The sequence below is a fragment of the Typopeltis vanoorti genome, chromosome 11, assembly GCF_054136105.1.
Source record: "Typopeltis vanoorti isolate ZY-2024b chromosome 11, IOZ_Tvanoo_1.0, whole genome shotgun sequence".
In the NCBI taxonomy this organism is placed as follows: domain Eukaryota; kingdom Metazoa; phylum Arthropoda; class Arachnida; order Uropygi; family Thelyphonidae; genus Typopeltis; species Typopeltis vanoorti.
This window is the reverse complement of record NC_143559.1, coordinates 111,403,885-111,548,063: the sequence shown is the minus strand read 5'-3', so window position 1 is coordinate 111,548,063 and position 144,179 is coordinate 111,403,885. Positions and strand designations below refer to the sequence as shown.

The following is a 144,179-nucleotide window of genomic DNA, read 5'->3' as shown; positions in this document are numbered from 1 at the left end:
CACACACACACACACACACACACACACACACACACACACACACACACACACACACACAAATCTAGTTTAGAAGAACACATGAACAACGACTTTTTGATTGAAAGCGAGTTAGCAGGTCTAATATGGATTGTGGTGGGGGGAAGGGGGGGGTTTCAGCTCAGAAACCAGCCAAAAGGATACATACAATTAACTGACATAATACACTTTAATCACATCCTTAGTTTAGTAATTCTAAATAACCCACGACTACAATGGCTTTCATGATTCAAATGCCTTTGTTTTTATTAGCCTTCTTCTAGGCAATTGACATCCATCATTCCTATACTTTGCACTGTCAAAACAAGATCAACGACTAGTCAACATTCCATCACAGTGTAGTTCAAACCCACTAAGCTTTCTTCCCTTCTGCCTCTTTCATTCCTTTCTTTACCACTTCCCTGGAACAACCATCCACGCGAAGTATTCTCCAGCCCTTTCAAGAAAAATATCAATAGATTCATTGTCTTGACTCTTGTCTATACACGGCACTAATGTGCTAAATGTTCTGTCACCTCTTGTGTGTATGATATTGGTATAAAAAGGCAATAATCTTATTCATATATCTTTATAAAATCTAAAACTTCGGATATCAGCTATTCCACCAACGCCTTTTATTCCCCAAAACGACTAGGCCCAGTATGTTTAACCCTAACTAACTTTGGGAAACAGAGTAAGGCAATTCCACTCTTAGACAAATACTATGAATAATTTTAATCGGCATCTGGGGAAGAGAGAGTAAGGCAGACAACTGTCACCATCTTTTGGTCCCTAACCCTAACTCTGTAATGATTATCGGATATTACTTCTACGGTCTATTATCTTGTGCTGAGGGATTAAAAATTTGGGTTTGATATGAGGACACTCCACAAAAGTTTGCTACTACTCCTAGCTTATCAGAATACATATAATGTACCTTCTTATAAACGGACTAGTGTGTGTGGTGGGGTCTGATAATACCGATTGTACAGTAATTCCTTATTATGTATTTAAGAAGAAATTCAGCATTACTTGTTTCCCATTTTAATTCTGCTGCATTATGATAAATTCTCTCAAAGTGCATAAATATGCATAGTAGGGTTGTACCTTGTCAAACATATCAACATAACAATGAACTTGCGTCTGTGTCCGTCACCTAGCAATTGCTTCGCTAATTAACAGTCAAGATCGCTGATTTCACATTATTCCATTTCGGAACTATGAGATATCGTCCATTATTTATGAAATTCGTGCATACGAGGATCTATAGTATCTATATTATAATTATAGTATCTATAGTATAATTATATCGTATTTAGCATACGATATAATTCCTCACCCTGCACTACTCGCAAGTTAAATATACGAGATCGTATAACAAGAACTGATTTTTTTAAAAATTTTCATGTCACACATATCAACACCGCCCTGATCAGTAGAGAAGTTGTTTTGATGTTGGCCTGCTGCTGAGTGTTTAGTGTAACCACTCTCCAACCAAGAGGCTGCGGGTTCGAATCCTGCAGTGAACATGGATATTTATTATTGTCTTTAAATGGGAGATGATTTTAATCTCCGGTGAGACCATTTCCAAGCTTATTTGAAGTCTGAAATGACTTGAAAAAAAGTTCCATATTTAGTCTCAAGGAAGCATGATTTTCAGACTGTGTAATAATGTAAAACTGATAAATGTAGGGGAAAAAAATTTAGCCTGCCCAAGGTACTATGAAAATTCATAGTACTATGAATTTACATTTATATATAAATAATAATAATAATAACGCATTGCTTTTATTCGGTCGGTCAATTTAGTTTTTTTTTTTTTGTAAATTATGGACAAAGAAATTAGAACATGATTCCAGTGGATTATATCTGTTAATTTCGTGTGTTCTATGGCCGATTTACCTGTCTGTGGGATGAAAACTTCAATTTCCAGGAAAAAAAACATGCACTGATTGCAGAAATGTACATCTGGACAGACTGTACATTGGAAGGTAGAGCAAACATAAGGCTGAAATCTAAGGTCTTTGGAAGAGGGATAAAAGTGAATCTGTAAGAGAGGGACCATTCATTAGCCGATTGCCCTCTTCTGGATGGCATCGACGAATTTTAGAAAGGATTTTGGTGGGCCATAATTGGGCGTGGTGTACCATATTCCATGGCTGGCATGGCCGTATTTATGCACAGGCGTACGAGGCTCTGGATAGGGGGGGGGCTTGATAAAGCAGGACCAATTTAAAGGCTCCAAACAATGAGATTTAAAACTAAGGAATTAAAAGTTTAAATAATTGAAATTGAACATTAAAAATTATAATTGTTTTCTGTTAAATTTCCTGTATTATTATACTATAATATACGAGGGGAGGGGGTCTGAAAAGTTGTGATAAACACCTAGAACAAAAATTATATTAAAGCAACTGATATAATCACAAGAAAGAACATACTAATAGCAGAGTTCTGGAGGTAACGTATGCTCTTATATTCTTATATCTTCATACGTTCTTTCTTTTGGTTATATTTTAGCTTTTATCACAACTTTCCAGAACCTCGTCGTATATATGTATATAGTTCAGAAGAAAAAGTGTCATTGCTTCAAGTCAATATCTAAATAGATGTCATGCCCTTAAAAATAAGAAAGAATGCAAATACTATTTATATTTATTTATTTAAAAATTTATATCATTTATTTATTTATTTAGATACCATATCAAGGCCCTAATCTATTCATTTATTTAAAGCTTAATTTAACTTGATTTGTATGTACCGTATTTAAAGGAAACCTAGATCGTTTGGAATTTATTTTTTGCGAAATCTTAAATTGTTCAGAAACATTGAGAATATCTTTCTTTAAATGTCTAAGGAATTACTATATTGCCCTGATTATGGTTTTGATTTATGTTATATATAATATTTAGAATTTATATTACCCTCATGTACTGTAAATCTCATTGAAACTTCGGGGCCCGAGGAGCGCCTCGGACCCCACAAAGTATAAATACGGCCTTGATCGTTGGGCTGATTTGGGATTTATATACAGTTGTCATTCACGATTCTTTGACGAAGAGCCTGTGTAGCATTAACATCGGCCTTCAGTTGTCTCCATAGAAAGAAATCCAGTACATCGGGAGATGTAGTGGCCCACATCTACTATCCAATGGCCAGGATGGACGATCGAGATGCTCCAGCGAGCGGTTCATGCATGCGTGTTACCAATGACACGTCCTTGAACAACGCTAGTGGTACCTCCCAGAAGTGCTTGTATCTCTGGCTGTTGAGCGTCGGTGACAAGAAAAACTGAACGATGTGGTGGTTTCCACTGATGCCGGTTGAAATAGTCCAACCGAATCCTTAATGGTGCCGGGTCCGTCTGATTTGATGCGGTTGACTTGCGATGCATTTTGCATTTAGTGAAAGTTTACTATACCGTCATTAATAGATTAAAATTACAACCTTACAGAAGCTATTGAGTAAAGCTGATTCAAGGCTGCAAATCAGCCTCGAATGTGATGCGGCCACCTCTGCGTCGATAACTCCGAAAACATGCTGTATCTTCGTAGGAAAGCACCCTTATGCTTATATGACCTTTTGTCATCAGAATCGACGGTAGAACAAGTACCATTGTTTGGCCAAACATTTGAGAAACACCTTTTATATATTAGCGCAATCTTTTCAGTACAATATTATAAGAGAGGGATAACAAATGCTGGCCCATCATTTGAAGATCTCTTCAAAAAAAAATAAAATAAAATCATTCTTTGGTCCTCTTTAGATTCAGAAAAGCAAAAGACAAATTTTCCCAATCAACTCGCTAAGGTGTTAAAAAAAAAAAAACAACGATAAAAACTGTGTATATATATTAAGGATACCAAGTAATTTTATAAACTTGGTTATTTTACTCCTAATCCCAAGTAAGCAAAACAGTTAAGTTGGCACCTGAACGTAGTTCAAGTCTAAAGGTAGTGTGCAACACCAGGGCAACTCGTTGTAAATATGAGTAAAGCTCTGATCACTATTCTTAGTATTTCCCATAATGTAAAACACATCTCACTAAGAGATGTATACTGTAATACATTATGGGTGGGGGGGGGGTTACTACCCAGACCAGTTTCAACCTTTTTTGAGGTCTCCTCAGTGAGTAGCTAGACCCTGAAATACCAAGGTTCTTTATAATCCTTATAAGGACTGGCTTAAAGGGGCGAAGCAAGAATGCTTTTCATCTTCCCAGGTTATCTGTAGAGGACAGTGTAGGGATAAGGTATTATTGAGCTATTAAAGCTCTGATCATGGCAGGAGGGTATCATGGCAAGAGGGTAACAGCAATAGCCGAGCTTCAGTTAGAACTTCACTGGCTACAACATTGCCATCCATTACCTTCCAAGGGTATTAATACCAAGGTTTTAGTAATACAAAGCCTTATCAACTTTACCTATACAAGGTGCTTTTACTTTGAATAAGAAACTCTGGATGAGATAAAGATTTTTTACCTTGGAGATAATATATATTAAGGATACCGAGTAATTTTATAAACTTGGTTTTTTTACTCCTAGTTTGCGCCTGAACGTAGTTCAAGTCTAAAGGTAGTGCAACACCAGGGCAACTCGTTGTAAAGGTAGGTAAAGCTCTGATCACTATTCTTAGTATTTCTATCTATATATATATATATATATATATATATACCAAGCATTTTTATAAGCTAGGTTTTTAATCCTTTTTTCCCAAGTAAGTAAGCAGACAAGTAAGTCAAGTTTGTGGCTGCAAGTAGAGCAATACTAGGCAACTCGTTGTAAAGGTGGAGCAAGGTCTGATCACTTTCATTAGAATTTTCCCTAATGCAAAGCACATTTCCTTGTGGAGATGTTATGATGTTATCGCTATGAGCTTAACGCTTAACGAATCAATTGTTTCAATCTCTAAATAACATTTGTTGGCTAAAATGCAATGTTTTTTTGTTTTGTTTTTAATTAGATTGGAATTTGTATACAGATCATAGACTTTAGTTACTTCTGGAAGCGAAATAATTTGAAATAGGCACAACATTTCACTAACACCACCAAATAACTAAAATATGTTAAATGGATAATGAGGATCTAAGGAACACAACGGCGGCAAGGTTTGAGAGTTTTTGGAGGAACCAATCGACCGTGAGATGCGGTGATTGATTTTATATGAGATGCCCATATAGGGTAACGGATGGCAATGCTGAACCAATGAAGTTTAACTGAGGTTCGGCTGTGCTGTTATCCTGGGTTAATGAGTTCGCTCTCTTAGGTTTTGCCCTAAGGGAGCACTTTGAGTTTCCGGGGAAAGTGTTCTCCGGCACGGCCCGCTGAGGGGTACTTGCCGGTGAATTATATTTTCCTCGGAATATGAGCGGTTCTGCTCAGTGGTCGGGGAGCCGGTCACTGAGTGGAACCAACGCTGAGATTAGGACGGTCTTTCGCCCACTATGGAGTGGCTTAGAGATCGTCCGTATTTTTGAGATTTCACCTTTACTTACATAGTCGGTGATTGATTCATACCCTTGGAGGGTAATGGATGGCAATGTTGTACCAATGAAGTTTAACTGAGGTTCGGCTGTTGCTGTTACCCCCTTGGGGGATGAGTTTCGAGAGTTTTTGAGTTCGCTCTCTTAAGGTTGAGTCTCCGGGGAAAATGTTCTCCGGCACGGCCCGCTGAGGGGCTTTGTCGGTGAATTATTTTCTTCGGAATTTGAGCGGTTCTGCTCGGTGGTCGGGGAGCCCGTCACTGAGTGGAACCAACGCTGAGATTAGGACGGTCTTTCGCCCACTATGGAGTGGCCTAGAGATCGTCCGTATTTTTGAGATTTCACCTTTACTTACATAGTCGGTGATTGATTCATACCCTTGGAGGGTAATGGATGGCAATGTTGTACCAATGAAGTTTAACTGAGGTTCGGCTGTTGCTGTTACCCCCTTGGGGGATGAGTTTCGAGAGTTTTTGAGTTCGCTCTCTTAAGGTTGAGTCTCCGGGGAAAATGTTCTCCGGCACGGCCCGCTGAGGGGCTTTGTCGGTGAATTATTTTCTTCGGAATTTGAGCGGTTCTGCTCGGTGGTTGGGGAGCCCGTCACTGAGTGGAACCAACGCTGAGATATGGACGGTCTTTCGCCCACTATGGAGTGGCCTAGAGATCGTCCGTATTTTTGAGATTTCACCTTTACTTACATAGTCGGTGATTGATTCATACCCTTGGAGGGTAATGGATGGCAATGTTGTACCAATGAAGTTTAACTGAGGTTCGGCTGTTGCTGTTACCCCCTTGGGGGATGAGTTTCGAGAGTTTTTGAGTTCGCTCTCTTAAGGTTGAGTCTCCGGGGAAAATGTTCTCCGGCACGGCCCGCTGAGGGGCTTTGTCGGTGAATTATTTTCTTCGGAATTTGAGCGGTTCTGCTCGGTGGTCGGGGAGCCCGTCACTGAGTGGAACCAACGCTGAGATTAGGACGGTCTTTCGCCCACTATGGAGTGGCCTAGAGATCGTCCGTATTTTTGAGATTTCACCTTTACTTACATAGTCGGTGATTGATTCATACCCTTGGAGGGTAATGGATGGCAATGTTGTACCAATGAAGTTTAACTGAGGTTCGGCTGTTGCTGTTACCCCCTTGGGGGATGAGTTTCGAGAGTTTTTGAGTTCGCTCTCTTAAGGTTGAGTCTCCGGGGAAAATGTTCTCCGGCACGGCCCGCTGAGGGGCTTTGTCGGTGAATTATTTTCTTCGGAATTTGAGCGGTTCTGATCGGTGGTTGGGGAGCCCGTCACTGAGTGGAACCAACGCTGAGATATGGACGGTCTTTCGCCCACTATGGAGTGGCCTAGAGATCGTCCGTATTTTTGAGATTTCACCTTTACTTACATAGTCGGTGATTGATTCATACCCTTGGAGGGTAATGGATGGCAATGTTGTACCAATGAAGTTTAACTGAGGTTCGGCTGTTGCTGTTACCCCCTTGGGGGATGAGTTTCGAGAGTTTTTGAGTTCGCTCTCTTAAGGTTGAGTCTCCGGGGAAAATGTTCTCCGGCACGGCCCGCTGAGGGGCTTTGTCGGTGAATTATTTTCTTCGGAATTTGAGCGGTTCTGCTCGGTGGTTGGGGAGCCCGTCACTGAGTGGAACCAACGCTGAGATATGGACGGTCTTTCGCCCACTATGGAGTGGCCTAGAGATTGTCCGATTTTTTGAGATTTCACCTTTACTTAAATAGTCGGTGATTGATTCAGTCAATCCAATACCCTTGGAGGGTAATGGATGGCAATGCTGTAGCCAATGAAGTTTTAACTGAGGCCCGGCTATTGCTGTTACCCTCCCCATGATCAGGGCTTTAATTGCTCAATAACACCTTATCTCTACAGATAACGGGGGAAGATGAAAAGCATTCTTGTTTCTCCCCTTTAAGCCAGTCTTTATAAGGACAACGGCGGCAAATTTTGAGATAGTGTTAATAACACAATATTAAATATTATATCTTGACAGAGAGAGAATCAGAATTACACGAACAAGGTAAGTTTCTTCTTTTTTTTTTTTTTTTTTTTTTTTTGCCATCGCTGGTATATAGATAGAAGGCTATGTTTATTTAAAAAAAGTATTGAAATGTTTACAATAAGTGGAAGGAAATAGATATCCGATTTTTATTAGAAAATATCGAAGCATTTATAAACACATAAATGCATTTATGATCTACTGCTATAATCAAATTTCTTGACACACGTTTATTGCTTTTATTTGTTAAAATTATGGCGATAACAGCTTACCTTTTTCAATTATTTATCTTTAAAGTTATGTTTTCAGCAATGCCAATATCCAAACATTGAGGTGGTCTTTCTTTGGGCCTTCAGCATATAAAACTTAACCAGGTGTTTCTTCTCAAATTCCATTGATCAAGGTGGATGAAATGTGAAGGTATGTGCTGTTCGTGAAAGAAGTCATGAAAATCGCTCACCAGAATACCACATAATTATGTCAGCTCCCAACTTCGTAACTCAATCTATAAACTCATCTAAGTTTCTTTTTTATCCAGCTATTTTCACTCTTGTATCTCTTGGCACTACAATCGTGCCAAGCAGGATAACTTTTATGATTCCTGTTTCAGGTTTTGTGAGGTTAAACTCTTCATCCTCCGTATGAGGCTGGCTAAGTCGCTTTCAGTTGAAATGCCCTGATAAAGGTTTTTGATGTTTCATTTAGAATGCAAAGACCTTTATCAGGACATTTCACTGAAAATGACTTGGTCAGCCTCATCAGAAGTTGGAGGGATTAACCTAGCAAAACAAGCAAACCAACTAGAAGAACACACTCAATTAATAGACAAAATATACTGACCTCATAGACTTAGTTACTTCTGATAATGCCAAATAAACCAATGATTTCTGCTCTCCTAATCCATACACGTGCTGTCATTCTACACACACACACACACACACACACACACACACACACACACACACACACACACACACACACACACACACACACACACACACACACACACACACACACACTTCCAGATGGATGCCAGTCTTATTCTTGGATGATGTTGCAATTGCAACATCGCAAGGAAAAAACTAATACCACCTAACATCCTTTTATTTTTCTGACAAAGGCAGATCGTCTCAAACTATACCAATAACAGCTCACTGCATGCCTCATCTAATCTTTTACCAGAAAGATAAAAGACATCAAAGAAATCCTCAATAGCTTGCATTCCAGCAAGCCTTCCGATTATGATGGTATGTAGATACTCGAACTTTGTGCAACTGAATTAGCACTCATTATATATGTATGTTGACTTTAGAATGAATCTGTTATGCTTGTCTACCATCTATCTATTATCCCTTAATCAGCCAATCCTCCCCCCTCCCCCCCAAAAAAGAGGAAAATCACGATATCTTCCCATTGCACATTATTAAAATCTTCTCAAAGTCGATATGTAAGGTGATCAGTATTCACCTCTTTACTCCTTGTTTAGCCACCAATAATTAGTAATCACCAATATGAATTCACTGTTCGATCCACAGCATATGTCTAAGCCAGGCATGTCAAACAAGCGGCCGGCGGGACGTATGAGGCCCGCCGACAAGTAACATGCGGCCCATAACCAATATGGTTATTTAATTTTTGACAACACCGAATTAAATAAACATATTTTAAAAAAAGTAACATTTCCACCTAAGATTATTTTATACGCCAAACTACTCTGCAATTTCTAAAGGAAATAATATTCTATTTGTCATTTCAAAAAATCTTTGTTACATCCCTGTATAAATATCGAATTTTACCGAATTTTAACGAGCAAGTCTACGTACGTGGCTACATCCGCTGACAACAGCAATCGGAGGCTAGCCGTTAGCAATTTTCAAGTCGTAAGAAAGTGTTGTGTTTTCTTTATAATTTATAAAGAATTTATAAAAATAATGTCAAACCTTCAACCAGTATGAGTAGAAAACGATTACTTGAAAAAGAACATCGTAGTTTTCAAGAAAAATGAAAGTTACAATATTTTTGTATTCAAGGAAAAAAAAAATTATGCCTGATATGTAGAAAGTCTATTGCAGTTTGCAAAGAATATAATATTAGAAGGCACTACGATACAAATCATAAAGAAAACTGACAAATATGTTGCGAAACTTCCTGAAGAATACTGTATATTGTCCGAAATAAAGTTGACACTTCAAAATCAACAAAGTGCATTTACCTATTGAAGATAATACAGATATGATGAAAACCAGTTATTTGTTATCACATTTAATTGCAAGCAAGTCGAAACCATTCACTGAAGGGGAATTTATTCGCGAATGTACTATTAAAGCAGTTGAAGTGTTGTGTCCTGATCAATTAAAGAAATTTAAAAATATAAGCTTATCTCGAAATCTCATTGCTAGCAGAATTGATGATATAGCCGGGAACTTAAGGAAACAACTAAAATCGATAATTCCAACATTTCAGTCCTATTCCCTTGCAATTGACGAAAGTACAGATGTACGAGATATTGCTCAGCTGGCTGTTTTTATTCGTGGATGTGATATGAACTTAAAAGTAAGTGAAGAACTTCTAGAAATTATTCCTATGCACGATACAACCACTGGAGTTGATATTTTTGACCCCCTTATGGAAGTTTTCAATTAATACAATTTACTGTTAAAAAAAGCTAGTTTATCTTGCAACTGATGGTGCTCCTGCCATCACTGGTGTTGTTAAAGGAGTTACACATTTCAAAGAAAAAATGCAAAGAACAAGGTAATAATAATTTTCAACATTTTCATTGCATTATTCATCACCGGACACTATTCTCCAAAGTTTTAAATATCGGACATGTCCTAAAAAATGTCACTAAAATTGCAAATTATATTCGTGCACGTGGGCTTAATCATCGCCAATTTAGTAACTTTCTAGAAGATATAGAAAATGAATATAGCGATCTACCTTATTATACAGAAATTAGATGGCTTTCCAGTAATCAAGTTTTAAAGCAATTCTTTATCGGTCGATCGATACCCCAATGTTAACGTGCAATTAGGCGTATTTTATCTATGTTCGGTAGCACATATTTATGCGAACAACTATTTTCAACTTTAAAAAAATAATAAAACTGCGGAAAGATCAAGATTAACAGACCAACATGTGCAAGCAATATTGAAAATAACTACCTTATATATACTAATGTTAAGATTAAAAAATCTGTTTCCTCTTTATTTCGAGATTTTTTATTTTTTCTGTTGCGGCCCGCGGCTTGATGTGTAATTCTTAATTTGGCCCTTGGAGGTAAATGAGTTTGACATGCCTGGTCTAAGCCAACATTATCAACCTCCGGACATAGCCCATGGAAAGGTGTAGAAAAGTTCTCTTTAGGCCTTATGGAGTCTCTTTCATATCTCAGTCGGTATAGACGAAGTCCTTTAGACTTCGAATTTAAATTGAAGGAGAATTAGCCCTTCTCACACGAAGGTGACAGGAATATTTTATCCCTCAAAACAGGCTAATTGACCAGAAAACCACAATATGTATTTTATGGATATTTTCATGAGCATTGTTATGCTAAACTGGCATCATCGTTTCTCCATTTTCATGTAAAAGTAAAATCACCAACATTTATAGGTCAATTTCAGCTTGAAATTTAACGATTAGTTTCTCGCGAAATATTTTTATTATTATTCCTCCCTAGATATCCTCTTTTCATAATCCTGGTTGTATAGTTTGGTGTGGTGAACCATGTTTGTATTGTTTATCTAGAAGCAAGAACAATTCGTAGTAGTTTTTGTCGTAGCAATCAAGTTTAACTAGCAAAATGTAAAAGAAAATAAACGATTTTGAAAATTTTGCAGAAAAACCGAATATCGAAGATTGAAAAATATATGTATTTTTAATATAAGTATAAATAAAAGGTGTCCTTAAAAAATTTCGAAATTTAAATAACATTTTAAATTTTCTTAAAAAATAATGTTATATTTAAATTTTATATTTATGTATAAATTTTATTCTAGCATAAATATTTTAGTAAAACAGTTTAAAACCGCTACATTAGAATAGCTCAAATTATACCCACACCATGGTGGCGCTAGTGGTACAGAGCTAACTAAAGATAGTATTTGCCTTTGACATAAAATTGGCATAATATCATAAGAAGAAAATACGTTTTCCTAGTTTTGAAGGGAATTAATTTTTGTTTGTCAAATTAAGAGATCCAATTAGTCTTACCAGGAAATGCAAGGAGATGAAGGCGAAATGATAACCTCAATAATGCTTCTGTTGGAGCGAACCAGTTCAAGTAAATATTTCCGTATGAAAGCTTGTACAGATAATATGATGAAGTAATTACTCAGTGGAGTGAGGCCAAGAAACATACAAGTAGTTATTTTCGACAGAATTACCATTAGATAAAAATGTATTAGAAGGACGTAAACTCACTCCTATTTGAATTCGCTTTTCCTTTTTGTGCAAGAAATTATGATATACGTTTTATAACGTTAATTCATTATAATTTTTATTCATTCAAATTCAATTAATGTTTTGTATATTACACTACTTGCAGTCCTAAAAAAATACTAATTTAATAAACACTAGCTTGAAAAGGCCCAAAACTAGGAAAAAGAAAACATCAAATTACGAATTATAACAATTTAGTAATAATTAATATGAATGATTGGCAATTAAAACTTCATAGAAATAATTATTAAAGTTAAAATGTAGTCTATGAGCTTTGTAAAGAATTTTTATTGTCATGATTATTATACGGGAACAACGTAGGCGTTAGCTGATTTTTTTTTTTTTTTTTTGATTATTATCGATATAAACATTTAAACTCAAGTTGTATAAATTACTCTCTTTGTTTTTTTTTTTCTATGAAGTCGCTGCTGGTAACTTTGATAAATTATCAGTTTTATTTCATTTCGTTTTTATTCTAAAAAAATGCGTTGTTTATTTGGCCGTTAACAAAATATATTCTCGATATCCTAATTTCATTGACGTTGCTGACCACCCAGATGTTTTCTGAGAGGCCTAAACAAGTGATAATCATTAGGGGCAAGGTCTAGAATGTAAAGAGGAGGGGTTCTAACATTGCAGAATGTGCTGGCGTTAGTGTGCACTATTCTTTTCAGTTCTTTCATCATAGATTTCTCTACATCGTCTTTTAACTTCAGTAACCCAATGGCCTCCATTTTAAGTTATTTTTTCCCACGTATTGCTAAGCCTAATTATGTTTAAATAAGCAGTTAAAAATACGTCATATTTTGCTTGTCTTCAGTTTACGATTTGTGGTACGTGTTATTTTTTAACACTTTCATTGCCAAGCTGAAAATTGGAATTTCGTGCGGTAGCCAAATTTTTTTTTATTTTTTTATTTAGTTAGCGATAACGCGTGATCGGCCGCTCGGTGAGAACTCGCATCGCGCGATATCGCGTGATTGGCAATGAACGTGTTAAATCAGAGGGAGGTAAAAGGGATGTTTCGATATTTTAGACACCCATGCTATAAGGAAAGAATGAAAGCGCAACCATTAAAAAAAAAAAAAAATTAAGTGAAGCCAACACCTATCATATCAATGAAAACAAAGCCATGGGATACTAGATCTGATAACAGTATCAGCATAACAATTATTTAGACGAATAATTTTTTGCTTTGTTGTGGAAGAATTAAAAAAGAATAAAATTATTATTTTAAGCTTATAATGTTCTTCTCCCATCTACTGCCAAATAGGATTTTTTTCAAGAAATCAATCGTTTTATTTATGTTAAAAGTTGTTGAGGTGGTGGTGGTGGTGGTGGTAATGTCCTCATGACGTCATAACAAGCCTGACTCTTCGCTATTTTTGAGTGACAGCTGTGTTGCATTAACCCTCTCCATTGAATTCGAATATCACTCAGATTCATTGTCCATAAAAATAAAAAATAAAAAAACTTTGAGAAAAAAAATCATATCACCAAAACGGACATTCTTCATCCTTTATCTGTTGCATCACTATTTTTTTTTTTTTCAAAAAAGAAAAGAAAGGCAGAAGAAGAAGAAAATGACAAGATAATTTTATAAAGATGATCAAAATTTTTACTTTAGGGGAAAAAAATAGTCGCGGAGAAATAACGAGGAAACAGTTATGGGCAATAAATTCTGGTTCGCCTTGATATCAATTGCATGTTCAGATTTGTCTTGTGGTGTCAAAAATAAGTTGATATCACTCCAATAAGATATTTTAAACAGACTAGGAATCTCGTGGACGAGTTCCTTGATCTCATTCAGTCGGATCAAGATCATCATCATGGCCATCAGTGAATTCCATTCCTAGTCAATGTTTGCCATCATCAGCAGATGTCACTCCACTTTTGAATCTGTAAAAACAATCAAAAATTTAAGTTTTATTCATAATTTCCTCTCAGTAAGAACATTTTAACATCTTAAAGACTCCTGCTATATATTTTTTCTCAATTCCATAGAGAATTTGATGCAAAAGAAGTATTTTTGAAGATTGCTGATTTCTGATGTAGTAAAAATTGCAAAGGGCACAAAAATCACATTTCACACAATAATGCAATCAACAACTATAAAATAAAAGGTTAATGGTTTGAAGATTCTATTCTACCCCTAGCGGGATAGTTTTGAACTAACTACAGTAGTGTCATCTGTGGTCAGTTTGGAAAGATTTTCATTTTCATCGTATACAGAAATGTGTTATAACTTTTTTTTTTAAATGAAAATTGCTAAAGAAAACTGAAGATTCTCATAAAACAGAAATTGGTACATGTGAGATGTGTACAGCGTAACATTAAAACTGTAAGAAGAAAGGAAATTAGGACTTTTTTTTTTTTCGTTGTAGCATATTTCTAATGGCCTTCCACAGTCACAGTGTTTTCCGATTAAAATAGAATTTACTATTTATATTTATATTTATAATTTATATTTATAAAGTGTGCAACAGCTAGTTCCTAAAACTTGTTAGCAGCCATGAGAGCTTCTAAATCAAGGACCACTGATTTGGGGAAGTTGGTCATTCTGATAACCCCGATTATATCAGTTGTTTGTGACAGTGGTCAAGGTATACCAAACAGCAAGAATAAGTCCAAGGGAAAACGGAAGGAGTGTATGAGGGGGGGGGGGAGAAGAAGAGAGCATGTTCTGATTTACAGTAATTTTTCAAGCAGCGAGTCCAGATGTTAAAAGATAAGCTGGGTTAGCACTACGGAAACCACATAGTTTAATGAGCACTTGGGAGAGATAATTTTGGTTGTAGTACACACAGTAATTCTTAGATACACTTTCTCTAACCATAGCACGAATTGGGGTGGGATAATAGGTTTGACACAAGGGGGCGTTTCCTCGATCTCTTTTCTCACAATATAACCGGGAAAGTGAGAAAATATTTCCTCCCTATGCTCACCAGGAAGACATTAAGAGGTGACATCGAGGTCGCTTGGCATAATTCCCACTTAAGGGAAACTACATCCCCTCGTACGAACCTCCGCCACCCATCCAAAAGACCCTTCACTAGATAAATAACGACGTACACCAACAGACAGTTTGTCAGAAAGTTATTTCAGTTTTACCGCCTCCCTGGGTTTACATGGGACTTTTTGTACAGCTTTAGCAATGAGATTCCAAAAGGCCTTTTACAGCTTCCAGGGTTTCCTTAATGTCACTTTTCTAAGTAATGTGTCTAATGAAATCACCACACGTCTAACCAACAGCTTTACGATAGCACAAAAAAAAAAGGTAGATGGGAAACGGGGGGGGGGACAGGAGTGGAGCGAACGAACGCCGACCTCTACATAAAAAGTCTATAAAACAGATCACTTGTGTCTGCATAAGATTTTTCGAGGAAAGGGTGAAATGAATTAGTCATTTAGGTGTTCATTTCTTGGGTCAATGACACAAGAGGTCTTTATCCTTTTTGCTAACAATTGCTGAAGAATTTAGAGAATCTAAATTAATCGGGAGTTTTTAGCATCTTAACAAACTTCGATCTAATTTCTTTATCTACCGAGGTTATTATTAGGTGGTGCATATTGGAATAATCTCAAGTTATATCCTCTGTATTATTTGGTCGCTTTATTTCTTCCCTCATCCATATGTTTGCAAGTATACATTTAAAATCGCCTGAATGGATTGTCTTCTGAAAATTTGCACATGAGATCTATAATAGCATTTAAGCAAACTCAGTTTAATCAAAGCCATTTCAATAAATAAAATGTTACTAACTAAACGGCAGGGCTAAAGATTGTTTTTCAGTCATGAAGCATTTTCATTACCATTATTTTAATAAATAATAAGTTGCATATGGCTTAAACAAATTGCATATAACATAAACTTTTATTAGAATATTTATAAAATATTTAATTATTTTTATTTTTAAACATTTCTTTTAGATTTTGATTTGTAGTTATTTTTTATTTATAATTTAAGATTTTAATTGCTTGTATTTTTATTTAGCAGCAGCGATTTTTTTAAATGTCACATCAAGTGTATTGAGAACCACCTAATGCGACATAAATTTGTTAAAATTTAAATATTTATATTTAATATGTAACTTGTTTTAATATTTTACACACCCTATATAGTTCTGTGCAGATTTAATGGTTTTTATTTTCGCTTTAGTGTGAACTCTTCTTTCTGATTATATATGCTGTAGAAGAAGGTAACTGTATGAAAGGAATTGTAGCTAAAACAGATACAGAACATCACAACCGAAATAGACTTCGTACATGCAAGTAGGATGTTCCGCGTGGTCACAGAGTGTTATTGTTAATAGGCTCCTTTATAATTTGTCATTTATAAATAGATTCATGTTTGTTTTATTTAGTGCTGAGACTTACAAATAATGACTGATTCTTGGTTCTCAAAATCTTTTTCGCTCATTTAGGGAGATAATGTGTAATTAGAAAAAAAAACATGATAGGCTATTCAAGAAGAAAAATTCTTCATTTATTGCCCACTTGTTGCTCCTGGCATATGTCATTCACTGGTATATTTGAAGCATGACGTCATGTCCGTCTCATTCGACAACACAAAAAAACTGTTTTGTTACATAGAGAAATGGGATTTTTTGGTAGTATTTAAAAAAAGGTGATCATGTAAATCTGTATATATATATAGCGTAACCTGGAAAGGCATTTTAATGCACTGTCCTGCACTTACCCATAATTTATTGCATTCACTTAACAATCAAGGAAACATTATTTTCCTTAAAAAAAAAAAAAAATTAAATTGAAAAAAAAAAAATCCTAAAGAGGGAGAATCATTTTATAGAGGGATTTTTTGAAAAAAAAAAAAAAAAAATAGTTTACCAAAAATATGAACGATACGAAAGCTATCTTTGCCAAGGTCATAAGTGAGTTATCATAACCTCACAAAAGTAGTCGTCTCGTATTTTTATATTATTCCTTATGTTTAAAATAAATAAAATATCTGAACATATTCATAGAAGACCGTAGCTTCTTAAATGTAATATAAGGGGGGGGGGGATTGTAAACGTACAGATCCATTAGTACCATGAATGGGTTAAAGGTTACATAATCTAGGAACTGCTTTAAAGACCAAATATGGAAACTTTTCCAAGCCACGTAAGGCCTCCAATAAAGAAGGTGAGGGTAGTGATCTTACACCAGGTTATGAATTTACCCCTAAAGACATTCACAAACTTCCATGCCCATGGTGGAGATTCCGACCTGCAGCATTGAGAGAAGAGATGCTAACCACTTGGTCAATCAGGTCGCCATCAACAGGAAGTGATTTCGAATCCTATTTGAAGAAATGAGGTGGAATCAATAAAGACTAAAATCCTACGAGGAACGCCCTCTATGGTTGCTGTTGGCTAGTCTTAGATATTGAGCGAGAGGCCTAAGAATTAGAGTTTAATGCAAACATATTTATTAAGATTAGATGGAGTTTTTAAGTCTGCTGCAGATTCTGAAAAGAGTCTTTCAAGTTTGTATTTACTGAGATGGAGCATGGTGGTTTTCTTCCATCTGATTCTGTGTAAGGTATCCAAGCCATGGTCTGCTAGACCTGAATGACCATAGTTTTGGCAGCTGATATACTTTTTGTGCTTCTAGGCGGATGTTAGCAGATCTCTCACTCTAATCATAATATGATAATTTGCAAGAACAAGAACACCGAACCTTGTAAACACCTAGTATAGAGAGATATTTTACATTTTATTTTAAATCTAGAAATCTCACATCCCCTCAACATAAAAAACTACAGTAATGCCATTATTATTCCCTATATCCGGGGCACTTCAGAAAAAATAGTGAGAACTTTAAAGAAATATAATCTTTGCACTGCTTTCAAACCTCATTTGAAGCTGGCTTCACTTCTCTGCTCTCCTAAAAATCCGCTTCCCCCCCCCCATCTCTTTCTCTATTCCAGGTGTTTGCAAGTTTCCTTGTTTTTGCAAACTTCGGAAATTTTGGGAAACATTAATTCTTAGGCCTCCCGCCCAACATCTAAGGCACCCATAGAGGGCGCTCCTCATAGCATTTCAGTCTTTATTTATTCTATCTCATTTCTTTCACTTTTGTGTTTCTAGTGTTTTTTTTTTTTGTGTGTGTGTGTGTGTTATTTACAATTTGAATATCATATTCCTGATGATATCTCAGTGACTGACACGAAATATTGAAATCGATTAAACCCTCTGTATATTAATTATTTCGTTTTGTGCTGTAGATCATTCCAATAAAGTGCAACATGATTAATTTCTATAGTGGGTCCAGTTATCCAGTCCATAGCTCACACGATTTATAGTGTTATAGGTTGACAACCTTTTGTGAATGGATTCACATAAAAATTAAATAAACATTCCTTCAAAACCTTCCTCCTTTACTTATATTAAATTGTGATTAATATTTAGTTTAATTATTAAAAAATTATTTCAAAATGTGTATTGTTAATGTGTCCATTTAATTCAATGCGTGGCGCTGTGATTAGATCATATCACAGCGCCACACATTGGACTGCTGTTTTCACAAGAGATCACCAAAGATCTCTTATGTTGATAAAATCCGATAAGATAAACATGTAAAAAGATTTCAACAGGGCGTTTGATTTTTATGTTTTCACCACCCATTTGATAGCATAAAATGAGTGTGTTCCAAGTACACGATTAAAAACCTATTTAAATAAAGAAAAATATTAATTTCAAGAAAATAATTACTTTTTTTAATTAGTATTATTGGTTAAAAACAATTTTAAAGGAGATATCGTACATACTTTTTATTTTTTTTATTTTAGAGCATTCATAAATTTTTTTATTTTTATTACAAATAATAATGCAACTTATATTTCAATTTAAATTTTTAAAATTCATTTAAAAAAGAATTAAAATTTAAAAAAAAATTAAATATATAGTACAAACCTTTAATTATTTTATATTATCAAATTACAATTAATTTTTTAAAAAAATTAATCAAGGAATTCGAAATCAACCAAAAAGAACTTCGGACTACCGCCATCTCACCAGACTTATGGATGAACTGAAAGTCCCATATCACACATTTCAGCTAAGGAGTGAAAAAAATCTAAAAGTGGTCATCAGAGGTCTGGCTGAAACCATACCAGCTGAAGAAATAGCTATTGACCTCAGATCACAAAGCCTAGAGCGAATTAAGATATCGCGCATGTACTGAGCAGACAAGCGCCCCATGCCTCTGGTCTTGGTCAACAGTAAAGACCATAGAGAAATTTACGACCTTAAAATAGTCTGCAGCTTAGTCATCAAGACCGAAACTCTTAGAAGAAAGGCTTCAGCTGGTCAATGCCATCGCTTCCAAAAGTATGGGCATGCACAAAAACTATGTAAAGTGGATTACAAGTGCGGTGACAACCATCCTTCGCACACTTGCGTCAAACCACGAACCACACTCGCTAAGTGTGCGAACTGTGGCGGCCCACACCCAGCCAACTACAAGGGATGTTCACTCCACCCATTCAACCTGCAGAAGGCTAGAGAGGCACTACCCCTGCCCAATCAGAAGCGAACTACATCAGAAATCAGAACGCGGGCTATTTCTCTCCCGAGAAGTCATACGCATCTGCAGTCTCTGCTAGTAACAAACCGGGATCTAGCAACCAAACCTCTGCAGTAATTCTAACTGCTAATATAGGGGAGATGTTAACGGCCTTTAGCAAAACAAATCCTAATCAGGCCGACACTAATAAATTCCTCAAAAAGACACACGTCATCTTCTCCATGATTAATGGATAACACAGTTACCATAGCTAACTCAATACAGATTGCTTACTGGAATGCTAACGGACTAAACAACAACAACAACCTCCTAGAACTAAAACAATTTGCTGAAAGATATAAGATAGACATCATTTTAGTCAACGAGACTCATCTTCGGCCTAGCAACATCCCCAAAATAAGATGCTACACACTACTTAGGACAGATAGACTCAATGCCAGAGGGGGGAAGAACAGCTATATTTGTTAATAAAAAGCATAACATACAATGAGATCAAGAAAACAACAACTATAAACCTGGAAGAAATTGGAATTGAAATACATACCAACAATACAGGTAGTCTAAAACTATATTCAGTCTACAACCCTCCAGACAAACCACTCCTAGCCTCAGACCTCTCCCAGCTCCTTGATACAAACGAAGCAACAATAGTGGCAGGAGACCTAAACGCAAAACATCCTGAATGGAACAGTAGAAACACCAATAATAATGGGAAGAGCCCACTCAAATTTTCTATGACAAGAAACATCACCATAGCAGGTCCTGTTGAACCAACACACTACGGACCACTAGTCAAACCTGACGTGCTGGATATCGCCATTTTCAGGAACACCCCACACCAATTCCAGTTACAGGTTATTAATGATCTCAGCTCCGACCACAATCCAGTTCTGCTTAGCCTAGGCGGAGAAGCAGAAACCATCTCCGGACAATCCTACACAAATTTCAAGAAGCTCAGCACAACTCTCTGCAACATCATAGGCCCTGTCCCAACCATCTCCTCACCCAAAGAAGTAGACACAGCGACAATCCAAACTGGTTGCAACAGCCTCCATCGTTACCGCACCAGCTCAAACTAACCTGCTCCCAGAAGAGATTCTAAAGCTTATCCGCAACAAAAACAGGATTAGACGTCGCTACCATGCAACGTTATCACCCCAGGATAAACAAAGAGCTTAACGGGGCAACAAACCTAGTCCGATACGCAATCAAAGACCATATGAATCAACTATGGGAGAGGAAACTAAGCTCCTTAAACACTATAGATAACTCATTATGGAAAATGACTAAAGCCCTTTGCAGCGATCACCCCAACATACAACCAATCCATGGAGAAAGAGGTATAGTCTACCGAGATGATGAAAAAACAGAAGCTTTTGCAGACACTCTGGAGCTTCAATTTCAACCAAACTACACTCATGCGGACTTGCGTTTCATTGAAAAAATCCACAGGCAAGTACGCTATGCACTTCATCATACCACCACCATCCGTGACAACACAAGCTATACTACACCAAACGAAATATACCAAATCATCAAGAACCTCAATAACAGAAAAGCACCAGGTCCTGATCAGATTTCAAACAAAATTATAAAAGCACTCCCTCACAAAACAATAATGCATCTAGTGGCTATCATTAATGCGATGCTAAGACTCAACTACTTCCCCACTCGCTGGAAGCAGGCAGATATAATACTCATCCACAAATCGGGGAAAGCACCTCAGTTCCCCTAGAATTACAGACCTATCAGCCTCTTGTCAGGCCTTGGGAAAATAGCTGAAAAAGTAATACTAAAATGCCTACAAAACGATATGGACAATCTAGACCTAATCCCAAAAGAACAATTTGGTTTTCGAACTGGTCACTGCACAACTCAACAAATCAATAGACATAGAATACATAACTATCGGATTTAATTGGAAACAACATACAGGTGCAATCTTCCTGAATGTGGCAAAAGCCTTCGATAAAATATGGCACAAAAGCCTCATCCACAAATTATAACTGCAAAATACTCACTAAACCTCATCAAATCATAGATTCTTACCTGAAAGACCGAAAATTTCAAGTGAAACTCCGTGGGCTCAGATCCACTACAAGAAGTATCACAGCAGGCGTCCCGCAAGGCTCCCTATTATCACCGCTACTTTTCAACATTTTTATCTCAGACGTCCCAAGCACAGCATCAACAACCATGGCTTTCTATGCAGATGACATGGCGATACTGACCAGATCGCTCAGACCATACCTAACCACACAACGACTACAAAACGCAGCAACGAATCTTGAAAAATGGTTTCGGAAATGAAGAATTGATGTCAATGCAGACAAAAGAAGCACGGCCATACTATTTACAAGGAAGAAAGCAGACCATCATGGAGCAGTCACGATGTTCAATACTGATATCCCATGGCAAAAAGAAGTAAAATACCTGGGAATCAAACTAGATAACCATCTCAGCTTCAACTCCCACATCTCTCATGCTTGCAACAAAGCAAACTCAGCAATAGCTCAACTCTACCCTCTACTCAACCGTAGAAGCAAAGTCAGTCCAGAAAACAAATTCAGAATATACAAAGCAATCATCAGACCCATACTAACTTATGGTTCACCAGCGTGGAGCCACACCTCCCCTAGCAACATCAAAAGATTACAAACAATCCAAACCAAATGTCTCCGAATGATCTTGGATGCCGCGTGGTTCGTAAGAAACACTATTCTCCACCAAGACGGAAACCTGCCGGACATACCTACGTTTCTCCTCTAGATAGCAACCAAGTACTTTACTCAGGCATCACTCCATCCCAACCTACTCATTCGTGAGTCATCAGATTACAATGAAAAAGAGAGATGGAAACATAAATGCCCAAAGGCGGCCCTGATCACAGATTGAAATATTTCTACACAGCCCTAATTAGGACGAGCCAAGTGCTCAAAAACTTTCTTTCTTTAAACAATTAAAAAAAAATACCGATTACGGGATAAAAATCCAAGGGGTTGATGTCCATCCAGCCATAGAAGTTAGAAGTTGATTTTTTTTAAAACTCGCCATTTTAATGCAATAATTAATTGGAGTTGTTAGCGAGATAGTGAAGTAATGGTGATCAGAGTCGATTCTGAGTGGTCATAAATTGTGATGATTTGGAGTGACCGGCAAGTGATATTTGTTGTAAATGTGTCCTGAACACCACGTCATTATGTCCTGAATACCACGCCATTATATATCAGTGTTCCTACCCAAAAAATTCAGAGTCCTGCATAAATGCCGGTAAGGCTTCAACTGCACGGTAAGCATTTTTTTCTTTTTCTTTTTTTTTTTTTTCCCCTTCAACTTTAGATAGTTCACACTGATAGTCATGGAAAAACATGAGACAATAAATAAGACAATATTCGAGGAGGTTTATAGAGAATTTATAAGACAAGGTGAACTACTTAACATCAACTAACCTGGAAAAGTGAAACTTTACGACACGTTTCCTCCGGAAAGTGTCACAGACGTTGTCGCAGAAGATCAGTTAGAATCGGTGCCTTCTACTCCTTAAGACTTTGTAGAAGTGCGCGCACGCAAAAAGCGAAGAACAACAGAAGAACGGCACAAAGATAATGAAACAGGATGCTCAGGATTCGGACGCCGCTATTTCTCCCAAAGAAAAGGTGCCTCCGATCATCCTTAGAGAAAAGCATAAGTGGGCAGCTTTAAGATCCAATGTCCAATTTGCATATTGGCTTCATTAAGGCCAAAAACATGGAGGAAGGCATAAAGATCCAGCCAGCATCAGTGACAGACTATAGAAGGTTGACCAAAGAACTGGACGATAGAGGCATCCAGTATCACACCTTTGCGCTCAGCTCGAAAAAAAACTTAAAAGTGGTCCTTGGTGGTTTCTGTGAAGACATTGACACTGCAGAAATAGCTGCTGACCTTAATTCTCAGGACCTGCCTCTGTCGAGGTCAGCAGAATGTACAGAGCAGACAAGACTCCCGTGCCATTAGTTCTAGTAGAGATTCATAAAATTTACAAAAATATCTACAACTTAAAAACAGTCTATGGTATCATCGTCACACTAGAACCACTCCGTAAAAGATCATCTTCTGGGCGGTGCCACAGGTGCCAGAAGTTTGGCCATGCCCAGAATCTATGTAGAGCGGAATACGGATGTTTGAAATGTGGGGACAGCCACCCAACCAATACCTGCACAAAGCCGAGGACCACCTCGGCCAAATGTGCCAACTGCAGTGGCCATCATCCTGCGAACTACAAAGGATGTACTCAGCACCCAAAGAACAGACGGATGGAGGCAATCAAACAGCACTCCTCCTACAGTACAAGAACACCAGAGGCCCAGGCATCAAAACCAGAGACTCAGCGGCCACAGTCGGAGACCTCCATTAATAGAGACACCCAAAAGCAAACAAGAAGTTATGCCGAGGTGACCCGTACAAATAGACCAATACCAGAACAAAATCAACCAATAACACCTAAATCTCTAATAGCTGTTATTACGGCCTCACTAGCAAACATGCTACATGATTTCAGCCTGTCAAACCCTACTGCAACCGCCACTAAAAGATTTCTTCGTGAAACGCAGGTCATCCTCACAACTCTCATAAATGAATAGTAACAAACTCATTTCAGCATCTCTTCAGATCGTTGCTTGGAATGCAAGTGGCCTCAAAAACAAAATTCTGGAACTCCGAGACTTCACATATAGGTATCAACCAGATGTTATTTTAATCAGTGAAACTCATTTAAGACCCTCAGACAATACTACAATAAGGGGTTATCGCCTATACAGAAATGATAGATTAATCTACAGAGGCGGTGGCACTGCCATCTTCATTATAAATTACATTAAGCACCACTCTGTGAGCAACCCTTAATCCGCTAACCTTGAGATCACAGGCGTGCAAGTAGTCACCAGCTCCGCTGGCAGATTGAAAATCTACTCAGCTTACAACCCTCCCCCAAAATCTCTACTACACACTGACCTAAATGCCATCTTATGCGTCAGAGAGCCCACCATTATAGCCGGGAATCTGAACTCCAAGCACCCTGCATGGAATTGCACAACCACCAACAAGAATGGTTGCATTCTTTCCAATTACTTAGGATCAAGCAATGCTTGATCCTAAGTAATCCAGCACTGACCATATTGCACCAACATCACCCGCTGAGATATATGACATTATTAAAAAATTAAAGAACAAAAAAGCTCCTGGGCCAGACAGCATTACTAATCGAATGATCAAACTTCTGTCCAGAAAAGCAGTAGTGCACCTGACCATAATTATAAATGCAATCCTAAGTCTTCACTATTTTCCTTCCACCTGGAAACTGGCCGATGTAATTCCTATACATAAGCCACGCAAGGATCCTCACCTGCCTCAAAATTATCGTCCGATCAGTCTCATCTCCAACCTAGGCAAGATTGCGGAGAAGGTCATCCTCGCACGTCTTCAAGCCTCAATAAATGAACTAGGCATCCTTCCTAAAGAGCAGTTTAGCTTTCGGCAATACCACAGTACTACTCACCAAATCCACAGAATTGTGGAATACATTACTATCAGCTGCAACTGGCATCAATACACGGGAGCTGTTTTCCTTGACCTATCCAAAGCATTTGACAGAATATGGCACTTTGGATTGCTACATAAATTTATCTCGACTGGTATCTCAATAAAACTGACACATTTAGTTAGTTCATATCTGCAAAACAGGACCATGCAAGTCAAGATTAACGGCACTACCTCAATCTCAGCGACCCATCTTGGCTGGAGTGTCAGAGGGATCACTACTGGCTCCATTGCTGTTCTCTGTGTACATGTCTGATATCCCGCACAACCCAATGACACCCATCATGTCCCTGTATGCAGATGACACAGCATTATTAGTCAGATCTCTCCGACCACATTTCGTTACTAGAAAACTTCAAGAAAACCTTCTAAAATTAGAAAGATGGTTCTCCAAATGGAGACTGGAAATAAATCCCCTAAAAAGTTCAGCTATTCTCTTCACAAAAAGATCGATATCTCCTGTAGGAGACATCTTATTATTCAACACCAAAATTCCCTGGCAGACGGAAACAAATTACTTAGGTGTCGTCCTCGACAAAAAATTAACTTTTAACCAACACATCAAGGCTACATGTACAAAAGCATCTAAAGCCATCGCTCAGATCTACCCCCTAATAAACAGAAGCAGCAAGTTAAACATCAGAATCAAACTGCTTTTATACCGGCTGACGATTCGTCCTATAGTTCCTTATGCTTCTCCAGCCTGGAGCCACGCCTCCACTACAAATATTATCAAATTGCAACGGGTTAAGAACAAATGCTTGAGAATGATCCTAAACGCCCCATGGTTCGTCAGAAATCATCAGCTTCACCGAGATTCCTTATATCTTCTCTTTCCTACAAACTTTAGCTGCAAAGTTCTTCCTAAAGACGTCCACTCATCCCAATGATCTAGTTCAGCAAGCTGTAGCCTATGAGTCTACGGATACATTCAAACACAAAAGACCAAAAGCCATTTTAACTTCCTTCAGTGATGTATAATCTCCATGTCCATTCTGGGCGAGCAAACTGCTTATAATATTTTCCCTCACTGTGACCGTAACAGACAACAGGGAATATGAAAAACTTTTCGCTTCACCCCTTAAGTCATAAATGTCAATTGTCAATTGTCAATTGATCTTGTTTAGGATTGTACATAATACTGTATGTTTAGGGTTGAAAACAATTTCCATGTTTCTGAATTCAATTTTCTCATCATTGGCTTATTGTTATTTATCAAAAACCATGTGAAGAAACATGTAAGCCATCATTAGCATACCACAGCTTTCCAGAAACCTAGTAATAAATGTGGTTCCTCTTTCCAACAAGTCAAATAAATGAAGGTTATTGGTATTTACTATTACGAAGTTCATATTTATATTTCATTAATGAAACAGAAATAAAGGACTTTTTGAACATAAACAGAAAGATTTTCATAAAGAACTTAACAATGATCTCAATTCTTACTTTTATTGTCAAAGGCTACGACTTATTAAACTTCAAGTGAAGCGTTTTGACATTTATAGCATCAGCTTAGTTCTGCTCTCTGTGGTATAATCAAAGTCTGTCTTAAGATCCTTCATGGTAAAGGTTCAACACACAGTTGAAAAAGTTATTGAAAATGAAAACGAAAATGAAAATGAAAATCTCCTTCCATCTTGACTTTAAAGGAACTTTAAAATTCAGACAGAAAGACATGCGAAACATAATATGCTAAAAATCACTGTTGTATATGAACAAGAACATGTTTGGTTTTTTTGACGTGGTAATATCAGGGGACAGCAGAGGAGAAGTAAACGTGCATGAAAAATTGATGAAACATTTGGAAAATCTGACCCTCTCAGACATAAGTCAACTACAGATATTGGAATTATTAGGGACATCTCAGATTTCAGGACTCTAGTCGATCAGTAGGCCTTTGGATAAGAGCCGAATAGGACTCTTCTGCCAGTCAATGATTTGATTATGTCGTTACATGTTTTTTTGTTACTCTTTGACTGTGAACTCTGTTAATTAAATATAGAAATAATAACAACAAGAAGCATAAAATGAGCAAAGCTAGGTACTTCTATAGATACAACAATCAGGTGCAGATGGATTCGGACTCGATATAAGTTCATTCCTTTAGATAGAATGGCTGATTATCTTTGATGAATAATAACAGGGATGAAATCCGAACAGACAATAATGAATATGGAATTATTCTGAAAAAAAATATATATATAAATTTATATATATACAAATATATATATATATATATATATATACACATATATATAATTATATGTATTTGTATATATAAAATATACAAATACATATAATTAAAATTTATTTAAATTGTAATTCTTTATATTTATCAAATTTTATTTTATATATATTTTAATTTTTTCACATGATATTTAAATTTTAATTATATATATATATATATTTCAGTATACATACAAATACTTTTCATAATGCGTCGTTTTTAGTTCCTTTCAGATAAATTGCAAACGAATATTTTATTGCCTCTTATCTCTGACTGTAGCAAACGCACTCCTAACAATCCAACCACTGAGAGGTCAACGCTTTCTCCTATTGCATTTCCTTGAGAGTTTTGTCTCCGTTTGTTACATTACAGCAGACATTTTGGAGGGGAAAAAAATCATTTTATTCATTTTCGTTTTGATTTTATAGTCCGCCCTTTTTTTTTCTGAGAAAAAAAAATTGCTGTTTTAATTTTCAAATTGTCGCACTTTAAATGGGAAAATAAAGTGATGGTAAGTATGTCGATTTATTTATTCTTTTATTCTTTTTTATTTTTTGGTATTTGTATTTTTATTTTATTTGAGTTTTTGTATTAGAACAGCCATCTTCTTCTTCCTTGGATTGGGGGGGGGGGAAAGAAGTGAAAAAAAAAAGAAAGAAGTTAAACAAGTTTGTGCTCTCTTGACAATTCTGTCTATCCTCGACAGTGTAAGGTTCCTGTAATGATTAGAAGCAAGCTGTTTAAGACTGTATACAATTGCTATATTGTTTTAGGCTTAAGCGATATGTTCTTCGATTTTAAGTAATGTAAAAATTCCAAAGAAGCACTCTATAAATGAAGTATGAGCGAGCACACATACATTTCAACGCATCTTTTATTTCGTTAGGAGGAGAAGGCTTTTAACTGTTGAATGTTACATATGATTAGGAGGAAGCCAGCGTAGTTTACGGAGAGAGCGATCAAGAGAGAGAGAGAGATGAAGTAGAAAGCAAATTCCCTTGTCAGACCCAAGTATACGGAAACAAAATGAATACCATCACATGGCCATTGCATCCTGTTCAATGTCTCTCCTTACTGATGGCATGTTGGAAGGGGAAAACAAGGGATGGGGGGGGTGTACAAAAGGCAACACCCTGCCCCGGGACGCTGTTAGATAGACACAAACAACTGGGCCGGGACGCTAGAATCGCTCGTATTCAGACGGGGGTCTTAGCGTCAGTGATCTGGCCAATAGCAACAGTGGGGAGTTTGTGCTGACTGACCAGAGTGGGCCAAAAGAAAACGACTTGATTGGCCGCTAGTCCGGGTATTCAGTCGCCGGCTGACACTCGAAAACACTACTAGCCCCTTCGCGTTTTAATCGAACGCAACTCTGCACCCTTATCTGTTGAACTCGCATCATTGACTGAGGTAAGAAATGCATCCTTGATAAGTTCGTAATTTAGATTTCTCCACTGTCAAAATGTTAAAACTTTATTCTGTTATGCAAGATCTAATAATGAATATCCTTATATATCTACTAATCTTTTTAATATGTCTTTGTATTAATTTTTAAACTATTTAATCAAACAGAGCAGTGGACGATCTACACTGTCCATTACATATTTGATGCAATGTTGAAACGGTGGTATGAACTTGATCATATAATGCATATTAGGAGTGCATGGTGATACAGAGACGTTGAAACGGCTTATCCATTAGTATTTTATAAACACTGTCTACCGCCCGCCCCCCCCACACCCACTCACAAATACATGTGGTAGACAGTAGTGAATCCAGACTTTTCGTTTGGAGAGAAAAAACGATTGGGAATTATTTGTTGTTTTAGTTTTAAGCTTTTTCTGTGTAAGTTACATTTATTAGCTTACAATAACTTTCAACAAATTTATATTGATATGGAAAGTTAATATTGTTTTTTCAAACTGTATTTAACCGAAATTCCCAATAATTTTTGGCTCTAATTTCTTGGAGAATGAAGGACGATCATTCCTGAACATGACTGTAGATGAAACAGAACTCAGTTTTAATGCAATTAAAGCTATGAGGCCAGTTTATGATTGTTTTAGAGGATGAAAAACCCTATTTTCTGGGAGGAAAATCCTACCATCTCCGCATGAGACCGAATAACTTAGCTTCAATGGAAAAACTCCCTTAAAGTTCGTGTCCTAAACCGGATTCGAAACTCAGAATTATCGAAATTTTGCAGATTTATGCGCACATGTAATTAGAATAAGGCAATATTAATTCAAATCCTACAAAATATTCCCAGTAACAGTATAAACTTAGTGCTGAAACTGTTCAAAACAAATAAATATCTAGTCTGGTAGAGTCCAAAATAGTTATTTATTTGAAGAGATACACTTTTGATTTTTTTTTTTTTTTAAACGTATTAGTTGGTCTTGATGTGCTATCACATGTCTGAATAATAACAATAATACCGTTGTAATCAGTGAAATTTATAATATATAGTTGTGCATCGCGTATTAATAATTGTGCAATGATTAATATTTTTAATGCAACCAGCCAAATCTTTAGAACCTAATTGTATAATTTCAAAATAATTAATTATTTTCCTAGAGAAAATTCAGGGATTATGTCAAACTGAGCTCCCTTCAAGCGCGAAAAATTAACGAAATAATTATTTGGTAAATTTGAATTATTTAATTCACAAGAGAAAACATGTTCATCTGCGAAAAATATTCAGACAACGGGAAGGAAGCAAGACCGATTCACATAATACTTGTTATAAAAAAGACAGTATTCTTTTAAACTATAGAAGGAGGGGAACACCCCCCCCACACACACCTCTTGCATCCCACAATAACTGCATTCATTTGAATTATAAGAAGTTCGCCGTCATGCAAAGTATCATTTCTATATTACTTTATTTAGACAGCAAGGAGGGAGTTCTTTGAAAAAAGTACTAACCTGGCGTTTACAAATTTTTATGAAAAAAAAAAAAAGATCATATCAGACCCATGAAAATACTAACTGTGAATAGAAAAACATGTGTTTTCTTAAAACGATAACACGCCACCCGCCACTTAAGAAAGTTCGTTAATATTACCTACTAACCCGTATCCGGATGAGTTTCCGTTCACCGTAGCCATCCCTTAACTGCTTCCTCCGAGTGTTCTTTTTTTAAAACAAGGATATTACTTCATGCACGACAGACTTCTGTGGCACCGTAACGTCTCCTTCGCTAGCTATCTACCCTTTCCTATACTCCCCCCCTTGTGGTTGGTAAAGCTGTTCTGTCATCTGTCAGCGAGATCGTCACATGTCCTTCCCCTGGATGAGAACAAGAAGAATACCACCCCCTAAATAATGATAGCTATCCGCAGAGCTAGTGGTAGAAACACATGGGAGGGGGGGGGGGAAGTGGGAAGGTTTCTTTTGATTTCCTTCACACGGTTTCACGTCCTGCTCGCCGTCATTTTGTATATTAGGGTGGGGAAGCTTTCGGCTACCCCTGAGTGACTCTCCCATGTAACAGCAAGCACTTCTTCGAAGTAGGACTTGTATCATTAATAATTAATCCATCAATAAATTAATAAATTGTAATCAGTGTGAACGTCAGAAACATACGAAAATCAAATTTCCAGTAGGAGTGATTTGTAGCTTTCCATTAGGCGAATGTTATCATCTAATAAATTACTATAATTAATTTACAACATTCATCGAGAATTATCCTATTGTCTCTCTCCAGGTATTCCGAAATGATATTACTCTGGTGTTTAGGAAAATTAAAATTACCACTTTCATGTAATTTTTTTAATATTATAGTAAATAAAAAATACAATTCCTTGCCAAGTTAACTCAGTATTACTATTCATATAAAAACCTATCTGATATTGGTAAATTCCATAGTTTAACTAGAATAAACTAAAACATTATTTTATATGAGAATTCTATAAATAAACGGTTTTAGAAATCAGGGAAATTGGAGAAAAACCCATCCTGGGAGGATAATGGATGGCAATGCTGTAGCCAATGAAGTTCTAACTGAGGCTCGGCTATTGCTGTTACCCTCCTGCCATGATCAGAGCTTTATAGCTCACTGTCCGCGCGGTTAGCCTAGTGGCTATGCGCTTCGCAACGATATGTTTGGGGAAGGAGTGTCCTGGGTTCGATTCCCGGCGACGACGCGAGGAGCTTAAGGATCTTTCTTAGCCATAGCCAAGTTAGCCGGTCTTGGGTGTGGACAGCAGGGTTTTTTCCACCAGTTTATTCTGGAGTTTTTCATCCCGCAAACAGGCAAACCGGTCCAGTGAACACACATGGATTACAGTCAGGAATACTGACCCAGCCATGTCTGATTCGTCAGCTATGCCGGTTCCGGAGACCGGATAAAATTTGGGGGGGGGGGGAATGGGATGGTGCCGTACCTCTCCTTAAAGGGGAGTCACGGCCGTGTATCATCATGCGATTATTATTATAGCTCGATAACACCTTATCCCTACATTGTCCTCTACAGATAACGGGGAATATGAAAAGCATTCTTGCTTCGCCCCTTTAAGCCAATCCTTTTAAGGACTTAAGTGTATGCTTTGCCATGCGGTTACATCAGTGTGAAAAGAAAAAAAATAATAATAATCTCATCGGCGTACTGTGGATCTGACTGGATCAAAATCTTTTCTACTTGTAGTTTAAATGATTTAAAGAACTTGGTGCAGGTTTTGTGTATCGTTATTAAAAGTGATGTTCCAAGTATGCTTTATTTATACTTTTTTTTTTCATGATATATAAGGTTTCCAAATAATCATGAGATTATTTATGAGACGTCATCTTGAATCGGTAAACAGGTTTTTGGGAGACATTTCTGAGATCATTTATGACTTCTCCGAATCTATTAAATCCTTTTAATAATTTTATTAGCTCATTTGAACATTTCTTTTCTTGGAGAACGGTTACTGGTTTTTTCCCTTTCAGTCGTTTCCGACCGTGGGTGACTTTGTAGGCATTGCCTACAAAGTATTCCTGGTGAGATTTTTACAGGGTAGTTCACTATTGCCATCTGCAATCCCCCAGTTTTATCCCGGCTCGGGACAGGCATATGGCTGGGATGTATTCATGTGTGTGTGTTCACGGAGGCGGTTTATCTCTTCTGGGGAACGAAAACCCCGAGTTTCTGGGTGAAAAAAAAAAAAACCTACCTCCCTATGACTGGCTAACTCACCTTTAGTCGAAAGAGACCAGATATAGGTTCCTCAGGCTACTGAGGGGAATCGAACCCAGATCTTTCTGACCAAAGGGCTTCGTCTATACTAACTGAACTACGGAGGCTTTTAGAGAATGGTGTGGCCGCTATTTTAGTAGCTTCATAACTGCCTAGGTTGGACAGTGTCATCGCTCTTCAACCAACAGCTTAGGGATGATTCGTATCTCTCAATGAAAGTTGATGTTTTGTGAATATCTTTGAATGGCGAACGATTTTCGCCACTCGGTCTGATTTTTTTCGTTTATTGACGGCCTGAGTGAACTTGAAAAACATATTTAGCATTCAGAGCGACATTATTTAACCACTCACTTTTACTAAATGGGCTATCGGTTGCTTATTTTTAGTATTCAGGTGTGATTGACAGAAGAAATTACTTTTTTTTCCCTTTTTTTTTTAAGCAAGAATTCTACAACACAATCTCTCATTGTTATAATTAAAATCCTCCCATGGTTTGAGATGATATCAAGTATTGCTTTTGCTGTTCTTTTAGCATGGAGGGCTTAATGCTGAGATCATTATAAGGCAAGATCTCTGATCCAGCTTTTGGTTCATCATTCTGTTATATCATTTCCATATTTGTTTGGGGTAATTAAGATTCTGGACATTGGAATGCTAAGTGTAGAAATGTGCACACAGAGAATTTACTGTTTCGATACGAGGAAAAAGTGACAAATTGAAATGCAAAGGAATAGTTCTAGAAATGTCAATATCATCATCATTATCATCTTGGTAAGGTGATGATGATGATGATATTGACAGAAAGATTGAGAACACAAATGGAAGTATACCTTGCAGACGAGCAAGCAGGATTTAGGAAAGGTAGAAGCGCAATTCAACAGATTTTGACAATGCTGTTAATAGCAGAAAAAGCTAGGATAAAAACAAAAACACGTATACTTGCTTTGTTGATTTTCAGAAGGCATTTGACAGTATTGACCAGAAAGTGACATTGGTAATGCTAGAATCTTAAGGAATTGACAGAAAACTATAACTATATTAAAAGATGTTTATAAGAATATAGTTGCAGCAATTAGAATAGGTGATGATTTGGGAAAATGGTTTAGAACAAGCAGAGGTAGAAGACAGGGGGACCCAACATCATCAATCATTTTCATCGCACATTTAGAAAGTGCAATGGATAAAATGAAGGAAGATGTAAAAGGAATATCAGTGCATGGGATGAGAATTAACAATCTGACATTTGCAGATGGTATTGAAGAAAACGAAAGAGAACTACAAAAAAACATTGAAACTGTTAAATGAGGAAGGAAAGATAGTTGGACTTGTTATGAACTTGGAAAAAACAAAGACAATGGTATTTGGTGAGAAGAACATGAAGCAAAAGATACAAGTGGATGGAACTGATATAGAAAATGTAGAACAGTTCACATATTTGGGAAGTAAAATGACGCATGATTTGGACTGTGAAAAAGAAATAAAGATCAGGATTGCAAAGGGAAGAACAAATCTGAAGGCCATGGATAACATCTGGAGAAGTAAAGTGATCAACCTGCAAACAAAACTAAGAGGGCTGGAAACATGCATCTTTAATGGTGTACTGTATGGATCTGAAATGTTGGTAATAATTAAAAAATCAAGAAAAAGAATTTTGGCATTTGAAAGAACTTGTTACACCAAGATTCTAAGAATAGGATGGGTACAGAAAGTTACAAACGAAGAGCTCTATCGGAAGATACAAAGGAGAATGTAATGCAGAAGATTATATAATATAATATATAAATATATATATACTAGGGGGCTATTCCCCCAACGACGCATAAGGCTCCTCCCCCGAGTTCTCTGGTAGGCCGGTTCTCCTTGAATTTTGATGACTCGAATTTTGAAAACTCGACACTCAGGGTAGCCCCTGAGTTTCAAAACGTTTCAAATAACTTGACAAAAAAAAACGTGACACAAAAACGTTACATAAAAACGTTTCATAAAAAGGCTTATCGTTTTATATTATAGAGTAGATATAAATATATATATCCCCCCATTCACTTCAGATGAAATAAAACAAGCATTAAAACAAATGAAAAATGGATAATGTCTTGGTGAAGACCTAATTCACATAGAAATAATTAAATGGGGAGGAAACAATATAATTCACCATGTCACAAACTTGCTAAATCTACGCCTAGAAGAGGGGAAGATACCAGAATGGAAAAATGCTACTCTGGTACTGTTACTTAAAAATGGGGACAAAGAAGAAGTAAAGAACTGTAGACCAATTAGTATTATCTCTAATCTGTACAAAATGCTCACAAAAGTAATAACAAACAGGTTAAGACCTCTTCGAGACTCAAATCAACCAGTAGAACAAGCAAGATTCCTTAAAGACTTTAACACAATTGATCATATTCATCCAGTAAAAAAAAAAAAAAAAATAGAAAAAGCAGAAGAAAACCAATTGCCTCTCTGTTTAGCCTTCATTATGAAAAACATTTGATTCCATCAAAACTAATGCAAAAATCAAAGCACTCCAGAATCAGGGAGTTCCTGGAGAATATATGGACCTCCTCTAGGCAATACACCTCACTGCAACAGCAACAATCCAACTTCACACGAGTAGCAATAAAATATCAATTGAAAAAGGTGTCCGACAAGGAGACTCTCTATCACCCAAATTCTTTACTGCAGTCCTTCAAGAAATATTTAATAATATAAACTGGACAAACCTTGGTATAATAATTAATAACAGAAACTTAACACACCTAAGATATGCAGATGATATGATAATTTTTGCAAACACTCCAGAAGACTCTAATATAATGATAGAACACCTATATCATGAAAGCAGGAGAAATTGATCTAAACTGTGGAGTCCAAAATGAAATAAATAGGAGAGTTCAACTTGCCTGGAGTGCATTCAGAAAATTGAAAAGCATTTTTCAAAACAATGATGTCCTACTCTGTTTAAAAAGGAAGATATTTAACCAGTGTATACTTCCAGTCATCTCATATGGTTATGAAACTTGGTCGCTAACAAAAGCACTGGCAAATAAATTAACAACTCAAAGAAAAATGGAGGGGTTGATGCTAGGCATCACATTAAAAGATAAGAAGCGAAATACCTGGATAAGAAGCGAGACTCGCATCACTGACATCATTCTTCATCACAAGCGACTAAAATGGAAATGGACCGGACATCTATCCAGAAGAGAACATGAGCGATGGACCACCACACTAACGAACTGGATTTCTAAAGAAGGGAAAAGAGGCCGAGAACGTTCTAAAAGAAGGTGGAGTGATGAACTGTTAAATTTTGTTGGGGAAAATTGAACATTCGAACAGCAGTGGACAGAAAATGGCTGAAAAGAAGAAGAATATATATATATATATATGTAAATTTTATACACAAAGACCACTGAATCTCTAGCACACTAGTACTGTTAATGAAGTAAGAAATTCGCATGTGTTTTATGTGACCCCACACACACGGGACGTTGTAAATCTGTACATTCATCACCTGGGTGGGTGTACTAAGGATATTTTCCATTTTTATTAATTTTATTTATTCATTTTTTGCATAGTCTGGAAAAAACCCTACTTTAAGCCACTTTACGCCTCCAGTAGGCAGCGCGGTAGTCTCGCACCAATTGATGAAGCTGATCTATCGCTTAAAAACCTTGCAGACATGCCAGCAGCGCTATTCAAGCCCACAGCCTAGTAAGTTGGAGAACGGTAATCTTAATTATTCGATCAACCAGACAGGCCGTGTGCATTAGTCATAAAGAGGAAAAGCCGGAATTATAAAAGAAACAAAGAAATAAAAACAGGCTTGTCACTCAAATAAGATCGAATAACTCAGAAATAGTCTGGAAACTGATGAGATTCAAACTCAAAATTTCCCGTCGAGAAGCATGAATGATAAATCACGCTAAAGCATACATTATATCATACTTATATCGGCTAGGAAGTGACTGAAGAGGAATTATTTATTACACACACACTACTAGAGAAGGAGGTGGAGGTTTTATTCTATCCATTAGCATTATCAGTATATTAAGGTTGCAGTCTTGAGACTTGACTATTGGGAGTGTGTAAAGGCTCAGAGGTGTTTAGGTTACAGAAAGTTGTTAAATGGGTGTGGCCCATATTTCATATAAACAGTATTGTTTTTTTAAAAAAAGTCCATTGATGATGGCACTAATCCTGTCTTTCAACACTAATATGCATACGAATTGTTCTGAGGTTAGTCTCTCTCTCTCGGATATATGCAAAATATAATTCATGCAAGAAACAATCATGTCGCATTCTGTGCTTCCCCCCCCCCTCTCCAGCACAACCAATTACAATTATTGCTTCAATGATTCATGTATGCAAAATGTCTACCGAAACCTCTACTGATGTCGTAATATTAGCTCAGTCGATGCATATAATTTCTCAACAACACAGAAACTTTGGACACGCAAAAATAATATAAAGCACACATTTATTCTCTCCACAGCAACCACACATTTAATACTTCAGCGCAATAAGCGATTTAAAAAAAAAAAGAAAAGAAAAAAAGAAGAACCTATGTACATAACCAGATATTATAACAATAAAAAGTACTGCTTGCGCTATTCTGCACCCTTTGCGAGATATCTAGAGTTTAATAATTTAATAATTTATTTATTTTAATTATTATTAAAATTATAATAATTTTATTACTATAATTTTAATAATTTATAGTTTCATAATTTAATAATCTAATCTAATCTAATCTAATCTTAATCTAATCTAATAATCTAATTTTCGATTAAATGTCTTATTTATTACAATCATATAAATTAAATATTTTAGAACTTTATATTGTTCCTGCAAATTATTTATTGTTATTTTCTTTTAACATCTTTTAACTTCCTCGATATTTCGCTCACCTTTTTTTTTAATATATATATATATAACGGTTTTTAAAGTTTTTTTTTTTTTTTTTTTTTTTTTGCACTATGGTAACGTGTTTTGTCTAAATAAGATTTATTATTATTATTATTATTCCTGACACCTCCAAGGAGTCCGAAGACTCATCGCGGGAGGACACCTACTATACAACTGTCTCTACCACTACACCGAACCTCCATTACCAATCATCTCCATCAATGCCATCTACCTCCCACCATCACAACTAATATTTTTTGTCTGAAATTGCGTGTGTTCCGAAGGGCCGATTTGTCTGTATGCGGGATGAAAAACCCGAGTTTCCGGGAGAAAAAACCCTGCTACCTCCGTATTAAATCGGCTAACTTTTATTTACGTTAAATATGGATAAAATGCAATTTAACTCATAATTGTATTTATCGAAGTTAAATATCCAAATGATTCACCTAATAATCGAATTTACCCAAGTTAAATATCAATAATATTTAGTCTAACTTACAATCGGATTTACACCAAGTCGAATGTTATTAGCTCTACTAGTTCTGGCAATACGACTAGTCCATAAATAGCTACAATGCTTTGATTTGGGAAATTCCAGCGACTCTTAGTTATGATTTGGTTAACTTACAAGGTGTAGACCACATCTTTAAAATCTTAGAAGATATTTTAAAAAATACCTCAGTAATAATATATAATTCTCAATAGAAATATAAGTCACAACATTATTTTCAAAAGAAACAAATTTTACTGATAAATGGTATAAAAAGTCCCACCCATGGCAATACATTCATTTCACACTTGTTTTTATATACAATAGTTTCAGTTTTACATGTTATTAATTATTCAATAATTAGTAATGAGAATTTCAATTCAACATTTTGCACTAAAATATTATTAATTTTTAATACATAAAAGTTAATGCACTATTCGAGTTGAAAAATATTGGAACTATTATAAGTAGAGCATTATTAAATGATTTTGAGCATTATTTTTACTCGTTATTATTATTATTATTATTATATTAAATATGACAGCAATAGAATTAAAACTCAGATTAAAAATAAATTAAAAGATGCCACAATAACTCAGCTAAATGTTCAGTCAAAATTAATATTTATGTATATGTGTTCACTTTTACTGTGAAATGTAACTAGCGTTGTAACTGGAATTTTTGCTTCCGGAATGAGCTACTTATGCGCCCCCTACTAACGAAGAACCTTCCTCAAGCTTTACATTTAAATTTTGTGAAATTAAATAATAAATAGAAATTAAATTAAATTAAATTCATGAAAATATAATTTAATTTTAAAAAATAATTTTAATTTTAAATAATAGAAAATAATAAAAATATTAAAATCTTCAAGGTTTAAAATATTATTAAGAGATCGGATTTCAAACGTACATTAATAAATGTTATTATGTAAAATACTAATAACAAAAAAAAGAACTTTTATATATATATATAAAATGTTGAACCTTGATTTTTACTGCCCTAACAGCTCTTTCCCCACTCGTTTCGTCCTACTTTCAGTAATGATTGTACTACTTCAACATTTGCCTACGATGTACTACATATTTTACTTTTCAAAGATCACGAGGCTTTTGGTTGTTTCTTCTCATGACATGCCCTTGCATATATTTTAAGAAATATGAGGAGAGAGTTAACGGTGTCAAGTGGGTAGAAAAGAGAGGGAAAAGAAAATTGGTCAAGGGGTCAGTGGGGACGCTTGACGAAATGTCGTCTGTTACATTTTATTTCTTTCTGGAATGATGAAAAGATGACGTGTCCTGTTTTTATTAAATGTTTAATTAAGTGGAACACAAATTAGCTGAGAGTGGTATCACTCTTAACCTACTATGCTATTTTAATATACCAGTGACTAATAGGTCTAAGCTGATGATTCCGGGGAGAACACACAGAAATAGAGAACGTCACCAATTATTAGTTGTGCTATGTATTTAGTTGTATAAATACATAGCACAACATATCAAAGTTTGAAAGGGAATCTTCAGACATTATGTCATGCAACAATGATTCTCAGTGCACATTTGAATGCCCTTATGCGAAACTGGTTCATGATTTTATCATCAATTCTCTACGTGACACTAGATGGCTCTTCAGTTCATTCTTTACGTATTACCATTTCACTTTGTAAATATACATTTTTCTTTGTAATTTAAGCCATTGTGCACATTAAATTTATGAAGAAAATTAAAAAAAAAAAAACTGAGAAAGATAGACATCAAAAAATGCCTCAAAAGTCCCTAACGGTCATTTTTTACCTCAAATTCCACTTTAAGGTTTGCTATTATCATGTCTGGAGAAAAAAAAAAAAAAACTGGCATCTTGATGGTTGTTCTAAAGCGAATGCTCTAAGAGATAATTCTTATCTAAAATCAGTTGCTTTCCCCTCCTCCCACAGATCATACATCATCATCGCGTTACAAGAGTGCTTATAAATTATAATTTTAAGATGTTCGCAAGGGTTGGTAGATTCAGCATCTTCAATTAATCAAGTGGAGAAATACATAACACGATGACCTATAGTCCTTTGAACTTTACGTGCACATGTTCTTTAGGTTTTTATTCATTTAACTCAGTCCATGGATAAAATATTTGCCAGCTTCCATGGAAATGGGTTCTGTTATGGTACTAAAACATCAGAAGGAAAGGAGTGTATACAGTCGGCGTTATGTGAATTCTGTTTTGCTAAAATTAATGGGTTTCATCCACGTGCAGACAGGCTAATTCCCGGTGATTTGGTATAATATAATTAAAGACAAATCAAGCTTCAATAATGGAGTAAGATTCAAATGAACGTTTCCTATAGTAATTCTTTTATGTAGACGTCAAAAACTGCATAGCAACTCCCATGAGGAAAATGTTAAGCTAAGAATTTTAATTGGAGATACTTTTCAAGTTGAATATTCCAGCAGTATTTAGGAGACTATCATTTAGTCATGCTTTTATTATACTACTTTTCGTATGCTTTATTTGTTATTTTTTATATCGTTTTGATATTTTAATAGAAGGAAGAGTCATTCGACTATTTTAATTGACTGCAAACTATGTATGGTAGGAAAAAAATTGAAAGGCAGCAATATCTTATATGGAAGTCTATCAACAGCATTCTTTTTCTTTCTAAATGTCTTTGAAGAAAACCTGTTCACTGAATTAACCTGTAAAGAGTTTTAAAATTGCTTTTAATTTTTTTTTTGTTATTCTTGTTTATTTTTATTTTTCTCAATTTTTTTTCTTAATATTTTTTTATGTTTTCCCCTAACAGTTAAAAGGTATAACATCAATGATGTTCACTATTTCAGGATTTGATTATAATACTTTATAATTCCATTTAAATTAAGGGGATATTAAATCCCACTTTGTTTCAAAGTGAAGCCGAAGTGAAGCCTATTAGCTCTTTATATTTAAGTAACTTTATAATTCTGAATTTTAAGCGTGTATGTTTATAATATGAATCATTTGATTTTTATTTTTGATTTTTAATATTTTAGCTTTTTATTCTACGATAGCTCTGGGAAAAATGCAAACTCGATGCTGCTCTAAAATAAATTAATTGGTGTATAATTCAAATTTAGCATTGCCAATTGAGAAGCTCTCTCTCTTCTTTTCTCAACTCAATCATACTAATTCCAAAACGAATGTAGAAAACCGGGTTCAATATTAAGTAATTAAATTAAATATATCAAAATATATAAATTGATATATAAACGTTTAAACGCAATTATAGAAAAGAATTGGAAGTTCCTTGTCAAGATCGAGTCCGGTAGGATCGCAAAAGAGAGGAAATAAAGAAGAAATCATTCTCAGGAGTGCTAGTCAAGGTATGGAAGAAATCGATCAAGAGCAAAATTCGGAAACGGGTTTAGCAGCTTGGTTTTATGAAGGGTAAATTTCTCCCTTTTAAATAATAAAGTAACAACTGAGTTGGATAAAAAGGAACGGCTATGATAGTGTTGGAGTTTGCAAAAGCATTTAACGGGACTGCAAAAGGAACTCTGTTGCATGCATTAGAGCAAATAGGTTTCGATATGAAGCTGGTGACGTGGATAAGAGGGAGACTAATTCGTTAGACATCAGAGAATTGATTATGTTGGAGTATAGTCCAAACGTTGTGACTAGTTATGTGCCACAGGGATCTGTATTCAGGCCATTGCTATTTAACTTATACATTAATGATATAATGCAAGAAATGATCTACGAGAAAACATTCAGTTGTTTGCTGGTGATGCAAAACTGGGGTGAGATCATGAATTTTGAGATGAAAAGGTTACCAGCTGTGTACTACAATGATTGAACTGAGATTAAGAAATTAAGGAGGCTTGGGATTTGAGAATGCTAGTGGATGCTAAGTTAAAAGTTCAGATATCATCTTGCAAAAGTGGCTAAATTAACTCATAGAATTACTAGGTTATTTAAGAACACACTTGCAAGCGGAGATAAGGAAGTTATTATAATTCGTTGATACGTCCGCATTTGGACAATTGTGCACTGATATGGTTACCTGGGATCTTGGGGATGAGATGGCTGGTGGCTGGTCTATGGGATGTTAAAAATTAGTTGATAGGCGAAAATAGGGATATGACAGAACCAAAAGTTACTTAAAGGGTTTTGGAGGAAATTTTTCGGTATATAACTTGCGTGAGTAACACTAGAGTTATCCTTGGAAATTAAGTAAGAATATAGTCAGCAACCTCCTGAGAACTAGATTTTTTTCTTGGAGAGTGATGAATGAGTGGAATGGGTTGCCAGAGTTAATTGTCAGTGCTTTTTTTTTTTGGTGAATAAGATCGAAGCATAATGTGACAGGTATATGATGGTCTTGCTTGGTGGAATGTTAGTGGGCTTCCCGCGATGAGTCTACCTACCTACGGACTTCATAGAGGTGCTCACACAATAATAATAATAATAATAATAATAATAATAATAATAATAATAATAATTATTATTATTATTATTATTATTATAAACAGATATGTGGATGTAAGCATTAACGATTATAATTAAGAACAATGACACAGACAGCTGCATGCGAGAAGCAACGTCCAAACTGAAACGTAATCTGAATTGATATTCTGTACGATAAAGTATCAGAATCTGTTGAATTTATGGATTGTATTATTCGCATAAGTAATTATTATTATTATTATTATTATTATTATTATTATTATTTGACACCTCCAGGGAGTCCAAAGACTCATCGAGGGAGAGTGTGCCAACAGCATCGAACGATTGGTCCCTTTTATGGCACACACACACACACACACACACACACACACACACACACACACACACACACACACACACACACACACACACACACACACACACACACACACACACACACACACACACACACACACACACACAAAAAAAAAAAGCCGCTTTTCTCAAGCTTTCACTTACCGCCTTGTTGTTACGTGCATTAAAAAATTATTTGAGTTATGTTTTAAGAAACATATCTTTATGAAGTCTAATTCGCACTTAAGTATTTATTAAGTTTCTTTATAAAATTTCACGCCGCTTCCTTGGAGGGTAAAAGTTTATAACCCATACTTGACCAACTACCTAGAATTATATCATCACTATGTATAGCGCATTCTTTTGCTTCACAATGCCGTCAGTGTTCTAATCGAGATTGATATCTTTACAGAGTTGAAAACAGGGTTAGTTTCACGATCTGGGTCAAGAGACTGGCTACCTCACGCTTAAATTCAAGGAGGGAAAGAAGAATGTCGTTACTATAGAGAGCGTGAGGAGAGTGTGTGTATATTAGCAGAGTGGCGTAAAATCATTAAGGCAGCGGTTTGCACTGACTTGTTTAAATTACGCTGCACGTGTTTTTAAAAGCTTTCGATTGCTAGCTGCTCCTGCAGAGGAATGCATAAATACATTGGTCACTGGCTATGTGACTAAAAATGCAGTGCATTTCACTTCCAAACAAAAAGCAAGACCTTGATAAACATGACATTTCTCTAATGCTTTGTATCGTGTTGCCGCTATTCTTGCACCCTCTACCGGAGATAATTCAGTAACATGTTTGTACTCGTAAATAAATATAAAATCTCTTATATTTTACATTTTATATAAATATAAATATAAAATATATATTTTATATAAATATGGGGTTATATAAATCTCTTATATTTATATAAAAACAAATTTATATAATAACACATTATGAATATTACAAATTAACATTTGTAATATTCATATGTATAATATTATTATCTGAATGTGATGTTTTTGTTTGTAATATATTGCGCTTTTGAACTGTAATAATAATAAATTTCCTAAATTATTTTTAATTGTTATTAATGTAAAATTGATAAGTTGAGATACTTCCGATTTTTTTTTCTTTATTAATAAATTTCAAGAAAGTTTAATTACTATCTTGGTATTCAAAGCACATAAAAGCAGATGAATGAAAGCCCTGTTTGATTTTTTATTTTATTTTATTTTTTTAATGCACAACCTTTTCCTTTGAGCTGGTCTGTGCAGACTCCTAAGTGACATTTATGTCCTCTGTGAGTAGACACAACACAGACTTATAGCATATGTTTCAGATTAGAAATTTTTTTGGCTGTTGTTGTAGTTCGAATAGCTGCTTGAGGGAAAATAATCTTTCGGTTCTCTCGCTGAAATATGCTTGTTTTCTTCTTCAACAGTCTGGAAGCTAATTAATTAAAAACTGATAAGAGGAAAACTGAATGGTACACCTGCGGGAATGAAATAAAGTTACGCACGTGTCATTTTAAGTGAATTCTTTGTTTTCTTAAACGTTAGAAATAATATTAAGAATCTTATTTTTTTTTTGTTTTTAATTAAGTCTTCAGTAATACTTAAAAATATATACATAATTAAAGCTAAAATTTTCCACTTTAATTATATTTTCTATATGAGGTCCTCGTCTCGTTTTCACTGTTTATTGCTGATGCTGTCTAGATGAATGAGTATAAATTTCGTTACTATTGTAATTGGTAAGCCAAAAAACAGAGACTTTTACAAAATAAAAAAAAAAGATTAAAGCTGCAATGTAATCGCTTTTAAGACAGAGAGTTTGGGGGGAAATCTTGACCTGATAGCAAAGCATCTACGTATTACAAGTATGTTCATACATACATATATACTATTCGCAATTCTAGGAAGGTAGCAGCTACAGCCTTTGTACTTTTAAATGATGCAATACGTTTCCATGTGCAATTCACTGTTATTATTGCGTCAGTGGTTATTATTATTATTATTATTATTATTATTATTATTATTATTATTATTATTATTATTATTATTATTATTATTATTATTATTGGCACTTCCATGCAATCTATAGACTCTTCGTGGGAGGTCCGCCATCATTCCAAAAACCAAATACTAACCATCATTGCACAATATGTCATATTTCGCTTTAAACTCATTCAACGACTCAGCATTCACAACTGACTCTGGCAACCTATTTCATTTTTTTTTCACTATTCTCCAAGAAAAAATGCAGTCCTCACGTCCTTGCTAACTAAACTCTTTCTTAATTTTCAGGGATGGGGAGATCCCTAAGTTCTCTCCATACCACTCATGCATAGGGAGAACTTATGTGTCTTTATCATATCTTTCTTTTCTACCTATCAATAATTTCTATAACCCACAGGCCTTCAATCTGTCCTCATGAGAAGCATCCTGCCACCATCTTGGTCACTCACCTCTAGATTCTCTCCACCTCTTTCACATCTCGAAGAAACCCAAGTGACCAAATCTGTGGCAAGTATACTCCAAAAGGGGCCTTATTAATGATGGCCTCTTTATCTCTGCTTTTTAATTAATTTATTAATTTTTTTTACAAGTATTATTAGTAGATTCAACAATCGGGTAATCCTATGAGCTATTTTAGTCACGCAATATGGCCTTTGACCAAGAGATCGCTAGCCCAGAGTTTAACCGAGAGTCAGCTAGCACCCTCAGATCCTTCGTTCATGAAATTCTTGCATCTTCCATCCATGTAGTGTAGAGTTCGTAATTTTTTTTCATTACATAATGCATAACTCTACATTTTGCCACGTTAATCTTCTTTGCTCATATTGTCATTCTATATACAGTAAATCGCCCTACAAGACACATCTTTCTTAAGTTTTACTCAATTTTATATAATCAGCAAATAAACGAATATTTACCAACGGACCATTTCTTATATCATTAATGTACAAGTTAAATAGCTGAATCCCTAGCACAGAGCCGTGTTGCACATCCCTAGTTACACGCCTCACTAGATTCATGTCTAAGCCTATTTACTCCAATTTACATAACAGAGTTGAGTGTGGTACCCTGTGAAATCTTTTTCGCAAAGTTTAATAGAATGATCGTGTAGCCATTTCCCTTGTCTAATACAGCTGTTACGTTATAATAAAAAAGCGAGTAAATCACTAAATGCATAGCCTGCCATTTGCATTGATTGAATGATGTTTACGATGTCATTTATTTATTTTTATTTCTATTTATTTATCAGTATATTTCCATTTTTTTATTTATTTATGTCTATTTGTACTACCCATTAAGAGCAAACTTTTAAAAATTGATTTTTTTTTATTTGAGCAATTCTCTAGATAAAAAATAATGAAACAAGTGCGGGAATTGTCACAGCATGTTTATAATAACCTTTTTTGTATAATAACATCGTTCTGTTATAATCACAATTGAATATGTACACATAATTTTGTTTAGTGTAATATAAATGGTTCAAATGAAATAAAAATTTAGCTGGTTTGACAGTAATGATTTCAAATGTCGTCTTTCAAAAGATTGCATATTATTCCAGAGCCCAGGAATAATATGCATAAGGGCTGACGAAGGATCGATGGATCTTTCTACATATCTCTTTTAAGAGAGAGAGACAGAGAGAGAGAGAGAGAGAGAGCCAAGTGAAATTTTCACTAGTCTTTGATGAAATATCTCATTTTGCTAGTAAAGTGGATATCTGATTTAAATTACGAATCAATGGGCTCTAGCACGGAAATCTAAAAATGCTAGTAGAAATCTGTAGAATAAGTTGGCATGGATTGCATAACTCTTATGTGCAAGGACGAGTTGTGTATACGGCATTTAATATGATATTATTATAGACTTATTTATGCAAGTGTTGGTGTTTCCCGCTTATTACAGGTGTCCTGATAATTTGCTATCCTCCTCAAGCCAATCCTAAACACAAATATTAGTTTTGGATATATTTTCCTGTAAGACGTGTCTCCCTGATTGCCTAGTTAGAGGCAAAATGTTCCTCTCGCCATGGCTGGTTCTGCTGTACTCATCATTGGAGATGGAGAATTCAAAGTTGAATGTACTCTGAATAATTTGTCTATCAGTTGAATATCTAACCAGACCTGCAATTAACATCGATCAATAGAAAATGGAATGTTTACTGATAACAGAGCGATTAGAGGACTATTGACACTCCTGAACACAATAGTTTTTCTTTTAAGCGATTGCTTCAAAGTTCGTACAGCGACCCCTAGTGGATAAAGCAAAGGACTTAACTATGTACACATTATAGCCAATGCACTATTAAGCTATTCACTCATGCCATTGAGTAATGAAACCTCATCAACCAGACCAGACAAGACGTGTAGGGGATAAAGGGTGGGTTCACAAAAGAGATTTTTAAGTATGTCATTAAGCATCGGGTAAAGAGTGGCAAATTAATACATAGATGAATAGAAATTATTGTCAAAAATTATCAAATTTGTCATCGCCCTAACAGCGAACGAAATAATATTTCAAATTAAATCTCAACAGAACATCAATTTACGTCAAGCAGATAAATAGCTGAAATCATTAATTCACTTTTGTCTCGAAGAATTTACTTCAATGAATCATTGAGTACAAAACTTTTGTTTCCTATAACTGAAAGTATCTAAAAATCATCCTCATCCATCTTAATCCAATGGAAATTGAAGAGATAAAATATTACTAACATTATGATAGGCATCATAGACCCCGTTTCTTCAGAGACAAGGGGGGGGGGGAAGGACACCTGGAACTCTCATCTTAAAGGTATGATTGAAGTATATTCCTGGGGAACGTCTGGAAAGGGAGTGAAATATATAAAAAAAAAGTGGTTGAACGAGATCGTTATGTTTAGACAAGGTCACGTGATGCCTGCACCTTGATCCGTAACTTGCTCACGTATTGAGAGAACGCTGAAATAATATCTCTAGATAGAAGACTGCACGCATGTTACTAATTTATCTAGTATTTATTTATTTTTTCGCTCTTATGCACGTCCAAGGTGACTACTCAACTTTACGTGTTACAGTAATTCGGAATCAAAAAAGACAAAATAAATAAAATAATATATATATATATATATATATATATATATATATATATATATATATATATATAAGACCCGCTTGTTTTTTGATTGTTTAATTGATGATGTCGTGTCTTATCACAATTTCAGTTTTTCAAATTACATTAATTCCACTATTAACAATGTAGCGCATGTTTGGACTCAATCACTTTAGAAATCTCTAAAACTGTTCGATGTGATCATGATTAAAATGTGGTTCATAGCAGAATTTCTTACTTCTCGGAATGTTTTAAAGAAATAAGAATAAGGAACAGTCTTTTATGAAGGAAATATAAGGCAATGTTGGCTTTGGTAGACGTCACATTTCAACGTGTTCTCCAAAATGAGTCATTTATTCCGCTGCAGTACGGTGGCATCTATCCCAGAGTACAAGAAATTGGTGTCAAGTTTTTAACCAGGAAACGACCACGTGTTGCTTAATGCCGTTGGTTACAAATCACTTGGTGCAAGATCATGAATAGCCAGGAATTGCAATAACACCCATCGAGCATAAACATTTAAGTATGCGAGTACTTTTCCTATAAAATTATAAATAAATCATCTAACGCCCTTTTTTTAGGAACTGATTTTGGGAAACTAGTATGCAGTTAGTCTTCATCTAGAGCTTTCAATAATAGTTGAGTCATAGCAACCAATGGGGGCTACACAGGCGGGACACACAGACTACCCAATGATATGTTAAGCTCTAGAGCAGTGACACTCATTTTAATTTCCCTTCTATGATTAAGACATCTACGCTTAGAAATGTTAGTCCGAGCTTGGGCTCCAGAGCCTCTAGTCATCTGAAATCTGTTACACTTCGTATCCCAATTCTGTTTTCTAGATAATAAAGTTCAAACCTGTTTGGACTTTGCTAACATGAACATAGTCATGCGTGGAGGCTGCGAGCCTGTCCTCACGATCATGTTTCCAATCGTCCTAACATCTTAACACCTGAGAGTGCGTCTATAAAATTAGCATATAATGCTAACCTCTGTCCCTATAAGGACTCAGATGATGCAAATATTCTCTACATCTATTTATTCACCTCTTCTCTCTCCTAACTAGTGAATACGTTTTCATGCAATGTGCTGTGTTGACATCTTATGTGTGCTTCGTATCCTAATTCAACAAAATACGATTAACAGAAAGAATGATCTCGTTGAGTATCAATTATTACATCATACAGGGTGAAGAAACTATTACTGAAAAAAGGGAAAAAAAAAAAGATTGGAAAGAAAGAAACAGGATTCAACAACGGATGAGTTATATATTGACTGATCCCCGTGGTGGCTTTTTTAATGAAACTGCTACATGCAGCACGAGATTCATTTTGCTCATCTACCATACCTCAAAATAATGCGATATACTCGTATTCAGTACGAATATTGGTGTTGTAGGGGCGGATCAAGGGAGATAACTATAGGGCGACAGCTTGCTTCCTCAAGAAATGACAACAATGAAATCTATTTGGGAATTTTTTTCAGATAAAAACGAATTCAAATTAAAAATCAAAATTTCAGAAAAGTAAAATTAATAAGAAACTAAAATATCAGATAACATTAGTAGAGAAAAATCAAAATAAACTCATTAAAAATAAATATTTGACACCCGTCTCCAAAGCTAACGTCTGGATCGATCCCTGTGGTATGTTTTGTTTTTCCTATTCCCCAGACGCCAAAAGAGCTTACTGCAGTTCCCGTGAATAACCCTGAACAGCGAAAAGCAGAGTATTCGTATTTCGGTCCCTAACTAGACAGGGATTTTGTCTCTCACTTCCAATTTCATGCATTTGCGACATAAGGTCAACACTCGGCACAAGCTGCAAGCGGGTGTGAATCCAGTTTTTCCTGCTTTCTGTTTCTTTCCCTCACAGCTGTCACTGCAAGGTGTTGTTTACAGGTTGTCCTGCTGTCAAGCAGGTGGTCGGAAACCAGAAGCGAAGGAAAGATGGGGAAAAAAAAATCGAGCTCATCATTTTCATCTGATAGATAAGGATTTGATAAGGTAGGGCGTTTCCTTTTCTGCACTATTTAATAAAAAGAATAAGGGCATAATAAAATATACTTTAAAAAACGAAAGTTTTTTTTAAGAAATATCGCAATTTAAGTCAAATAAATCAATCTTTAATTTACGCGAAAACTATCAAGAAGTTCGTGTGAATGTGATGTACAGTGATACCTGCAGTACAAAGAAAAGATGTTATCCGGACAGGAAATTCCGTAGAATTTTTTAGTTATGTTGGCGATTAAGAAAACTTATCATAGTAGAATAACTTCAGTAAATACAGATGGCAGAAAAGTGCTCAATACACTTGAAATAGCTCCGTTATTAAGTAATCACGTAGTCAAGGTATGTTCTTGAGAGAACCAGGTTAGGGGCATAGCTAATTCTCTAGCACACTAAATTCTTTAGTGTGCTAGAGAATTAGCTATGCCCCCAACCTGGTTGTCTGAATGTAAACAAGCGCACGATTCTTAATGAGTGGAAGGAGGATAAGATAATTCCACTATACAAGGATGTAACTAGAACTGATGCAGCCAATTATAGACCAGCCAGTTTCTCTGGAGGAGTTATTGAGGTATTAAAGATGCTGGTGAGAAATCGCATCCAGAAGTGGGTGGAAAACGCTTTTATAGAAGATGGCATTGTTTTGTTAAATGTAGATCTTGTTTTACCCATCTACTCACATTTTACAATTGCGACAGCAGAGTTGGATGAGGGGAATGGATACACAATTCTTTCAGATTTTGCCAAACCATTTGACAGAATTTCCCACAGAAGGTGGGAAATTCTGTCAAATGCATGTAGAAGCGAGTAAACGCACCCATGGACAACCATTGCATTTGAGCGATTTAACCTTTTTGAATGGGGGGAGGAGTGAACAGGGCGTGTTTGTGTTCTTATATTGGTGTTTGAGAGAACTTCGTTATATTTGTCTACTACTACTACTACTACTAATAATAATAATAATAATAACAATAATAATAAATATTGTGATTTTTTTTCTGATTTTTATTAAACCTTATACTGTACATCATTTTTATAGCGAGAAATCGTTAACGACATATTAATGATTACCCAAAAGAAACTGACAAAATAGGGTACATCGTCATATTTTAAACATTTCATTAAAGGTTGGAAACGACTTGAAGATGATGGTAATCCACACACACACACACACACTTTCCATTTCTTGAAAGTGTGTGTGTGTATGGAGGGGATGAGTCAGAGTGACGAAACTTGAGATGTTTCACTGTTGAATATTTCATATAGGAACTAAATCCTACATTTAGGGATGGGTTGTGTTTTCGCTCGTTTTGTACGTAAAACCCTAATTCATAGAGTAAAAAAAAAAATTTAAAGTTCAGTCATGTCGCTGTAAACACGAAACATTTGTATTGAAAAAAAAAAAAAAATCATAAGCCTCCGTGTTTATTTCTTCCATAAATTTAAATAATAAATAGTCATCATTACTATAAATACTAAGGAAATTTGTTAACTAAAATGATTTTTAAAGCAGTATTTTCTTTTACTTGATGTATTATTTTAAGTCGGATTTCATTTGCAGTAAATAATAATTCATAATTAACATTTATAAAGATTTTATACACAATGCATTATAAATAGTAATCACTTCGTTTTACATACTCATTCTAAATTAACGAATAAAATCAGTTTTCAAATTATTTTGATATTATTATTCCTTCGTAGAATTTCATAAATTTTTGTTCAAGATGGCGTTACTGTACGTAATGTTTTTCTTTGCATGCGACACGAGAAATAAAAAATAAAAATGTTAATTTCAAAATAGAGCTCGTGAGGACAAGAAATGAAGATGGCGATATTATTACTGGCGATCATAAATAATAAAACAAATTTCTTTCCTTTTGCTTGTTTAAAAATAAAAGCTGTAAGCGTAGCCAGGTGGAGTTGTAAAAGTGCACCTGCCTGTGACATTGAACTTCGTTAAGAGAGGGAGGCCGTTTCATTGACTTACCAATCATTGCTCAATGCAAATAAATAACTCAGCAAAGCGAGTAGGATGGGTGAGTAAAAGCTTTAAATAACTGATGTTATCTTTTATTTCTTTAGAAATTGCGAATTACTCAGACTACTCAGAGCGAATCTGGGAGCAACTTTTTTTTTAATGCCTCCTTTCAGAAAAATATCATCTAAAAAGCCTAGGCGAGGATAAGAATCATCAATCACTCACTTATTTGTTATTCCTTTAAATCGCATACCCGAGTGTCTTCGTACTTACATAATAGATCATTGACCCAGCGTCTCACAGCACCAATGATGAAAGATTATTCTAATAATTCGTTCAATAATTAGAATACAATGGGCTGATATTTATCACTATTGCAACATGTTGCTGATATTTTCTGCTGACAATTTATTTTACGAAATCCCGTGGTTAAAATGCATTAAAAATGTTTTAACAATATAAATTAAAAATTGTAAAAACCAAACATATAGCTCTGCTTATTTATAACAAGTTATTTTTAACACTGTTCAGTGCTTTTTTCCCCTTTCCTTTTGCATTTTTAATGTGGCCCCGTTTACTAAATAAAATAAATTAATTACAATAATAATAACTGCTGCTGTTCATTGATTTCTTTTTTTGTATTAATTACGACGTTTAAGGTGGCATCGATTACTAAATAAAATAAGTTTATTTTAATAAACTATTTTACTATTTTTTATATGTATTAATACGGCGTTTTTTACGGCGCCGTTTACGAAATAAAATAAATTTCATAAGTTTACTACACTTTTTAAATTCTGCAATTCATGGATTATTATGTAACGGTTAAAATGAAACTAGAATGGCGCCATTTTCAAAATAAAATCAGCTTTAATGTAATGAATAACGAGCATTTTTAACTGTTATTTTTGGGGGTAAGGGAATTTTCATAAAATTATTAAAATAGTGCATTTTTGTTAGATATAAATATAGTACTGTTTACTAAATGAAATCACAAAAACCGTTGTGCCCTGTAATGATAAACTATTAGGTCAGTAATCATTGGTCACCTACATTTATTCCGGTTTAATCCAGAAACCGCAGGCAGTAGTTATTTTGGTCGATTTGCTCACCACAGAAAATTGTTCGCTTTATAGGGCGTTTGTGGTAAGACTTAAAATGATATTACAAATAAAAATCATTTTTATGTGTTCTGGATAACGTCAGCACATTATATTATTAAGTAAGTATGAAAATAAAATTAAGTCTTTGGAATTTAGGTATGAGGATGTTTCCAGCGCTTTCATAAACCTATTTATTTGCTTGTAGCTCAAAATAAAGTTCTTTCATTCCTCATTCCTCTGTACTAAAAATTCAGTTAAAGCCATGTGAGGTCTTTGATGTTCGCTGTCAAAGATGATCATGATAGAATCTTCTGTCCCTTATTGTAGACTTATTGTAGGTGAAGTAAACTTAAGGATCGGGTATCCGTTTTGTGTTCGTTGTCCTTCCAGTGAGATATTACATGATCAGCATCATCATATTCAGCAACCCCCCCCCCCACCTCTCTTCCCAATGAAAAGGGAAACCTAACCGTCGTTCCCTTTTTGCCCTCTGCAAGCTTTCTAGCAACTTTTTTTTTTATGTATTTTTTTCCTTACAAGAGGCTACAAACAACTCATATCCCCTCGGGGCTTCATGGGGGAAATGGGAGAGTAGCCAATCACTAGGTGGCTTTCTGATTATAACGGCCGAGCTCATGGAAATAGTCGATGAAGGTCACAAAGATCGGAGGCTGGTTGGTTTTGACCTAAGGGTGGAACGTTAGCTGCTTCAGAATCGTAATGAAGTAGAGGTAGAAATAAGTGGTCTAAGATATATTTTCTTTTGTTTGTTTTATTTACTTCATGAGTTAAAAGAATTCATTGTTTAGCTTTCTAGAAAAAAGGACAAACAAGTTTAAAAAAGAAGCCCACCGAATACATGCATTGAATGGAATGTAAAATGGATGATTCAAGTTTGGCCTTGCATTTTTTTTTTTTTTTTTTTTGAAGGCGATGAAATGCTAATAGATGGAAAAGAATACAACGATAGAAAGTAGAATGACATAAAAGTATCTAATGGGTTATAAATGACCAAAACCGGTCAATTTATAATCTGCCCTCAATATTCATATTACAGGACACAAAGGTTCAAGAAAAACGAGTGTCAAATGCAAATTATGTTGTCCTAAAAGGCCTCACTGGAATGTTTTGAATTTGTCTGTTTGTTCCACTGACCTAGGGAAAGTCTAGTTTCTGGACTTTCCGAATTAGCAAAACTTTTTATTGTTTCTCCCTTAAGAAGCCGGGTTGAAACAGCCAGGAATGAACTTTCACATTTAATTAATGGCAAGAAGATCCACAAGGATTTAGAATGTCGTTCATGTCAGTCCCACTGACATCCACATGTTGTTCTCAATGCTGTTTGAATATTTCACGAATGTATAATATTTGTTCCTTCATAGAGGTGGTGTGAGACCAGAATCTCCATGAACTTCGATGTTATTCTGGAAAGGATTTTATTTATCTATTTATAACAGTGCCTCTTACCAACTCGACTGTTCACAACCTTCAACGACTACTTTACAAAAATGCAACCGACTGTTAAAACTTAGCTTCAGTATTGATTGCAAAATCAAACGAAAGTCGAGATAATCTGCCAGAAAGAATTTTTTGAGACCTGTATTCCGATTCAACAAACAGTATCGAACCATGTTCATTGGATTGATTTGGATTTGGGTGGAAGATATTAAGACTATGTGGTCATGTACTCTACTGGATAGTTTGCCTGTTTTGAGGAATAAAAAACCCGCTTTTACATCAAGAAAAACCCTGCCACTTTCGTATGAGACCAACTAAAATTTCTAGATGAGATTCGAACGCAGGGCTTTCAAAACCCAAGAGCATCGTCAATACCGACTGAGCTACAGAGGTTCCCCATGGTCAACAAACCCCTAAAAGCATTTTCAGAATACTTCAGCTTGCAATGATTCCCTTTCAGATTATGTTTTCTAAAAGTGTTCTACTTGGAGGCGCTGTTTTTCAGTGAATTAATGAAGAGCTCTGTCTATTGAAAAACACTGCACCATATTCACTTGCTTTTGGGGATGCGAAAATCCTTTATAAGGGATTTTTCATTGAAGGTGACTCAGTCGGTCTTTACAAGCCCGACTAAGTCACCTTCAATATGGACGATTTTCATTTCATAAAACAGGAAAATTGGCAAAGAACATACGCAATTAACTGATATAATACGCTTAATAGCATTAGTTGCTTCAGCCATAATTCAAAACCACTGAATCCAACTTTTTACTGTATAAAGACAGCCAACAAATGATTGAAGCAATTTCACAAAGCACCTTATGAAAATAAGCATACTACAGTATATTCCGATTGAAGTATGATACTAGACATTATCAGCAGATTTATCTACAGAACTCATTCGCCTAATCAATGCAATTAGGAATCTTACAGGATCATTGTAGAAGCTATGATTTTGCTAGTATGTTCTCTCTCTTTTAGCCTAGCATTAATGTAACATTATTGAGCTTCTGAAATAAATTTTAACTACCTGCGAAGGTTGATATCCTATTAGTACATTTCGGATGACCTAGAAAGATCGACTAATTCGGATCGAGGAAAAAAATCCTTCCTTGGTGACTGGAATCGAACCTATAGGATCATTATAGTTACCGTGTGAAATAAAAAATTAATATCCTGTGTATATTTCGATCCTCTTTTCACAGGGAAGGCGATTAATACATTCTATTAACTGTTCACGGTTATTCGGATTCCTTTATGTGCGAAGAGCGGATATTCAGTGCTCTTTTACACCAAAGCAAAAGTCAATGATCTAGGGTTAGCGTAGCCAGTCAAGTGAGCCACAAGGTGGCTCGAGGTTGAAGGAGATTAAATGTAGCCTTTAACGACGCAATGAACAGCACTCAAGTAATTACAGCCACAGACTTCAATTACGATGTTGCTATACTGTAATTAGATGTTCTGAAGTACAGAGATATTTGGGTGACGTCACCAGAAAACTACTGCACATTGACTACATCCTATAAATCTCATTTGAAGATGTATTCAAGTAATAAATTAATAATAATCGATAGAAACCTTATTAAACGCTTGCTTTATTTACCTCTTTTTTTTTATATTTAGATCTACCAAATCTCGTGAAACCATGGAAAATGCTAAAGATAAAGGTTCTCGCTCTGGTTCAAAAGTAAATCTGAACGAGTCCACCCAACCACTATTAGAGGACATCGATCTAACAGAAAGTAAAGGAGGCGAAATTTCAGATAAAGATCAGATTGAAATGGAAGCAAAGTTGGATGAAAAGGAAGAAAAGGAGAAAATGGATGGAGAAGATGGAATGGTAGAGGAAAAACCCGAACCAGAAGAAGACAAAAAAAGCAAAAAGAAGAAAGAAAAGAAAGAAAAGCCCCCAAAGAGCCACAGGAGATCCGTATCACTTGCAGAGAAACTGACAACCAACTTGAACCTTTTGGACAGGGATGAACGCCACGTCAATGACCATGTCAATGTAAGTATTCAATAAATGTGTAATATTTCATCAATTATTTTTATCTGTTAAAAGTAACAGACTATTATAATCTCTTAAAAACTATTTATAGTATTTTCTCAGATTAATTTGATGCCTACGATTGTAATTTTTTTGTATCATAATCAGTTTTGTCGAGTTTCTTGAATGTTTGTGCTGTTTTAAGTTCTAACAACGTGTTTCAGATAAACCACCTTGGAAAGACATTGAAATCATTTACATCAGGCAGCTTTCAAATTCACCTGAAGTTTTTTTTTTTTTTTTTTTTTGTATAATGTTAATTAATATTCTAGACAGGAAATGCTTTCTCCTTTAAGTCTTTCTAGACATGGGAAATATGTACAAGCACGTGTTTGAATCCCGGTGTGAACTTCGTATTCGGCAACGGTTCGCTTACAAAAATGTAGGGCAGACAAACAGTAAATTAGGCTGTCGTGTACGAGGGTTATGTACGAATGACAGATCACACCTCTGATAGAATGAGAACGATATTAATATTTCTTATCTTTTGGTTCTGTCTAACGATAACGAAGTAACGAGGTATTTGTGTTGTGTTTCAATAAAAAAAAAAAAATGTAATTCCGATCCTTCCACTTTTTTTTTGGAAGTAGAAGTACACCCAAATTTCACAAATCAAAATACTTCACAGTGTTTCTTCTTCTCTTAAAAGTGCATCTTATATTATTTTGAAATTCTTCAGTTCGTAAAATGTTCTCATAGTATTCTGCATTTGTATGTATTAAATACTATTGTATTTTCAAAAAGTTGATAATACATTTGTATTTATTAAATACCATTGTATTTTAAGAAAGAATTAAACCAAGAACCAGTAATATAAAATATTAGAAAATATAAACATAAATGGATGGAACACGTTCAAAGAATGGAAACAGAAAGATTACCAAAACAAGCCTTAAAGTACAAGCCATTAGGGAAAAGAAAACCAGGACGTCCTCTTAAAAGATTCAACTATGACTTCTAAGGCCGGAACAGGCTACGCTAGGCCTAAATCCGTGATACGCATGATGATGATGATGACTATTGTATTTTCAAAAGCTTGATAATATACAATATATACTGTATCGATTTCTTTGAATTCTATCTTGTTAATATCAAATAACAGCATTGCAAAACCTTGCCTCATCAAACTTTAAATTCTAATCAACAATCGTACCGCAGGACGCAGGACATATAATGGCGCTGACACTTTTTATATTATCTGTTGTCTGTTTCCGGAGAAGTGATGGGAGAGATTTGTGAGCTATTTTAGCTCGCCCAGAGTGGGCAGATGTGGTTACACGTCGTCGAGTGTTAGGATTGCTTTCGGTCTCTTATGTTTCCAGTGGTCATTCCGTCATAGTTTCCGGCTTGTTGTATTAATTGATTTGGATGTGTAGATGTCTTCATAAAGAATTTTTCTGCTGGGAGCGTAGTAGTGGAGAGATGTAGGGGATATTTATGTCCTGGTGGATCTAGACGTTCCTGATGAACCACGGGGCGTCCAGTATCATTCGCAGGCACTTGTTCTGTAGTCTTTGTAGCTTGAGGATGTTTGTCTTGGAGGTATGGCTCCAGGCTGGGGAGGCGCATATAATTGTGGGACAGATCACCACTGTCTTGTAGAGTAGAATTTTGTTTCTTGAGCTTAGTTTGCTGTGTCTGTTGATCAAGGGTTATAGCTGGGCGATAACTTTTAAAGCTTTGGTGCATGTGCTCTTGATTTGGCTGTTGAAGCATAATCGTTTATCGAGAAGTATTCCAAGGTATTTTGCTTCAGTTTTTCAGGGAATTTTAGAGTTGAACAGGGTGATGTCTCCTTTGGGAGACATCACCCTGTTCGCCTTCTTGTGAAGAGTATCGTTGTGCTTTTATTTTGACGTCCATCCTCCTGTTTGAGAGGCATGATTTAATCAGGTGTATCATGTTTAGTGGAAGGTTTGCGATGATAAGTTTGTAGAGGAGGCCTTGGTGCCAGATCTTACTGAAGGCCTTTGAGATGTCTACGAAGACGGTTCCAGTGTGCTGATTCCAATTAAATCCTGTGGTAATGTATTCTACCAGTCTATGGATCTGTTGGGTGGTGCTGTGATTTTGACGGAAGCCAAATTGTTCTTGTGGAATGATATTTAGTTGGTTGACATGATCTTGGATTCTGATGAGGACGATTTTCTCTGCTATTTTTCCTAAGTTGGATAGCAGGCTGATGGGACGGTAGGTGTGGGTCTTTGCCTGGTTTGTGAATTGGGATGATGTCAGCTATTTTCCATGACTGGGGAAAGTGCTGCCATTTGAGGATGGAGTTTATGATGTTTTCCAGATGCGCTATGGCTTTGCGTGGTAGTGCCTTGATGAGTTTGTTAGTGATGCCGTCGGGACCTGGGGCTTTTTTGATCTTGAGGTGGTTGATAATGCCGATTATTTCGGTAGGTGAGGTAGGCATTATAGGGCTTGGATTGTCATTGGTACGATTTACTGTGAACCTGACTTTATGATGGATCTTGTATACATAGCTGATGTCTACGTTCTCATATTCAGGACTGCATTGTTTCTCTAGGTTTCTTGCTATGGCTTCAGCTTTGTCAGCATCTGTGTATGCAAGGTGCTGTTCTGCTTTGAGTGATCTGCTGTGGAGATGGAGGTGAGCTTGTTGTCCCATTGTTGATTCCTGTGGTTCTAGAGTGCTTCTTGGAAAGATTTGTTTAGTCTGTTGAGGGCTATTTTGTCCTGGGGGAGCACGTGTGTTGTGATATCTTTTTCTTTGTCTGTTTTTCCCCCTTATTAAGTCCATGATTTCTTCTGGGAGACGGTTTTGTTTGTGGGTAATTGTGGATACTGTGGTTGCTGTTATGGCTTTATTGATTTGATTGGTGAGGTTCTTTATTGCCATGTCTATTTCTTCCTTGGCTTTTATATGGGGAACCGGACCAATGTGTTCTGGTAGCACTTAGGGAACAAAGACCAGTCACCTCCCTCCCAGACAATGGAGGTTTGGGAGGGAGGTGACTGGTCTTTGTTCCCTAAGTGAAGTAGGATTGGGTTGTGATCTGATGATAATTCGTTCAGTGCTTGAATGCTGTACTGGTATTTGATGTTGTGTAGGACGACGATGTCTACGATGTCGGCTGCGCCAGTAGGGCTGTGGTGGGTTGGTTCGGTGGGTCCTATTACGACAGCATTGTTTAATCCTGTGTAGTTGAAGAGGATATGGACATTTTTATTTGTGGTTTTGATATTCCAGGAGGGATGTTTGGATTTTGAGATTTTTTATGCTGTACTGGGCATTCATTTATGCCCAGTACAGCATCCAAGTCAGAAAATAGCAGGGTCTTAGCGGGGGAGTTGTAGGCGGCGTAGATTTTAAGTCTTCCAGTTGAGTTTGTGTGGACTTCGACACCGGTGAGTTCTAGGTTGGAGGTTGAGTATTCCATTGTGCCTGATAAATATGGCTGTACCACCAGCTCTGTAGTCCAGTCGGTCATTTCTATACAGTGTGTATCTTCTCAGTTTTGGATTGTCTACAGGTCTTAGATGAGTTTCATTCATTAGGATGATGTTGGAGTTGTATCTGTGAGAGAATTCTTGAAGCTCCAGTGTCTTGTTTTTTAGGCCATTGGCATTCCAAGCGGCGATTTGTAGTGAGTTTGGGAGTAATCTAGTTTTGTTCATTAACAAGCATTGATAAGATGGTTTGAGTTTCTTTTAGAAATCGTTTTGTGGAGTTTGGTGAAGGATTTGACTTACTGAAGTCTTGAAGCATGTTTGCCAATGAGGCTGTGATGACTGTTGTCATGTTTGGAAGAATTTGGTCCTGTTGGATATCTTTGGATGGGCGGGCTACTTCGGCGTATGTCCTGCTTCGACGGTGGCTTTCCAAACTTGGTATTTCCATTTGTGAGAGCTGGTATTTTATTGTCTTTTGTTGGGTGTCAGGCAACTGGGGAGCCGTCGACTCTGGTGCCTGTGAACAGGATTGAGAGATCTGTTTCCTTTTGTCATCTGTTTTGTTTATAGGGTAGTGACTGCAGCCTCTGTAGTTTGCCGGGTGGGGGCCCCTGCAGTTCGCGCATTTGGCTGGTGAGGTCCTGGGTTTTGAGCAGGTTGCTGTGGGGTGGTTTTGTCAACATTTGAGGCATTTGTAGTCTGCTCTGAAGAGTTTCTGTGCGTGTCCGTATTTCTGACATCTGTGGCACTGGCCCGACGAGGCTTTTTTCCTTAGTGGTTCAGTTGTGATTTTCAGACCACAGATCGTTGTTATGTTGTATATGTTCTTGTGAGTGTTAGGTATCTCTACGAGTACTAGGGGCATTGGAGGACTCTTATCGTCCCGTAACATTTTGCTGACCTTGACAGGTGGGGGATCGTGAGAACGTGTAGGCGTGTCTTCAGTTATTTCATCTGTGCAGATGTTTTCTGTTACTCCCCTGAGCACAACGTTTAGGTTTTTCTCTGACTTCAGTGAGTAAGTATGATATTTAATATCTAACTCATCCATGGTTTTTGTGAGGTGTCTGTAGTCGTCTACTGTGGCAGGCTGGATTTTGACTCCCTCATCTACGTTTTCTGTCCGTGAATAGGCAATTTGGTGGTTTTGCATAATAGGCCTGAGGGCCGTCCATCGTTCTTTTTCACATAGTACAATTGGCGGGACTTTTTCATTGTTGGATGTGGGGAGGTCAGTGTTGGGGACATCTTCTTCCATCCCCTCGTTTACCTGAGTCTCCGCTGTTTTACGTTTTTTTCGAGCATGGGTTTCTGTATGGTCTTTTGGTGTGGGGCAGAGATTATCAGGTTCATCTTCACTTCTTCCCTTGGTGATGAGTTGTCCCCTTCTGTGGAGTCATCTGTCGTTGAATATAGGTTTAGAAACCCTGGCCACTCTACCTCAAATTTCTTCAACAGTTTTTTGAGGAGGTCGAGCGCCAGCTTCTTATCCAGAGATTGGATAAAGTCGGCGGGACGTAAACTGTTCATGTTTAAAAGTATTCAAATATGCTTACCTGAGAAAAATATATATATATATATATATATATATATATATCACCACTGAAATCAAAAACATTCTTTACAACAACAACCATCAAAGCACCCTCCATTTTAGCCTCGTCCAACAATCCTACGCAAGACGCAAGACGTTGCTGACTATAAGGGTGAAGCAAAATGCTTTTATAATCCCTGCTATCTGATAAGGATTGCTGTGTGAGGAAAAGTTTATGAGTTAAGTGCTCTGCTTGAGTGGGTGCGATTTAAAGATCTTCATTTGGAAGTAGGATGGCCTTGGGTCTCCTGTATTTTGAGAAGTCAGTTTCATCATAATTTGCTGCTTGTTGCACTAATTCATTTGGATGTGAAGAGGATGCTGAGAAGAACTTTACTGCTGAAGACTGCAGGAAAGAGTAGATGTAGGGGATATTTGTGTCCCGGTGGAGTTGGACATTTCTGACATACCATGGTGCGTTTAAGATCATGCGGAGACATTTGTTTTGCACTCTCTGTAATTTGAGGATATTTGTACTTGAGGTGTGACTCCAGGCTGGAGATGCATAAGTAACAATGGGTCGAATCATCAACTGATAAAGGAGCAGTTTTAGTTTGGTATCCAGTTTGCTATTCCTATTGATAAGAGGGTAAAGCTGTGCAATAACTCTTGATGCTTTTGTACATGAGGCTTTTATATGTGGACTGAAAGTTAGTTTTCTGTCCAGCAGTACACCCAGATATTTGGCTTCTGCTTTCCAGGGAATCTTGGTATTAAATAGGAAGATGTCATCTTTGGGAGATATTGAGTTTTTAGTGAAGAGCATGGAGATACTCTTCTGAGGGTTTACTTGCAATCTCCATTCCGAGAACCAGTGCTCTAATCTCTGCAGGTTTTCTTGCAGTTTCTTGGTGACAAGGTGCGGTTTAATAGATCTGGCTAGTATAGCTGTGTCGTCTGCGTGTAGGGCAATGATAGATGACATTGGATTGTGCGGAATGTCCGCCATGTAAATCGTGAAAAGTATCGGTGCCAGAAGGGACCCTTGAGGAACTCCTGCCAAGATGCGTCGCTGGGTAGATAATATATCATTTAGTTTGACTTGCATTCGTCTGTCACTAAGAAATGACTTTATAATTTGGACTAGATCTAATGGAATGCCAGCTAAAATCAACTTGTATAGTAGTCCAAAGTGCCATAATTTGTCGAACGCCTTTTCTAAGTCAAGAAAAACTGCTCCGGTGTATTGGTGCCAATTGTAACTTGTGATACTGAATTCTATTAGTCTATGAATTTGTTAGGTGGTACTGTGAAATTGGCGAAAACCAAACTGTTCTGAAGGAAAGATGTTTAATATTTTTACTGAAAGTTGAATTCTGGAAAGGATAGCTTTTTCTGCTATTTTGCCCAAATTAGAAATCAGACTTATGGGACGATAACTTTGAGGCTGCTGAGGATCCTTTCCAGGCTTGTATATAGGAACTGCGTCTGCCAACTTCCATGCAGAGGGGAAGTACTTAAACCTGAACATAGCATTTATTATTGTTGTAAGATATACGATAGCCTCTCGGGGTAGCAGTTTAATAACTTTGTTGGATAAGCCGTCAGGACCTGGAGCTTTTTTATTCTTTAAATTCTTTATAATGTCATAAATTTCAGCTGGGGAAGTAGGTGTGAGTTGGCTGGTACAGGTATCAGTCCGTTTTAACACGTGTCTGACGTGGCGGTGGACTTTGTAAATATGATTGAAATTTAGATTATTGTATGAAGAGCTACACTGTTTTTCTTAATTTTTAGCTATAGTTTCGGCTTTTTCTGCATCTGTGTAAACAATGTTCAGGTCAGATTTGAGAGGAGGAAGAGATTTGTTTTTGTTTTCGATGTTTCTCAGGAACTTCCAAAAGGATTGATCACCAGGTGATATGGAGGCCATAGTTTGTTTCTATGGACTTTTATGGGAGGCAGCTCTTGCATGTTGAGGTCAGCAGCTATTTCAGCTGTTTCAATGTCTTCAGATACTCCTCGGAGTACCACTTCTAAATTTTTCTCCGAGGTAAGTGTGAAGGTATGGTATTGTATACCTCTTACATCCAACTCCTTGGTTAAATTTCTATAGTCAGTCACTGTAGTGGGCTGAATTTTGATGCCCTCCTCTGTGTTCTTGGCAGTGGAGTAATTTATCTGCAGGTTGGCCATGGTGGTTCTTAAGGCTGTCCATCTCTGCTTTTTCCTAAGAATTACTGAAGGCACCTTTTCATTGGTAGAAGCAGAGGAATCTGTGTTGGGGGGGGGAATCTTCATCCATGCCATTTTCGTTTGCTGACTCCGAGGCAAGAGTTTTGCGTTTTTACGCGCGTGCCTCTCTCCTTGATCTGAATGAGTAGAGTCAGAGATTACTAGGTTTAATTTTTCCTCCATTTAAGGAGCGTCTTCATTTTGATCTTCATCAGTCTCTGGTAAAGAGCAAAGATTTAGAAAGCCGGGCCATTCAAGCTCGAACTTCTTAAGGAGTTTCTTTATGAAGCTGAAAGCCAGTCCTTTATCTAGAGAGTCTATAATGATATCAGGATCTATCATGTTTGATGGCCATTTGAGCTTAAATTTCCTTTGGAGTTTATTTACAAGTATAAGCGCTGGCTCTTCATCCAGCGAATCTGTGAGGGCGTCCAAATCTAACACATTCATCATTGACGATTTGCGTATAAACGCAAGTAAATGGATCTGAAATAGATATGCTAACAATGGCGATTCTAACGGCTGTTAGGCTTAACGAATCGCCCTCGTTGCAATTACAGTCCACTTACCTTTGCTGATGTTCTTAAATACAGTATAATCCGCAATTTAATGACTTTAAACACGTCTCTGCTAGTTAATCTAGCTGCTACTACAAAACCAAAGTTTCTCATTATAACTATTAAAATCAAGATTATATATATATATATACTGTATATATTTATGGTGGTGTGTGATGGCGGTTGCCAAGTGTATATATATATATATACACACTTGGCAACCGCCATCACACACCAGTATATCAAATTACGTATCATACGTTTACAATTGACAATTGACATTTATGTCTTTAGGGGTGAAGCAAGATGCTTTTCATATTCCCCGCTATCTGTTGTGGTTGCAGTGAAGGTAAAATTTATGAGCAGAATGCTCGCCCTGATTGGGCATGGAGATTATGCATCACTAAAGGAGGCCAATATAGCTTTTGGTCTTCTATATTTGAATATGTCCGTTGGATCGTATGCTGTAGCTTGTTGAACCAAATCGTTGAGATGTGTGGACGTCTTTAGGAAAAACTTGGTGGCTAAGGATCGTAGAAAAGAGAAAATATAGGGAATATTTGTGTCTCTGTGGAGTTGAATGTTTCTAACATACCACGGGGCGTTCAAAATCATTCTCAGGCACTTGTTCTGCACTCGCTGTATTTTGATGATGTTAGCATTAGAGGTGTGGCTCCAGGCCGGAGAGGCATAGGTGATTATAGGACGAATTGTCATCTGGTATAGTTGTAATTTGATTCTGTTGCTGAGCTTGCTATTTCTATTAATTAGCTATGGCTTTAGATGCCTTTGTGCATGCAGACTTGGTGTGCTGATTGAAAGATAGCTTTTTGTCGAGAATTACACCCAGGTAATTTGTTTCTGACTGCCAGGGAATTTTAGTATTGAATAGTAACAAATCTCCTACAGGAGACATTGGCATTTTTGAGAAAAGAACGGCTGAGCTTTTCTGGGGGTTGACTTCCAATCTCCACTTAGAGAACTAACCCTCCAGCTTTAGAATGTTTTCTTGAAGCTTTCTGGTAATGAAAAGGGGTCTGAGAGATCTGGTTAGAATTGCCGTATCGTCCGCATATAGGGCCAAAATGGAAGTCATCGGATTGTGCGGGATGTCTAACATGTATATAGAGAACAGTAATGGAGCCAGTAGAGATCCCTGCCGCACTCCAGCAAAGATGTGGCGCTAGGAGGATGTAGAACCGTTGATTTTTACTTGCATTGATCTATTTTGAAGATATGAGTGGATTAAATGAACCATTTTAGGTGAGATGCCGGCTGAGATAAGCTTGTGCAGGAGTCCAAAATGCCAGATTTTGTCAAATGCTTTGGATAAGTCTAGGAAAACAGCGCCTGTGCACTGGCGCCAGTTGTAGCTGGTTGTGATGTATTCAACAATTCAGTGGATTTGCTGGGTAGTACTATGGTGTTGCCTAAAACCAAACTGTTCTTTTGGAAGGATGTTTAGGTCATTTATTGAGGTCTGAAGTCGTGAGAGGATGACCTTCTCTGCAACCTTACCCAGATTTGAGATGAGACTGATTGGACGATAATTTTGGGGTAGGTGTGAGTCTTTGCCTGGCTTATGTATGGGAATTACGTCAGCCAGTTTCCAGGTGGAAGGAAAATAGTGAAATCTTAAAATTGCATTTATTATACTGGTCAGGTACACTACTGCCCTCCGGGGCAGTAGTTTAATCACACGATTAGTAATGCCGTCTGGTCCAGGAGCTTTTTTGTTCTTTAAATTTTTAATAATGTCATATATCTCAGCAGGTGATGTTGATGCAATATGGTCAGTGCTGGTGATAGGAAGTTTGAGTGAGTGTCTGACCTTGCTGTGAATCTTATGTATGTGGTCAAAGTCAAGGTTTCCATACGAAGGCCTGCATTGCTCTTCCAAGCTGTGCGCTATTACCTCTGCTTTATCCACATCTGTGTGAGCAAGGCCCTGATCAGTTAATATTGGGGGAAGGGATCTGCCTTTGTTTTTGGTATTTTTCAGTAGTCCCCAGATGGAGTGATCACTAGGTGAAATGGAGGATAACTTTACATCCCATACATAGTCTCTATGAGCTTTCAGTGCATCTCTTACTGCCCCATTTAGTCTGTTTAGATTTGTTTTGTCTTGTGGTGCACACGTGTTACGGAATCTTTTTCGAGCTCTGTTTTTATCTCTAATTAAGTTCATGATGTCTTCAGGCAAACGATCTGGCTTGCGGGCAGATTTGTAGGAGGAAGCTACCTTTATAGCAGAATTAATTTGTTGTGTGAGATTTGTAACTGGAGTTTCTACTTCTTCTTTTGTGCGTATGTGAGGAACAGGTTCAATATAATCCTTGAGTGCGGCTGACAGTCTTTCCCATACAATGTAGGAGTGAGAAGGAGGACACAGGAATTCATGATTTGCCAGCTGTAGTAGAATTGGATTGTGATCGGATGATAGTTCATCCATAGATATGATACTGTACTGAAGTTTAATATCCTGCAGGATAGCTATATCCAGGATGTCAGCAGTGCCGAACGTACTGAGATGAGTTGGTTCGGTGGGGCCTGCCACAACAGCGTTGCTTGATCCTAAGTAATTGAAAAGGATGCAACCATTCTTGTTTGTGGTTGAACAATTCCACGCAGGATGCTTGGAATTCAGATCCCCGGCAATAATGGTGGCCCCTCTGATGCCTAAGATGGCATTTAGATCAGAGTGAAGTAGAGATTTTTGGGGAGGGTTGTAAGCTGAGTAGATTTTCAGTTTGCCAGTGGAGCTGGTGACTACTTCCACTCCTGTGATCTCAAGGTTAGTGGTTGAAGGAATGCTCACATAGTGGTGCTTAATGTAGTTTTTAATGAAGATGGCAGTGCCACCGCCTGTGTAGAGTAGTCTGTCATTTCTGTATAGGCGATAGCCTCTTATTGTAGGATTGTCTGAGGGTCTTAGATGAGTTTCGCTAATTAGAATAACATCTGGCTGATACCTAGATGTGAAGGCACGGAGTTCCAGGATTTTGTTTTTGAGGCCATTTGCGTTCCAAGCAACTATTTGAAGAGATGCTGGAATGAGTTTGTTTCTATTCATTTATGAGAGCTGTGAGGATGACCTGTGTTTCACGAAGAAATCTTTTAGTGGAGGTTTCAGTAGGGTTTGATAGGCTAAAATTTTGTAGCATGTTTGCTAGTGAGGTCATGATAATAGCTGTTAGGTTTTAAGGTGCTCTTGGTTGATTTTGTTCTGGAATTGGCCTAATTGTACGGGTCACATCGGCATAACTTCTTGTTTGCTTTTGGTTGGAGGTCTCCGACTGTGGCCGCAGAGTCTCCGGTTTTGATATCTGGGCCGCTGGTGTTCTTGTACTGAAGGAGGAGGGCTGACTGATTGCCTCCATCCGTCTGTTCTTTGGGTGTTGAGTACATCCTTTGTAGTTCGCCGGATGAGTGTCACTGCAGTTGGCACATTTGGCCGAGGTGGTCCTTGGCTTAGTGCAGGTATTGGTTGGGTGGCTGTCTCCACATTTTAAACATCTATATTCTGCCCTGCATGGATTCTGGGCATGGCCAAACTTTTGGCACCTGTGGCACTGCCCAGAAGATGATCTTTTACGGAGTGGTTCCGGTGTGACGATGAGACCACAGACTGTTTTTAAGTTGTAGATATCCTTATATATTTTGTGAATCTCAACAAGGACTAATGGCATGGGAGTTTTGTCTGTTTTGTACATTCTGCTCACCTTGACAGGTGGCAGATCCTGAGAATTTAGGTCAGCAGCGATTTCTGCTGTGTCAATGTCTTCACAGACACCACGAAGGACTACTTTTAAATTTTTTTCTGAACTGAGCGCAAAGGTATGATACTGGATGCCTCTGTTGTCCAGTTCCTTGGTCAACCTTCTATAGTCTGTCACTGTTGCTGGCTGAATCTTTATGTCTTCATCCATGTTTTTGGCCTTAATGAAGCCAATATGCAGATTGGACATTGTGGATCGTAAAGCTGCCCACTTTTGTTTTTCTCTAAGGATGACCGGAGGTACCTTTTCTTTGGGAGAAGTAGCGGCGTCCGAACCCTGAGAATCCTGTTCCATTACAGTATTGTCATTGTGCGGTTCTTCTGTTGTTCTTCGCTTTTTGCGAGCACGCACTTCTACAAAGTCTGAAGGAGTAGAAGGCATCGACTCTAAATGATCTTCAGCGACGACGTTGTGAGCACGCACTTCTGCAAAGTCTGAAGGAGTAGAAGGCATCGACTCTAAATGATCTTCAGCGACAGCGTCTGAGACACATTCGGGGGGAAACGTGTCGTACAGTTTAACCTTTCCCGGCCAGTTATCACTCAGTAGCTTTCCCAGTCTGAGGAATTCCCTGTAGACTTCTTCGAATTGGGTTTCATTTAGAAGTTTTGTCATTTCAAGAAATAAAAATGTGTTGAGACACAGATGGAGAAAGAGTAGAGGTCCCTCAGGTGCCCCGAGCAGGCAAAGACAATCCTGTGAACTTTTGAGGGTCCACTAGCAGATCCCGTAGACACTCTTAGGTGTCTACCAGCAATAAAATGTTACTCTATTATATATATCCCGTAGATCAAATCGATCTACCAGCAACGGTAGCAAATATTTCACCTTAAAAAACCTTAGAAAATGAAGAACACTTACCTCTGTATATATCATTTATCATTCAAAACTATCGCCACTAATTAACAACACAATGACTCAGCTGACTCTTTAATTTCATCAATAATACACTACACAAAACACTCAATTGAAAAAACCATACGCTTACGCTTTCCGTGCAATTTAGTTATATTTATTTAATGTATAACATAAACAGGTGTCTCTGAATGAAATGAATCATTTTTTAAAAAAATTCTAAAAAGATAATCAGGATATTAAAAATTTACCATAATATATTTTTTTCCTTTAATTGTTTATACTTTTCATTGCTCTAAATTCTAGCCAATATAAGAGCTTAGAATCTCAACCAGTATGACTTATCTTGAGTGATATTGATATTATGATACTGTCTGTCTATTTAAATGCATATTTCATTGCTTGGGAGTAAAGTAGACATTTGGTTATTTAGTTTAATAATAATAATAATAATAATAATGTTGCTGCTGCTGCTGTTGTTTGTTCCAAAGTAAAATGTTTTCATTAATATCAAGGAAAATGATTATGAAATATTTATTATTGATTTTTTTTTTTTTTTTTTTTTTTTTCAAAACGAACTTTTCTTTGTCTACGTTGGTCCACACTCCTGGGCAAAAGAGAGGGTAATACTATGAAGGGTGACTCATACTGTCCTGCTTTTATCAACGATGTCACAGATCTCGGCCATTAAAAGGATAGCCAAAAAGGACAAATGCAATAATTGCCTCAGGCTCAACCCATTAATTTCAAAGTATAATAAATTAAGCGACACACACACACCACCTTTTATCTGAGTTACCATTTAATTACCAGTTATTAATGGGACACATTCCTGCAGCTAATTATATCATATTAAGATACTTGTCATGCTGTTTATTAGATTAGAACAAAGAAGCCAACTCGAAGTTCTTTGTCCTTGGTTTGACAGTGAAGTGTGCGATAATATTCTGAATGTGGAATAGTTCAAAGGACCATTACAGAGGACGGATAAAAACAGATTTTAATGCTATGCTTGTATCCCCCTGATGTCATTAAACTTAAAGACAAATTCAGACTTCTAATTTGGTCTGCCAGGAAAAAAATAATTACTTTAAATCTTTGATTCATATTCCTCATTCGAAGGCAATTCCCCCCCCCCCCCCAACCAAAAACTTGGACTGAAATTGTTTTCTGTGATTGGAAGCCTCCGCATCTAATCGGCCCCTAGTTTTACTGCGTACGTTGTGTACTTCCTTCAACTGTTCATCAAAATCCCCGGGATTGTATTACTGCGACCTTCTACAATAGGACGTGGTCTAGGAGGACACAGGGAGTTATTTAACTTGAATAAAAATTGCAAACAGACGCTTGTAAGTGCTCTTATAAAAGATGCTTTATCTCTCAACAATGACACTGAAGACTTGTGGAGACCTGGAGGAGGGGGGGAGAGAATATTTGGGGGTTTTAAATTAAAGGCCTCTTCGTTTTGTTATATGACCTTCGTAATCTGTTCTGAGTGAGGAGGGGAGTGATGAAATGTCTCATTATATTGTGATTCTAGTTTGCAAGATGGTCAACAAGGGGGGAGTCAGTCTTAAAAGTACAATGTTATGGCCCATCTTATTCACCTCCGGGGCTAATCTTGAAGATTTATTAGGATTATAATGAGTTATGACACATGGAAAGAGGTATGGTTTATTGCTGGCGGTGATCATGGACAAACAGGAAGTTTTGAAGAAGCACTAGCTTGTCACGCATTGATGCTTTCTTCCTGGTGTTGCCAACAAACGCCAGTGCACTTAAAAAACATGAGGGGGGGGGGGGAGAAACTCTCATTTATTTCGATCTTTCATTTTATGTACTTAACAAATTATCAATCAGCTAACTGGGCGGATTTGAAGAAGAATTAAAAAACAACAACATTAAATTGAATTGAAATGTTATGGAGGAGCTATAGAAAAATATGAAATTTCTTTTATTCGTAAGAAATACGAATAAAAGAAAAGCAACTTACTTAGAAATTAATATGAACATAGAGGCAATCGGTTAAGGTAGTGTTTCTCAACGTTTTTGGATCATGCCCCGCCTCAATGCCTCAAAGATTTTGATGTCCCCTCCCCTAGCATAATAGTCAGCCAAGATCTGAAAAAGTATAATATAAATATGTATAAATATGTGTATGTACATTTTCTAATTGCCCCCGCCCCCAAATATTCAAATTGTCCCCCTGCGGGGCGTACTCCCCACGTTGAGAAACACTGCGTTAAGGTAATATTGGGTTTCAGAATCAGACTGCAGTTCCTTCCTCAGAAAGAGAGAAGGATATATTTTGTATTTACTAGTCTCTCTGGAGCCTCCGTAGCTCATTTTTGGTAGAAACGAAGCTCTTTAGTCGGAAAGACCTGGGTTCGATTCCCGTCTATGATGTGAGGAACACCTTTTAGGAGTTCTTTTCGACTAAAGGTGAGTTAGCTGGTCTCATACGGTGGGGGAGGGTTTTTCTCCCCAAAACTCGTGTTTTTCATCTCTCAAATACTTCGGGGATTGATGGTAGCCTGCGGCTTCCGGCTAAGAAGTAGTAACTTCGGACCAATACCTCATCTAGAATTCAAATGCTATTACTGGTATCCTGTGGATACTCCTATACATCACCACCACCAACAACTAATCTCTCTCTCTCTCTCTCTCTCTCTCTCTCTCTCTCATTACAGCAATATACTTCAATGTTTTCTAACATCATGTTACTGAACAGATAGAAAGAAACTCCCGAATTTGAACTCCTCAGTAGGTTTATTTTAAATTCCTAGTAATCAAAGTGCCTCCATAGCTCTGTGGGTTTCGACGATGTCTTTTGGTTGGAACGATCTCGGCTAGAATTCCGTTCTCGGACTATATGAGGACATTTTCATCTAAATGTGAAGCTGGTCTCATACGCAGGTGGAAAGTTTTTTTTTTTTTTTTTCTTCTTCCCCTCTCTCCCGGAAACTCGAGTTTTTCATTCCATAAAATAGGCAAAGCTTACCACAGGCATAATCTGTGTTGTCGAGACTAAAAATCTTGACATTTTTTTCATCAAAATAAAAATAAATAATATACATATATATATATATATATATATATATATATATATATAAGGATTATTTTTTAGACATCCGATATTTTATTTTATCTTTTGTTTATATGTCAAAATTCAAGGAATTTTTGTCTAGTTACACTGACGCATTTAACTGCCAATATACTGCCGTGGGCCTGGAGCTACTCTTGCTGTTGATAGTCGTTAATGGTTTCTTTTATAGGAAATAATGAGGCTCTGAAATTCACGTAAGAAAACTGTGATGATAAGAATAGATAGCCATAATATGATCGCGCTGCATTTTAATGTTGTAGTTATCGATAACACTAGCATGGATAATGGATATTATCTGTTAAATCCAATCATTCATAGTTTTGTTTAGGTGTAAGCCTCTGTGATGGCTACACGCGTGTTAGCACTTTCATAACAATCAAATGAATAGCTTACATATTGCAAAAGGGGAGGAGCTGTTTGTCAACGAGATGAGATCAACTTTTGGTAAAATTTTGTGGCGACAAAATCCATTCTGAAATCTCGATGGGTGGAGAAATTAAAGGAGGGGATAACTAGCTGCCTAGCTAAAGGTCATTTGGTGTCTGTTCGACCTTGGACTTATTCCTTCGTTGATGGGAAGGGTCAAATCAGGAGATGCAGGGGCTCCAGTAAGGTGAATTATCACAGACACAAATTACCCGTCTAGGGCTTAGTTTTTGCTATGGGGAAAGAAAGGAGGGAAGAGGTGAGGGGGGGGGGGGTTAGTTTAGGAGAAGACTAAAAATTATTTCTTTTAATCAAAGTTCTCTTGTGTAATAGCTCTACTAAAAGGTGTGGTAACTGTTAGGATTTTAATAAGCATAACAACGCCTTTTGAAAGTGATATGGAAAAAATATCACGTATATCTCTTATCTCCTTTAACCCCTTTTTAAATTTGAAATGATTATCATGTTTCTTTTTGATACTTTGTATCGAAAAGTACAAAAAAAAAGTACTTACTGCCATTGGTGTTTTCCCTTCCAAAGAGAGAGAGAGAGAGAGAGAGAGAGAGAGAGAGAGAGAGAGCAGTTTTAAATTGTACTAATCATATAAAAGAAAACCCTTTATTTCCTTAAAGGATGTAGGATATTATATCCATTCAAATTTCAAAACGCCATCGTCATATTTATCTCTTTTTTCCTTAGTGACACTAAGAATGAAATACATCACCGTTTGGTGGCTAAATTCCAGAATATGGTGATATATTTTTTTGTATACGTATATTGAAAGGAAAAGCCGATTAATTTTATTTTTGTACATACATAAAATAAAAATTTTTTAAAGTTTATATTTTAATGAAATTCTAGATTTAAGATCAGATCTAGAGTTACTACAATATTTTTTTTTTACTTCGTTAAATACTTTGTTTGCTTCGTTAGGTTGTGTTATTTTTTTATTTATGTTTTGTTTGTATTGCTATAAAGGAATAAATACTTTTTTTATGGAAATCGGAATTCGCTCGCTCCCAGCTTCCTTCCACCATCGCTGAGAGCGAGCGAATTTTTGCCGCGTGCTAGATGAGAAGCGATGTTTCTAATTCATATTTATTTATATGAACTTGGGTGTAGTTCTACAGTCATTTTGACTGAAATGTGAATTGAAAACTCGCGTTTCTTACGGAGAGAGACGTTTACGTCAAACATCGGTGAATCTGCTGAAAAAATGCCTAAAAAGTTCCTGTAGTTGGTGAATAGAATCGAACTGTTAATGACATGAACCAAATTATGTTCTTTATATATCTTTTCCCTTCCCTCAATTTACTTTACTACTCTTCATAGAAATTTCTTTAGAATGCACATACAATGTAAAACAAACATCCGCTAAATAATTCTAACTGCCTTTCCTAATGGGCGAATAGTTTTCTGCTTCCACCAGACAACTGACCACATCAGACTTAATTCAATTTTATTTCGGCTTCCTGTTGATGAGTTTCACGCATATTTCTGCAGACCGGGGTCTCGTGACGGGTGCAATAAGAGGAAGAAGTGGGGTCATCTGTCATGTGTTCATATTTAATTAGCTGAGCGAACACACGAAGGCCAAGAGGTAAGGGTGGCCGTTGATTGTCTAAGATGCTTGAATGGAATGTTAATGGGTATAATGACGCATCTGTTTTTCTTCGTTTCTTATTTCCATGCTTCAGTCTTCGTTCGTGCAGACGTCTCTTTAGCAGTATGCTTCTGTTTTCGAAAGCCGGGCCATTAAAAAAAATAATAATAATAAGTTTTAAAAAAAATGCCACATTTGGGTTTGGAGTAGTTTGCGAAAGACGTTTTACTGCATTGAGTGATATATCAAATCTTCGTTACAATGCTAATATTAGAACAGACTGGATCTGGAGTAAGAGTCTGTGGAATAATAGTTTTGCTATTTTTTGGACAGATAACAGAGTTACTGAGCGGAGTATTGTCATGGTAGAGAAATCAATTGCCAGCCCCACCTGTCAGGTCTTTTTAGAAACTAATACTGATGCTTCTGTTTTTCGTAGATAATTTCCTGCCATTTTTTTTTTTTTTTTTGCGATTTAGTAAAATTCATAAAGACTACAACACATTGTAGTCACATTTTACAGGTATTACTGTATTTCTCAGTAACGTAAGTTACAACTTTGAAAAAAAAAAAAAAAAAAAAACGGCAGCTAACCCATGATTTTACTGTTACACTTAAGTGAAAGTGCTTTGCACTAAATACAACAGTGTCATCTAGCAGACCATCCAGAAAATTTTAAGCGCACTTCTTATTCGAGTAATTCGAGAAATTATAATCCTATTTTCATTGATTCAAATAGAAGATGTAGAAACCCTTCAGCGTAACAATGGTTACATAAGTCAAACTTTACTCTTTTTTAAAGTTAACAAGTAGCCCTTGTCCTTTTCCTTTCTTTTTTATTATAAAAATAATGACAATTTTTCTATATTATCAGGATGCGAAGATGTTTTGAAAGTAGTAACTAGCTTTATTCAGTGGGCTAATAGTAGAAGCTATTGTTGCCATGGAAATATTACGTCACAGTTTGCATAAGTGAAATTTATTATTATTATATATGGAGGTCAGACTATTCTGTTGAACCATTTTTAAATTATCTGTTTATCAAATATGTAAAAATTTTTAAAAATCTATTTGAAAACACCCTCGTATTAGACTGTTATATCATTCTATTAACTTGGTGCCTTCAACAATTAAAAAAATTGAGAAAAAAGTCAATATTATTTTTTTTTTAAACTCTTCCTTTTCAGGATTGCGTCAAATTTGTTTATTAATATATTTTTCTCTGTTCTATGAGAAATTTCTGTGACCCATTCAGTACGGTATTGTGCTTCCTAGTCCCGCATATATCCAAGAAAGCAACACTGCAGTTTCTGTGCTAGTGATGTAGGGAAGTAACGTGATTGGATAATATAACCCACATGGCTACAATTTTATTTAAATTATTGTTGTTATTACTGACCATATTAGTCTATTAATGCCATAAGTAGTGTTTAGTTTGGATAAACTCTACTTATGGCTATCTGTATTGCTCAAGTACAGAGATTTTGTACTCAAGTTTAAATATTATAAGGGACACCTTATTTATTCAATCTGATTTGGATTTGTCTAATTAAGACCAAACATGTGGCATTAGAGTAGCAAGTTGTGTTAATCTCAATCCATAGAAGTTGATAATAATCATAAATAATTACATAAAACTCAATAAGAAAACGTTTGTATTTTATTTATTTTCTTTTTTAAATTTGTGTTATATCGATGGTTCCGATTGGTATATGATGCTCTCGAACAAAATTGGTTCGAAAAGCCGTAAAAAATTCTTTATCCCATCCTATAGATTTACAACCTTTTATGCGTGGGAATAAAAAAAAAAATAATAATTACTAGAAAATCACAAACTGTTGGGAAATAAATTTGCATCTAAATATAGAGTAGCTAAATCAAATTGGAAAAAAAATCAAAAAGCAGAGATATATGTCAAAACAGCTATCATAAAACAAAATTAGAATATAGCATTATAACTTTCAAAAAACACATAATCCTAATCCATTAAACATGAAAGCTAAAAATGAAAAAAAAATCATTATAATACAATTATAATAAATTTTAATAAAACGAAAACAATAGTAACTGGTTAAAAAAAATAAAATAAAAGAATTTAATTTGGAAGTGGAAGGAAATAAACTGGAACAGGTTAAAAAAAAAATTAATTACTCAGGTATTAAACACAGAATAAATTTACGGCGATCTACAGATACGAATATCTCAATGGCGCCCCCTATAGTTCTTTATAATACAGAGATGGGATTATCGAACAGATGGGAAAATAAAGATTGAGAGGCTTTGAAAACAAATTTTTGAGGAAAATAAATAAAGCATCGTGGACCAAAATGAAAACCAATCATGAGATAAGAGAATTACACTACCATCTTCCAATAATAGCAAGAATCAAAGAAAAAATAGTTATTGATATGAACATGTGTAATACATTACACAAAACCTACTGAAAGATTTGTAAACGTAAATTTGAGTTGGAAATTCAAAGAAAGGTTTTTTTTTTTCAATTTTTAATATATAAAACAGCTTGGTTAATTGTATATACTGCTTGCACGTGTCAATTACATATATGAGGCCACCCAGATGTCAAAGACCCTCCCCTCCTTCCCTAAAGAGCATTGTACGATAATATCCGACGAAAGTAGATAAGCTAGCAAAGTAAATGTTGCTAACAATTAACATTTATAGTGTGCTGTTGTAGTCATTTTGTAAGGAGTCCCAAGTCCCAGAGAAATTGGTGGTGTTAGTTTCACATAACTAAGCACCATCTATAGTTCTAATGAAGTGGTGAGTAATAGTAGCCGGACTCAATTAGAAGCTCGCTGTGAATAACATGCGATACGAATAAAGTAAAGAGTATCATAAAAATTCTAGTCACGCTAAGTCAGTTGTATTCCAATTAAATATGCCCATGCGTTAGCCTCTCTACTCGTATGCAAGCTGATAAAACCTTTTAAAAGAAATCAGCGAAGATTATACATAGATAGAAAATGTAAATTAGAGTCACTTATCTTTTCTTTTCTCTAATGTTTCAGCTTTTCATTCTTTTAATGAATTTCATCATGTCTAATCTTTCTGTAATGCTAATTTTCCTACAGAAAGAAAAGGATGTCGATTACTTCAAAAAATATCGTTGTGCAATACAATAGTCCTTTCTTTCTGTCTTTGCATTTTTAACCATCTGCCGTTCTTATTTCTTGAGCACTTCAGTTTATTAATTATTTTACCTATTATGTAACCTAGAAAAGAATTACCGAAGCCACGTGTGGTTTCTATGGTAACTGATCTTTGTGTCTGGTTTGGTATTTAAGTATTTCGATGTACAGAGAATACTGAACTTAAAATACATTAAAAGTATCTCTTGTATTTCCATCATTTATTATCCAATGTTAACTTCTGCAACAAATGCATTGAACTTTGAAATAGACATCACGTGCTCACTGAAGCTCGTGAAAAAATTGACTTCTTTGTGGTTGAAATATTCAAACATAGAGGGCGCACAACGAATAAAGTATGTTTCGTAAAAAATTGCAATATTTTATTCAAATAAATAAATAAATATATAAAACATTTCGGCATGTTCGTTTCAGAATTAATAACAGAATAATTTTAATCTAGTTCAGGATTATTTAATTATGATTTAAATAATTCATAATAGCATTGAAATATCTTATGGTGTGCTTGCTAAGTGCACTATTATATTTATTCAGTTAATCCTATTCTTAGAATTATCCCGTGACCAATTACATCCTCTACAACCGTTCGTTTCTTACTTCAATGACCTAGTCGAGGGCCCCACAGTTGCAACATCAAAGTCCGCCGAAAGACGTCCTTGGCTAAGCAACCCTGTCATACCCTCGCTGTGAGTCATTTATGCCTCGGGGCTTCTCCAGCGTACACATTTCTTAGAATTCTAATCGTTGTTGGCAATAAAAAAGTATAGAATAAAATAAAAAATGAAACATTTCAAAAAAACTGTCGCCAATAGTATTTAAATAATCCTCACACAATGGCGACATCTGATAATAACTGCAAACTCGTAAACACTTTAAAATTCATACCATCAAAATTCATTTTGTGCCAGCGAAACGAGGCCACTCGAACATGAATGTTTGGGAGCCGCTCAATCTTTTCCTCCCTCCACACTTCCCCTTGTATCTGGGCTTAGTTGGGAGAAAAAATCGTCAGAGGTTGTTGAAAATAACGGATACCGGTTCTAATTTTTATTATTGTGCCACTGTTTATAACAGGCTGTGATATGCAACAGTTTTTGTGTGATCTGCAGAAGTGCTTTATAAGCATTGAAAATAATTAACGTTGCAGGAATATGAAAATTTGTACCAAATTTATTCCAGAACTCATAACCGAATCTTTGACATTAAATGACTGATCATTAGATCCAGAAGATCGTGCACAAATGCAAATATTTGCAGTAATACAATTAATAAATAAAAACAACAATAGAATTTGTGTATTTAATAGATTTACATAAATTTATTAGTATAAAATCCGAATATAAAATAAATGAAATAGTGAAAATAGAAATAAAAACACAAACACCAGAGCTAATCAAAAATATTTATACAGTATTTATAACGAATATGTAATAAGTTAGCACTAATGAAAGAACAGAAACTTAAATTAAGAAAGAAATTAGGGCAAATCGTTAAGTCCACTAAACGTAAGTATTTTAATGGATTAAATGATAACAGAATTAATATATGTTAAGTTCAAAGGGAAAACAGTTGATAATAATGTAATAAATTTGATCTGCTATGGAGATGACGTTGAAACCGTAGCAGACGACAAGAGAAGTATTACTTTTCCTACAGATTTTCCAAAAATATAATATTGAAATATGATTGGAATAAATCAAAACACGTATGATTAAGAGGTAACCAATCAGGTGCAAGATAAAAAATAAACAAAAGAAATAGAACACGTGATTAATTTAAAATATTTAGGAATTCAAATTAACGCAGAAAGATTATAAGAAAATGACGTGAAAGGACCACTTAAGGCAAATAAAAAGTCTGAACGTTTAAATGGGAATAAAAATAATAATATGGGGAAAAAAAATGTAAATATTCTGAACTAAGGTAAGTATATATAAAAAGTATAGGATCAATTTTAAACAGGAGGAAAAACAAAATTGAAAAGATCATTTAAGATTAAGTACTGAAGAAGTTTACGAATAAAATAAGAGTGTGAGTTACAAGCATATGAAGGGAAACAAAAATGAATCGCAAATACATGCAAAAAACTCGAAGCAGTAGTTTTTATTTTTATAATTATTCGAAATGATAAAATATCAGTTGGAAATCTAACTGATTGCAAAGATAATCACAAATATTTTTATATTAACTTGACGATACCACTCACAAACTATATTAACATAATACACCACTTTATTTTTTATATAAGAAAACATGTAAAATGAAAGGAATAAGTCTGGAGATGCGGTGATTAATACCCTTGAAGGGTAATGGATGGCAATGCTGTAGCCAATGAAGCTCTAATAGGCTCGGCTATATTGCTCTTACCCTCCTACCATGATCAGAGCTTTAATTTAATAGCTCATAGACACCTTATAGACACCTTATCCTTACATTGTCCTCTACAGATGACGGGTAAGATGAAAAGCATTCTTGCTTCGCCCCTTTAAGCCAGTCCTTATATAAGGACTTTTGAAAGTTTGATTTTTATTTGAAAGTTTGATTTTTATATACAAAAATTGGCATGGAAACTTCTGTTCTATATTTTTTTTTTTCATAATTACGATGAAATGATAATGAAATTACGAAAATTAAGCCGAATGCTAATGCGAATATTATACGAGGGTGGTCTGAAAATATCTCTGCTTAACAATGAAAAAACGAATTTATTATGATTATAGTAATAATAATACATGACACCTCCAGGGAGTCCGAAGACTCATCGAGAGAGGACACCTACTCAACATCTCTCTCTGTATCCACCACCAACTACACCAACGCCATCTTCCGTCCGCCGCCACCACTGGTGTTTCCACAGACAATCACAAACATCCATGTCAACGGCGGGATTCGAACCCGCAGCCTTTTGGCCGAGCGGTTAGCGTATCCGCTAACCGCTCTGTCAACCAGGCCGGCAAAAATATATAAATAAATGTGTAATGTTCAAGTTAAATCACATGGAGGTGCCAGGATCGAACCCGAAACCTTTCACATGCAAAGCGAATTTATAGTGTCAAAATTATTTTTATTTTTCAACATAATTTCCCTTAAGACTAATACATTTATTCCAGCAATGCTCCAGCGCCATTATTCCGTCCCTGTAGTGGTTCTCAGTAAGATCTGCAAACTACCCCTCTACAGCTGCAATCAACTCTTGCTTCGAAAAAAACTCTGACCAGTGAGGAAGAGTTTCAGTTTTGGGAAGAGATAGAAGGAGCCAAATCTGGGGAATAGGGTGGATGTTCCATCAATTCATAGTGTAGATCCCTTAATTTTCGCATTGCCAAAACACCTTTGTGGGCAGGTGCATTGTCCTCATGAAAGATGCTTTTTCTTCAGCAAACCGGGTCTTTTCTGACGAATTTTTTCGTCTAGTCTGGTTAAAAGATCAGAATAATATTCCCCAGTTATTGTTTTACCCTTTTCAAGATAATTAATAAACAAAATGCCTTTAACATCTCGAAACACCGATGCCATTACCTTTCCTGCTGAAATCGACTTTGTCTTCTTTGGCGCTGAACAACCGGCTTCTGTCCACTGTTTAGACTGCTGTTTGGATTCTGGTGTGTAATGGTGAATCCAAGTCTCATCCGTAGTAATAAATCGACGTACAAAATCAGTTTTATTTTTTTTAAAACGCTCCAAGCACTTTTCCGAGAATTTCATGGGAGTGTTTTTGATCTGCTGTGAGCAAGCGCCCATCTTACGCAAAGCTTTTTTATTTGCAATTCTTCATGCAAAATATATCCTACACGTTCTTTTGAAATGCCTATAGTCTCAGCAATTTCACGCGCTTTGACTCGCCGGTCATTCAATATCATACAATATTGTGTACTTGATCAATGATTTCTGGTGCTGTTACACTTTTTGGACGTCCTTCACGTGGATCATCTTCAAGGCTGGTACGGCCACGTTTAAACTCGACAGCCCATTTCTTAATTGTCGAACACGAAGGAGACGAGTCCCCATAAACTTTTATGAATTTATTTTGGCGTTAAACCTTCTTTTACAAATAATTTTCTAACTGCACGAAACTCAATTTTATCCATTTCAAGGGATACAGACAACACTTTTGCTTCCGACAGCTGTATAAAACAAACTACTTGATAGAATGACTTGCAATTTCACATGGATGCTTATGACAGATGTACCAACTTAGAAAAAAAAATCGTGCCGATAGTGTTTCCATCTATGGTTGAGGTCGAGAACTTTTCAGACCACCGTCGTAATATGTAATAGCCTTTTGCATTGAAAGTTGTCTTGGCTTGGTCACTGAAAAGACACAGAACTCAACAGCCAGTATATTCCTTTCTATTACTGCTTAGATTAGATTTTACTGGTTGACAGCAGTTGTTTCGAACCCTTGGTTCTCATCAGAAAACCTTAAGAAGACAAAAACATTCTATTCAATAGTATAGCAATTCTATGTCAGAAAGTTAAATTCGTTATAACTGGACTCTTGGCATATTTAAGATATTAATATCGATGATAAGCCGTGATAAATTACGAAGGTTTTTTAAGTTTCATTTGCATTTGGCTATAAAATATGAATGCATTTATATAATCCATAACCGTTAGTGATTTTTTTCCATATTTTCTATTTATATAGAAAAATATGTTGACAGACTTGTGGACAGATTTTTTAAACTTGAAGCTATTATACATGTCGCTGTATAATAGCTTCAATTGTGACGTAATGTTTCCATGACAACAAACTTTGCTTTTTAGTAGCTGATATAAGATGCGCACGAATACATTCAATGTTCTGCTTTTTAATTCTACTTACTGTACAAATATACGTATATTTTATTATAAAACGAGATTCGAATAATATAGATTAAACGTATGAGGAATAACTTTCATAAATAAGGAATAATTTTTATAATAAATTCCATCGAAATGGTTTCTTCCACTGAATCAATCCAAAACATAGTTGTATAAAAACAGTGAACCTTGGGATATTTTCATTATTTATTTGAATCATCTGAAAGGATTTTGCGATGAGGTAAATGACCCTTTGGATGGTAATGAATTCAAAGTCTTTTCTTATCTTTAGTGTAAAAAAAAGAAAGTGACTAATTTATTGCGATTTATTGAAGTAGGGTCAGTGTAGAAAGGTCTTCCTGACAAAATCATAATTGAACAGGTTACACAGTTTTGCATCGAGGCAAAAATAGTGTTGCTAGCTTCGTTTGTTTCCAGCGGCTCAAAGAAAACAGGTTTCACTTCAAACACAGCTCATAAAACTGGTTTTAGAGGTCGTTGTTTCGTGTGGTCAGCAACGCCCTCAGTAGAAAATTTGGGGTCAAAGGTTATATGAGTAAACCCGGATGAATGGGAAGGCTTGGACGTTTTAAGTAAGTCCCTCCTCTGTGTGGCACATATCACTGGAGAACCAAAAGAGGTCATTTCGAGGGATCACGTGCTTCCCCCCCCCTACATATATTCGACTGGGGAGGACAGAAAAAGATTCAAATGGTTAGGGACTGAAAGTATGCATCTCTTTCGAAATGTAATGGGAATTCATTTAGGTTTAATCATCGATGCGGGAAAAAAACTAGGAATGAACTGCCAAAAAAGAAGATGAATGCAAACAGGCGGTCTTGATCTCTAGAGGAGGGATGAGTAATTGTGACTATTATTATTTGAAGTCGTGTCAATAAATTAGCTGTTTGCATAATACAACTTTTCAGCATCCGTAGTAGTTAGTCAAGTACATCACGTGATTTCACCTTTTATATGCTAATGAAGTTTCACATTTCTGGTCTATAAAAGTTTTTTTTTTTTTTTTTTTTTTTTTCCCTGGCCACTTCGGACTACTTTGGGTAGTGAGACAGAAGGTACACTGCAGGTCATTGAGCTTAACGACTTGTCTGAACCAGTTTTTCTGCAAAAGAGTTGTGGGTAGATGAGAAACTTCCTGTCAAAACGAGAAAGGTTCGAAACTGTCAGACAAGGAAGACAAATAGGGCTGATGGAGAGTATTTAACATTTAGAAGAAGAATAAAAGTCTTTGATTGCAGGAAAAAGCTAGGGAATGCAAGACGAGTGGAGGAAGAGGGAGTTTGGTTACCACTATGGTCTTTGGTACTTAATTAAAAAAAAATGAGAAGTGTAAAGGCTCTCCCTATTGATGTTAAACGCCTTTTATGCTAGCCACGGGAGTGGAGGTTTATATAACAATAACACCCTAGTCAAGGACTTTTCCTTCGATCATGTTAGTTCAGTTATTGTTAAATTGGGCGTTGCCGAATTACAACTGAAAAGTGAAGTAATAAAAATACGCTATAACTGGATGTAAGTAATGATAATTAGTTATATTTTCAAATCTCTGTCATTCCGGCATATATTGCATCATATTGAAAAAAAAAAGCTCTGTTAGAGTCTTGTTTTAATGATAGTTCCGTTTATCAATTAAATTTATTGTTTTAGCTCCTTATTCTGTGATTACGGTATTATATTATCCAGAGAGAGAGAGAGAGAGAGAGAGAGAGAGAGTACAAATATAGAAACGTCAGCTGACGCGTCTTACCATATCTCAATTCAACTCGTATGCGCAGCCTTCAACTCAAAAGATACCAATTGAGTCCATCGTTTATGCCGTCAGTGAAAAAGTTTGGGAATTGTTAGCGTAAGCCGCTGAGTATTCTATATCTTCAAATTTTGACGTACTATAAGCAATCAAATACTAATCAACTTATCATATTGCTATCTTTCGGATCTGATGCCTAGCTAGAAAAGACTATTTCAGGTCTTTAACCTTGATATCAAAGCGTATCGTGATCACTTAAAAAATGTAGGGTTTAAGAGGGACCGGATATAGTTACAATAATTTCTATCACCTGCCATTTTTTTTTTTATACACTTGTTGTTAAATGAATGTATGTTTCTTTGAGAACGTAGATATATTTTTTCATCCATGCCCAAATAATTGCTAACTCCATAGTTGGGAATAACAACAACATAAAAATCTTTATTCCACAAGTTGCGAACGATGTGCGTACATCTCACCTTAAAAAATAAAAAATAAAATAAAAAATAATAATTTACATTCACAAGTTAAAGTTAAGAAGTTTCCTACCTTCTAAAAACGACTATTTTAATGCTAATACTAGTTAGAAATACAGTGTTTTATTTATTTATTTTATTAATTTTTTGTGCACAAAAACGCTACAGTAAACCAGAAAAGAAAAAAAAAAAATTGCTCGCAAATATATGACATAAGGACATACAACCATACATGACATAAAATATATGACATACAACCATACATGTATGTATATATATATATATATATATATATATATATTCCTTTATATTTAATGATATCACGCGTTTCGTCAGCCATAAAACAACTTAAAATCAAAAAGCTTAAACGTAGATTGATGGCAGATTTTTATTTTATGTATATATATATATTATAATTCATTTTACTCGGTGGGAAATATTATTAAAAACTTAAATATAAAGAGCCAATAGGCTTCATTTCGGCGATATGGGGAAAGAGGGTGAAGAGGGATCTTCACCCTCTCCCCCCAGAGCCTTCATCTCTTTGCCGTACATCAGCTCTCTTTCACCAAAACTGGCAAAAATTCTAGAAGTTTTAACTTCAGAACTTACTTTACTACGCTCCCAAAACTTCGTTCAATACTTAGTAAACCTAAAGATAATCAGCTTCCAACTCAATTTCCAGGAGTGTACAAGATTTTATGTGATTGTGGAAAGCCATACTATGGGCAGACTGCTAAATCCATCTTTCTACGTTTGGAAGACACCGTAGAGATATCTCCTACAACAGGACTAGAGCCAGCGCTCTCTCTAGCCACATTCTCTTTTCAGTTAACTCGGACGAAGGCCGCCAACACATTGTGAACTGGACGCAAACTTCTAACATCCATGTGTGCTATGATGAGCTCGAGAGAAAGATTATCGAATCTAGAGACAAGTTACTAAAATATAGAACTCAAAGGCTTCAATTTGACATAAAGAAATTATTAAAATTGGGGATATTATAGCTGAATTGAAGTCTTTTTGAAGTTAGTAACGTGATGAGTAAATTTTCCAGAAACGTTTATGACTCCATTGGTATTCATTCGAGTCATTTTTTAGATATTCACAAGTGTGATAGTCATCTTTATTCATTTTTAACATCTGCGCATTTATGTTTCCTGAGCTACATGACGCACAACAACAACACGAATTAATCTGTTTCCATGGTAACATGGCAAAAATTACGCGAAAATACCCCTGTACGTTTCTTCCAGTAGAATCAAACTAATAAATATTTCCATTTTAATTAAAACAGCCGAATGGACTGACCTCTGGTGTCATTTATATATAATGCCGTAATAGCAGGATGATTCGTTGAGAATATGAGAAATTAAGGAAGTAACCCAAGAGCTTATTAAAATGGCTACATCGAAAGAGAGAGAAATAAGTTGAAGTAGGAGGAAGGGAAGAAGTTTTGTACGATGAGGCCAGCTGCAGGAATTTGCAAGGAGTCCTTGTGAGTATGACATCACATTACCTTGAAGCATTTTCTTATTAGAGGATTAATGCGACCTGACCCTTTTTTTTCTTGTCTGGCGCAGTAGGCGGGATTCTATACAATGACAGCACTTTTCAGGCAACACGTTTAGAGTTTGATTATGCTTTTTTATTGCGCAATGATACACAAGTGAGTAGGTGTGCTGTGCTCTGTTTATTGTCACTCATTGAAAAAATAAGCAAGTTAATCCAATACGATGTTGGGTTTGCTATGTCCTATTGGTTACATTGACTGGTGTTTGCATTCTTTAGAGTTTAAACTTTAAGGATGGCACAACTTAAAAATTCTATATCTGTGACTCAAGTCACGTGTAGCATAAAGTTTCGTTCAGGTATAAAAGAGCAAACCATTATGATGCGATGGTGGCGACACCTATGGAAAAAATTGAATGCGCTACTTGGAAAAATTCAAAGCACAGCTACAGCATAAATAATTTCTAACAGGGAATGTCCAATTTTTTTTTTTTTTAATATGTGACACTGGCTTGAAGTTGTCATGTGCTACTAAAAATTGTTGTATTTATTAATTATAGGTTTACCTTTCCTGGATAGGATATACATAAAAATAAAAGAAATAAATGAATAATGCTAACTAAATTGAGTGTCCATTTTTTTTTTTTTTTTGTATTAAACATTATCATATCAAGATCGTTTGGTAAGAAATTAATCTCATCGTATACTGTTTTACTTTTAATTAATAAACGAAATGATTAAATGCTATAAAATATACTTCCGGGTTATTTATAAGCGACCTGAAGAAGTATTATCTGCTGACTTCACTATTTCCCTCTGGTTAGCCATCAGTTTTTTTGCACAAAGCGTTTTTCCAACAACTGTACTGCTAGATCTAAGGTCACTTATGCCATCCGCTTTGACAGTCCTATATTGCAAGTATATTTTAATCAACCATTTATTATCCACAAGTCATAGATTTTAAGTGTTGTGCTATATGTATGCAGCTTATGTGGTTTTTCAATTAGATTTTAATGAAATTTTGACTGTAAGATCTTTATGATTCTTAAAGGGATAAAAATCCTATGTTTTTATATAGCCAGTAAGTGAAACTCAAGATCGAGAACTACGATCTATGAGTTTCAATGCGAAAAACTATCGGCGAAGGCGATTCGAAGCAAAGGTGGAGCAAGCTCCCTCACTATTCTTGATATTCTCTCATCATGTAAAACACAGCTCCTAGGAGATGTAATACTGTCATTACATTATGAGGAAAGGTCACTACCTAGACCGGTTTCAACCTTTTTTTGAAGTCTCATCAGTGAGTAGGTAGACCTGGAAGATATATCAAAGCTTAGTGAAAAGAACTTACATACCTTCACTATACGAATGCCATAAAGGTGTGCTTGTATTTTGTAATTAAAATAAAAAGCCAAACGGCTAGTTTTCTGGCATCTTAATAGTTATTAAAGGGATAAAATTAAAATGAAAAATTCTAATTTAATAAGAATTTTAATCTTTATGATTCATTGAAGCTTTTCAATTTCTGGTTTAAATCGGACGTTTTCCTTATTTAAATCACTTTTTATGTATCTCCACCCACGAAAGGTGTTTAACCTATAGTACATAAGTACCATAGGTGGGCTAATTTTTTTATTCGTTTATTTTTTTACTTAATCCGAAAACCTTTCACCTAAAGACGAAACGAGTGAATCGATTAATTTACGTTGATTTAAGAGGAGGAGGAAAGATTTAGGAAAACTTTTTTTTAAAATAAAAATAAAGCATAGACATTTCATTATAATAGGCCTGCAGATAAACAATCGCGTGTTAACCCTTTAGGGGGGGGGGAGATGAGGGACAGAACAGTTCACAGTTCATTGACCGTATATACTTCCGGGTTATCGAAAACAGGCCCAAGATTGGTACCAAAAATATTCCAGCCGATCATAGAAGTTCATGCCAAACAAGACTGCTCTGTAGCATATATTAGGTACTTTTTTAACAGCGCATGCAAAGAAAAAAATAGAAAAGAAAGAAAGAAAAACAGCTTTCTCCGCCACTGCTATCTTTATATCAAAGTTTACTCTTCCTACCAGGGGTTGGAAGTTGGATAGTTGTAAGAGAAGGGGGGGGGGGGTCACAGACAAATGATCTCCCACACATTTCTGTGTAGAGGTGAGCGTGTGTGTGTACCGAGTTCGGGTCGCACATTCCTGGTTTTGAAGATCACCCGTCTTGATAACGCTGTCGGGGTCAACCATGCTGTGAGCCGTGACTTACGATTCCACTGGATAATTCTTGGCTATTCACGTGCTTTCAGACCTCCCTATGATCGTTGGAGCTTTTCAGTAGACCAGAATGAGATATTTTCCCACGCAGGGACACCCGTGTGGTGTTGTGACGGTCCCCTAGTGTCCTTTATGTCTCTCCGTAACCCTGATTGTCTGCAAAGAGCGTAAAGGTAGGCATGAGGTCAGAGGTCGGAGACCAGACAGGTATGAGAAGGGTGTTTGTGAAAGTAGTTCACGGCCGTGGAGGGGGTTTTGCATCCTCCAGCTCACGTACCTAAGCATGTGTGAACCCGAAAGTTAAAAGAGAATAAAAAAAAAAAAAAGAGGTGTGGGGGGGTTGCATGTTGTTCACGCTATACTGAAAGAATAAACGGGACTAGAGTTAACAGCTACTCCTGTCTATAGAAATGTATTTTTCTGAGCATCTCGAAAATATTTTTTTTTTTTTCTAGACTAAAAATTTTATATTTGGGGGTTACTTTCACAACATTCCGCAACATGTAAGAAGCGTAAGAAATTGTATATTATTATCTAGCAATGTGCGATGTATTAAATTGAGTGAATGTAACATGTATTAAAGTTCAAAGAAGCAACTTCATGTCACCTTTTTTTCTGTGTGTGGTTCATAAGTCCACCATTGGCTTCTTTAAGGAGAAGCACACGGTGATTGGAAAGTTGCATTAAGGCATGTTGAAACGGCCAAGAAATTCCATAAAAAATAAAAAAAAAGTCACATGGGCGTCAAGCGACTGAATGTTTCTCTGCGACAATACTTCATGTAGGTTAGATGAAGAGCAAAGTGCCTTAGGGCACCACCACCTTTGAAAGGCGCCGATCTTTTGAAAGATCAGCACCTCTCACAAGACATTTCGCAAACCTAAAGAGATATGCGCATCAGATGGCAAAATTCTCTAGTTCCATGTTGACAACAATAGTCTCACTCACTTTAAGCGTCGACAATGTTTACAAGCGAAAGAGGTTAAGGAGGTTAATCCTTAGTCCAAAAGTGTATTCTAGACTGGATTCGAACCATCTCAGACCCGAGTAATTGCAAAAACACCAGGTTTTTCCACTCAAATGGTACGAATTCTTTCGACTTGTACGCATTACCGAGAATCAGGAAAAAGGTGTGACCATTTTGTGTTAAACTATGCGAGACTGGAATCTAAGCAACTAGAAGTTATTGGTGACACAGGTATAAAAGTTTTCTGTACTTCCGCTTGAAGAAGCAGGTAGAATGCGATAGGACAAAACCTTTTACTGTTGTCGATTGTTTTTTTAATGACAATGGCGTTGTACCTTATGAACGCATTTAAGGTGTCCAAACTTTCGTGGCATTTCTATCTGATAACTTATGAGACGTCTCCTAGACACAACAGGATCCTTTCCAGCCAACATGCCAACGGAGGATCTATTATTTTTCAACTGTTCATTCTGAACGTATTTGAGATCAAGCTAGTTTTGTTTTAACCTTTGATTTCATTATTTTTTTTCTTTTTATATATCAGAACTCATAAGTCCCAAGTGTAGGATTCCTTAAATGAAATTGCAGGCTGATTCATTATTAGACTCATTGCCGTAAAACAGAATCAAACCTCACAATTGTATTACAGTGTTCTGATATTTTTTTCTTTTTAATGTGACTCTTATCAACGAACGGTTATAGACTTACATTACATTAGTACTATAAGTCAATAAGTTAATACTATAAGTATTATTTTCATACTCTTATAAGTTATATAGTTATAGGTTATATAGTTATAAAACTAAGTCTATATAAAATTTGTTAGTCTTATAAAAATAAAACCAGAAAATTATCGGAAACTATGAATATTTATTCTAGGCATGCATTTTTCTCTACGCAAGACGAAACCTGTATACACTGTCAGATACCTAATGCTGTTAAGCCCAGTCCTCTTCTCAAATTCATTTTGATTAATGTCCGTATGTTTTAAAAGGATTTTGATATCAGCCAATTTTCTGTTCCGTTATAAGCGAAAAGTGAATCTGTGAAAGTAAAATTCTTGTGTTATGATGTACACAAGGTGATCCACTTACTGGAGGCCACGAATTAATGATCAGCTATCAGGCAATATCTCCACATCAACCATGGTAATTGTAAAGCTGATTGGATGATAGGAGATGCTGAAAACGCTCCCCCCTCCCTTGAGTTTGAAGACACACAAGGGCATGATGACATATAATTATAAGATACACACAATTATTCATTTGGGGGCCTCTTGCTAGCGAATCATGCTGTATATATAGATTGTTCTTTAAAGAAAAACAATGTCTTGTAATGATACTTTTGACACCAATACATGAAAAATAAAAGCATAATTGTTATTATTAGTTTTAAAAAAATTACTAATCTCAAATGATCAATAGATGAGGTGAATTCAAAAAGTTCTTGGACTGGCCACAGTACGCGGAGAGTACTGTTGATAGTTAAATTCTACACCATAGTTTTTCCATGGTAACTGTCTCCGATTGTAGAGGCCAGCATTTTCATGTAAACATGCTTTTGTTGTTCGGTTATTTAACTTTCTGACATCACATTTTGAAATGTTGTCAACATTATTTCTAAGGTCCATGTCCAGGATTGAAAATGTTAGAAGAAGGTCATTGAATGGATGCCGCTCTGAAATAGTTTTCTAGGTTCAAAAGCGAACCAATGACAGCTAAGGAGAGAACGAAGGAATCTGTGTGATTTGAAGTTCGTTCCAGCAGACCAAACTGTCAACGAATAGCATCACTTGAGGGGTTTAAGAGACAATGTTCATTCATTTACTTCATCACGACAATGCCAGATTTTGGAACACCAATAGTGAAATGACTGTTGTACTACACCTTTCATACTTTCCTTTGTGATTGCCTTTTATGTCCTAGGGTAAAAATTGCACCCTAAAGAAAGGAGATTTTAAGTTCTTTCCGAAATAAACCGACTATAGACAATGCTAAGCGATCTACCATGGAGCCTACTGACAATGCAAGAATTGCCAGTTCTGTGTATAAATTACATTTATTTTTAATAAATATTTTATTTTTTAATGAAATACAAACGATTTTTGATTATTTTTGGCAAAATCTACATTCAACTAATATTTTTTTTCTTCATTTCATTGTCTATTTGAGTAGAATTCGGACATAAATTTTAACTGAATACAACACTAAGGAAGTGTAACTTAAATCCACTTATTTTAATTATTTATTTATTTATATTTTTGAGAAATTATTACATTAAAGATGGCGTGCATGTCGCCATTACAATGTCTTGTCCTTTCTAAAACCTGAAAGAAAATAAACATAGCTGAATCAACATATAAAATCATCTCAGGAAGTACTGTTGTGCTAAATATGAATACTTAATACTGTATTTACCATTTATGAAAATCATTTATGAAATTCGGACCATGACTGTGTGCATTATTGTTCTTTTCTTTCTTTTTTTGGCAAGTAAACACTTCCCTTTTATGTTGCCGAATCTATGTGAATGCATTTTTCCCTTTCTGAGTCTCTCACCATTCTTTTTTGGCTTCCTTCAACATTTTTTTTTTTTTTCCCCTTCATCAGTGACCGACTTTTTAAATGTCAGTAATGATGAAACTGCGACGCCCCTCAAGGTGCTGCTGAGCCTGGCGCCGTTTAGTGATCGCCTGGTTCGTGACACAAAGTCCGGTACTGTTTCGTATCTTCTCTCATTCCCACTACCAACCGTTATTCCGTAGCCCTTTGGAATTAAAGTTTTCTTCCCTGATTCAGAATGAGTGGGAGGGGAAAGACAAAGATTTGTTTTCCCACACATGCTAGAAGATAGCCAGCATCCTTATCTTTAATTTATTTTAAAGGAAAATGTATTACTAGGTGGGTTCATACTATGACTTATCACTACTTAGTTAAAATTATATCGATAAAATAATAATTCATAAGATAACAGTGTGCAGCAATTTTGGAAGTTGGCCATCAGAAGATTTTTCCCTAATAAGTCAGACATGTTGATCCACCTCGAACATATTTGAATTGTAGTGTCATGTTAAGTTAGTTGGGCAGAAAGGATTGGAAAGTCTTGTGCTTGTTTTGAATTAGATGCATCTAAGACGGCTGTTTAAGTCGTTTTTAGGAGCGTCAGTAGTTCGTGTTCTTCTGGCCGATTTGGGGGAGGTGATGAAAAACTCGATTTCCTGGGAGGAAAATCTTACCGCCTCCTCCCAAGATAGGTTAAGTAACATTCAGTTGAAAAACTTTTATAAATGTTCCATGAGTCCTAGACTGGATTCAAATCTAGGTCTTTCAACCAAATGGCATTGCGTTTACCTACGAAAGCAGAGCGAAAGAAGGAACTGGGTGATATGTGAAGTTGCCATCCTAGAAAGGTGATGTTCCCTGGTCGATTGGTCAACAATAATAATATCTGACAGGGTACTTGGATGCTAATTTTTATACTCCTAATCTCATAAGTTTGCATTCTGTAACGATATTGCTACTAACTTTATTTTTACTTTCTGAAAATATAAGATTCCATATCGTCCACGTTTTTTTTTTTTTTTTTAAACATAAGAAGTGCAACGGCCTCTTTCATCTAATTCCAGCTGTGGTTTCCTCATAATTCTGTTTTTATAATTTTTCTCGTCTGAATGTCCCTGAGGGTCCGTAAGTTCTTCCTGCACTCACCATAACTGGTACTGCTGGAATCAAAAGAGCATATTTAGTGTTTTAATTTCTAAGCAAATGCCGCATAATTTATAGTGGCGGTTCTTAGCGGAAGCGTATATCCCCTACATAAGGGAAGTTAATGATTTTTTTAAGTTGAGGGTGCTGACCATTGAAAAAAAAAAAAAAAAAAGAGTTGGAATTTATTTTCGAGAGAGATGAAGGCTCTTTTCGGCTGGCAGAATGCTTCTAAAAAAAAAAAAAAAAAAACCGAGAACAATGTTTTTTTTCTTCTTTTCTTTTCTATACATTGGTTTAAACAAAACCGATATTGGATATATCAACATGTTATTTATATATTGGATATATGAACATGATAATTATAATAAAAACAATTTTTTGAATAATAGATATATACAAGACATATAAATAATTTATAAGTGTTCTCGTAAAATTTAACATTTTCAATTGAGAAGACTAGATTTTTAAAACTATTTTTAAAATATTATTAATAATATAAAGTTGGAAAATATATTAGATATATGAACATATTCTGACATTCATTTCGTATGGTGATTCAACGGCCGCGAGCCCCTTCTACGGGGAGGCACGGCACCACCTCAATCCCCCTATTTTTATCCGGCCTCGGGACCGGCATAGCTGACAATTCATACCTATGGTTGGAGGGATTGTCTTAAGTATGCCTGACTGTATCTGTGTGTGTGTGTTCACGGGGTCGGTTTGCGGGATGAAAAACCACAGATAAACTGGGGGAAAAAACCTTGCTGTCCATGCCCAAGACCAGCTAACTTGGCTAAGGCTGAGGAAGATCCTTAAGCTCCTCACGTCGTCGACGGCAATCAAACATAGGATACTTCTTCCCCAGGCATATGGTTGCGAAGCGCAAAGCCACTATATGAACATCATAATTATAATATATGAATATAATTATAATTATAATATATAAATATGAACATATATGAATAACATAATTATAATATATGAACATCATATTCATAATAAAAACAATTGACAATTGACATTTATGTCTTTAGGGGTGAAGCAAGATGCTTTTCATATTCCCCGCTATCTGTTGTGGCTACAGTGAGGGTAAAATTTATGAGCAGATTGCTCGCCCTGAATGGGCATGGAGATTATGCATCGCTAAAGGAGGCTAATATAGCTTTTGGTCTTCTATATTTGAATATGTCCGTTGCCTCGCATGCTGCAGCTTGCTGAACCAAATCGTTGGGGTGTGTGGACGTCTTTAGGAAAAACTTGGTTGCTAAGGATTGTAGAAAAGAGAAAATATAGGGAATATTTGTGTCTCTGTGGAGTTGATTGTTTCTAACATACCACGGGGCGTTCAGAATCATTCTCAAGCACTTGTTCTGCACTCGTTGTATCTTGATAATGTTAGTATTAGAGGTGTGGCTCCAGGCTGGGGAGGCATAGGTGATTATAGGACGAATCGTCATCTGGTATAGCTGCAATTTGATTCTGTTGCAGAGCTTGCTATTTCTATTAATTAGCGGATAGATCTGAGCTATGGCTTTAGATGCCTTTGCGCACGTAGACTTGATGTGTTGGTTGAAAGATAGCTTTTTGTCGAGAATTACACCCAGGTAATTTGTTTCTGTCTGCCAGGGAATTTTAGTATTGAATAGTAACACATCTCCTACAGGAGACATTGGCCTTTTTGAGAAAAGAACGGCTGAGCTTTTCTGGTGGTTGACTTCCAATCTCCATTTGGAGAACCAACCCTCCAGATTTAGAAGGTTTTCTTGAAGCTTTCTGGTAATGAAATAGGGTCTGAGAGATCTGGTTAGTATTGCTGTATCGTCCACATACAGGGCCAAAATGGAAGTCATCGGATTGTGTGGGATGTCTGCCATGTATACAGAAAACCGCAATGGAGCCAGTAGAGATCCCTGCGGCGCTCCAGCAAAGATATGGTGCTGGGACGATGTAAAACCGTTGATTTTAACTTGCATTGATCTATTCTGAAGATGTGAATGGATTAGATGAATCATTTTTAGTGATGTACCGGCTGAGAAAAGTTTGTGCAGGAGTCCAAAATGCCAGATTTTGTAAAATGCTTTGGATAAGTCTAGGAAAACAGCTCCTGTGCACTGGCACCAGTTATACCTGGTGGTGATGTATTCGACAATTCTGTGGATTTGCTGGGTAGTACTATGGTGTTGCCGAAAACCAAACTGTTCTTTAGGGAGGAAAATGTTTAGGTCATTTACTGAGGTTTGGAGTCGTGAGAGGATGACCTTCTCCGCAACCTTATCCAGATTGGAGATGAGACTGATTGGACGATAATTTTGCAGTAGGTGTGGGTCTTTGCCTGACTTATGTATAGGAATTACATCAGCCAGTTTCCAGGTGGAAGGAAAATAGTGAAATCTTAAAATTGCATTTATTATACTGGTGCACTACAGCTTTTCGAGGCAGCAGCTTGATCACCCTGTTTGAGATGCTGTCTTGTCCAGGAGCTTTATTGTTCTTAAGTTTCTTAATAATATCATATAATTCAACAGGTGACGCAGGTGCAATATGGTCAGCACTGGTAGCTGGGAGATTTAATGCATGGCTGACCTGTCTGTGGATTTTGTACAAGTGATTGAAATCTAAGTTGTTGTAAGAAGGTTTGCACTGCTCCTCTAGATTCCTTAGTATGGCTTCTGCCTTATCTGCATCTGTGTGGACTAGGCCCTGGTTTGAGATTATGGGGGGTAGCTTTTTATTTTTGATGTTTTTAAGTAACCCCCAGATAGAGTGATCAATAGGTGAGAGAGGGGTTAACTTTTTATCCCAAACTTAGTTTCTACGAGTTTTAAGTGCATCTCTTACTGCTCTATTCAATCTATTAAACAATATTTTGTCCTGATGAGCGCGAGTGTTACAAAATCTCTTCCTAGCTCTGTTCTTCTCTCTGATCAGGTCCATAATATCCTCAGGCAAACGACCAGGTTTGGGAACAGGTTTGTGGAAGGTTGCAACCGTTATAACGGACTTATTCTGTTGGGTGAGGCTAGTCACTGCAGATTCCACATCTTCTGGTGTGCCTATGTGAGGGACAGGTCCAATCTGATACCAAAGTGCTTTCGACAATCTCTCCCACGATATACCTGAAAGAGGGAGGAGACAGGCATTCTTGTTCTCCCAATTGCAGTAGAATTGGGTTGTGATTCGACGACAGCTCGTTTAGTGATTTAAGGCTGTACTGTAGTTTAATGTCTTGCAGGATAGTCATATATCCAGGATGTCAGCAGTGCCAGTCATATATCCAGGATGTCAGCAGTGCCAGACGTACTGAGATGAGTTGGTTCGGTAGGTCCAGCCACAACAGCATAGTTTGATCCTGTGTAGCTGGAAATGATGCGACCATTTTTATTGGTAGATTTACTGTTCCAAGCAGGATGTTTTGCATTGAAGTCTCCAGCGATGACGACCGGTCCTTTTACTCCAAGGATGGCATCCAGATATTATTAACCTCAGATTCAGGAAGGTTGTAAGCAGAAAATATTTTAAGGTGTCCAATTGAGTTTCTGAGGACATTTATTCCTGTGATTTCGAGGTTGGTGGTTGTAGGGTTGGTTATTGAATGATGGTTGATATAGTTTTTGATAAGAGTGGCTGTACATCCACCTCTATACCCAAGTCTGTCGTTTCTGTAAATCTGATACCCTCTGATATTTAGGGTGTTAGTAGGCCTCAGGTGAATTTCCTTGATTAGAAATATATCTGGGTTGTATCTATTATTGAATTCCTGGATTTCTAACAGTTTATTTTTGATACTGTTGGAATTCCAAGCGATAATCCTAAGCGAATAAGGGGCGATTCTTTTCCTTTGTATCAGAGAGTGCAGATAATATGGATTGGGTTTGCTGTAAGAATCTTTTTGTAACACTTAGTAATGGATTTGAGTTGCTGAAATCTTGCAGCATGTTTGCAAGAGAAGAGGTGATAATAGCTGATAGATTTGAATGTGAATTAGTCAGATTTTGTGTTTGTACTATCTGTTTGGAGCGGGCCACATCAGCATATGTTCTCGCTTGATGTTGAAGATTCATTTTCTTAAGGGGCTCAGTTAATGATGAACGAGCACCTGTTGTCATGTTCTCACTCTTGGAGGATTGAGGAGCTTGAATTTCAGGAACTCTCGCACTAGATGACGAAGTAGATTGGTTATTTGGATCGTTCCATCTGTTTTTGGGATGATGTATACACCCTCTGTAATTAGCAGGTTGAGGACCCCCACAATTAGCGCACTTAGCCGGGGTGGATTTTAGCTTGGCGCAGGTATTTGTGGGATGATTCTCGCCACATTTTAGGCATCTGAACTGAGCTTTGCATAGCTTCTGGGCATGGCCAAATTTTTGGCATCTGTGGCACTGCCCAGAAGATACTTTCTTTCTCAATGGTTCTGGGGTGATTTTGAGTCCACAGATTGATTTTAGATTGTAAATGTCTTTGAAAATATTGTTAATTTCTACTAAGACTAAAGGCATAGGTGTCTTATTTGATCTAAACATTCTAGTGACCCTTATGGGAGGTAGCTTCTGTAAGCTGAGGTCAGTAACTATTTCATCGGTGTCAATATCCTCGGAGACTCCTCGTAGGACCACTTTCAGATTTTTTGCGGAGGCCAGTGAAAATGTGTGATATTGTGTTCCTCTTGCGTCCAGCTCCTTTGTAAGATTTCTATAATCAGCCACCGTGGCGGGCTGAATTTTTATGCCCTCGTCTACAATTTTAGCAGATCTATAACTTATTTGTAAGTTAGCTATGATGGTTCTTAGTGTTGTCCATCTCTGCTTTTCCCTTAGGATAATCGGTGGCACCTTTTCATTGGGGGAGGCAGAGGGATCTGATATGGGAGCGTCCTCATCCATACCAACATCATTTGTTGGCTCAGTAGCGAGAGTTTTTCGCTTCTTACAAGCGTGGATCTCTCCTTGATCAGAAGGATTAGAGGTAGAGACAACTAGATTGAGTTTTTCCTCCATTTGAGGAGAGTCTTCATTTTCCTCAGCGTCGACTTCGGGTGAAGAATATAGATTTAAGTAGCCGGGCCAATCCCGTTGAAATTTCTTGAGAAGCTTTTTAATAAAAGTGATTGCTAGCCCTTTGTCGAGTGACTCAATAATGATGTCGGGGTAGATCATAGTAGTAGGCCATGGCAGCTTGAACTTCTTTTGGAGTTTATTAACAAGCATAAGAGCCCGCTCTTTATCGAGCAAAACGGGCACGCTCATATCGATTTATTTGGTTATGAATGCTATTAGATATTAGAAATCCCGCAGGTCTAAAGACCTGCCAGCCGAAATTTTGTAGAATGTAGAATATCAAATCAAAGTCTTACCTTGATATATTAGAAATCCCGCAGGTCTAAAGACCTGCCAGCAGAAATTTTGTAGAATGTCAAACCAGTCTTATTTTAATAGAAATTTTGTAGAATGTAGAATATCAAATCACAGTCTTACCTTGATATGTGTAGAATGTAGAATATCAAACCAAAGTCTTACCTTCCTATATATATATATATATATATATATATATATATATTTCGCAAAATGAAGAACGCTTGTAATTGATTTAATGAGACAAGCAATTGAAATCATAAAAAGTTCTTAAAAGAACTGGGCGATGGACTGAGTCCTTGACTCTTTATCCCGTCATCTGAATGAAGTAAATCTGTATGGATAGAGTGTTATTGAGCTAAAAAGCTCTAGTCATGGCTGGGTAACGGCAAAAGTTAAAACTTCATTGGCTATATAGCATTGCCATTTGTCACCCTAGAAGTCCTAAAAAGAACTTTTCCGGGAATCAGGTGTTCATTCCCGCTATCTGTTTCAATCCTTCATAAAAAGAATTTTTTTTGAATAATAGATATATTCAAATCATATAAATAATTTATAAGTGTTCTTGTAAAATTTATAATTTTTAATTGAAAGCACTATATTTTTAAAACTATTTTTAAAATATTATTAGAAATATAAAGTTGCAAAATAATTATATATAGATTTTAAAAATTTATAGAGAGTAAAACTATGTTTTATAATGTATCTAAATTACTATCCAATTTATTCGAGGTGTTCCGAAATTTCTATTTCCGCTTTCAAAACATTGGTAGTAATTTTGGAAGTTAAAACAAAGATTCGTTTCAGTCCATTAATATCCACCCTACGAGAGTAAGGTAAAATTTAAACTGTTTGTTGGTCAAACTGTCAGCACGTCACTAAATAAAACGTGAACCACGCTCTCGGAGATTTTTCAACATCTTTACGACTTATGGTGATCAGTCATTTTGTCATAAACACATTGCTTTGGTCGTAAAATGTATGGAAGTGCAAAATGATGAAGTGCAGCTATTTGATTACATATTTGCCATGTTTATGTTCCGCTATCTCCTTGATTTTTGAAAAGGTCGAAGAGGGAGATTTTTGTAAGCGTCCGTGTAGGTGGCCATGGCTTGTGCATTTCTGGAATTTAGTTCTGCACAGTTTAAGAGGTGTTAATGGAACGACGGCTTACAATCGCCATCTAGCGGGGAAATATTACATTCTATGAAAAGAAAACGGGTGTTTAAAAGGAAACAAATATTACGTATTTTATTTATTAATTATTTTTTAATATAATAAATGCCACTTTTTTTAGATTAAAGATTATAATTATCATTTTCTCAATGTAAAGTGTATTTTTATATAAAATATTTAAATATTTGTCATGCGGCTGTATTTTAAAATTCTTGTACAAGTCCTGTTGATTAGGAAATCAGAACCTATTCAAACCATAATAGCTTTCTTTTACGAGTACAAAACCTTTGAAAATTGTCTCCGTGTGAAAGTCATTACTAAGAGGATGCCAAGAAGATACAAAAGTGCGTCTAAAGTGCGTAATCATTTGCTTTTATTATGTTCCAAATGACTGGAGGATGTATACCCCCTAAAAGAAGGGAGGGTGGGTTGGAATAGTCAGAAGTCATTAGATGGACGAACTCAGTATCCCGTTGTCTTTAAACGTTTCGGAATGGGAAATGGGTATGGAGAGGGGATTGGCGAACTGGGTCACGTTCAGTAAGTTACTTTTTTTTTTCTTCCTGAGCTCAGGATTGAATTACAAAGGCCATCACAGACTTAGAAATGCACGATATGTCTCTTCATAAAAACACTTTTAATTAAATGTCAGCAGTCGTTCTCTTTTTCCCTATTCTCTGTCCCCCTTTAAGCTATATTGTTGCTACAGTTGGAGAAAAGGAAAGGGGATGGGGGTGGGTGGGTGAGAGAAGGGAAACCAAGCAATACCAGCATTGTATGGTACTTAGCATGTCTGCTAAATTTCTTGTTTTTCAGTGCGTGGGAGTTGCAGCGAGTAACGTAAAGGATGAAGAGAAGGAAGAATTCATTCATTGAACGCGCAGCAAAAACAAGTGGTTTCACAGATGCGCGCATGCGTACTAGAAAATTAGGGAGAAATAAACCAGCGATGATTTTAACGACCCACACGTGCTTATTGCATTTTTGTATAATAGCGAAATTATTATTATTATTATTATTATTATTATTATTATTATTATTATTATTATTATTATTATAACATATGTAGATATAAAAGTGTGTCAAATGAATTTATAATTCGCCCATTTGTTTTTTATATATTTTTATTTTTTTATTGAATTCAACGGATGACTTTAAAGGCCTATAAATTTGGTTTTCGCGATAAAAAAAATCGAGTCATAGGAAGAAAAAACTACTACTACCGTTATCCTATGAGACTGGTAGTCATAGGATACCGGTAGTAGTAGATTTCAAATGAGACATTTGAAAAGCTGCTATGGCAGTTTTTTGGGGCAAACCAAATCTTTCTAACCAAAAGGGGTTCTGTCAGATGATCATTGTGGGTTAACTAACTAACTATATATATATATATATATATATATATATATAGTTATAATACTAAGAATAATGAATTTAAAATACTAAGAATAGTGATCAGAGCTTTTTACTTAAATCTCGGTTCTAGTCATTAAATTCTTTAATATATATATATATATATATATATACATATATATATATATATATATATATATGTATTAAAGAATTTAATGACTAGAACCGAGATTTAAGTAAAAAGGTTTTAATATTAAAACACGACTAGTTTCGGCTTGTAACATTCATCAGGTGACATTAGAAAAGAAAGAAAAAAGGAAAAAAATCACCAAAACACTGAAGCTTAAATAAACTATGAACAACACAAAGCGTCTCTATACATAATTGACACTGAAACGTTGTTGGTTGTATTTAAAGCTGTTCTTTCTTTTGTAGTATTGTTGGGAAAGTACGTGCTAAGCATCATGTTTTAATATTAAAACCTTTTTACTTAAATCTCGGTTCTAGTTATTCAATTCTTTTTTTTTAAAAAAAATGTATGTTAACCGAGTTAATGATCATTCTTTCATATATATATATTAGGATAACCAAGTAATTTCATAAGCTTGGTTATTTTACTCCCAATCCCAAGTATGCAAACAATTAAGTTTGCGCCTGAAACAAAGTTCAAGTCTAAAGATGGTACAACACCAGGGCAACTCCTTGTAAAAGTGGGTAAAGCTCTGATCACTATTCTTAGTATTTTCTCATAACGTAAAGCACATCTCACTAAAAGATGTATACAGCAATACATTATGGGTGGGGTCACTACCCAGACCGGTTTCAACCTTTTTTGAGGTCTCCTCAAAAAAGTGACCCCACCCATAATGTATTGCAGTATATATCTTTTAGTGAGATGTGCTTTACATTATGAGAAAATACTAAGAATAGTGATCAGAGCTTTACCCACCTTTACAATGAGTTGCCCTGGTGTTGTACCATCTTTAGACTTGAACTTTGTTTCAGGCGCAAACTTAATTGTTTGCATACTTGGGATTAGGAGTAAAATAACCAAGCTTATGAAATTACTTGGTTATCCTAATATATACAATATCCCCAAGTTTAAAAAATTTATTTTATATATATATATATATATATATATATATATATATATAAAATAAATTTTATTAAATATTTTATTATATATATATATATATATATATATATATATATATATATATATATATAGGTGCGCGAGGCCGTTTTATTCCGATCTAACTTCTGGAGAATGAGGGAGAAGTTTGATGTCCACTGACAGCCAATCAGAGATAGCTGGTCGAAAACTCTCATCAACAAGCTGCATCTGGTGAAGAGACGGCTGACACGTGCCGCCATCTCTTGCTCCCTAACCTTAACACAATTATTTGTTTGAAATAGTGTAGGTTCTAAGGTCGATTTTCTTGAGTTTAGGATACAAAAAGTTTGCGGGAGAGAAAATTCGGTTGCACATGGTAGAGATCGACTAACTCGGGAACGGTCGAAGAAGGGATTAGAAAACGTTCCAGGAGACTAGATTCGAACTGAGAACAGCTTTCTTCAGGCAGGCAATCAATATGGATGAAAATAAGTAAAGATACTAAAATTCTTAATTATTATAATTTATTACCATCTTATAGTACGCCCACAGATATGAGACCCTTCGACACTTCTGCGCATGTCAAAAGAAGGAGAATCCATTCCGATAATAGGGTAATCAATCCGTATTGTGGGATGAGTGCTTATTATTACACGTCTGTAAAAATTAACTTCTCTTTTATGATCATTGTAGTTTTTAAAGTGGTAACTATTTTGCTTGTATAACAGCCGGAAAATTTTACGTATAACTAACACGTGATTTCGCGTGTTGGTGACACCAATTCTTACATCGCCTTATTTCTTTCCCCCCTTCAACATGAATTGACTCTTCTTGGCAGTCTGCCAACGAGAGCTCTCGCTTCTGTTGTCGGACTATACTGATGTGTGTATATATTAATAACAAGTACTTTTGTTAGTAAATAAAATGCGAATTTAATTTTATAGAACCAAAATACTAAAATAGGATTATTAGATTTTTTTTTTTTTTTTTGTGTGTGTGTGGGGGGGGGATTTTGGTTCATACGAGAGAATTACCAATTTGTTACTGAACATTTGAGGGGAGTCATAATGTTTGACAGTTTGTGGCAAAGGAAAAGGTGACAGATTAATCTACTGATGACGTTTCTTATAATTGCTGTTGTAATGTTTCATGAATTAAACTAATAAATTGATGAAATTCAATATTTAACACTTTAAAAATAAAATAATACCCGGCAATGAAAACACCCACTTTGCTTCAATAACACACCACACTACAGGTTTCACTATAGCAGTTACGAGTGCATTGGGATTAATTACCCTTGGGCGCCAGTGATTTTAATTGTTCCATCTGAATAATAATCGTGCCTAGTAAACATTAAGTGGCATATCTTGATATCGAGGCCTGTAATATTACGTTATACGTGTTCCCTTAACTTTCTTTGCAATATTTTCTTTTAAAGAAATACATGATGAGTGATGAGTAATCTGCATCCATAGCTTCGAGCATTGTTGTTACATGAAGGGATTCTAGCTGAACTTTTATTATTACTGTTATATATGTATGTTAAATAAATACATAAATTAATTAATTCTCCAAGGTCTCTTTATTCCCCAAAGGAGTCTGCGAACTTTTAGGAATCAGTAAGCAGCTAGTTTGCAATCTTATTCACTCCAGTAGCTGAATTCCTGCATCACCAATTTCTAGACTTATGGTGATCACAACATTACAAATGCCACCATCTTATGTTCCTAACTGTAATCTCAGTTTTGAATGAAATAGTGTGAGTATGAGGTCAAATTTTCTCCGTTCTGGAGTTAAAATTCTATTTGCTTGTGCCAAAAGATTGGTCAAAGATGGTGTGGAAATTAGTCAGGAAAAAAAAAAAAAAAGGCTAAAATTCTCTGGTTCGAGACCACACTCATACATATAATGGTCTTTCTTCTGCTGATTTAGCGTTACGGAAGTCACCTCAATGACACACTCAAACCGTCCATGCATTTAGTTTATTTGTTATTTTAATTAATTTATATTTACTGTTTTATTAGACACTGCAGCCTTAAAGCGCTTTTTCTTTTAACCAGAGTTTAATAAACTTTTTATTTTTTACTTTTCTTTTTACAGAGTTTAAACCCTGACAGTCAGGAAAATCGACTGTATTACTCACACTGTTTCAGACAGCAACAATATGAGTTTGGGTTTAGGATCACAATATGGAGGCAGTTGTTTTCTTTAACCCTGTCTCAATGTTTTCAAAATCATTTGTAACCATGAGCTCACCTTCGGCTGTCAATTCATTTCAATCGGTTAAAGCGAAAGAAGCTCCACTTATTCTTCCTGTTGTTTTATTTTTTTTAGATTTTAATTCTTTTCTGTTTTCGTGTATTTATTTCATTTAATTTTTATCAACGACGTGACATTAATATTAAATATTGAAAATAAAAATCTGTTAAATTTAATTTAATTAAATATAATCAACAATTATTTACAATAAATATTTGTTTAAATTTTAACATAATATATTTGTAATTTATTTTGTTGTAACTCTCTGTTTAATTTTAAAATACACCTTTAAATTATTTATATGCTTCATATTGATAAATTTTTAACAATGAAAGTAAAGAACGTGATATTTTTAATGATATTTTTAATAATGGAAGGAAAAAACATGATATGATATATACAATATTGATATGTCATGAGACTTCTCCATGAAATGTACACTGGTGAGCTTGGATTCGGCTTTCTTTTGAATTGGATATTATAATGTACGTATATCATTTCGCTATTTGTTTGTTTAGCACGTATCACCAAATATTTTTAGCTATTGTTCGTTAGAGCACCCTCTGACGAACTCACTAAATTTCACTGATTTGAAAGGTCAGGTTAAATGAGAGTCATAAGCTCGGGGCATGTTTCATATTAGCCTTTGTAATTATGGTGCTATTTGTCAACACTGAGAACATGAATCGTAACCATGATTAAGAAATGTTACATTGTATATCGTCATTCACACTTGCCTGATTTAATGCTTGCTTCTATTTAGTATAGGAGGAATGGGAGGGGGGGATTAAAATCGGGATTTGACAGTATCACATTTGAAGGTTTTCTTTGTTTATAAACAGAGACACACTGTAACACACGGTATGTGTTTACTCCGGAATACTTTGGGTGTGCCATCATATCTTAAGAAAGATATTGCTTACAGCATCTTAAATCGCGAAGGGTATAGTTGTCAGATTTTTTTTTTTTTTTACATTTCCTTTTAAGAATATGGATGTAATATATTATTGTGTTTTGAGAATGCAAAATGACGCCCCCGCCGCCCGGTCAAAGGGGGAATGACGTAATAAAACTTAAGACACAAATTTAAGTAATTATTTTCCACTCAATTAGCTTTTTTATTTTTTATTTCGAGATATTAGTCTGGAGGTGGGGAGTAAAGCCACTTGATTTGTCTAAACACGTTCACTAAATATTTATAGGAATTATCTTTGTGTTTAGGACAGTACTGAAAAAAAAAAAAAAAAACAATTTGTCGTTAGAAGCAATGATCTTTCGTCTTTGCTATATTCAAAGGCTGGCTTAAATAAAATACTTATTATTATTTTAAATAGTATTTCTTTCGACAACTGAAGCTGGCCTTCATTTCGCTTGTTTTGTTTGTATATTTTTCTCTCACAGACGAATAACATCTCTCGAACTGACATTTTTGCATTTAAAAAGACTCTCTGTTTGCGCACGTGCAGTTGCAATACAAGTAAGGTGGTCGTAGGGGAATCACGAGAGTTTATTTCCGGTAAGGGGAAACGCGATCTGTTGTACTGGACCGTCACCAACGTAGAGAGAATAAACGACGCAAAATATGACATATGACAGATTTCATTGCAAATTGCATGAAACTGAAGTGACAAAATGAAATAACACCATCTTAGATATAAAAAGGTGTGGAAAAAAAGTCTGTGTAAATAAACGTTGTTTCTTTTTCTTTCATTCGTTCTTTTTCTTTTCAGTTTCTTTTTTTAAATTTCTTCCACTGTTTATAACAATGATGGGTGACATTTCTAACTTAATGTATGGTGTGTTCCTGACTTCATCCTGCTTCCAGATGTCAGCACTGGATACTATTTGTATGTATGCTATTGCAATAAGGGATGGGGGGAAAACTATTGGAGTACGTTCACATGATTAACCGACTGTGTTTTTTCTGTTTATTTTTGACCTTAACAGCTGGTGTTTGAAGACATCCTGGCCGAGCCCGATGCCACCCACGGATTTGATGGCGCCTGGCGGCTTGCTTTCATCGTTTTCTCTGGCACTAAATACTGGGTGTATCGTATTTTGGCAGCACTAGTGGCGCTCCCTTGTGGTATCATTTGGGGATTTCTCTTTTCGCTGTTGACCTTGCTGCATGTCTGGTTCATCACTCCTGTCCTGCGAACGCTGGACATTGTCTTGAACGTCGTGCGTAGGGTAAGTATTAAAAAAACACCCATCGTTTCCCTCTTGTTAATAACAGGTGTGTCAAATTAAATCGGTTTAATATTGCGTCTGCTATAACAGTGGAATTTCAAATCATTTCTCCAACATTTAAGGTTTTCCTACTTTTTTTCCTTTTATCCTTAAAAATATTATAAGGATAAGAGAGAGAGAGAGAGAGAGAGAGCTGATTTTATATTTACACTAAAAATTCTGTTTTAATTTACATTTTGTGATAAGAAAAAATTTTCATCAAGTATTTATGCGACATTTAACAATTACGCTAGTGCGTGCACCTTGGATTTTCAGACTTAATGGCTGAAAGTTCTATAAATATAAAAAATTTAAAATAATTAAAAGAATGTTATATAAAATATTAAATATTACAAAAAATATTACTTGAAACATATTTAATTTTTTTAATTTCGTAAATATCATTCCAACACCTTAAAATTGAGAATGAAGGGAAAATATTTATAAAGAATGTGGCTATTTTGATGAAATAATTTTGATTTTGATTTCTATGTGATGTTTCAAATTGAATATTGAATAACAAATGAGAGAATTTTATGTTTTTTTCTAATCTTGTGCGTTGACGTGAAATCCGCTCAAAGTGAAGTGAATTTTAATTCCACGTTTATTATGTATGCATATTACATTTATTTAAAATTATAATTTCATATCTGTAGTAGTTCTGGTTTATCCTATTTTTATGTTTTTTATCATGGATTTGAAATACGGAATTTTTTATATTTTTTATAATGAAATTTAAATGAAAAATGAAACATAAAGACGAAGAGGAAAATTATAAGTAAACTTGGTGAAATGGGAAGCCAGCTATAATTAACAGCATTTGTAAATGTAGAAACGAATGGATAAAATATGATAAAAATAAAAATAATATAAACAAAACAAGTATAGAAGGATTTAGGACAATCATAAAAACAGTATACGTTTCACAGATGATTTCTTATATACTGACATTTTCAATCTAGATTCACTTTCGGGATATGTAATGTAAACAATTCATTTATTGTCATCATTACATGACACTTACATAGTTCGATGACTCATCACCAGAGGTCCTGTATACCACACAATACTTACACGATGTACCGTCTGCATATACTATTCACTGTTTGCACCACGCCATCTACTGGTCATGGCATACTATTTTTGTCTGTAAAGCGCGTGTGTTCACTGGCCGATTTGCCTGTTTCATGGAACCAAAACCCAAGTTTCCGAGAGGGGGGAAAAACTTTGAAAAACAATTTCATGCCCTTTATTTAGATGTTCTGATATGAACCAAAATTAAACTAACGAAATTGTAATGGCATCTTTAATAAATAAATAAATTTCATTCACTTCTGTATGGCTAGAGCACAGTTATTATTTGTACCATTTTGCATCAGTTTTGTCACCAAAAATGTCACCAAATTCAGTTGGCTCAGCAGGTTTGGCTATACAACTTAAAAACTAAAATTCATCTATTCTGAGGTGGAAATAACACTCAGACTGCCAAAGCTTATAAGTCTTGAAGTGTTTTGTAGACTTCACCTAAAAGAACGTTATCTTTAGGCATATGCAAATATTATCTTTTAAAAAGATAATATTTGCATATGCCTAAAGGAAACAAGAATGAATATGGTCTTGAGGAACCATAAAAATATTTGCAATTTTTGCCGATCTTTGATTCTCAAATGTTAAAAGTGATATGATTTAAAACAAAATTGAAATTGGTCGACAAATCTTTGTAAAAATCACGAACGCAAAATTTCATCAAAATTCGTCTACTCACATCGACACATTTATATTGTTACAGACAAAGAGACTATAATAGGTGCTAATACATTGTCACAATACTGTCCTCAAAAAAGAAGTGTTAACATGTACTGAAACAGACCACATGGCCTCTCTTCTACTAAGGATGGTGATGATGGTGGTAAACCAGTTTCCGTGTCATTCTATATCACCAGAGCTAACTTTTTCCGGCTGTTTCTCCTCTCATCTTTACTAGTTCTGTGTCATCAGAAGCTGACTGTACATTAAAGTAATACACGGCATGCACAGTAAAACAAGGCCAATATAGAAAAACTATGAAGTAAAAAAAAAAAAAAAAAATTAGGTCATGTGAAACGCTTAATGGGACAAATGAACTTATTTCCGTTGTATCAGTATCACATAAAATTTTATAAATCTAGTTTATTTTAGTTATATGTTATTCTCAATGAATCTTGTGTGTATCGTATATGAATCTTGAAAAATAATGGAAATAAGTGCTGTATAATAGCATATACAAATACCAAATATGCCTCGCATTAGGACGACTTTTTCCTGCTAATATAGGAAAAACCGGAGTGTTATTTGAATTTTTAAAATATTTAACACTTAAAACAGTTAAAATTTGGAAGAAATTCCAACGTTAATCCAATTTATTTATTTATTTATTTATTTATTTTTTTTGGAGTAATGAAAAGGCCGTTGAGCATACCAAATGCAACACTGTCATTGTAAATATTTATAATCGGAATTTAGTTTTAGTCGCTTTCCCTAAGGCCGAAAAATCGCCACAACTTTTCAATGAAAATGCCAATCAATCTACGTGAAACTTAGTATGATGCCTTGTGAAAACTTTTTTGCCTGATGTTGAGGACCTGATTTTTTGAGAGTTTGCACAAATAATGCATAAACCTTTTGTTTTTCATTAATTTCAGATAATTCCGATCGTTTTAAGTTCTTTGGTTAAAAGAATTTAAAGGATTTAAATCTATATGAATGATACTTTTAAAGCTAGAAGAAACAATGCATTTTTTTTTATAAAGAAATGTGCGAATGAAACTTTAAATCTTATTAGACAAGATGCATAGATTTTTTTTATAGTTTAAAAATTGTGCATGATTTTTATGAAATGTTTTAAATTACATAAACTTTATTTTTATGAAAATGAGTACGTTTTGCAATTCCACTTTGTAAAATGCTACGAAGGTGGTCAAAGAATATTGTACCTTTTTTTTTTTTGAATAAAATTTATCAGTGTTACATCAATTCTAGCAAAAGAGTGCATTGCATATATTTCTAGTTCAACTCATAAAGGCACAGCCGGTATAGGAACTTGCGAGTGTAAAGTCCCTGGCAAACGTCTTCAGTAATGGATACCTTGGAGCAGCCAATTATTGCATTCACTCTAGCTACAGAAGTAAACTGTGCTCAATAAACTTCAGAACAAAATGTTTTTATGAATATTTTATTCTTTAAAAGTGTCTCAGAAGACAAATATTTGATACAATATACATTCTGGCTTAAAAATTCCAATATCCAATAGAAATTGACTTACCATTCAACAGGTCTGCATACGATGCAAATTATTCATGACTATAAAAACAGGGTTCCGGCCATATCACTTCATTTCTGTTTTTTGGTTTGCTCAGTGAGCTAGCCACATTCCAGTATCTTCAGGTATTTCAAGACGTCATCGTTTAAGATGATTCTTTGAGATGGCAGGCCGTTGGACAACCTGAAGCCCGGACAGTTACTGCAGAAGGTCGGTACGTTGGCTTAATGTGTCAGGACGTGTCGTTTCTGCACTATGGACATCGTTTCAAGAAGCAGTTACCATTACAAGACGAGCTGGCCAAAGTTTCCTGAAGGCTACGTCAACCGGAACAGACTTCTGTCTGGCTCTAGCAGTAAGATGGAACCCTGCTACTTCCTGTCACCATCACCAACTGTTTCTTGAGACAACTACGACCACAGTTAGAAGCAATTCCTACCAAGACAACTTAATTAAGAAGGCTCAGTTAAGTGTCATCTGTGCAAGAACACCGGTGGACCGGTGGTTTGTATCCCATTAATCACAAATAACCGCACAGCTTGTCGAAACGGGTGCCACGAACCCTAACGAATGAGATGTAATTCTGTTCTCTGATCAGTCCTTTTAGCCTACAAACGGTTTCTAGGCGTGGTTCGATCTGCAGAGAAAACGAGGAATGAGGTACCATTCCTCCAACATCAGAGAAAAGGGATATACATATGGCGGAAGGGTTCCCTTGTGCAACTGAATAATGATCAACGGCCGCATCTCCCTTCATGTTTTTGATAAGGATATCGTAACTGCGCATAGGTTCCGAGAACACATCCTTGATCCGCATGTGTAACTTCGGAGGGGATACGACTGATCCAGATTTCTGTTCATGCACGACAAATCTACTGCCTATAGAGCTCAAATGATGGAGTACCTTGGAACTTAAAATATCCAACAACTGCCGTGACAGGCACGATCACTAGCCTTAAATCCAATCGAACGTGTATGGGGCTCCCTTGGATATCGTATTGCAAGTGGACAGCCATCACTTTGATCACTTGGTGAGCTAAAGTCTGCTCTGGTGGAAGAACGGGTTTTGCTGTTACAGAATCTTATAGACACCATTACATTAAGAATGGGCCACTGCTGTCAGGCTTGTTTAACAGTTAGCGGGGATCAAAAGCTATATTGATGTTAAATGAACATATTTTCGAGCATATTGTGTCGACTGTTACAATCATGTTTAGTAAATTAAGTGATTCCTGCTTGAGTGTTTTATAGTTCTGTCTCTTGATTTACAAAACGAGCCAACTGCACATGATTTAACTATGTACACAAACAATAAAGAATTAATTTTTCAACTGTAGTCAAAGTACAAATTTACTTGACAGTATAATCTGTGTTTCTAATTTCAGATTTGGTCAGGAGTTATCCGAACCATTCTTGATCCTCTGTTTCAGTCTGCAGGCACATTCTTAGGAGGTATAAACATCACCAAGATATCAACTCGCCAAGAGGTTATAAAAGAACCATGAAATCCCAGCTCGCCAATTTGCAAAAAAAAAAAAAAAAAAAAAAAAAAGTTTTCAGATTAAGAAAGGCTTAGATAAGCCTAAATTTTTCTATAAAAGCAACCATTGAACACTTGAGAGGAAGTGCTTTTATAGTACAAACCAACTCGCTTAATTGAAGTATGTACATTTTTCATGTAATACGAATATATTTTTAAAAACAGAAAGTGATCTAAACTGTTATTCATCATTATTTTCGAACATATATGGTGTAAGAATATCCATTACGTTTGTATTTGGTTTATGTGACGTCTTTTTTTTGTTGTTGTTATTCATTTTCTTATATATTTTTAAAGAAAAAATATTAATCTCGGATATCAATAAATATTGGTATTGCTCTTCGCTCGCGAGCAGGGTAAGCAGTTGATATATTCAGTGCTCTTGCTGTTGCAGATTTATTTTTTCTGAATTTTATTTTATGTTTTTTTTCCTTATCAGAGCAAGGTTTATAGAAATTCGATATGAGAGAGAGTAGATTGACTATCGCGACTTAATTCGTGATATTACAGTTATTGTTCTTCCTTTTAATTGCTTGTTGCTCAAAATATCAATCTATTATTTTTGTAATGAAACATGAACATTTTGAGTCAAGGCGGATGTAATAGCTTACTGCTGATTTTCTGCCGAATTTAGTCTTTAAATTGATCTCGGATTTATTTTTAAAATTACCCACTGGGTATTCAATTTTTTGAAAGAGAGCATTTTCATTAACATTAGTTATAATACTAGCAAACGGATTTTTTTTTCAACTACTTAAAGAGATTTGTGTATGTACAGTGTTAGTCAAATATTGCTCAAACAAAAACGAAACCAAAGTTCTTCCTAATAAATTTGATTTGTTTAAGAAAAAAGATATATTCTTTTATTTTCTACTTAAAATATTTTAACATTTTAAGTAGAAAATAAAGATTTACTTAAAATATAAAATAAATAATGATAAAAAATTCGAACACCATTTATTTTTATAGTTCTTTGATGTTTAAAAGAAAGTGGAAAAAATTTTGCTTGTGTAGAGCATATTTGCAAAGTGGCTTTAATTGTCATTATGAACTTTGTTTTTGATTTGATTTTCATGTAGAATTCTAGAAAATATAAATAAAATATAAATAAAATCGGTTAGTTTACATTTCGGTTAGTTTACATTTTTTTTGGAAATAAAATAATATATATAAATAAAATCGGTTAGTTTACATTTTTTTTGGAAATTATAAAACGAAGCTTTTGCTTTTTAGTATAGAATGACATCATCATAGTTATATACACATGACATATTTTATGTTTTTTCATTGTCGTGCCCATGCTCACGTGCATGAGCAAATTCTCTTGGATGTATATTGAAATATACTTGTGTGATGAAGTATGTAAATGGTGTTTTTTTTTTTTAAATAAAAAGACTGTCTCAAAATAAATATTTGTATGTTTTTGTTTTATGTATACAACAATACTCCGAATTACTTAAAGCTGCCAAATTAGTGAACAAAGTCCACGAGTTGGCTATAAATAGAAAAGAATTAGAGGAACATCTATAATTTAGAAACGGAATCATATTTTTAGCGCCACCTGGTTAGCAAGTAATACTATGAAAACATTATGTAAAAAATAAGAGAGAGAATGGTTAGAAACATTATAGTTTAATTTAATATACACAAAGCCATAGAATTTATTATTATTATTATTATTCCAATAAATGGTCAGATGATTCTCATACATGACATATTTTTTCTCCTTTTTTTTATGCAGCGAATAATTTTAGCTGTTAGAAATCAGATTTTGAATTTTGTGTAAACGCAAATGTTATTTATATTCAAATAAGAAGGACTCACCGCGTGAGGGCGCTCTACTGAGCTACACACATCTCACCATCTTCTCTCCTACTGCTGAATTCTCCAACGATGCAATACTACCATCTACTGTCGATCACCACCACCAACAGTTTTTTTTTTTTTTTGTTGTTGTTGTTGTCTGTAAATTGCGTGTGTTCTAGGATCTGCATTCATCTGATATTAAAATTATCTAATATAATTTGTAGTTTACTAAACTACTGTAAAAAGGAGTTAGTAGGACAATGAACAAACTTCGATTCAGTTATAATCATTCTTTAACTGCAAATACCAACATGACAAACGACATGCAATTCTACATGACCGACAGCAAAACATCACAATATTACAGCAACCTATTATTTCTTATAAAAGAAATACTTCTAGTATTTCTTTTATAAGAAATACTTCTAGCATTTTTTTTTTGTTTTAGGGTAAATTAATTTAATTAATTCAAAAATAAGTCTTAATTCCGACACCTTATAGTTTTTAGAATATGATATAAATGAAATCAATTATGGAGAACGGATTCGTTGTAGATTGGGTGATTGATTCATTCAATCCAATACCCTTGGAGGGTAATGGATAGCAATGCTGTAGCCAATGAAGTTCTAACTGTGGCTCGGGTATTGCTGTTACCCTCCTGCCATGATCAGAGCTTTAATTGCTCAATAACACCTTATCCATACACTCTCCTCTACAGATAACGGGGAAGATGAAAAGCATTCTTGCTTCGCCATTTTAAGCCAGTCCTTATAAGAAATAAGAAAGGATTCGTTGTAATTGGAATCAATTGACCGTGAGATGCGGTGATTGATTCATTCAATCCCATACCTTTGGGATTGAATGAATCAATCACCAAAGGAAAGTGCCAGAGAACACTTTCCTCGGAGACTCAAATTGCTCCCTTAAGGCAAAAACCTTAAGAAAGCGAACTCAAACTCTCGAATCTCTGCGCCCCTGGGGGGTAACAGTGACAGCCGAGCCTCAGTTAAACTTCATTGGTACAGCATTGCCATCCATTATCCTCCAAGGGTACTAATCCACCACCTAGAACGAACCCTTATAGTCCTTATAAGGACTGGCTTGCACTCTCCACTACAGATAACGGGGAAGATGAAAGCCAGTCCTTATAAGGACTATAAGGGTTCGTTCTAGGTGGTGGATTAGTACCCTTGGAGGATAATGGATGGCAATGCTGTACCAATGAAGTTTAACTGAGGCTCGGCTGTCACTGTTACCCCCCAGGGGCGCAGAGATTCGAGAGTTTGAGTTCGCTTTCTTAAGGTTTTTGCCTTAAGGGAGCAATTTGAGTCTCCGAGGAAAGTGTTCTCTGGCACTGCACGCTGAGGGGCTTTGTCGGTGAATGCTTTTCTTCGGAATATGAGCGGTTCTGCTCGGTGGTGGCGTGTGGGTGGAAGGCCATCACTGAGTGGAGCCAACGCTGAGATGAACGGTCTTTCGCCCACGATTGAGTGGCTTAGGGATCGTCCGAATTTTTAGAGACGGCTTTACCTTTACATACGGCAATGCTGTACCAATGAATTTCCCTAGTTTAACTGAGGCTCGGCTGTTGCTGTTACCCCCTGGGGCGCAGAGATTCGAGAGTTTGAGTTTGCTCTCTTAAGGGTTTTGCCTTAAGGTAGCAATTTGAGTCTCCGGCACGGCCCGCTGAGAGGCTTTGTCGATAAATGCTTTTCTTCGGAATATGAGCGGTTCTGCTCGGTGGTGGTGTGTGGATGGAAGGCCAACGCTGAGATGGACGGTCTTTCGCCCACGATTGAGTGGCCGAGGGATCGTCCGAATTTTTAGAGACGGCTTTACCTTTACATATGGCAATGCTGTAGCCAAAATGAAGTCCACTGAGGCTTGGCTATTGCTGTTACCCTCCTGCCATGATCAGAGCTTTAATAGCTCAATAACACCTCATTCCTACGCTGTCCTCTACGGATAATGGGGAATATGAAAAGCAATTTTGCTTCGCCCCTTTAAGCCAGTCCTTATAAGGACTATAAGGGTTTGTTGTATTATTATTTTTGATTATTAATAATATCGTTTGCCATTTCTTCAAGCAATCAAGGAAATTATATAGGCATTTCCGTTCAGAATCCGAAAAAAGGAAAGGAGCAGAAAAACACTAATTTGATAGTCCTCCCTAGATCTCGAGTAAAACGCCACCACTCGGCCGGAAATATCACTTTAAAACTGTTTTAAATAAAACAAGAATACACAATCATAAGAAAGTACGCATTTGGAAACTATTACAATTCCAGGAAAGAAAGAAAATAATAAATTATCTGTTGCACTCAAGGAGTAAATGAAAGAATTGAAACTGGATTTCAGTGGAAAGAGGTTAGGCAAATCACGGGTTTATGGAATTTACTTAAGTTGGTTTCAGACTTCTTCCTACCCAGAAACAAACAACAAGCGGGTAGAAAGTTAATTAAGCTAACAGCATTGGGAACATAAAAGTTGATACTTAAGTATACACTAGAAGAACAATAATAAAAACGTTTTTTTTTTGTGTGTGTGTGTGTGTGTGTGTGTGTGTGTGTGTGTGTGTGTGTGTGTGTGTGTGTGTGCTAGTACTGTACAATTTTTTCAATGGTATTTGAATCTGGAAATATTTTGCTACAAAAAACAAAATTCTTCCATTTTTAATTACGTTCCACGCATCTATAAAAGTGAGTTTTTACGACATATACAGATATTACAGATATATGTGATTGCATGTTCTGTAAACAAAATATTATCTATAGTGACTTACTTCATATTCATCATAGATAGTATCACATCATATTATATTATAAAATTAAACAGCCAGCATACAGGTCAGAATTATGAATGATAGAGGATTTTTGTACACCTGCCAAATTTATTTAGTAATAAGCACAATGAAACAGCCCTAAGACAACCATCAATGGTTATTCCGATGTTGGTATAATCAAAAGATGGTTTTCGGCTACAGAGTTCTATTCCAAATAAATAAACAAATACTAATAATGTTATTATAAAACATCATACACTTTAGGAGATCTTCATAATCCCAAATATCTCCACAAAATATTTTAGGACCTCTTCTTCGTAACCTAGCAGGAGAACGACTGTGCCATTTGGGTGCAGAGACACCTTGTGGAGAACATCTATAGGAACTCTCCAATTAAAGAGTGAGTTAGCTACACTCATGAGCCAAAGATTACCATCACTCATCGTGTTTCCAGCCAACCGGATTGCTCGGTTGGCCGAAATAGACCCATTTTGTTGATATCCGGATACAGAGATTGTTGTTATGGGTATCACTTGGTTCTGTCATCCTCTTTGAACACACAGGCTAATTCTTGTCTGAGGATGTTTCGGATCAGGTATTGCCCTACATGGTGACAATGCGGTCTGATGGATCTAGATTCTTCGGACAAAACAATGCTCATTGTCGTATTGTACAATCCTGGTTCAAAAAGATAACCAAGCATTCTGCGTGCACTTCTGGTTGCCTAGTTATGATTTTTTTTAATTCCATCGAATATTTGTGGGATCATGTGAAACGCAGCATCCGCCAGTTGGACGCGGATGTCTCTCTCTTTTGGTAGTTATCTCCTGAAGGTTATTCTGTCTAGTTCCTTCTTGTGAGTTTATTTCTTTAGTTTGAGGATAAAATACATTTGAAAAATCCATTACAACAAAAGACTTCTGTAATTAATCATGCAAAAAAGTTTAAAAGTTTAATATTTAAAACGTGAAGAACGCTTATAAGGGGCTTTCAGATAAGGGTGAGTTAACTAGTCTGATACTAGACAAATCCTGCTGGAGACACGCATTAAGAAAGATAGCACATAGATTAGAGCTTCAGGACGCACAATTGCTATCCGAAAAAAGGAACATAAACTACACATTAAATATAATAACTATGGTGAAGTTATGATCATGCCCTGAACACTTTACATTGAATTGACTGGAAAAGCATCTGTTGTCAACATCACACCAAAACGTGGTATGAACGTAAATTCAAGGAAGCGTAAATTTATGTGAAATTCTTATCAACCACCCTAATCTTAACAAAAACGATGGTCTAACAGTCCGAAAAATATGGAAGGCACATATTCTACCCACTTAACCTTTCTGCCTAAGAGTTAATTATAAATACGATTATAGGCAATCCAGGATCTTAATTCTAATATAACATCTCTCATGTTAAATTAGAACGTCACTTTTGCTGTAATAAAACTATCTATATGAAATCGTTCTCTGATGTTGTCATAAATAGAATATAGCTTTGATGCGTTATTTTATTTTATTTTTATTTATTTGTTTATTTATTTTTTATTTTTTTCACTAGAGATCAGGACAGTAATATAATGGTTGATCAAATTATTGTCACTTTGACATACTGTTTGAAATGTAATTTAGATTAGTAGTTACGCACGTCAGGAATGTACTTTTAATTGCCGATGACAATGTTTTAATTGGGTCATACAGGGTCCCCGTTTTTGAGGACAGCTGAGTGACATCATGTACGTTCATCCTGTTATCAGTCTCTGTGGTTGGTTGTAGTTAGGTCACATGATCAACATCGTTTCTAGCGTAGTTTTAATTGGGAGGGTTCCACCCTTATCAAAAAGTAATTAAATTCAATCCCCCCTATATTTTTGAACTGCTTTGTGAACAGTCAACATGTAACACCATACAGAGGTTCTGTTTTGAGGACAGGTATGTACATCAAACAGTCTGAACTGCTTTGTGATTGGTCTTGGCTGGTGTGACGTTGCTCATTTTAATACAGCTTCGTTTCTAACAAAGTTTTAATTTCTTCCCATTATCAAAAAATAATTAAATTTACCCCCACCCCCGACCTGTTTTTCGAGATCGTAATAGACTCGTGTTTGTACCTCAAATAATGGACAGAGATCACTTCATGGAGGCTTGGTTTGAATTTGACCCGAGTCAGGGGTGATGTGTTTTTCCCCCCACTTGAAAGCTTTTTTTGCATTTTTAATGGATGGTTTGACCTGTCTTGTCTCTTTCCTCAGTTTCTTGAAAGCTTTTAGGGTAATATTCTACTGGGGGGGGGGTAGTTTGTCACTTCTCTTATTTCTCCAAGGGTGTTTTTTCCCTCACTTTTGTTTCAGGTTAATATTCTACCTAGACCTAGTAACGATATCATCTCAGCATTATTGTTATTTTGAAAGCTTTTAGGATAAGAGTATGGAGATAAGCAGGGGTGTAGTCCTAAAAGAAACAGTCCCAGGGCTACCTTGGAAACAAAAATCCAGAGCATGAAGTGACGCATTATTATTATTATTATTATTATTATTATTATTATTATTATTATTAAAAGAGGGTGCTGTGTAGACATACGAACGGGTGCATGGTGATATCGCTACTCTCAATTTTTATAGTTTTAAAGTGGTACCAACTCCTGTTTGTAATTTAAAAGTGTTCCCAAGTAACTCTACTAGTCACGCTGAAGACAATTATTATATAAAATTCACCAAAATCTGCTAAGAAGAAACCAAATTTTGAAGTGTTGAAAAGTGAACAGAGAGGACCTCGGTCAACAACGAGCGAAAGAACAAAGGACGTCGCCATCTTTACAATCACGCTACAATTGCTCAAGGGAAGAAAGGTGAGTCATGAAATGTATCAAATGCCTGGAGGATTTATCGTCCTACGGAAATGAAATAACCTGTACGAAATACAGTAGGAATCTACACTTAAAATGTGCCGGCTTTTCCTGGCAATGGAAAATCCAATGCAGCACGTGAAGAATGGAAGTAATGTGCAGGAGGAACAAAGAAACGTACCTAAAGGAGCCACCTACGACGCAGACGATTATACCGGAGGCAAAATCAAGCAATGAACTGAACAGACAAAAAAAAATGCAGGTGAGTCTTATAATTGCAACTCTTTAAATATACTAATAGAAAACGGTCTAGAGAATATAAAAGCCAGGTTAGTAGATTTTGTGCAAGAACTCTTTGACAAACAGAACGAACAAATAAAAAAATCTAGCGAATATGAAGATTTGGTCAAACATAATAACTTAGCAGTGATAGAAGTGTTGCAAACGGTAAAGGATATTAAAATCAGCATTAACGCACTAAATGACAGGCAACTCCGTCAAGAACTTGATTCTCTAAAACTACAATTCGAACGTTTAAATCAGAACAACAAAAAGAAGATCTTGCCATAAACGGTCTTCCAGAAACTGCACCTACAGAAACTGAATCCACAGAAAACCTCAGAGGCATGATTTTAAAATTAGGCTATGCAATCGACATCCATCTACAGCATAACGACATTTTAACCGTAAATCGAATTCCCATGAAGAGAAAAAAACAAGGCTTGCCACGACCCGCACCAGTCATAGTTCATCTTGCAATCAAGTCCACAACAGACAATCTCATGAAAGCCAGCAGACAGAAAAAACCAGTTGGCAAGGACTTGAACGCATTCCAAGAGAAAACGCCAATCTTCCTATCGGAATATTTAACACCATTCAACCTGAATCTGTTGTACCAAACAAGAAAAGCAATATTTCCAGATCTTCAGATCATTTGATCTCTCAAATATCAGCCTACATCCAACACAGCAATCAAATTAATAATAGATAATTATTAATTTTCTATTATTAATTTGTTGTCATCCTAAAATAAGCTTACTAAAAAGTTTCGAGGATGCAAGCTGAGACATTACATTTCAGCTGAGATCGACAGAAAGAAAAAAAAATGCATTCGAGTGTTACAGCGCTTAAATACATTAAAAGCAAAAATTGTAAAATACTTATAACTTATTGTTATACTATAAATTCTGTTAAAAATGTAATCTTATTCAACTGCAACTATAAATTACCATCTACAGTAACTTTTATTAACATGTGGAACAACATGTTTTATAAATGCATAATATATAATCATAGCTTTAATAATAAAAAAATCACTGGAATAAAAAAATACTATTATTATTATTATTATTTTATATATGTTGTACCAAGATTCTGTTGTACTTGGTACAACAGAAACTGCACTACCATGCAAGAAAAGCAAAAACAGAAAAAAGTTAAATTTTTGTGGATCAAAGATGGCAAGATATTCTTGAGAAAGTCACAAACTTCAAAGTCGATACAAAAAAAGCTCGCAAGACATAGATAGGCTGCCAGAGTGAAACAAAAAACTCCAAATTAATTCAAAAAGAAGACCTCACCACAACAAAAATAAATGTGAACCATCAAATAGATGTAATTACACCAGACTTCATCAGCAATTGTACTTTTGACTCCCTTGATGCATGGAAACAACACACAGTACAAGCGAGATGGCTCACCATCTTGCATATTAATATCAGAAGCATCCGAAAACATTGGTAATTGTTTCAGGATTATCTGAGGAATTACACCAGTCTTATTGATATATTGGTCTTAACAGAAGTATCCATAACTCATGACGAATGGACTGCTTTCCAAATTCCAGGCTTCAAACAACAGAGATGATGATGCCAAACAAAAAGAGGGGGGTGGAATATTAATGTTTATCGAACATAAATTAATAGCAAAAGAAACTTTCTATCAGGATGAGCATGCTGAAACCTAATACCACCAATAGATAGCTTCCTATAATACGAAACGCTATTTACAGGCCGCCAAACCTAGACATGATAAAATTCTTGTATACGAACTCAATTGCTGGCTTTCATGCCAAGAAATATGCTTAACCGAAAATACCTAATGATAATTGGCGACATAAACATAAATATTGTAAACGAAAACCAGAACAACACTGTACAATACTTAGACACGCTATCCATGTACTGTATAACCTAATACCAGCAATAACATCATGTACTAGAGAAGAAATATTCGGAAATACTATCACTGCTTCCTGCGTAGATCACATAAACATCCGAGCACCACCGAACAGTTACACTGCATCAGTCATAAAGTGCAAAGTACCAGATCATTACTTCACGGCTCTAAACCTGCACACTAAGAGAGTTTCCACGAAATGCCCCACAGATGAAAAGCAACACAAAACAATAATAGACGAAGAAATAGTGAACCACGAAATAAGAAAAACCGACTGGGAACACCTGGCATCAGATTCAGCAGATATCTTATACAACAACATTAAACTCACACTGGAGGAAATATATAAGAAAGCTGCAAAGAAAGTCAGAATTCGCACAAAAACAACACAAAATCCTTGGACAACACAAAATCCTTAGACTTAATCCTAGAAATACACAGAAAGGACGCTTTATGGAAAGAATTAAAACGATATCCAAATAACACAACTTTGAAAACTGAATATAAGATAACAAGGAATCGCCTTACAACACAAATCAGAAATGCAAAAAGAAGCTACTACAGAGACAAACTAACCTCTGCACAAAACAACACGAAACAAACCTGGCATCTGATCAAAGAGATGATAGATTGTGCTCAAAACATCCCCGCTCTGAAAAAACCATAAAACACAGCTTCATGAAAGACTCAGAACCTATCCAACAACTAGCAAATGACTTTAACCAATACTTTGCAGACTCCTTCCAAGAATTGCACAGAAATATTCCCCCAATCACAAAACGTGACCATCCACTTGGACCACAATCAAAACAGATGGTTCCTAACCATAAAAGAAGCAGAAGTTCTCTCTGTAATACATCAAATCAAACCAAACAAAGGCCCAGGAATTGCTGGTATAAGACGTAAGGATATCAAGCAACATGCAACACGCACCCTAAATACCGCCCTATCCTACTAAAATTACTAAATAAATTATTTAAAACAGGACAGATATAAAGTATGCTAAAGATCGACATAATCACACCCATATACAAACATGGAAGAAGAGATTTAATCATCAATTACAGACCCATAGCAACATTACCAATTATCAATCAAATTATGGAGCGGGTCGTACTAAAGAAACTCACAGCATATACAGACAACTTTCATATTATCCCCAAAACACAATATGGTTTTCAGAAAAATAAGGGAACAACATCTCTCTTGGAAGACTTTACAGACGTAATTAATACCGCCTTAGACAAAAACAAAATTGCCATGGTAGTCTTTATAGATCTAACTAAAGCATTCGATACACTTACACATCAAATCTTGTTAGAAAAGCTGAGGCATGTTGGAATAGACGGGCCTCTTTACAGGTGGTTTACAAACTACCTTCAAAATAGAAAGCATATCACACGTATCGGGTCAAACCGACGTAGAGAGCTACCAGTAACCTGTGGAGTGCCACAGGTAACTGTACTCTCCCCAACTCTCTTCAACATTTATATGCACGATATTAATCACCTACCTCTCAAAGGTAAGATCTTCCAATACGCAGACGATACAGCTATAATAGCCATCCATAATAACGCAAGCATAGCCCAAACAAATAAGCAACATGACATAAATCTGCTCATAGACTGCTCATCAAAAACTCCATACACCAAGACTTAGATAAGACAAAATTAATGATATTCAGAAATCCACTGACTCGACCAGTTGATAACAAATATATAACCATCCAACATCCACTCTCCAACAGAACAGTAAAACCACTACAGTCACTTAGGTCGAAACAATACGATACCTTGGAATTTACTTCGATGCAGATATGAACTGGCATAGCCACATAAATCATCTACATAACAAACTACGAGCAATAACTGGCAAACTCTACAGGTTAAAAGATATAGTTCTCACACGCCTAAAAACACAAATATACAAAGCACTATGCCAAAATATACTAAGCTATAACAACGTATGCTTTCTGTGCACTCTACAAAGTAAATAGATTAATGTCGTTACAGTAGAAAATGAAAAAACTGATCTTTTGGGAACAAAGAGAAAATATCAACTTTATATACATTGCAATGTCAGAACACATGTCACTATGCAGCTTTGCTAAAACATTATTTCGATGCCAACTGCAGGACAGTCAGAAATACATACCTTATAACAAGGCCTCAGGCAACCGATTATATCACACATAAATACAATAATCATTACTGAAAGGCCACACGAAACTTCTACATCCAAGACATGATAAACAAATTACCTTTTGAATACAGAAACTTTACAAACTACAATAGCCTGAAAAGAGTTCTAAGGACATACTATGAACAAGAAACACGCACCCTAAATACCATACAGACTTAATGAAACACAATATATTCGTTCAAGCTTCCAGTTCAGTGACACATCAAGACATTCCAAATTATTATTATTATTATTATTATTATTATTATTATTATTATTATTATTATTATTATTATTATTATTATTATTATTATTATTATTATTATGGGAAACTCCAAGGAGTCCTTAGACTCATCGAGGGAGGCCCTAAACATCATGTCCATCACAACTATTTGACGTTCACACAGTATCGATCATACTTTGTCTTGAACTCATTCACTGTCACAGCACCCACAACAGACTCAGGCAGCTTATTCTACTCATTCACCACTCTAAAAGTAAAAAACCCAACTCTAACATCTTTATTAACCACACTCTTGCCCAGCTTCCATGGATGTTACCTAGTCCTCCCACCACCAGTTTCTATAGGATTAATTCGGAGAATATTTTTGAGAAAATATTCTCTGAATTAATCCTATAGAAACCATTCAGCAATTTGAATTTCTCAATCATATCTCCCCTTCTCCGCCTATCAACCAATTTCTGCAATCCACAAATCTCCAAACTGTTTTCATAAGGTTCATTCCATAGACTTGCTATCATCTTGGTCACTCACCTCTGGATACTCCCAACCTCCTCCCCATCAAGAAGAAACATAGGTGACGAGATCTGGGCACAGTAATATAGATGGGGAGGTCTTATCAATGCTTGATACAGAGGAACAATAACTTGCTTATCTCTGCTTGTCAAAGTATTCTTCAGTAACCAAGTGATTTCATGAGCTGATTTAGCCACTTTTGCAATGTGCCCCCTAAACTTCAACTCCCTATCCACCAATACCCCCAAATCCCTGGCTTCGTCAATCTCCTGGAGTACAGTTCCACCAATGTGATATACTGCTGATAATCTTTTCATCCTAAAATGCATTAAAATTACATTTTTCTACATCAAATTGACATCTATTCTCCTTAGCCCAGACCACAAATCTATCCAAATCATCCTGCAAAATTTTGACATTGCATGCGTGTGTGCATGCGCGAATTTCTCAATCAAATTCGGAAATTAAACCTATTAAACATCAATCTACTAGCCAACACAGCAAACAAACCAAAAAAATAATAACAAACTGACGTCATCCTCAGATAAGCTTAACAAATAAGCTTTGAGGATGAGAGCTGAGAAATTATATCTCATCCAAGATCAATAAAAAAAGGAAAAAAAATCCAAATCCATATATCACATTTAAGTGCTGTATTTACAGTACTTAAATATACTAAAAAAAATCAAAATTGTCAATATATATAACTGATTGTTAAATGAATAAATGCTGTATTATTATTATTAACACATTATATACAGGGGAAAATAAGAAAAGAAAGAAAAAAACCTACGAAATTCATTGGTAAAAAATAAATAAAAAAAAGAGAAAAGAATTAAACCTGTTGTAAAAATGTAATCTTATGTGTTGTAAATATGTAATCACAATATGTAATAATCATTTTAATAATAAAAAAAGGATTGAATTTTTTTAAAATAAAAATATGTAATCAAATGCATGTAATGTATGTATCATATGTAATAATGAAAAAAAATGTAATTTTTATAATTTTTAAATTTTGTAACTTCCATAATTTTATAATGCAATTATCAATTATATGCAAGATATAATAAAGCCTTTATTATTATTATTAAAAATTATTATTATTATTATTATTATTATTATTATTATTATTATTATTATTATTGTGGCAGCCATATGCAGAGAGATTGCCTTGTTTTCTGAAACGAAAATGAGAAGAGCGGCAAGCTACTATTTTTTGACCGAAAGCTGAAAGTGCATTATAAGTCTCATTATTATAATTCTTATAATTTATTATAATGAATTTAAAACTTTTGATAGTTTTATAAAAGTACCAGGGAGTCACCCTGGCGAGCTCTGGCCTGACTACATCCCTGGAGATTAGGTTGTTTTTTTGAACTTAAAGTCAAATTTATTACCGGAATCTTTTTGTTTGTACAGGTTTCGAGGTCCTGTGTATCAGTTTCCCACTCTAAAAGCTTTTTTGAAAAGCTTTTAGGGTAAGATATTTACAATGAATGAATTATTGACATCCACAGGTAACACATTTTGTATATATAAATCAAGAGGACTGATATTAATCATGTACCAGTAAACAACGACCCAGTTCTTCTGAAAGCGTACTCAAGTGATTTTTTGCAATCAGTTCTGGCTTATATACATTTTGTATATAAGCCAGAGGACTAATATTGTTAGTCACTTAACAAGAAAAATGGTAAGAATTCTATTAACATATTTGATTTCTCTCCCTTTTTCAGCAATCTTTCCTTCCCATGCGATTTCTAATGCAAGAAAAAATTATGAATTAATAATCTCCTTTGGCTTTTTCATGTTCAAATAGACAGTGTTAATTAATCGTTTTAATTTAAATTCTTTCCTATGAACAATGCAATTTTAGATGAAGCTGAGAGAGTTAACACAGAACCTATAGGAAACATGCAAAGGTTTCCCATAGATTGGAGAATAAGTATTAGTGAGGAGAGAACAGAAAATCAATCTGAACCGTATTTTAGATTTAAAAAACCAGATTGGCGAAGTCGGAATTTATGTGTAAATGATTTAATGTTATTTAGAGAGATCATCAAATATCAAAATAGTCTATTTCCAAAGATGAAAGACCCTTGATTTAAGGAGTCAACAATCAAGCCATTTATGGTTCTAATTTTTACTTTTTTTATTACAGAAGAAGAAGAATATTTCACCATCACGAGGAAAATACAGCGGTTCTCTCAAAAGTATCAAACACAATTTACATCCATGAATGTGGAATTGTGCGAATTTAAAACTTGTGATCCTAAAGAAGTAATAACACAAATGGAAGAAATTTTTACCCGTTTGTTTGAATATGTTAGACAAGAAGTTCCAGAATTTAATAAAATTCGTTTTCTTATATTATGTGACAGTTCAACGCACTCTCTTAATTTACCTGTAATGTCTGCAGATGACTTCTCTATAAATAAGTCCTTTTTAAGTAACTGTAATATCACACTAGAAATAATTACAATGTTTATTCCTGATGGTAAAAGACATATGAAAGGACCCCACAGGAGAGCAGAGATAGATCTTGATGTGTATTTTAGAAAGAAACACTCCGTTATATTGCTATAGTGATTAGTTCTAGTTATGCAGATAGGAGTTTTTATCACAAACAAGGCATCCCTTTTGAAGAGAAACTACATCAGAAGCTTGTTGACTGTCGATATCGCTTACAAAGACAGAAGGCAAGACAGTTATGTAAGAAAGCAAATGTTACTCCAGGTGATGGTTCTATAAATGCATTAATATCATTTCAGAGATTTTTAGACCAGTATCAGATCATAGTGTATTCTAGCGAAAACAATTTTCAAAATATACAGAGGTCCCCATGTGAGAGAAAAGAAAGTGAGTCTGTTTTATACGCAACATCACTATGACGTTATCGTTTCCATCCTTGAATTTTTCTGTCGCAGACACTTTTGTCCGAGATGTCTCCATACCTTCAACAAACCAGCATCCTCACACGTCTGTTCGGATATCTACCGGAGATGTCGGACCAAAGGATATAAGAATTCTGTTAACATGGTGAAATGCCTCGACTGTCGTTCATATTTTTATACAGGAACGTGTTTTGAGAATCACAAAGCTACAGTATGTGGTTTTTTTAGAGATATGTGAAGAATGTTCGACGGTTTTTCAATAGGAAGACCATTTATACATGCAACGTTCGATGTGTAGACTGTGGACGTTTACATACAGACAAATGTTATGTTTTGACACCTGCAGAAGAAAAACATTCAAAAGAACGAAAACATTACAGACGTCTGTATTACGATTTTGAAAGCATAATATCAGGTGAACATAAGCCCATTCTATGTATAGTGCAATTTCAAGAGAAGCATGATGGTGAATGTTTTGAAAAAGTCTTTTTTGGAGAGACATGTGTATCCCATTTTATTTCTTGGTTGTTATCATCGGATCCTGTGACAGGGTTTTGTTTATTTGAAAACACGTTTTGTATAGCTCACAATGCAGGTTCATACGATTCCTATCTAATTCTTCAAGAACTACATGCACGACAGTTACTACAGACGTAATCAGGGGGGGGGGATGTAAAATGCTCATTGAACACAGCTTCACGTTACCTCAATTTGTTTTTACAGTCTTCAAGACTTATTTCTTAAAAACCAGGAACGCTGGGTGTGGAACCCCATCGAGGATATAGATTCAAGGAAAACCAAAATAGACTTGCTAGAATTTATTTCCAGTATTACCAAAAAATATAATGTGTCTTTACTGACGTCTGACTCACCGCAAGGAGAATTCAAAGTAGATCGTTTTCGCATCGATGCCATTTCTTATGCTCCAAAAATAATTATCGAAGTTAATGGTTGTTTTTTTTCACGCTCATCCTAAATACTGAAATCCACGAGTTATGCACCCCCTTTATAAAGATAATACGAACATGCAAATTTATGAAAAGACACTTGAGCGTTCATCTACAATTAAACAAGCTCTTCCAGATTATACGTATAATGAAATTTGGGAATGTAAGTTACAAGAACTTAAGAAATGTGATCCTGTTTTCCGTTCATTTTGTGAGGATGAAGGCAGTTTTCCTCCCGTTATTTCATCCCGTGATGCTTTGTACGGAGGAGGATCAGATGCAACACGTTTATATTTCGAAACCACAGACGACGAAAAAATCATGTAAATCGATTTCAGCTGTCTCTATCTTTTAGTTAATAAAAAAAATGAGGTATCCAAAGAAACATCCACAAATAATAACAGAGAACTTTTCTTATGAAATCGATCGCTATTTTGGAATCATACGGGCAAAAGTGCTCGCCCCTGGTAATCTATTCCACTCTGCACTCCCCTTAAGGACACACGGCAAGCTTGTCTTTTCCCCTGTCGAACTTGTGCTGAAAAGATGCAGAGTTCAATATGTGAACATACTGACAATTTGAGAGCAATCACTGGTGTTTGGACTTCCGTAGAACTTTACACAGCCATGACATACGGACATCAACTGTTAAAGATTTACGAAATTTGGCATTACACCGAAACATTTGATGTAGGAGAATTATTTGGAGGTTACATCGATCGTTTTCTCGCCACGAAACACGCAAACAGTGGGTTTCCTTCGCACGTGCAGAGCTCTGAAGATAAACAAAGATACTTATCGGAATTCAGGAAACGTGAAAACGTAAACTTGTCTGTTGATGAAGTACAATTTAATACTGGTTTAAGAGCAATAGGAAAGGCCCTCTTGAACTAGCTGTGGAGAAAGTTTTGTCAGTCAAGTGAACAAACAAAGGTGCAATTTGTTGACGATTATGAAACTCTTCTGCAATTGGTGATAATCCGAGATAAATATAGTTCAAAGTTATTAAATAAAGATTCAGTAAAGAAATTCAGTTATTCATACGACAAACGTTACGTCCATTCTACCACCCAGATAACTTACCCTTATGGATGGCGAGATTGATCCATGCAGCAACAATATTAGTTTGTGGTCCGAGGCAAAGTGGGAAGACAACTCTGGTTGCTTCACTACTGCAAAATCGAGATACAATCATCACTCCGAACGTACAGAGAATAGTTTTTTTATTCTCTGAAGATCAACCCCTATACGAGTTAATGAAGAGAGAAATTCCACATATTGAATTTTATAGAGGTCTAGAGGACATCGAGTTTTCTCTGGAAGTACAAAATCTTTTAGTTATTGACGATCTGTTTTCCGCAGCAAACGCGTCCTCGATAATAGCAGATTTGTTTTCAAAAGGAAGTCATCATCTTAATCTTACTGTTTTACTGATCACTCAGAATTTGTTTCCAAAGGAGAAACAAGCAAGAACGATAAGTTTGAATGGCTCGTATATTTTTCTTTTATCCAACCCGAGAGATAAGTCTCAGATTTTTTACCTTGCAAGACAAATTAATCCCGAGTGTCCTTTTTATATTAGTGCAGGCTTAAAAAGATGCTATTTCATCAAAACCACATGCATATCTTCTGATCGATCTCAAGCAAACATGCGCAGAAGATTCGCGATTAATGTCAAAAATATTAAAAATATCAAAAAGTGTCATTTATTCAGGTTGAAACCTAGCAGACCGATGTTTTTGACGACTCTTACTTCGTGTAATTCTGATAAACAACACAAAGATTAATTTCAGCTGCTGATAAAGAAGAAATCTGCAGTATTCGTGAAGTTTGTCTAAGTTTGCTGAAAGGTACGTTACCTGTTTCCCATCATTAGAAGCACAATTTTCAAAATTTAAGACTCAGATTCGTCATCTCGCGAATAAACGTGCCTCTCTCGCCTCCAAAAAGAAAGTTTTGCAAAAAGGAGGAGGATTTCTGGCGGCTCTCATTCCTCTTTTAGCACCGCTGCTGGGAAGTTTAATAAGTTGCTGATGGATTCCGTAATTAAAACAGTGCTCCATGAAAAAGTACATAGTCTGGATGATGACATCGCGAAAATTTTAAAAATGTCTTCGGTGTTGTCTTCTGATGAAAGAGTCAAGTTATACATGGACACTCTTCATAAATATCTACTATTCAAAGAAAAAAAATCAGTTATTAATCTAGTCCCTGTCGTCAGTTTTCAACAACCAAGTGATGATGCAATTTTACTGGGATTGCCGTCAAATTTACATCAAAGTGCATCATCACTTGATTGCTACTGTCATACCTAAAAGTCAACTTTACCTATGCAAGTTGCAACAAGGTGTTTTTATTTTTAATAAGAATATCTGGAGAAGATGTAGATGAAATGAGCTTTTTAACTTGGAATATTGTATATTAGGGTTACCAAGTAATATTATAAACTTCGTTATTATATTTCCTCCAGAGATTCTTATTAAAAATAAAAACACCTTGTTGCAACTTGTATAGGTAAAGTTGATAAGGCTCTATATATAATACTTAAAATATATAATACTCTATATATAATACTAAATACTAAAACTTTGGTATTTAGGGCCTAGCTACTCACTGAGGAGACCTCAAAAACGGTTGAAATGTATTGCAGTATACATCTTTTAGTGAGATGTGCTTTACATTACGGAAAATACTAAGAATAGTGATCAGATCTTTACCCACCTTTACAATGAGTTTCCCTGGTGTTGTACCATCTTTAGACTTGAACTATGTTTCAGGCGCAAACTTATTTGTTTGCATTCTTGGGATTAGGAGTTAAATAAATAACCAAGTTTATAATATTACTTGGTAACCCTAATATACAATATGCCCAAGTTAAAAAAACTCATTTCATATATATATATATATATTCTACAATTTTTCTAATATATTATAAGAAAAATTGTAGAATCCAGGAAAATCATCCTGAAACCTCAACACTTAAACATCAATTTAAGTTATAACATCCCAGATAGCCATACTGCAGTTATTCAATATTGGCGTTCACGAGAGCCTGCACGCACGCACACACGCAATAAACAATAGCGCGCCAGTTAGAACAACTTGAAAAATACAGCGTTTTTTGTCTCAATTATGTGTTGCAATTTTTACCTGTAATTGACAGTTTTTAGATACTTCAATATTTATTACTATTCTCTTCCTTTAATGAATACCTGATGAAGGCTGTTATAAGCCGAAACTAGTTGTATTATATTATTCTCATTAAAACTTTATAAGTTATCTCGGTTTAAGTCATTAAATGTATTTTTTTTTAAATGTATCATAACAACCGAGTAGAAGTCCATGATTACACACACACACACACACACACACACACACACACACACACACACACACACACACACACACACACACACACACACACACACACACACACACACACACACATACACATATATATATATAAGTATTATCTACATTGTATATCTAGTATGTTTGCAATAAATATTTGATATCTTATTATGTTTTCTTTATTTATTACAAAACTAATCATTAGGTACACACACAATCAGTTAATAGTCTTTTATTTTGACAATAATGCATAGATTACATTAACATGGATAACACTAATAAATCATTATAGTGCTGAGAAGTAGAATACGCTTAACATAATATTTCATTTGCAGTAAAACCTCCAGTCAGTAACTTACAGAAAAATACACAATGTAAACCACAAGTGTCGCTACTATTTGGCTGAATCTCAGAGGCATTGTGAGACACATTTTCACAAAATCTGTTGAAGAATTCAAGAAACGTCTTGTCTGGCTTACTTCCAAAAGAACAGTAAAATATCCCTTACTTTTTCTCTTTGATGCTTAACACTACCCAGTGACGCCCAGGAAAATAAAACTCATCCATATTACAAATTACAAATGGCTGTGAAATTCTTCGCTATGTTTTTAGGAAGATGATCTTTCGGTAACACTGTTTTCCCTTTAGTAAAATTATCTAAAGATAATAATTGTTCCAAATCTAACGTATTCATTTTATACATCGAGTAATCAAAAATAATGTCACGCTGGTGTGAGATCTCCAATAAACTTTCGAACTCTGACAATAGAATAACAGTGACGTTACTGTCACTGTTATTAGTTATACAAAAAGACAGCTCAAGAAACTGAACAAGCTACTTGATGAAACAACTTCTTTAGATGAAGAAACTGTAAAAATACTCAAGACATAATACGCGAGACCTTCTAAAATATACGGTTTACCCAAACTTCACAAGAACAACGTCCCCCTCAGACCCGTCATTGATTCTATTAGCAGCCCGACGTTCAAGTTATCAAAAAATTCTTATCTAACTTTCTCCGTTCCCACATTGGCAACTCAGCCTCATCAATTAAAAATTCCACAGAGTTTCACGCTAAAATAAAAGACACTCAACTGTTGGAAATAGACATGCTAATTTGCTTTGACATTGTCTCCCTCTTCACTAATATTCCATATAAGGAAACAGTGGACCTGTTGACTGAAACATTTCCGTCTGATATCGATGAACTATTCAAATTTACAATTACTTCCGGTTACTTCACTTGGAAAGAAAAAATCTACAAGCAAGAGGTCTGGGGTCTCCCTTATCACCTAACTTGGCAGACCTGTTTATAGAAGATCTTGAAGAAAACATTTTCGCGTTTCAACCCAAACCCAAAATGTGGCTATGTTATGTCGATGACGTTTTTGCAGCCTGGGGTCATTCCGAACAAGAGCTACTGTTTCTAGATAAAATAAACCTCCTTCACCCTCGCATCAAATTTACGTTAGAAAAAGAATCTCTCTATCTCTTTCCTGGATCTACACATCCAAAGAAAAGAAGATGGTTCCATCTCCACTTCCGTTTATCGAAAGCCGACCTTTTCAGGTCGCTATATCCACAACTGTTCTGCTCATCATCCTTCTCAAAAATTTGGCATCATCAAATCACTGGTAACCAGAGCACACAGATTTTGCTCCTCTGCGGAATCTCTAAAACAAGAATTGGAAATAATCAAAAACAAAACCATTCTAAATGGATACAATCCCAAAAATACTCAAAAAATCATCAGCCACTTCTCCACACATCAACCTAGACAAGAACAAGCCCATAGAATTCCCATACCGTATGTCAAAGGCATATCAGAGCGACTTTCAAAAATTATGAAAAAATACAATCTTGCTGCGACCTACAAACCCATCAACCAGATCTACAACTTGTTACCTTCGCCTAAAGACAAACTCCCATGCTCCTCTAAACAGTTGTACTATGGGTAGACAGGCAGATATGTTCTTACACGCATCTCTGAACATCAAGACCACATCCGTCTCATCAAGCCGCAGAAATCTGGCCTCTCCCAACACGGAGTTGAAAACCCAAACCATAGGATCCACTGGGAAAAGACCAAACTTCTACACAGATCTTCATACAAACATGAACTTTTATATAAAGAAAGTGCTGAAGCTCTACTTCACAGACCCAATTTAAACCGCAATGATGTCCTTGCCATTCCTAAAGTATGGGAAAGTGTCATACAAAATTGTGTGAAATAATTCAATTTACTTTTAATGTAATCTAAATAATCTAATTTTTTTTTTTTTTTAATTTTATATTTTTTTAACGCTAGAAAGCGCTGCTGCACACATTTGGATTCCATTGTATTCATGCGCCTATCTGTATGTTATTCCTAGTATTTTTCCCAACCGTACTGACGATGTCCTAAGACACTTAGGTCGAAATATTTACGTATTAAAAAACCTATTACTTTGGTTTTACGTGTGTTTATTTAGTGATGAATTCTCCACACGTTTCTTTATATAATCAGTTCTCTATTATGTAAGAATAAAGTAGTATTATAGTACTACAGGGTATTTTTAATCGGGGTTTTAATTTCTCCTTATCAAAAAATAATTAAATTCACCCCTGAGCTTAACGACCTCGGGTTGTATGGGTGTGTTGTCCCGCTGTGTATGATTTTTATGAGCGAAGATAAATGGCCGCCAGTTTAATTTGGTCAAGTGTAAAACGATGCACTTTTGGAAGAAGAGGTCACAAGCTGTGTACTGTATCGATGAAAATGGGCTGCAGGAAACTGATGAGGCCAGACACTTGAGGGGTGATTGTGAAGAGGGAGTTGAGGTTTAGTTGCGCAACACACCAGATTAGGTGGTTGTTGAAGAACACCCTAGCAAGCAGGGATATGGAAATTATTGTTCCCCTTTATCAGGCTTTAAGAAGGCCACATCCAGCTACTGCGCGCAGTAGCCCAGATGTGGCCGTCTTTGTCACGAGATTCTGCGGGGAATGAAGAAGAGTGGTGGAAAGGTTCTGAATTGAATGACAAAGACTGTGAAAGTTCTTTATCGTTTATCATACAGAGCTTTTATACAGGTTTATTCTCCAAAAATTTGGCGTTTTATAGCAGTATTATAGTGCTACAAGGGATTTTTAATAGTTTTTTTTTTTTTAATTTTAATGCAGCTGACGTCACGATTTCGGAGGTGGCATTGTAGTTCAAGTCACGACTTTGTTTCCAAGTTACTTTTGACAAGGGGACATTGTCCCCTTGTCAAAAATTAATTACTATCTTGATAAAGAAGCCTTGTATTCTACGTGGTGTCACGGTGCTGTGTATGTTTTGAGAATGGGAGCAAGTTTGTCTCTGGGAGAGTTACTGCCAGTCTTCCCAGGTTTGCATTATCAGCAAACAATTGCAGATTTGACATCAATTCATTTGCTATTCTGTTGCTAGACAACAGAAGACCCTATGGTACACCACTAGTCACCTGCCTTCTCCTACACTTAACTACTCCATAAACTACTCTTTGATATCTGTCCATTAGTCACTCCCCCCCCCTTTAATTTAAATCACCAGATTCATATCGATACTATTTGCTCCAATATTTCCTACAGTTGTATGTGAAGTCCTATCAAATGCCTTTCAGAGTCCAGTAATATCACGGCATCGCCAATTTCAATTATCCAACTCCATTGTCATCTTATTATAAAAAAGTAAGCAAATTACTAAAGAAAGACCTACCCTTCACAAAACCATATTGTCACCTATAAAGTATCATATTCCTATCCCCCCCCCAGTCCTGAATTCTGTCTTTTATTAATTTCTCCGATTGACCTATAATTTGTTATTTCTGTCTTGCATCTTCCTTTATGCAGATGGACTATTTTGCCCTCTTTTTCCCCATTCAGCTAAATAAGCTAACACCTTTTTATTTCCATATAGGAAGTAGGCGAGGCCGTTTAGCCCTATCAACTTTTGGAGACTGAGTGGGCAGTTCAATCTCCACTAGCAGCTAATCAGAGATAACTGTCCCAAGACTATTACTAATTAAGCGGCACGCAGTGAAGAGAGACGGCTCAACAAGTGCCGTCATTTCGTGGACCCTAACCCTCAAACAATATATTTAATATCTGAGATAATGTGGGTTCTACGGTGATTTTCTTGAGTTTATGGGACGAAAAACCGGAGTTTCCGGGAGAAAAAATCCGCTTGCCCATGACAGAACTCGACTAACTGGGGAACCGGTCGAAAAAAGGCTTAGAAAAATTTCCTCTAATCGCCAACTAGATTCGAAAGCAAGTCTTTCTTCGTGCGGTCAAGCGCCGTGGTGTACAAACGCCACATCCACTGAGCTATACAGGCTCGGCTTTTCGGTCGCATTGGTATATCCCAATATTGATGCTTAAAATAAACAGATTGGTCTGAGGAGATGATCATTTCTCTACACATTTCTTGTAATACACGAGCCAATATGCCATCTAATCCCATAGCTTATGTACAATGTGTAACAATGATGATTGTTGCACATTTTTTTTTTCATTTTTAAACTATATACACCACTATTCACCTGCCTTCTCCTGCACTCAGCTACTCCATAAACTCCTCTTTGATATCTGTCCATTAGTCACTCCCCCCCTTTAATTTAAATCACTAGATTCATATCCATACGATTTGCTCCAATATTTCCTAGATTGTATGTGAAATCCTATCAAATGCCTTTCAGAGTCCAGTAATATCACAGCGTCGCCAATTTCAATTATCCAACTCCATTGTAATCTATCTCTGATTGGCTATATCTGATTGGCTGCCAGTGGAGATTGAACTGCCCACTCAGTCTCCAAAAGTTAGATATGGCTAAACAGCCTCGCCTACTCTCTATACGGAAATAAAAAGTTTTTAGCTGATTTGGCTGAATGGGGCAAAGTAAGACCTACCCTTCACAAAACCATGTTGTCACCTATAAAGTATCATATTCCTATCCCCCCAGTCCTGAATTCTGTCTTTTATTAATTTCTCCGATTGACCTATAATTTGTTATTTCTGTCTTGAATCTTCCTTAATGCAGGTGGACTATTTTGCCCTCTTTTGCCCCATTCAGCTAAATCAGCTAAAAACGTTTTATTTTCGTATAGAGAGTAGGCGAGGCCGTTTAGCCCTACCTAACTTTTGGAGACTGAGTGGGCAGTTCAATCTCCACTGGCAGCCAATCAGAGATAGCTGGCCCAAGGCTATGACTAATTAAGCGGCACGCGGTGAAGAGAGACGGCTTGACAAGCTCAATACACAATAAGAATAGATATAATTACTGTATATCTTCTTCTTCTTCTTCCTTTCCCGGCTTATAGGCCAAGTGGCCTGTTCTGGACTCAATTCCAACTTTTTAAAGGTCTTCCTCTGCATCGGGTACCTTTTAGGTGGATTTAGAATTTGTTTAGGTATTCTGCTTCTATTCATTCTCAGTATGTATTCTTTCCATTTTTCTCTATAGAAAATAACTGTTTCATTTAGGGAGGTTGTGATTCCAAGTTTTTTTCTGATTTGGCAGCTTTTCATTTTGTCCATTATTGTGACTCCTTCAGTTCTGCGCAGAAATTTCATTTTGAATGATTCAATTCTTCTTTCATCTGCTTTTTTTATTGTCCATATCTCACTGCCATAAACTAATGTTGGTTTAGCTATTGTATCGTAGATTCTTATTCGTGTGCGTTTATGCACATAATTGGGTTCAAAAATTTTATTTATAGTGTCTGTTACTTTTAAAAAGTTTGATATCTTTGGTTCTACATCAGCTTCATTTTCATATGACATTGTGCAACCTAAATATTTGAGTGTATTTACTTAGCAAGTTTTGTTGTTTATTACTATTTTGCTTCTTATTGGATTAGCACCTTTGAAGGCCATGACTTTTGTTTCATCTGTTGATATTTGCAAACCATATGTTTTTATCAGATTATTTAGACTGCATAATGGTTTTTATCGTTCATCTTCATTGTCTCCAAGGATTATTTGGTCATCAGCAAAAAAGTAGAGGAGCTAATCTGGTGTTGCGGTTTATCTTGAATCTTCCTTCATTAGTTATCTTCCATTCTTTTATGATTTTATCGATGTATATATTAAATAAAATCCGTGAGAGCGGGCAACCCTGACGTACTCCTCGATTTATTGGTTTCCAGCTTGATGTTGAATTATTGTACTTCACAGATATTTTATTATCTTGATGTACATATTATATAACGATCTAAACAGTTGGTTTGGTATTTCATATTCTTCTAGGATTTCCCATAGTTTTTCTCTGATAATTTTATCAAATGCTTTGGTGTAATCTATAAAAGCTATGTGTTTCTATGTTCATTTCTCTGTGTTTTTCAATTAATAATTTTAACGTAAATGCAGAGTCTATGCAAGACCTGCCTTTTCTGAATCCATTTTGTTCTTCTGTTAATTTTGGATATACCATACGTTTAAGTTTATATTATAAGATTTTTGCATATACTTTATAACAGGTACTAAGTAAGCTGATTCCACGATCATTGTTACAATCAGATTTGTGTCCTTTTTTGTAAATGGGAATAACTATTGCTTTGGTCCAACTTGAGGGATTTACTGTGTAATATATATTTAATAATAATAATTCTTTCTATTATCATCATCATACAGAGTATTTACATATGTACAATTAAGACATTATGTTTTCTGCTCTGTACAAAATTCTGCACGCAGTTTAAAGTACCTTATTTCTTTAAAATATTTTTTCTTTAAATATAAATACACATTTTTTTTCCACATGTCAGTATCATCATTTATATTTATACATATTATTCACATATACAGGGTGGCCATAAAATAACTTTTCCTCTTTGGGGGCATCTGTAGCTAAAACCAATAAAAGGAATGAGACCAAATTTTATGTTGAGACTTTTAAAGGCATGGGGAGATGATTTTAAAAAAAATAGTGCCCAAAGTCACCGATAGGGGAAATTTTAGCGCTGGAGGAGCCGAAAACAAGCGGATAATTACATTAAAGGCAGATAAAATGGAATAATAACATTTCGACGGTGTAAGTGACAGCCGCGTCACTCATTCCAGCTGGATATGTGGCGCGTTACAATGATAATAATAATAATAATAATTAAACTAAAACAACAACTTGCGAGAGAGACACAGAAATTAATGTAGTGATTGAACTCACAAGAAATAATGTTTTATTCATCAGAATCAGGGTCCGTTGGACCACATACACGATTTTCAAGGTGCTGACCTTTCTTGTGTACAACAAATTCCATCTAGTGTGCGACATGCTGTACAGCTGAGCGTAAGGAGTTGGATTGGGTGTTCATAACAGCCCGTTTTATGTTCTCTTTCAAGACATGCAAATTGAGAATGCCACCAACGTACACAACGGATTTCAAATACCCCCACAGCCAAAAGTCACATGGAGTGATGTCCGGGAATTGAAGCGGCCATGCAGTTGGAAAGAACTGACTGATAATCAGTCAGTTCTTTCCAACATTCAGTTCAGGCAGTTATTCATTCGAATAACTGCCTGAACGTTCCCAATCGCTTTTTAAGTGGAATTGGTGGCGCTGCTGTCAAGTACGCACAGTAAAATTTGCATAATCCTTTTTACCTGTTTACTGCAAATATTGGACCGCTTTCGGCCCCGCTAGCGCCAAAATTTCCCCTATCGGCTACTTTTGGTACTACATTTTTTTTTTTCGCGGAAATCATCTCCCTGTGCCTTCAAATGTCTCAATATAAAATTTGGTCTCATTCCGTTTATTGGTTTTAGCCACAGATGCCTCCAAAGAGGGAAAGTTATTTTATGACCACCCTGTATATATAATATCACTATTGAATTACTATTAATATACATAATAATTATTATATTACTATTATAATAATATTATATTACTATTATTATAAAATACATAATGTATAAACAATAAAATAGTATATATATATATATATGTGTGTGTGTGTGTGTGTGTGTGTGTGTGTGTGTGTGTGTGTGTGTGTGTCAGAGATAACAAACAATTTTATAAACTTGTTTTGAACACTGTCTTGTATGCAGTGTTCTGACTAATTTCTCTCTTATTCCATATAAATTTTTTCAGTTAACTTCCCACCATACCAACTTTGTTGATTCTGTTGTTTATTCCCATATTTAATTTGCCAACTTCACTAAAAATCGTGCCTAAATAGCTGAAATGTTATACTTGTTCTGTAGGTTCTACAATCACAATGCAGTTGATATTTTCAATGATTCTGCCTATTTTCATTGTCTTTGTCTTTTTATTGCTGACCTTCATACCACGTCGATTACAACAGTTATTCAATTTTAGTCAGGGAATCTTGCAGTGGCGGCCCGTACATAAGCACTGCGACACTGCAGCATCCCTAAGAAAAAATGAAAAATTTTAATTTTGTTTGTTTATGAATAATAACAATGCTTACAACATTTTATAAATGCAATACAACATGTTAATGGTTGCAGTTTATATTTTGGCATTGATAGAATAGTTAATAATTGGAATTGTTCGATTAGATTACGAAACAAATGCACTGAGATCAAACGCAGTGTCGGAATTATCACGTTCGGCCAATTGCAACTAGACTCGCCGATATCCGTTTGCGCTTGTGATTGCACGTTACAAGTCATTCCGATTTGTTTGGGCAGTGTATCGTATGCTTGATGCATTATTTCTGTGAGATACGAAACTTTTATTATTGGTGCGTGTTCGTGGTGAGGGTGAACTATTTTTTGCAAATCTTATTTTATTTTGTTAAAATAACATATAATTATTTATTTATTATAGATACAAGGCTGAATTATGACGAATGTCACTGTTGAAAATATGAAAAGAATTATATTTTTTCAATTATCGTTACACGAAACAAATGCACTGCGGATCTTATGCAGTGTCAGAATTATCGCGTTTGGCCAAATGCAGCCAGGCTCGCCGATATTCGTTTGCGCTTGTGATTGTACGTTACAAGTCATTAAGACACTGCTTGGTTGGGCAGTGTATCGTATGCTTGCCCGCGTTATTTCTGTGAAATACGAAACTTTTATTATTGGTGTTTGTTTGTGTTGAGAGTGAAATATTTTTAATAAAGCAATTTTTTAATATGTAAAATTTATTTATTAATAAATTGGTTACTGATTAGGAAAGAAAAGAATTTTCTTATTTTTTTTATTTTGTATATGCTGCACCCCCCCCCCCCTATTAAAATTTTCACCGGCCGCCACTGGAATCTTGCACACTTGTAGAGGATTTACTGAGAAGTATAACATCATCTGCATAAAGCAAAGAGCTGACATTAACATCTCCAATTCTGATATCATGTTTTAGACCACTTTCCTTCATAATGTGATCCATGTAGATAATGATTAATAGAGGGGATAATGTACATCCTTGTCTGACACCAGATTTAACATTAAACCATCTTCCTGTACTTCCTTCAATTCTAACTGCTGACTTACAACTCAAATAAAGACTAAGTATTGCTTGATATAATGCCCCATTGACCCCATATAACTGCAGCGTATTGAATAGCTTCTCTCTTTGCACCTTGTCATATGCCTTTTCCAAATCGACAAAACTTAAATACAGATCTTTATTATATTCCCATGATTTCTCCACTATTCGTCGTAAAGTGGAGATCTGACCTGACAGCGTCTATTTGGCCTGAATCCAGCCTGTTTTTCACCAAGCTTCTCTTCCACAATCCTTCTCAACCATTTCTCAAGTATACTGGCATAAATCTTACCAGGAACATTCAGTAGGGAAATACCTCTGTAATTCTCACATTCAGTTTTATTTCCCTTTTTATATATGGGTACCATGAGAACTCTACCGTAATCATCTGGAATTCATCCCTCTGTCCAGGCTTCTGAACTATGCAACCACTGTCAAACTTCTATACCTGAATTCTTGAGAATTTCTGGTCGAATATCATTTACTCCAGCTGCCTTCCGACATTTCTGACTTTTGATGGCTTTTTCTACTTGAAGTATGGATATGTATTCCTGACTGCATGCCTGGTCAGTGCTTTTTACCACTGTGCTGTCATCATCTGCTGTCATGTAACATGTGTAAATATGTCTGTTCATTACAAAATAATATTAATAGATGAATTAAAAAACTGTATTTTTTCTTTAATTTAATATTGTGCGATTATACCTTTTCATTTTTTGATTGATCAATTCTTCGAAAAAAAAAATATATTTTTTTTTAATTTATCGAAAATTAGAATATCGAAGGCAAATTCACCCAGATAAGCTTTGGTCGTTAGGTCTGGATTATTTTTAGTCTTTTTTTTTTTTTTTAATTATGTGGAAATAACACATAACTCATAGTTGATATTTATAACTCATATCTCATAAGTCTTAACCATATTGATATTTATATATATTTTACCAATATTCACAAAAAAAAAAAAAAAAAAATCCGCCAAATCGTGTGCCTGCTAAGCGTTCAAAAATTTGTAAGTATCTGTCGACCACCTGGATATCGCCCAGTTTATCATCACCCATTGTGAATCGCCTAGTTGACCGTCGCCTAGTTGTCGTGTACCCTCTGAATGCGAGCCCTAACCAACTTTTCCAAAATCTTCACCACCACTCCCTGAGATACTGATTGGTCGATGGTTGGATGCATGGGTCTTTGCGCCACCCTTGTGCAATGGGATTACCATACATTCTTTCCACTCGGGGTGCAATCTTCCCTGTTCTGAGACTCGAATTATATAGCTCGGCCAAGGAATTAGCCAGTTCAAATGAACACTCTTTTAGCGCACGTGCTGATATCCCATCAGCAATTATTATTATAAACACACGATTCGAAGTTCATTATGGATTTTTTAATAATATGAATGTTATTCATTTGATTATTATTATTATTATTATTATTATTATTATTATTATTATTATGGAGACGTGCATTCCAGTATTTTCATAGGCAATACAAGCGACAGGATATTGCTACCAATATATATTTCATACCTTTAAATATAGCATATAATTTTAAGTTTAACAATGTAATTTAATTAAAAAAAAGTTATAAATAAATCCTCTTATGTCTTTTATCCCTCAGAAGGTGTAGGCAGAATTCGCTAAGCTGCCATCGTCATCTGCTTACAGCTAGTGGAGAATAGGGCTAACTACTTTAAGCCTCGAGCGACAGCACGTTCTGTTTTGTATTGTTTGAAATAGTGAGCTAGTCTGTCAAATTTTCTGTGTTACAGAATTAGAAACCAATAAAATTGTAAAGTCGAAAGAAATTACTTTTCTAAAGATGAAGCACTATAACATTTTAAATTTAATTAAAATATTTTAAAGTCATGAGTTGCCTCCATAGCCTTGACCACTAAGTCAGGTCTGCAGAAGAAAGACAATTTTACAAGATGATTTTATCCACAGATTGGTGGAAATTTTTTTGGTCTTATTTTTCAACTAGCTGCAGATCTACTGGCTGCAGATCCCGCTAATCTTCCAGTCATGACCAAGGTGAAGTCAGGCTGGCAACCGATTTCCAGAAAGTTTGAACTAAGTGAAGATGCTTCCACCATTTGGAGAATACATAAACATACAGAAATGAATTATTTTTAATTAGATAATGACTAGTATCGCTTTATTTTTAATAATGAATGCTTTAAAAATACTTATTTGATCATATCAAGTCACATCATCTGTCACCTTGCAAAATGTCGGATTAAGCAGTAATTGAATTCTCTTTTAAATCAAGTGTTTAGGAATTTATACAATTGGTACATCTTTATTAGCGTAAGTCTCATTCATATCATTTGATATCGAAAGGAATTTTATATGCATCCGTTTCTTAAAATCAGTGATATTACTTCAGTATAAATTCAGGAAAAATTACAAAAAAAAAACTTCACCTAAATCTATATCTACCTATGTATAAATACAGAAAGGTGAATCTTCAGCTATGGGCCACACAATCATACATTTTCCAAACCGAGTATGGGATTGTGTGCGTGAATTATGGCAATTTTAGGGAAGGAAAGGTTGTAGTTGTCTTATGTGACATGTGGTATGATCAAAAATTTCTTGAATGACCATCGACTTTCAAAGTTATACTTTGTACTTTCGAGAAATAATACAAAGCAAGATGAGTTGCGCCTTTTGGAACTTTTCTTCAAAAAATAAATAAATAAAAAAAATAAATAATACCGATTTTCCAAATGGAAATATGTCGTTCTTTCATGATGCCAAATATTTTCAACATCTGTCAAGGAGTTAAAGTATGAAACCGCAAACTCGGATTAAAATAATTTCTTCATGAGAAAATTTGCTGAAAAAAAAAAAAAACAATCAGTGGAGCAGTTGAAATTAATTTCTACATCACGACAATACTCCCACTCATTCTGCTGAGTTTATGCAGGAATTTTTTTGCCCAAAACTTATGATTATTTTTTTCTGTACTTTCCTTATTCTTGAGGTCTGGAATCCAGTGAATTTTTATTTCATTTTATTTTCCCAGAATCATATTGTAAGGAGTAGGGAAAAAAATGACCGAGAGAAACTGGTAGGCTATACTTAATGCTTTTTAAACAGATCAGTTCAACAAATGTTTTCCAACAATGGTGAACACTGCACGAAGTGTCAAGTCCTTGGGAAAATACTTTGAAAGAACATCCTGGAATAGCAGCTAAATGCCGTTAAGGAGTGAACATTTTGGACTCAACTCACACGGAACATTTGATATTATATAATAAACATTTTGTTTTTTATAAAATATTTTATTCGTTTTTTTTTATTATTAAAAGCCGATCTTATTCGGTTTTTCACATTTTCAAAATTATTCGTCACATTTAATTTTAGGTGATCAATTATGATCCACAACCGGATCCAAATACATTCATCATGTAAAAAATGTCTAAAATCACGCTTCATTATAGCTTTCATATAAGTTTCAGGGTAATGTTTGAATAAAATACTTTCATCCAACTTCTATAAACACATGAATAAGTTCTGTTTGCTGCCACTAGATGACGCTACATACTTAATAGTGTCTAATAAAATATAACCAGGATATCCTAGGCATAGACTATTTATTTCTCCAGGCCAAGTAACGATGAAATTGTTGTCCCTAGCTATTTTATATATTTGTAAACAATACCTCTGCGTTTGTTCCCAAATCCAGAGTGTCATATCCAAAAGATTCAAAGAAATGTCAGTGTAATTGTTGAGATGTTAACTGTACGACGTCAATCCTCTGTCGTAAACTTTCTTATGAGTGTACATAAATGACAAGACCACTCTATGATCTACAGAAAACGTGATGGACATTTTTTAACCCATTGATATTAATTCCATAGTTTGCTCACGAGACATTCTTCTAATGTAAGAGAAAAGCAACTTGGGTGATTTAGGATCTCAACGATGAACTCGTTTCCTTGATATTCTAACTTTACGAGACGAGTTCTGATATATAGTAGGTAGTAATCTGATATACTTGGGCGGGGCGGCTTTCTATTTTAATTTAAATTATTTTTGACTGCTATATAGAATCAAAGGCTTTTCAGAATCTACGAACACTAAATATGCTGAAAAATGATACTGTTTGTTTTTTCTATTTCGTTAGTGTGAATATGACGTAT

General features: G+C 35.6%; 1 protein-coding gene across 1 annotated transcript; it reads left to right on the top strand.

Annotated features, from left to right (window-relative positions):
* The first annotated feature begins 28,531 nt into the window (after positions 1-28,531).
* LOC150101943 (caveolin-1-like) lies at positions 28,532-112,223 on the top strand. Its single transcript, XM_090400516.1, has 4 exons — positions 28,532-28,687; positions 55,889-56,273; positions 105,704-105,946; positions 110,669-112,223. Exons 2-4 carry the CDS (start codon positions 55,911-55,913, stop codon positions 110,786-110,788), a joined length of 726 nt encoding a protein of 241 aa, XP_090256642.1. The 5' UTR covers positions 28,532-28,687; positions 55,889-55,910; the 3' UTR covers positions 110,789-112,223.
* The last annotated feature ends 31,956 nt before the right edge of the window (positions 112,224-144,179 follow it).

Coding starts and splice junctions, on each gene's coding strand:
- LOC150101943 (XM_090400516.1), top strand. CDS start 55,911: ATGGAAAATGCTAAAGATAAAGGTTCTCGCTCTGGTTCAAAAGTAAAT. Junction 56,274..105,703: donor ACGTCAATGACCATGTCAAT/GTAAGTATTCAA, acceptor TGACCTTAACAG/CTGGTGTTTGAAGACATCCT. Junction 105,947..110,668: donor TCTTGAACGTCGTGCGTAGG/GTAAGTATTAAA, acceptor TTCTAATTTCAG/ATTTGGTCAGGAGTTATCCG.